Source organism: Schistocerca piceifrons, chromosome X, assembly GCF_021461385.2.
Source record: "Schistocerca piceifrons isolate TAMUIC-IGC-003096 chromosome X, iqSchPice1.1, whole genome shotgun sequence".
In the NCBI taxonomy this organism is placed as follows: domain Eukaryota; kingdom Metazoa; phylum Arthropoda; class Insecta; order Orthoptera; family Acrididae; genus Schistocerca; species Schistocerca piceifrons.
The window spans coordinates 216516942-216661120 of NC_060149.1; the positions used below are offsets into that span (position 1 = coordinate 216516942).

The 144179-nt window shown below is 39.4% G+C and overlaps 1 protein-coding gene across 2 annotated transcripts; it reads left to right on the forward strand.

Moving 5' to 3' along the window:
- Window positions 1-2101: 2101 nt before the first annotated feature.
- Window positions 2102-86390, forward strand: LOC124721859 (ubiquitin-conjugating enzyme E2-17 kDa). 2 transcript variants are annotated; one of them, XM_047246994.1, is made up of 4 exons: window positions 2102-2352; window positions 22218-22298; window positions 50779-50983; window positions 86086-86390. In XM_047246994.1, the coding sequence occupies exons 1-4, from the start codon at window positions 2309-2311 to the stop codon at window positions 86254-86256; spliced, it is 501 nt and encodes a 166-aa protein (XP_047102950.1). In that variant the 5' UTR covers window positions 2102-2308; the 3' UTR covers window positions 86257-86390. The 2 variants fall into 2 exon arrangements, with proteins under 2 accessions (XP_047102950.1, XP_047102951.1); XM_047246995.1 differs by lacking the exon at window positions 86086-86390 and adding an exon at window positions 76850-77268 and having other exon boundaries at window positions 2115-2352.
- Window positions 86391-144179: the final 57789 nt, after the last annotated feature.

Sequence of the window (144179 nt, forward strand, 5' to 3'; positions counted from 1 at the left end):
TGTCAAAGTTACTTATCTCAATGGATTTCCCCATTTCCAGTACATATCTCCGCTAGAGTGATCCCCCGACCATGTCTGGTCCACTTACATACTTTTGTTACCTCATCATGTACCCAAAACGCCACCAGGTGGTATCCAACATGATGGTGGGCAGGATCATAAAGTTTCAGTTTATCAGTGTAAATGTATATTTGTTGACTTTAGCTAAACTTGTCAGAGTTTCAGTCAACTGGATATGCAAAAGTGGGACAATCTTCAGCATTTCCAAATTTTGGTTATGTTGGTGGTTCTCACATTTTATTCTAGGCTGTCATGTTAATGAACCACAAGAGTATGAAAATAAGGACCTTGAAAGTACTAAACGTCTTGATGTGTTTTAGCCACAGGTCTTTGGGAGCAGACAAAGCAAAACCACTCCAGTTTTATAATGCTTTTGTGTGATCTTAGCTATATTATAGGTGCGAAGTGTGTATATTAGTGAGACCTACTTGTCCCAAGATAGGTGAAGCTATCTGACTTGATGGGTCCAGTCTGGTAACAGGTACCCACAGGATGAACCCCACACTCACCATCTGGGCTGAGGGTAGGGCCCTGTCATCACCTGGTGGAATTCCATGATGGTGCATTAAGAGTATAAGGATTCTCACTTTCCCAGAATCACCAGCATACCAAACTATTGCTCATCCTACTACAGGACCAATATTCACAAACATTTCATGTTCATCAAAGTACTATGTGATCTGCTTAAGGTATTACCTAGCATTTTGCTTAGGATAAGTACTTGTCCAAACCTAGAGTTGCAGACGACTGCCAGTCTGGTTAGTGAAGAGGTCCAGAGTAATTTTAGATGTAGTAAGGTACAGAAAGTGTGCACTACTACATATGTTTTTAATTAGATGTTTTATGAAATTTCGAATGAGTACTGCAACTAAATAACAGCGCTCACAGATGGGTGTAAGCAAGGAGACCCACACTGGCTGCTCTATGGCTTTCCTGGTGTGTGTCGTCAACACTGACTTATCAAATGAATTTACAAAATTTAATGCCATTTATATTCAGTCTCACTGGAACTTCATCGGTGAATTTGTGCTGATTAGTTTGTCATCTGCTCCAAATCTTTAAGTGTTCTTCAATTTATACAACACATTTATCCAGAAAATAACATAATCTGGAATTTACAAGACTACTTTCTCCATTTAATAATGATACAGGCAGTAGTTTTGTCCTTCTGGCTACCGTAGCACATGGGAATGTGGGACAACAAATCAGCAGATGTATCAGCCAAGGAGATATGTGCTAATAACCTACTGGTTGAATTTGCTATCGCAAACCCTGCGTGCTATCACCAGGATGTTGAGTCATGTTTAGATGGAAAGAAGAATGGATAGTGTTGAAGAATAATGAGTGGTTACAAGTAAAGTCAAGAACTTGGCTGTAGCTCATCTGCATCGGCCTCAAAGACAAGATGACATCTTTCTCATTCATCTACGAACGGGGTACAATAAGACCATAGTCTGCTCTTCAACTGTGGCTTATTACTCCAGTCAAAGGACCCTTTGATGTCTGCATCAGAGAACAGGCAGAGTAATTTCCTTGGAGATCTACCCTTTGTTTTAGGTAACAACGTGGCGAATGTGATACAAATTTTAATTTCTGTGAAATATCCGACTTGTTCTCTAAAATACTAGCGAGCAGTTTGTAATTTATTATGTCGGTGGGCAGATCATCAATGTACTACGTAAGTGAATAGCCAGATGATGTGTCATTATATCATCTACATTAAAAAGTATGAAAACAATTACCAAAATTATTGTCTTTTACTTTTTGAGTGACAGTGTTTATGTGCGCGTGGACGTGAGTGGGAGTAGGAGAAAGTGAACGCGATTTCAATTGGGATTATACTGTACACTGTATGTAGAGTTTTAGACATTTTAACCACATTGTCTCTAAAACTCTTTTTGTAAGAGCATTGATAACCCAGAGATTCATCGCACTCTCACACACACATACACACACGCCTCGAACTCATCGCAATTCACACTAGACATTAACGGAAATTTAATTAATCAACGTCAAGCGACGTCGCCATCAAACGGTGGAGATAGACGGAACGGTAACATTACGTAAATTCGCTACATGGTGTTGGCAGTACTGTTGTTATTATAGCGAACCATGGCGACAGAGTAGTGTGGTTGTTGTGAACCCGTAAACAAATGACATGAAATACTGTCAGTTTATGAGTTCACGTTGTGGAGAAACGGTGTAGGAAGTATTTGTAATTGATAGACTTCTGTTATAGGTACTAGATATGTCTACACCTGCAAGGCGGAGGTTGATGAGGGATTTTAAAAGGTAAAAAAAAATCTAGGAGTTACATCTATTAATTCTATCAGACTAACAGTACATGCACGTATGATGAACGATTTGCAAATAGTTTCTGCGCTAGCTTATTATTGTATGGAATATGGATGTAATTTGACATTAACGAATGTTGAGTCGGAGGTATTTTCAGCAGCTACCACTGTTCTGGGGTTACTCATCTATAAGAAAGAGCGTCTTTATTGCTCAAAAAGGAGTTGAGAGTTTTGACTTGTTTCATAGTATGCGTATTACCTCGTGATGTTTATTGTAAATAATACATTAACGTTCAAAAGGAACAATAGTTTACGTAATTACAATACCAAAAAGAAGTTATATTCGTTACGCCACATTAAGCTTGTCTTTAGCGCAAAAAGGGTTGCACAATCCTGCAACCAAAATTTTTGATCACTTACCCAGTTTTATAAAATGTCTGATGGACAGCAGTGTTAAATTTGAAAACAAATTGGAAAAGGTTCATCTTGACAACTCCCTTTATTCCATTGAAGAATTTAAATTATTGTGATGTGTAAAAGATGGTAGGCTGAAATTACTAACCAACATCTGAGGGCCCACTTTCTTAAAATAAATGAATAAAAAACTTGTAATTGATCAGCATGTAACAATATTTACAAAATAATTTGTGATATGAATGTCAAGTGACTCATTCCCCATCATTGCTATTTATCATCCACATGAACCATGGAACATGAGACTGACTGACTAGAAGGTTTCCCATGTAGCAATTGCTCGGTGGCTAGTAGACAAGTAGCCATTGTTGTGTTTAGATTTCACATTCGCTTTCATTATTTTTCTTAGAATAATTGTCTCACTGACAAAATTATTGCCCACCTGTTCTGAAAGTAGAAATACGGAAGTAAAATCGAAGATTGTGTAGGCATTGTGTCTGCACATGCAAATAAAGTACAGTGGTGAAGTTTGCATTTAAGTTTTGCTTGTGAGGTACTATTCACACTGTACTGTTTCTCTAAAAATGGAGATACACAACATATTCACTTAACAGTAGCAAAAAATCTGATATATGTGCCATAAATATTCATATGGTCTATTTTAACAAAAGTTGCAATAGTTTGGTGTTGCAAATGACCTCATCTGTACTTACACTTTTTTATTTTTAAATGGTGTTTTTTCTTTGGCAGGAGCTGTAAAATAGCTGCATGTGTTCTATATATTTCTTACTTTAAGGTTTATGTTTTACTTGTAGCTGAAACACTCAAATGTACAGAATTGCAACAGAAGGGGAAAACTAATGAAATGCTATACTAACAGGAGTGTACACGTTTTCAATTAAGTGGACATTATTGATGAACATAAAGAATTCACAGATAGGTAGAGGTGTACCAGTTCTGTCCTATGCAGGGCTCACCATATCTGTGTAACTACTGAAACCCACATCCATTTGAACATTCTAAATGTATACAACCCTTGATATCACACTGCAATTGTTACCTACTGTCCATACTTCCGTACTTCACCTAATTGACTATTACTTGATTCTCCAGGATGTGTCCTGTCAACCAATCCCTGCTTGTAGTTAAGGTATGCCACAAATTTCTTCTTTCCTGAATTTGATGCGATACCTAATTAGTTATTTGATTTACCAATCTAATCATCAATATTGTTCATTAATGTGCATTTCAAAAGCTTGTATTCTCTTGTCTGAACTCTTTATTAAGACTGCCTAACACTTAGGCTATTTCCCTTCCTTAATTTTTTTTATTTTGTTATGGGCTAACTAACAATCATGCCAAGTTAAATATGTATTTCTTGTTTCCTTCATCCTCCTCCAAAACTCTTCTGTTTTCCCAGTGTGAGCTCTTTTCCTCTCATTTGACCATTTCACACCAGTGTCCAAATGGTCCAGCACAGGTTGCTTGACCATATCAGAAAAAAAATTAATATTTGCTGGGTGAATTCTCTAGGGTTTAGCGAACTTAAATTTTTTTATTGTTCGTCATTTAAAAATGGCCATTAAAAAAAGCATTTAGCTCAGCAAACTCTGACCTACATATTAAAAGTTTTATCACCTAGGTGACAGTATTTCTTAATACATTTTTAGAAGCTCATAGTTATTGGTTACATACTAAAAAAACTCAATTTTTGAACGTTAGTTTTTCACATAGAGTAATACTGATTCTGCTCTAACATTGTATAGTATAGTTACTTTCTATAGAGTACCAATGGTGAGAAGCATACACTTAAAAAGAAACACTTTTTTAAGAAAGAGTTTTTGGATTTTTCATTTTTTAGCCTGCACTCTCTTTGGTGGGAGACTACATAGAAATCTGAAAATTACACATTTAATAGACTTTTAGGGACTAGTGTAGCAGGGGATACAACCTGTCGGCTTTGGACAATGACGTCACAAGTCGCCAATCGAGAAGCGATTCTTCTTAGTGTTGTAGCTCCCTTCAGTGGCTGATAAGTGTTTTTTGGTTTTTAAAAAAAAAAAAAAATCTCAAGTGATAGAATAAACAGATCCACTTTATTAAGCAATCTGTAAAAAAAACGAAACTGAAACATAACAGCAAAAGCGAAAATGGTAAACTGCTCTCTGGCGACTTGTGACGTCATTGTCCAAAGCCGACGGGTTGTATCCCCTGCTGCACTAGAGCCGACTTTTATGCCATCAGATTTCAGTATCAACTTCAACTTTGAGTTTCAGTTGGAAGCTATGAAAAAAATTGCAAATATGTCTCAAAATACGTTGTTCGATGTCTATGATATCTAGGCTAATGGAATAAAGTATATCAATTATATAATTTCAATACAGCATATTAAAGTAACTGATAGTTATTTCTTGAGACAATCCTCTTCTGAAAGTTCCAGCAGACAGCATCTGTAAGTCGTACAGGCTTGTCTTTGAGCCTGTACAAAGTCTGTGTGTTGTCATCTGTCCACTCATACTCTGTTAACTATGAGCTCTTGAAGTATGGGGAGTCTGTGTGTTCTATTGGTGTTCTTATTAATGAAGCATATGTTTCCTTTAGATATTAATTTAATTGAAGATTACAGTGAAGAAGAAAAACTGTTGTACTTGAGAGTTGGCTCAAAGTGTAAATCAACTTTAAAATACCATGAAATGAAATATGTAAAATAATAATAATAATAATAATTTGTCACCTTTTGGCCAGTGTTGTTTTGACCCTTTTGAGAAACATAAGAAGCTGATAACAAAAGGTCTGAGAGAAGTAATGTTTGATCATTATTGTAAAAATGACAGCCCTTTTATTGATTCAATACTAGGAAAATCCTTCCATCCAGTGAAGGTCCGTATAAAGAATTTTACAAATTATCAGAAACTATGAAAAAAACAGATTCAGCTTTTGAAATAGGTGTATTGCCTGCTCATAAAATTACAAAAATAAATGAAAGAAAGAAGACCTTTTTGCCTTGAATGCAAAAACTGAGAAAATGGAAACTGCAGTCAAAAATAATTTGGAAATTTCATTTCAAAATCAAATTTGTACTAAACCAGATAGAAATTCACCAACTAAATATGATAATTTGATAGGAGTGCTAAAAACTAAATGCCTTATTTCAAACAAAGAGGATAAAGTTATCAGTTTACTGCCAAATTCTTGGAATCGAGCAAAAGCTAGTGATGAATTTAATGTGTCTGAATGGTTCATTAAATTAGCAAGGCATTCAGTAAAAGAACATGGAACTTTACCTGCATTAAAAAAGAAAAAAAAATGTGTAATTTGATATGTGAAAATGTTTCTAAATGTTATTAGCTTTTATGAAGATGACAGTAACAGCCGTTCGATGCCTGGCAAGAAAGATCCTGTTACTGTGAAAGAAAACAGTACTAAAATTCAAAGACAAAGGTTACTATCGTGTAATTTAAATGACCTGTTCACTGAATTCAAAAATGAAGATCCTGACATTAAAATTGGAAGATCAAATTTTTTTGAGTGGAGACCAAAATGGTGTGTTCTTGCAGGAGTGTCTGGCACCAATAACGTTTGTGTTTGTAGTACTAGAGTGTAAATTTGATGATAGGTGGAGCTTATCTTGGAGTTTGCTATCTGTTGGACATCAGCAAGCAGTTAATAGTCTGATGATTTCAGAGTAAATTTTCTAAGGGATTCTGATAGGAAAAATGATCTGGAGACCTTATTTGGACACTACAGTTTGATCACGGTAATTAACTTTCCAACACGGGTGGATAAAGACAGTAGGACCCTAATTGATAATGTTTTCTTTGGTGAATTTCAAAGCTAGAAAATAACTCTTTACCTAGTAACAAATGCTCTCTCTGATCATGATGCACAGTTAATGATAAATAATAGTGCCTTACAGTATGGATACTCCTCAGTGGAAGTCAGTCAGAATGATTAATGACTCCAGGGCAAGTGCTTTTAAGAATCTCAGGAGATAAAATTGGATGAAATTTATTACAAGCCAAATGCTATCATAGAAGTGAAATTATTCCATGATAATTTTATATCATTATTTAAAAATAGCTTTCCCCGTAAGCTAATCAGAAAGGACATGATACATCCATGTAAAAAACCATGGAATTACTAGAGGGTATAAAGTATCTTGTGGAATGAAAAGAGAAACATATCTTTTGGCAAGAACAAGTAGGTGCATACTACAAAAACTAATCAAAATTACTAAGGAAGGTTATTAAGAATTGAGGAACATGCACATTATGTCAGAAATCAGTAATTCTGACAACAGACTTAAGGCTACATGGAATGTTGTGAAATGATAGATTGGACAACCAGCCACAGAACAGGATTTCATCACTATTGAACTGAATGGAAGGGCTATAAATGATGACACAGATGGCAGACATATTTAATTATCATTTCTTAAATGTAATAGAAAGCGTAAGGACAAACAGTTAAAGAGAAAAATCACAGCAGTATGTTGAAAAAGTAACTTTCATAAAATTCAGTCATATGAATGTTTCAGCAACTTCTTCTGAAATTAAGAAAATAATACATTCTCTCAGAAATGGTGTTTCCAATAGAGTACTACAGGTTTGTTCCCATATAATAAGCCCAGTCTTATCCAAAATATGTAATGCAACACTAACTCAAGGCACTTTTCCAGAAAGATTGAAGTGCGCCATTGTTAAACCTCCCTCTAAGAAACCTGATAATTGACATATCAATAACTACCGACATGTTTCACTGTGGACATCATTTCCAAAATTTTTGAGAAGGTGATGTATTGTAGAATAGTATCTCTCCTTGGCAACAATTTATCCTTAGCAAGTCACAGTTTATATGTTTCAGAAGGGTTGCTGTACTGAGGATGCTATTTACATGTTCGTTCACCAGATTTTACAAGCATTAAATAAGTGCCAGTTGCTATTATCAGTGACCTGTCTAAGACATTTGATTGTGTGAGCCACAGTATTCTCCTGGATAAATTGAAGTTTTGTGGGATTGATGGCATAGCCAACCAATGGAAAATGTCATGCCTAACCAAAAGAATGCAGAAAGTTGTATTTAATAATTCAACCAGTATTAGTTCAGCCACATTTCCACTTAGAATCATTGCAAATCTTGGGGAGGGACAAATCAGTAAGTTTACATTTTGCATATTTTCATTCAGTTATATGGAATTGTCTTGAAGTAAATCATCTTTAAGAAAGTAAGTCTTCATTGCTCAAAAATGTGCTGTAAGAATAATATGTGTTGCTCACCCATGATTATCTTGTAGACATCTGTTTAAGGAGTTGGGCATTCTGAGTATTGTTTCACAGTATATTTACTGAGCAAGGTGTTGCAGTGGTTAGCACACTGGACTCGGATTCTGAAGGATGATGGTTCAAACCTGTGTCCGACCATCCAGATTTGTTTTCCATTATTTCCCTAGATCACTCCAGGTAAATGCTGGGATGGGTCCTTTGAAAGGGCACAACCAATTTCCTTCCCCACCCTTGATGCAATCCTAGCTTGTGCTCTCATTTATAATGACCTTGTTAACAGGACGTCAAACCCAATCTTCTTTCCTAGACAGTATGTTTATTCCCTCGTGAAGTTGTAAGTAATCCACTGCAGTTCAAAAGGAACAATGGTGTACATAATGAAAAATCACATTCACTAATCCACATTAAGGTTGTCTTTGTCACAAAAATGGGTGCATAATGCTGCAACAGAAAGTTTTGATTACTTACTCTATGATATAAAATGTCTAGCAAGACAGCAAAGTAAAGTTGGAAAACAAACTGAGGAAGTTTCTCCTTGACATCTCCTCCTATTCCATATAAGAATTTCTATTACTGTAATGTGTAAAAGGTGGTACACAGTACATCTATATATTTTTTTTTATTTTGGAAAAAATGTAGGAATGTTCAGAATGTAACAAATTAATTTGTGATTTGTAGGTAAAATGGCTTTCTCCAGATCATTACATTCTATTATGCAAAATGATCCATGGAACAAGTAACTAACTTAACTGATTGGCTGTAAAAACCTTAGGACGTTCTGGTATGTGATATTGTCAGATACAATGATCATGGGATGATATCTAAACTGTCCAGGTAAACAAGCTTTACTTGAAATATTTGAATCATCAGAAAAAGATGATTTGATGCCTGGCAGTATAGAATACAAACAGTGAGTGACACAAGACAAAATGGAAGTGGTGACAATCATAAAACCACAAGAAGAATTTTTGAAGCATCAGAAACTAACCTTTAAAATCTAGAAATGCAACATTTTATTGCCAAAGAACAAGGTAAGTTCATCAAAGACAAAAACCAACCTTGGCAGTTTATGAATGCCTAGTTCTTGCTTACTTTCTGGAAAACTATTCCTTTGTTGTTCAAGACAAAGTACAAGGGCACCACTGGGTAAACAAACAGGCTACAGTTCATCCATTTGTGTTCTGTTATAAAGATAAACTAAAGAACCACAGTTTTTGTGTCATAAGTGACCACCTGGAACACAACACTACGGAAGTGCATGCTTTTCCTCAGCAATTCACAAACTGAATTACTTCTCTGTTGGTGCTGCAGGCCAATATAAACAAAAGAAATTATTAGCACTTCCTTTCACAAAGAAGACTTTGGACTTGATGTGAAACAGCACTATTTCACATCACGTCGTGAGAAGAAAACGTGACGGTGTTGGAGGTGCAACAAAGTGAGCTGTTACATAAACTAATGTGCAACAGACATAGCATTTCAAGAAATCTTTAAATTCTGGAAAGAACATGAAAAAGGGATTACCTACATTTTTGTAAAACATGAGGAAATACAAGAATTCCATACCAGTGTCTTGAAGGAAAGCTTAACGTCTGTCAGAAGAGTAAAGGTGTGCGATCTTTTCATTGTTTTTTACCCTCATCACACAGCTTGCTAAAGTGTAAGATCACATCAGCATCTCCTGATAGTGATCTTCGTCAGTGTGGAAAACTAGTGTCACTGACACTTCACAATAAAGACATAGTGACTTGTGTTTACAATGAGCAGTTGTGGATTGCCAAAGTTGATGATATTGATTGTCAAAGCCAAGATGTGCATGTCACATTTTGCCATCCACCAGAACCAAGGACCTCATAAAAAAATTTGAGAAGGATGAAGTTTGGATGCCAGTTTAAAATGACCTGAACAAGTTGTCTCCCCTGGAATTTACAACCGTGAGGAGCAAACTTTTAACCAAATGCCCAGACCTAATGAAGAAATATGTCGGATATTAAATGAATAATGTAGTAAAAACAAACAAGATGATATAGTTAGATGGGTTATTTTCAATAAAAAATATCACTATATGTGTTTAAATTATATAATTGGTGTACTTTATTGCAGAGGTTAAAAAATGTGTTTTTGACTCATGTTTGTAATTTTTTTTCATAATTTCCAACTGAATCTCAAAGTTGAAATTTATACTTAAGTATGTAATTTCAGATTTTTATCTGGTCCCAAACAAAGATGTTGCAGGCCACAAAATTAAAAAATCTGTTTTTTAAAATAGTGTATTTTTATGTGTAAGCTTCTCACATTTGATACTCCATAAAAAAGTAACTGTACTTATAGTGTAATAGCACAAAAGATATTAAGGCTTAGAAATTACTCCTTCTGTGGAAAGTGGTGTTCAAAAATGGATTTTTTTTAATGTGTGACCATAAATTTGGGCTATTATGTTAAGGGATACGTTCAGCTCAGTGATAATGGTTTTAATTTGTAGAGCAGTGTGTGCTGAACTAAATGCTTTTTATTTACAAGAAAAAACTTTTAAAAATACTTTTGAGTCCACTAAACATTAGGGAATTCACCCAGCAAATATCAGTTTTTTTTCTGAGATGGTCAAGCTACCAATATTTTTTCCCTGGACCACTTGGTGTGGAATGACCCACCAGTTGTTATTCTGTTTGTTTTAGCCTCCTGAAAAACTTGGAATTTCTTGACTTGTAGTCTTAACTTTTCTTTGTTGAGCGACGTCCCCTAATGAGTCTGTATGTCATCTGTACTTGGATAAGCATAACAGAGTGATGGACAGTTGAGTATGGAATGGAGGGATTTGTGAGTTCACCATTTCATGCAAATGGAGTAATGCTGTGGTAGCAGCATGTGTGCAGTTCCATACTGATACATTCGCACATTGCCCGTTAACATGGAGTGTTGAGCTTGTTTTGTAGGATCATAATAGTGTTATCATTCTCCTTAGCAATTTCACAGTTAACTTAACATATTCTGTAAAAGAAAAGTACTCCACAAGAAACAAGATGTATCAGAACATATAACAGTTATATTACAGGCCACAGCTGTCACCTGTAGCTGACTGGTAGCCAGCAGCTTTGAGAGTAGAGCTATATGACAGCTGTGTACAAGAAAAAAGGTGGGACAAAACTCGCACAGTGCATACTTGTTCAGTGGCAGCTGTCCTGTAAAGAACTAGATGTCAGTCACTTTGTTGTTCTGATCCAAGTGTAAGACTTTTTGTTGTCTTCTCACCCATTTCCTTTGTCTGTTTTCCTGTTTAGGTAGTGTGTGTTTGTATCTGCTTTATTAATCTGTCTTCCTTTGTTCTCTGTAGATGTCCACAGAGTGTAACACACATTTTCGTGATCTAATGTGTTGTTGTTGGGTAGAATGAGTATATTTCATTATTTGATCTCCCAACTCATTGACATCTTCATTCTTGATTGGACCTGACATTTTTTGTAGGCTGTTCGTTGAATGTTTTCTAATAATCTGTTGTATTATAGTTCTTAAAGTGTTCTTTTATAGTTATAAGTTACTCCTCTTCAAAGCATGTCTTTTGTGCCAAAATAATTTTATCTTGCTTTGCTTGTGCCCTGGAGCTATTTCTAATGCATTATCTTTGTTTCTGTAAAGTTGTTAGCATTAGTATACACTTCTTTCAGCATCTTTTGAAAAATCACATTCCTTTTCCTTCAAAGTTTCATTACTAAGTCTCTAACCATCTTTATACTGCAATTGAATTCATTGATGAAGCCTGTTGTATAAGAAAATACTGAACGGCTAATAGAGATTCTTATTATTAGATTAGATTCAGTTTTTGTTCTGTAGATCCAAAAAATGAGATGATTCTCATGACTGTGGAACATGCCAGCTAGTTCGTTTTATGACTTAGTTTTGGATTAAGTCTCATGTTGATCTTAGTTGGATAGTGAACTTAAATCAGCTTCCATTCCTCTCTTGACTCTTGATTTAATGAAAATTATACATGGAGGTGGTTGGAACTCTGCCAATTTGGGCTTTCGTGATACTGATGTTTTTGCTTTGTAGGAGGGTTTTGATTATAAGAGTGACTGACTTGCATATCTCTGCTATCTTGAGTCATTTGTATTAGTTGTCATGTGAGCAGGATGGTTTCCAATACCTTTTCAGAATGATTTCTCTGTACCCAGTTCGGCATTGAAGTCCCTCATGATTATTATATTGTTTCTATGAACTTCTGACAGCCTGTTTTCTGTAATTTCCCATAAGTTTTGTACTTTTTCTTGTTTCTTCTTCTTGTCATTTGTTGGTGCATGGGAGTTGAATATTGTATATTATTTATTCTTGCATTTAAATGTTAAAAACTAAAGGGTGTTTCATTCAAGTATTGCGAATCAACAACATTTTGGGTTATACCTTTGTGAACTGAACAGGTTGTTCCTAAAACTCTGGAATCCTCTTCTTCTTTCTGCATGTCTTAGGCTTTGCCTAAGCCTACCTAAAGATTTTCTACAGACTGGGTAAAAATTCATCATTAATTTCGGTATTCTGTCATCATCCATTCTTGTGGCATGGTCCTTCTAGTCGCTCCTGTATTCGGTCCTTCTAGTCGCTCCTGTATTCCATAAGTGCCCATTTAAGCTTTCCACTCCCAGTTTTTCTCTGATGTCAGCATTCCTTGTCCTGTCAGTTAGTGTGTACCCAGCTACTCTTCTTCTTAGGTATCACATATCCGATTCTTGTATTCTTTGTTCATTTATTTTTGTTGCAGTATATGACTGGTTTCACCCTTGGTACTGTCATCCTCTTGTAGAACATAAGTAGAGTTCTTTCCTTACTTTAGTTCTGAGGGTTTTATAGATTGTTCCACTAATGTAATTAAATATTTTTACTTCCTTTCGTTTGTCCATTTCTGACTTGAATGAGATAGTATTTCCTAAGGACTTTTCAACTCCACACTTTTTGTTTTCTGATCATTTATTATTATTTTGTTGGGGATTGGCTCCTGACCCCTGAAAGACATAAATTTTGTTTTCTTTGAAGATGCTAATATAGTATGTAATTAGCTGTTGCAGATAAAATTTTGAACAGCTCCTTGGAGTGTGTTCTTGCTATCAGTAGTCACAACTTGATCATCAGGAAATAGTGATAATAAGAATAATTCCTTTCATTGAAATCACATTGGCAGAAACTTTATTTACTTATCCATTGCCTCAGCATGTCACATCTGAAAGGAATGTCAAATTCTGAGATTTGTGTTGTAAAGTCTAACTGCCAGCTTGCATTCAAAATAGTGTTTGTGATCCATTGTTAGGTGATAAGTGTAGCTTGTTTCTTTGATGGCTGCTTGCAGGATGTTATTGCTGTTCAGAAAGTTTCGTCATTTGCTTGATTTTCCCACTTTGCAGAGTGAGTTCATACTGCAAATTTATATTTCCTTTTAAATTTGAATTTCACATTACAAAGGTTTTCTGGATCCCCCAGCTGGTATTTACATTATGGTACCCCAGAAACTGAATGTCTGCTTGCTCTCCTATCAGGAGTGATGGATTGGCCACCTGGAGTAATATTGGTGTTCTCATCACACTTCATACTTATCGTATTTTAGCAGTTTTTAAAGATTTGTCTGTGAGAGGTAAAAAGATGATTCGAAGTCTGAGTGTTATTTCCCGCAGTGACTAACGTGGGGTACAGACACTGATCAAACACTGCCCAATCTGGCAACAGAGATGTTTGGATTTTAATTTGCAACTTGCATGTCACTAAGAGCAGGGCTGCCTCTCCCATCATTTCTACCATACTATTGGTCTTTGTCTCTGCTTTCCTTACCGTTGACGATTTTGTTGTAACCCTGGCAAGTGACCTGTACATGGTACTGTTACCTGGGCCAGTTTTCATTTTATGTTCTCTCTATTGTGGCCATTGTCAGCTATTTTACTGCCCAAATAGTAAAGCTCGTCTACTACAGTTAATATCATACTTCCTAATATAATTCCTTCACCATTGTCTGATTTAGTTCATCTACATTCTATTACCCTCTTTTTACTTTTGTTATTCACCTTAAAACTTCTTTTCTCTTTTCAGCTTCTCTTCAAAGTCCTTTGCCATCTCTGACAGCATTAGAATGTTATCCACAAACTTCGTTTTTTTTTCCTGTCCTCTTGTAGGTCCAGGGGTTAGAATAGGCCTGAGGTATTCCTGCCTCTCGTACGAGGCAACTGAAAGGAGTCTCACACTTTTCAGCCCTACAAGTTCAGGTCCCACTTTATGGTTTGACCTGCCACTTTCCAAATTCTATAGAAGTGCAGGCAATATGAGGAAGGATGCCTTACGTGGTGCATGCGTTATCCATAGTGCCCTTAGATTCGATCTCCTGAACCTCTTGCCACAGCTTTGCATCTCCACCTGCAATTCAACTGTTTGGGTGAGGAGACTTTCCGGGTTATGTCATCTTCTTCCGTTGTCTCCTGCCCTCTTTCACCCCCATGACAGTATTGCATTTCTCTGCGCCCAATATCCAGCATGGTTGCCAGTCCGTTGTGATGGGGCCATCATGTACCCAATTGGTGGCAACCCCCTGATAACACAGGGATAGCAGTTCCTATCGCTCCATACTCTCCGTGTCCAAGTCGGTGCCTCCCATAGTTCCCCCTGTATTCAGGAGAATGGCATTCCGCAGGGCTCCGTATTGAATGTATCTCTATTTTTAGTGGCTATTAATGGTCTAGCAGCAGCTGTAGGGCTGTCGGTCTCACCTTCTCTGTATGCGGATGACTTCTGCATTTTGTACTGCTCCTCCAGTACTGATGTTGCTGAGTGGCACCTACAGGGAGCCAGTCATAAGGCGCAGTCATGTGCTCTAGCCCACAGCCTCCAGTTTTCAGCCACGAAGTCGTGTGTCAGAAGTCGTGTGTCGTGCATTTCTGTCGACATCGCACCGTTCATCCAGAACCAGAACTTTACCTTAATGACAATCCCCTCACTGTAATGGAGACATATCAATTCTTAGGACTGGTTTTCGACATCCAATTGGCTTGGCTGCCTCACCGTCATCAACTTAAGTGGAAGTGCTGCCAGCACCTCAATGCCCTCCTCTGCCTGACCCACACCAAGTGGAGTACAGATTGCTCTAAGCTGCTGCAGCTCTACAGAGCCCTTGTTCAATCCCGCGTTGAGTATGGGAGTCTGGTTTAGGGTTCAATGGCGCTCTCAGCATTGTGTTTACTTGACCCAGTGCACCACTGTGGCGTTCGCCCAGTGACGGGAGCTTTTAGAACGAGTCCCGGTGACCAGTGCCCGGGTGGAGGCCGGAGACCCTCCATTGAAGGTAAGGCGGGCACACCTGCTCATGAATTTCATTGCACACATTCATAGTTCTCATGTGCGTCCAAATTACTGTCTCATTTTCCCAACCACAGCGGTTCATCTCCCACAGGAATTAGGATTGTGGTTCGCGTCCGGTCCCTTCTGTCTGAACTGGAGTCCTTCCCATTACCACCTCTTCTCGAGGTCCATCCATGTACACCTCCATGGTGTACACCTAGGCTGCATATTATTCTGGACCTTTTGCATGGCCCTAAGGACTCCTTTAACCCTGCCTCTCTCCGCTATCACCTCCTCCTGATTCTCGACATGTACAGGGGCCATGAAGTGGTTTACACCAACGGCTCGATGGCTGATGGTAACGTAGGTTTTGCGTATGTTCATGGACGACATATTCAACAGCACTACTTGCCATATGGCTGCAGGATTTTCACTGCAGAGCTGGCGGCCATATTTTGTGCTCTTGAGCACATCCGCTCATGTCCTGGTGAGTCATTTCTCCTGTGTATTTACTCCTTGAGCAGCCTACAAGCTATCAACCAGTGCTACCCTCGCCATCCTTTGGTATTCAGTGGTGTTTGTGTGTACCCCAGGACATCTCGGAATCCCAGGCAATGAACTTGCTGACAGCCTGGCCAAACAGGCTATGCGGAAACCGCTTCTGGAGATGGGCATCTCCGAAAATGACCTGTGTTCTGTCTTATGCTGCAGGGTTTTTCAGCTTTGGGAGACAGAATGCCATAACAGTACGCACAACAAACTGTGTGTCATTAATCCCTAACTGGTACATCCTAAAATGTTAATGCACGAGGCGCACCTGGGTCCTTGGGACCGAGATAAACTTTGAACAGATTTTAGAAGAAAATAATAAAGTTGATATAATTCAAATATTAACTATTTAATATGGTAGTATTAATGCTAGTAAAAAAACTATTTTCATCATTTCTAGTCATCTCTTTCAGAAACTGTACAAAAAGACAGTGAAGTAGTGAAAGCACAAAAAGTGAAAAACATACATTTGTCAATGTTGGTGTCAAAACTCATGAGCTACAGACATTAACCTATATAAATGAAATTAAACATTTACAATAAAATGGACTGTTCTTCAAAGCTGTAACCCAAAAGAAAAGTTCAAATACAGTATAAAGATTTCTGTGGGCATAGCTTCTGGGAAGATTCAATGGTAACATTTTCAGTCGAATGACATAAGTACCTCATTTATGAAAATGGTAAAAAATAGCAATTGCTTAAAAATCTCAGGTTTTATATAATTTATTGTTTTTACCAGTTAAATTAAGTATTTTTATTTGTCCAAACCACTTAAACACTTTGAGCAAAAGTCTGGAACATTCCAAGCATAATGGTGCTCGACACCTGGCACACTCTCGTGATGCTTTCCTATCTTTCTTAGATGGACACATTGAGCACCGTTTTATTTTAGATTTAGTAGCAGAGGCCTCTTGGTGGGCTTGGGATGTTCCTGGTGCCTTGTTAGGATTCATTCCTAAAATATCATAAATCGAATTTCTGGCATCTTTTCTAGAAGTGGAGAATCCAGTCTTCTTTTCATAAGATCACTTAAAAGTTCTATTCCTAGTTGAATGAGGCATTCTCAACAAGTCACATCATCATCATCTTCTTTGTGATGGAGTAAAACAAAAGCATTTACACCAGCTGTATCCAATATGGTATAGAAGATTGCCATAGGCCATCACCTTGTTCTTCTGGAAGCTATGTAATTATGAGTCTTTTCATCAAGAGCTTCAACACCCCCTTCTGTTCTATTGTAGTCTTATATAATTTGAGGCTTATGTTTCACCTCACATTCACCATGGTGCATTGTTGATATGTTCACTACATTGTTCTTTTTTGGGATGTATGAAAGTAGCGTTATACAACCAGAGTATCCATAGATTGAGGAAGACACATTTCTGTCTTTTGCTGTCGAAAAGTTTGATGGTAGCTCAGCCTTATTCTTTCTTATAGTGCCGATATAAGTCAAATGGCATTTGGACAACTCATTAACCAGGTCTACACTTGAGAACCAGTTGTCTCCAGTCACATTTCTGTTGCTTTCTCTAATTAGTTCAACCAGCCGCATGACAACTGCTGTTGGAATGAGCATACACTGTGGTGTGTTTACAGCTAATTTTCCAGTATAAATTTCGGCATTCAAACAGTAATGCATTTTGGCATCAGCCAGGATATATATTTTTATTCCGTATTTACGTGGCTTGGAAGGAATGTACATCCTGAATGCACATCTGCCATGGAATCCAACAAGCATTTCGTCCATGGTGACATATTTCCAGACTGAATAGTGTTCTTGGTAGCTTTTACAAATGAATTGAATAGCCAAGAGATGTAGTACAGTTTATCTCTGGGTTTTCTGGCATCATGGGTTGTTGAATCATCAAAACGAAGACAACACAATAAAAATAATGGATGTTTCGAAGACATAGTTGCTCTACAAATTGGTCTACCCATGCCATTTGTAGCATATAAATCATCCAGATCTTCATTGTTTGATCTGAAGGCTCCCCAGAGATAACAAAGACCCATAAGGGCCTTATTTCCACTTTATCTGTTACTTTTGAAGACGAATTTCTTTTAGATTCGGATGGCAATGATATAATTTTTTTCATTGGTTCTGAATACTCTCTCTGCAATCATTTCATCAGTGAAAAGTAATTCCCAAAATGCTAGAGGGGTCTTTTTGTTTACATGTCTAGCTGGGCAAACATATACCAGAAAGATGGATTGGAGAGATGATATTGCTTTGTGGCGTTCTTCCACGTATGCTGGGCATTGTTGACCATTTGAATCTATTCCTCCCATAGATATAATTACCTGTAGATTGCCCTTAATTGCTGTCATCAGCACTTTCATCACTTTCAGGTGCATGTTCCCTAGTTTCACAGTCGCTGTCACTTCCACTTATATCATCAATATCACTGTCCACTGGTTCGTTCAGAGTATTGATGATATCTTCCTCACTCATTTTTATGAAATCTGGTACAATAAATCCGAAATATTGCAAGTACTGTTAAGGAAAAAAACTTTCACTGCAGGTACAACTGGGTCCTTGGGATCCATGTGCATTTATAGATGCAAAACTAGCCAAGACACACCTGTGACATTGCTGTGGGCTGGTAGCCAACTGAATGCTGGAAGCGTACATAGGAGTGTAAGTCAGTGCTGCTGCACACATTGCAGTGCTAGAAAACGTAAATTTCTCTCGGGTCCCTAGGACCCAGGTGTACCAAGTTACGGGGTAAGGAGACTACAAATGTGTGGAAGTCTTCCACGCGATCCTCTCACAGGGAATCAGTTGTCCTCTGTCGGCTTCACATTGGCCATACATGGCTAACGCATGGTTACCTCCTCCATTCCGAGGACCCACCTTGGTGTGCGTGTGGCTCACCAAGACGGTCGTCCACCTCTTGCTGGACTGCCCACTTTTAGCCGCTCTGTGGCAGACTTTTAACTTTCCCAGCACCATACCTTCGATGTTGTGCGACAATGCCCCAACAGCAGCTTTAGTTTTGTGTTTTATTTGTGGGGGTGGGTTTTATCATTTGATCTAAGTTGTAGCGCATGTCCTTTGTTTCTCTGTATCCTCCACCCTAGTGATTTTAGGGTGGAGGTTTTAATGTGTTGCAGAGTGGCTGGCTTCTCAATTTTATTCTCACAGTCAGCCAGCCATGGTAATCTGCTCTCCTGTTTCGAGCTCTTCTACATGTTTCTTGTATGTCTCTGTGGTTTACTTGTCCGATTTTGTTCATTTTAGTGTTTGTTGTCCTGTCATTCTTGTGGTTTTCTCCTTTCTTCCAACTGTTTTTTGTATGTCTCGATTATTTTACTCCCATCCTTGTGGAATTATTTTAATCGGAACGAGGGACCAATGATCTAGCAGTTTGGCCCCTCTCCCCCCCCCCCCCCCCCCCCCCCCTCTTTTAAACCAACCAAGCAACCAAGCAATCATGTTTTGTAGTCCGGTAATCGAATAGTTTTCAACATTACCTCTACTATATTTATTTGGCAATAAACATATGTTTCCTTCCTCTAATTGTGTATTGTTTTTCAATAATGTGCATATTGAATAGAGTCCTATCTGACTTATAAAAAAAGAAGTTTGGCCAAGACTTTCATCCACGCGTGTGACCTGTGATGCTTATGTTTGGTCCTCATTTGTTTCCATGAGTTGGACTTGTCAGAGTATGAGGGGCTAAGATTGCGCTATAATGGACTGTCACTAATTCAGAAGTGAAAAATACATTTGAAATGTTGTTGTGTATAATTTTGTTTTCATCGAACGATTATTAATTGTTCAGATTAATATAAAAATCATGTGAATTAATAGCATCATTTCTGATACTCCACTAATTTAATTCAGTTAATGTGCCCACTCATTTGTGATTATAGCAAATAGGAGGTGTTGTCCATCCCAAGATATGTTTCCACCAAGACACTGTGAATTTGAGATCCTATACTTATGCTGAGAGTATTTCCTGAGGGAATATTGTTGAAAGTGAGTACATCAGGGAGATAGCTAGAGGATTGTCAGTGTGTCGTTATTTCCTCAGATTTAGGCCTGGTAGAGTGATAGTTATTTTACATGAAAAACGGTTACAACAACTGGACACAGTTGAGACTGTATAATGTGAGCAAAAGAATACCCAATTTGAAAATAGGGGTCTTCATATGCCTGTTTCAAAGTGATACTGTGATAATGAGTTACTTTTTTAGTAAGAATGTTTTTTGCCTTGGTGATATTTGATTTTCCTGATTGGTAACTTTGAAAAAAAGAAAAAACACACACACACACACACACACACACACACACACACACACACACACACACAGAGAGAGAGAGAGAGAGAGAGAGAGAGAGAGAGAGAGAGAGAGAGAGACTTTTACGGTCAGACACAATGTTTTGACCTTTTTCTGTCACTTCCCTGTTGTGCTCTTTGCTGCCTGTTAAATGTATATTTTAATTTTTCTGCTTCATTATAGTTGTTGATGGATTACCAACAATATCGGTGGATAGGTACAAGAAAACTTATTGGTGCCTAATAGCACATTGGTGCATGCTGTAGTTTCTCTGTGAAGTGATTGGATCCTACATAAGTTCAAAATATAATTTGGCATGACACAGGTATGTAAGAATATGTGGGCTGGTTGACCCTTACAATGCCAGGTGTTAGATTTGCCCTGTAACACAGTTATATTGTAGGATGTGGTGTCATATGTGCAGAGTGGACATAAATTTTTTGAACATAAATTTTTTTCATGAAAGGCTACTCTATAGTGCAGCCCCGAGGTCTTAGTTGACAGAGTTAATGATTGTGATATCATGAGAATAACTGTAGTTCTTGTTATGGCATATATTTCCTGAATATTTCATTTAAATGAGTGGTATGTCTGCCAGATTTATGATGTCATTGGCCCAAGTATAGGTGTGGTATTGGCAGATTCAGTATTTCTGCATAAATTTATGCTTGGTAAGAGAGAATTTTCAAGAAAAAAATTGTGTGCAGGAATATATAAAGCAATTATCTGTAACCCAAGTATAAATAAATAAGTATCAAACTAGATTTTACATGCAGATGCAAAGATGCCAGATAAAGGTACTGTCCTTCAGGAAAGTGGCAAGCTAGAAGAATGTTCTGTAATTGGGCTAATTCAACAATCACTTAATCCTTGATAAAGGATTGTAATACACAAAGATTTTGTGGTTACTGGCCTTGTGGCATTTCTGTGTGGAAATTTAATTTATTACAAAAGATAGCAGATTTATTATACTAATTCATCTCTAGTGAGCACATGAAGTTTGGTGATTGTAAGCAAAAAGTATCTTGTGTATTTGTCTCTTTATACTAGCATTGACTGTAGCCTATTAGGTACTCATTCAGTTTACAAACAAGGTTGAGAAGGTGAAGTTGCATAAAAGAGTAAGCAACATAAATCAAATGGGTGTTTGTGACTTATGATGGAAGTGATAATAGAGTTGTTGCTGTTTCTCTGCATAAGAAAGATACTAATAAATCCCAGATTCTGTGCAGAATTGAGGTACCACATGTAAAACAGGTTCAAACATCTGATTACTTTACAAATGAGTTAATGCGTTAAATGTTTGATGTTAAGCTTGTAAATGAGAAAAAACTTAGAAATGGTTTGGAATTATCCGTGAAGTCTGTTGGAAGTCGTTAAATGCTCTCATTCTCAAATACAGGATGAATAAAGTCTGAATTTTCCTCAAAGCAATTGCACTGTTTCTAACTGTAACACTTATTGTGTTGAACTTTTAACATAAGAGTATTCCTTTTATGAGTTGATTATGATAGCATTTTAAATTCTTAAATTAGATCAATAATTATTTGAAAAACTGAAAGTCGGATATTTGTTGCCCCAGGAAGCTGTTACATATGCAATTGGCAAATGGTACTGGGTTTTAGGATAGTCTGTTAGCAGTATAGATGTAATTTGAAGGTCAGGGATATGCAGTGGTGTGTGGTGAAAACAGAGACATATAGATGAAACTTGCATTGTGTTAGCTGTAAAAATGCCTGTCACGTCAGCCCATACCAAATTTAAGGTATTCTTTTTAAGTTTATCTCTGCCGTGCAACATATTTTATTCCAAATTCAGTCTGTTCCTTGATAAATCCATCATATCCTTTAAGATTGCTTACAATCAAAATGGTTAATATGCATATTCTTTGGAGTAATTAAGATTAAATGGAGAGTTAACAATGCAGCAGCTGTGTCATTCTGACTCTGACTCTGGGTTGGGTAGGGGGGGGGGGGGGCGCTACTTACTACGTTCAATAAAGCTCTTAACGTTCGTTGTTCTTGTATTTCAGATTACAGGAAGATCCTCCCACTGGTGTAAGTGGAGCTCCAACTGACAATAATATATTGATCTGGAATGCTGTTATATTTGGGTAAGTTTGTTCAGTTAATGAAGACCAATCACCGTGAACTTTTCCTTTTTTAAAATTAGAATGTGTTTCTAAGGATAAACTGATGAACATGGAAATTTTAGTGCAATCAGTATGCTATCAAGTTAAATTTAAACCTGTCCAAGGGCTAGGGAACCATAATGCGTATGTGTCTCAGTTTTAAACACTGAGATGTTGTGCACTTCAGCTAGGCAGTGTGTTTGATTAAAATCTGTTATTTTGATATTACACCGTTGTTGATACTGGTGAGGAGGAGGCCACATGTATGTGCTATAGTTTCCAGTTCCCAGTCTGAATGTATTTACTAGATAGAATAGCCTCCATAAGACAGCCTTCCAGATGGGTTTATAGCGCATGTTTTCAGTCAGTTGGCTGTGTTTGAACAAGAGACACCATCCAGGATATGGCTAACATATTTCCAATCATATCGAGAAAATTGCTAAGATGGCCAACCGACAGCCCTCCCAAAATCTTGAGAGGCAGTGTCTCACTATTTTCCACATGATTTCTTTTTGTTTTAATATTGTGTAGGTGACATATTGTCAGTCAGTTTTTAGCAAGAGGAATAGATTGCTCAGTTCTCACTTTTGTGTGTGGTAGTAACTTTTTGTTGTTTGCAATCAGTAGCGTGAAAGGTCTTGTAGAATTCTTCTTATTTGTGGACGATTTTGCAGTGTCTTGTTCTTCTTCCAGTCTTAATAGCAAAACTTGTCACATACAGCGGATGATGATAAAGTGGAAACTGCTACCTGTTTCAACTTATTGTACTTTAATCATACCAGTCTAACTTTTAATACACTGGTAAGGTTTGTGAGCCTATTGTCTGGTCCAAGGCCTTCTGCTCCTGGCTTACCTGTGGGTGGATGTTTCAGCAAGACCAGTATGTCATATAATCTTACTGTAACAAATGAGCTGGGGATGTGGTTAAACGCGAGTCTCACAGTTGGGAGGAGTGATGTCGAAATCTCATTCCAGCTATCCACATTCGGGTTTACTGTGGATTTTCCTGCATCAGTGAAGGATAATGCTGGGATGGTTCCTTTCAGTTCCACTTTTAACTGATACTGACCACTTAGTCATTAGGAAGTATGCCTGAAAATGTCAAAGGATTACAGATTACAATCATAAATACATTATGATCTTGGACCCGTATTAACATCCTTTTTTATGTTGCGCAGTGAGCTTTTTTTGTCTTTACCACATCACAGAAATACTAATATTGTTGTTTTTTCTCAGTTGAACAAAATTCCATAACCAAGGAGACCATTGGGGATTAGTGCAAGGCATGATCTTCTGGCAATAGATAAGAATCAAATCATATTCTTATCCTATCAATGGACGCTTTTTGGGCCATTCCACCAAAAGTGAAACTAGACTCGTAAAAAAAAAAACTTTTAATCCTTAACTACTGCAGGTAAAGTTGTTGCAAAAGAGTTCGAAGTTGTCTACTCTGTATAAAATACACATGAAAACACCGTAATTTCTTTGTAATTGGTGATGCAAATCCAGGTATCCGCTGGTAAGAAGGCAAGCTCTTGAATAACAGTTTCAGAAGGAAAGTTTTCTACAGTATGTTCTAGTCAATTTTGTGCATTTTTGTTTGTAAAAATTCTGTAGTGCTTTTATTACTAACAGGTAAAATTTCATTGTTGAGCTCTAATGAAAACATGCATTTTAACGCAACCAAAAATGTAAATTTTACTGTCCCATCCTGTCACAATAAAACAAATAAGTTCATATTAATGGAAAATATTAAAGACATTGTTGATGCAAATATGATTTGCAAGTACAAAACAAATGGGGAAAATTGTATACTAACTAAATATTCAGTGATCCAGAACTTTAACTTTCAAATCAATTTTTTTGTAACTTGTCCCATCACAGCTTAAAAGATTGTTTGAAGAAACTCTGAGAAAGGTTAATTATTCCCTAATTTTAATCAGCTTCAAGTTACTATTTTCATAAATTTAAAAACTTTTATAAACGAAAGAAGTTAAAAAATTCTGTCTCTTAATAAATGTTTGATATTTGTTAGGTTATGTGTCATTTTTAAAATAGTTCTTCAATGAAGAATAAACCCTAGTGTGATTAACGTGATAACATTCAATATTATAATAAAGTTATATATCATGGTAGTGAGTTTGTGGGGAAAGGCATTGCTGAAGGAGCTGGTGGTGTATTCACATGAATGGTATGGCATACAGTTTTGAGTGGAAAATATCAGGCTGTAAACACAGTGTCCTTTTATGAGGTTGTCTAAAATAGAGAACGAAAATAAAGTTTGGCAACATTTAGTTCTAAGGATAAACTTGAACTTCACTCCTTATTTGATGCAGATTTTCATGATATTCATACAGTATCTGATTACACAATAATATAGAAAGAGTATTCAATTGTCAAAAATTATTTTGTGTTCAACTTTGTTTTAAGGAAAATTACAACAGTGATTCCTGATCACACTGTAAATTATGAAGTCAGGGGTCAAATAGGTGAATAAAAGAAAGATATTCATATAGTTTCCTTTGTTGTTGGTTAATTTGCAACCAAAAAGTCAATTAAGCAGTATGTAGGAAGACTTTTAATGCTGTGTGTTAATGAAAAAGAAGTGACCTCCTTTAGAAACAACACTGTAGACAGTAAATGTGCTTTTGAAGCTGACAATACTGCTGGGGCACTGTCTGATATTCTTCAAATTTGTGACAGTTTTTCATTCTCTGGCTTGGACCTTATTGTTGTTTCATACACGGGCATATTTTCATTAAAATTTAAAATTTTCATACTTGTTCATGATTGAAACCAATATTTTCAAGATAAAACGGACTAAAATGAAATTTATCTGTTGATAAATTTATCTCGGTGTAAGACAAGTTGGTCAGTACCTTCACAAAAAATGTTTACAGCTATGTATGGAACCATCAGTGTACCCAAGAATGTGCCTGTTTGTCCTCAGCAAATAGACAACTGCGAATGTCTTTCTTCAGGGCCCCAAAAATATGGAAACCACATGGGGGCGTAATGGAGGATTTGTAAGGGTGTCCCAGTGAAACTTCTGCGACATACTCAAAACTTGGGAACATGTGGGCCTAAATAGCAAAACTTGTCTGCTATTTTTAGTCTCCCATTGCCTTTTCTAATCCCTTCACCACTGCATGACTTAGGCTACACTCCATTACCTTTGTTTACTTTCTTTGATCCCTTTAGGAGGCTCACAACTATTTCGTTAATACATGCATTGCGAGCATGGGGCCCAAAGCTATTGCAGCACCTAATTCATTTCTTATGCTACAATATCCCATCTCTGACTATCCTTTCTTCTCTTTCTTTCTGCTGGTGGCAGCCTTTGATGTTGACCTGGCTATTTCCATAGGTTCTGCTTTCCTTTGTTGACATCTTCATTTATTTTCCTTGCATCATTTTTTGGCTAAGTAATTTTGGTCTCTTTTCTGGGTTTGACAACCATTTTGAAAATGTTTTCTGTGGTTTGGACCAACTGGCTCAGAACACTAATTAGTGCTTACTGCCTACAATGTTGTTGACACTCTGCACACAATAACTGCACAGACTCATATATGTGCTTAAAAGACAATGCAGTAGCCAATCCGACATGGTGGGGTCATTTTGTACCTTTGCTTTAGAGCTCCTTGACAACACAAGGATCACACTTCTGATGCTTGAACTGCTAGGTCCCTATGCTTGCCAAGGTGTAGATGTCTGTCACCCTGGGACATCCCCCCCCCCCCCCCCCACCCCCCTCACCCCCAATGGGGCTTCAGCATCTTTTTCCTTCCATGCTGCATGTCTATCCTCTTGCTGTTCTTTTCCTCTCCCTTGGGGAACATGGCTGGACTGTTTTTGGAAATGTATTCTGCAGTTTCAGTAGTCAATATCGGAATACTGTCCATTGTTTTTCATTCCTTTTTTCTTTCTTCATTCATCTTCTTCTGTCCTCCTTCCACTTAGGTGTTGGAGGTCCCTCTTTTTCTTCTTCCTCTCTGTGTGCTCCTGAAGGCCAACTCGCCCATGTGACACTTAACAGCTGACTGAGTAATGTGTAATTCCCAGCTCCGGGTTGGCAGATAGGGTTTGTGTGTACCCCCTGGTACAGGCCAGGCCAGGGAGGGGTGATTACCTGAGCTGCTACCTTCCCAAATTGCCGATTGGTCCCTCTGTCTGGTGTTCGGGATGTGTGACCTGAGGTGTGAACAATCACCTAAGGTGGGTGTGCCCCCCTTCTGAAGGCGGTCACCAGTTGGAAGGAGTGCACTGATGGAGATGATGGAAAATATGGGGATTTTCTTGCAACAAGCCAATGATCTTCAGTCACTGGCTACAAAATGTAAATATAAATGGAAAGAGGCTAATGATTGAAAGACCCTTCCAGCTGCACAACAGTTCCTCGTGGTTTCATGTACTGAAGACTGTCAGTCTTTCACTACGGTAAATCCATTTATTATTCAGAAAGGTGTTGATGCAGTTGCTGGCAGTGTGAAATCTTGCACTCGTTTATGCAGTGGCACTATGCTTTTATAGACTATAGTTCAATTCTTTTATCTTGGCGGCTCGCGCATGCCCGCCCAGACGCGGGAGATTGCTGCGTTGCCAGTTGCACACGACGCACGCGCCAAGAGAAGCAGCGCCATAGTATAGCATAGTTCGCAAGCTTATGCTTAGGGGGGAGCGCGCAGTTCATGAAGTAAAGCCACCACGGCTGCATTAACCCTTTCGCTACTACAAAGACGTGCTCCCTGCATTCCGCGCTGTGCGCGATTTTGTCACTGCACTGCTCGCCTATGCAGACACATGGTGTTTCCACTGCTTTGACACTCTTATCATTCGATTCCACAAAAACTATTTGGCCCAAAAATTAGATTTTTACACATCTTCTTGACTGATACCTTCCCCCCATAAATGACTTAATTTTGTTTCGATGTTCAACGCAGTTATTATGCAGCATTAAATATAGTAAACCATTGCACAAAATTTTGAAGAGTTTGCAGAGGTAAAAGTCCATAGGGTATACTTTCCGTACGGTCGATTTTAGTTGCCACAATGTCGAGAATGAAATGTGGAAAAGATACCTAAATTTCATATAAAATTTACTGTATAACAATATCTCATTTAATTTAAGTACCGCATATGTGTCGTATGTAATACTGAGAAATATTCCATCTTTCGCGACTGTAACAAAAGTTTTATTTACACTGGGCACTTTTGGCTTTATTTTAAAGCACTCCAATCAATCAAAAGGAAGTAGCCAAAATACATTAAACAAAACTGTGGACTTACAAAAACATTAGGACTTGAATATACCGTCTATCAGTGAAGTGCTCTGAGCCATGTCAAATATAATTTTTGTGTGTGGCACACACAAACAACATTTATTTGCTAAAACACTGATCAGCCAACACAAACGTTGAATATTGTGTTACCGCAGCACAAAACTACGAAAGGTGACTTGGCAGTGGAGGAGACAAAATACTGTCCACTGAAGATGCTTCAAAAGAGAGAAACGCGTCTGGTCTAAATAAGTCGCTTATTACAGTTGCAGAAGAGGAATATATTTTAATACCATTGGTAAAACTGCGACTGTGGAACAAAAACAAGAAAGAGAACATGAGTACCATTGTGTATGTGCCATACCTTTCATTGATTGAAGTGCTTTAAAATAAATCCAAACGCGTCCGGTGTAAATAAAACTTTTATTACAGTCGCGAAAGATGGAATATTTTTCAATATTACATACGACACCTATGTGGTACTTAAATTAAATGAGATATTGTTACACAGTAAATTTTATATGAAATTTAGGTATCTTGACCACATTTCATTCTCAACACTGTGGCAACTAAAATCGACCATACGGAAAGTATACGCTATGGACTTTTACCTCTGCAAACTCTTCAAAATTTCGTGCAATGGTTTACTACATTTAATGATGCATAATAATTGCGTTGAACATCGAAACAAAATTAAGTCACTTATGGGAGGAAGGTATCAGTCAAGAAGACGTGTAAAAATAAAGTTTTTGGGCCAAATAGTTTTTGTGAAATTGAATGATAAGTGTGTCAAAGCAGTGGGAACAGCATGTGTCTGTACAGGTGAGCAGTGCAGTGATGACAAAATCGCGCACAGCGCGGAATGCGAGTAGCATGTGTCTGCAGCAGCGAAAGGGTTAATGAAGAGACAAAGCATTAGAAATTTCACAAAAGTGCATTCAAACGAATATAATTCGTGAAGTAAGGCACTTCAATATTGTTTTTAAATAATGAAAATATTAAGCACCGCACAAGGTTTGAACTCGTAACCTTTCGTGTAGAAGCTCAACACCTTAACCGTTACGCTAACGCAGCTCGCCTAACTACAGAACACCATGAGGACTCTAACACGTCACGCAAGATACTGACAAACACTGTTGGTTTGACTATGAATTACTCGCGCTTCGTCGAAGTACAATAGGAAATAAGCAATTACCGCTGATCTTTATTGCGAAAAAGCGGTTCGTGAGATTGATACAAACACCTTTTCTTGCTATCGCCTGAATTAGGAGTCTTATTGCTTGTTTGATTTAATTAATTAATAGAATATGAAGCAGTTGGTATAAAGAATGCTTTTTCCAAACTTTCTATAAAAGTAAGTCTGCTATCAAGACATTGCTTTTGTTCTATTACTTTATTTATGACTGAACGTTTCTAAAACTGAAGACACTCGTCCGTGCTCTGCACTGCAGTCCAGATTTGGCAACGTCGTTCTCTGTTCATTGGCTGACTGTGTTTTGTGACATCAGATGCGCAGAACGAACCTAAACTCCGCTGCCAACATAAATGACGCGCACTATAGTTCTGATTCTCAAGCACAACTACTGCTTGTAGCTTCACTCCTCCGTGGCTATCCTGTTTGTGTCGAGGCCCATTGAATGCTGAAGTCTTCCTGTGATGTTATTTACACTAGGCTGCTCGATAGTCTGACCGAGGCAGAAATTCAAATGTAACTTTCTGATGAGGGTGTCATTGCAGTTCATCGGGTGATGAAAAAAGTTGATGGCTCCTTAGTGTCCACGTGCATTCTTTTTCTTACTTTTGATATAGAGTGCTTCTCCCATCAAAGATCAAAGTAGGTTATGAAATTATCACAGTCAGACTGTATATTCCAAACTCAATGCGCTGCTACCAGTGTCATTGTTACAGCCACACTTGAGAATCCTGCCTACACCCAGCCAAATTTGTAACCCGTCATAGGGATGCTCACAAGGGCAATTATTTGTCTCCTCCTCCCTGCTGCATGACCTGAAATGGCAACCATGCTGCCACCTCCCGCGATTGTCCCATGAGTGGGCTGTACAGGAGATCTGGGTGAAGGAAAAAGTGCCTTATTTGGTCGCTCGCAAGTTGTTGGCTAGTTGGAAGCCCTGCGTTCAACCATCTGACACCTACAATACTGTTCTTGCTACGCCTCACTCCACGGATGACATGACTACGCAGATTTGCAACCTCAAATTTAGCATCACACTTGTGAAATTGCCGAGCATCATGGTAGTGTCCCCATCTCCTCCTCCAGTTGTGGAACGCGCCACCAGACTTTGGCCTCATGGGGCAAAGTCACCTGCTACACAACTGGCAGCCCAGAAAGGACAGAAGTAATGCTCCTGTGAAGACTTCCTATGCCTCTCCAGCCACCCAACATCTGAGTCTTCCTCTGCCAACCAGAAAGGCTCTAAGAAGCAAAAAAATGCAGTCTTCCCCTTGCTGACTTGCAGATCCTCTTTGATGGTGTCGCCACGTGATACCCTCGCCCACCTGATCTGCATGTCACTGGTGCGCACCACTAACCATTTTTCTGCCCTGGACTCCACAGGCAGCGACAGAAGAATGCCGGCGCTTCTGTAGGCCTTATGGAGCAGGATCCTCCTGCCTCTGTGCCCTGTAGCAGCGAGTCTTCAAAGGCTGGCATTCGGCAGCCTCCCCTTCATTTTTTTTCCTTGTCACGATTCTCTTCCAATGGAACATTCACAATCTTTGATCCAACAAAGAGAATTTACGGCTGCTCTTAGATTTGCAGCGTCCACTTGTTCTTTACCTTCAGGAAATAAAATCACATCCTCACGGCGGCTTTGAGCTCCCGCATTTTTCACGGCCTGTTTTGACCTTCCCTCTGAGGATGGCATTCCATCTCATGTGGGAGTCATGCTGCTCATGCGAGATGATGATCATAGTCAACCCATCTCCCTGACTACCCACCTCCAAGCTGTTGCAGTTTGCCTTTTCCTTCATCACTTGACCTTTTCCCTTTGTACCGTTTACATTGTCACCATTGTAAATATTCAATATTATCCTTGCAAAAGACATACATCTACATCTACATCCACATCCGTACTCCGCAAGCCACCTGACGGTGTGTGGCAGAGGGTAACTTGAGTACTTCTATCGGTTCTCCCTTCTATTCCAGTCTTTTATTGTTCGTGGAAAGATTGTTGGTATGCCTCTGTATGGGCTCTAATCTCTCTGATTTTATCCTCATGGTCTCTTCACGATATATACGTAGGAGGGAACAATATACTGCTTGACTCCTCGGTGAAGGTATGTTCTCGAAACTTCAACAAAAGCCTGTACCGAGCTACTGAGTGTCTCTCTTGCAGAGTCTTCCACTTGAGTTTATCTGTCATCTCCGTAACGCTTTTGCGATTGCTAAATGATCCTGTAACGAAGCGCACTGCTCTCCATTGGATCTTCTCTATCTCTTCTATCAACCCCATCTGGTACGGATCCCACACTGCTGAGCAATATTCAAGCAGTCGGCGAACAAGCGTACTGTAACCTACTTCCTTTGTTTTCGGATTGCATTTCCTTAGGATTCTTCCAATGAATCTGTCTGGCATCTGCTTTACCGATGATCAACTTTATATGATCATTCCATTTTAAATTACTCCTAATGCCTACTCCCAGATAATTTATGGCATTAACTGCTTCCAGTTGCTGACCTGCTATATTGTAGCTAAATGATAAAGGATCTTTCTTTCTATATATTCGCAGCACATTACACTTGCCTAGATTGAGATTCAATTGCCATTCCCTGCACCATGCGTCAATTCGTTGCAGATCCTCCTGCATTTCAGTACACTTTTCCATTGTTACAACCTCTTGATATACTACAGTATCATCCACAAAAAACCTCAGTGAACTTCCGATGTTATCCACAAGGTCATTTATGTGTCTTGTGAATAGCAATGGTCCTACAACACTCCCCTGCGGCACACCTGAAATCACTCTTACTTCGGAAGACTTCTCTCCATTGAGAATGACATGCTGCATTCTGTTATCTAGGAACTCTTCAATCCAATCATACAATTGATCTGATAGTCCATGTGCTCTTACTTTGTTCATTAAACGACTGTGGGGAACTGTATCGAATGCCTTGCGGAAGTCAAGAAACACTGCATCTATCTAGGAACCCGTGTCTATGGCCCTCTGAGTCTCGTGGACGAATAACGCGAGCTGGATTTCACACAATCGTCTTTTTCGAAACGCATGCTGATTCCTACAGAGTAGATTTCTATTCTCCAGAAAAGTCATTACACTCGAACATAACACATATTCCAAAATTCTACAACTGATCGACGTTAGAGATACAGGTCTATAGTTCTGCACATCTGTTCGACGTCCCTTCTTGAAAATGGGGATGACCTGTGCCCTTTTTCAATCCTTTGGAACGTTACGCTCTTCTAGAGACCTGCGGTACATCGCTGCAAGAAGGGGGGTAAGTTCCTTCGCGTACTCAGTGTAAAATCGAACTGCTATCCCGTCAGGACCAGCGGCCTTTCCTCTTTTGAGCGATTTTAATTGTTTCTCTATCCCTCTGTCATCTATTTCAATATCTACCATTTTGTCATCTGTGCAACAATCTAGAGGAGCTACAGTGCAGTCTTCCTCTGTGAAACAGCTTTGAAAAAAGACATTTAGTATTTCGGCCTTTAGTCTGTCATCCTCTGTTTCAGTACCATTTTGGTCACATAGTGTCTGGACATTTTGTTTTGATCCACCTACCGCTTTGACATAAGACCAAAATTTCCCAGGATTTTCTGCCAAGTCAGTACATAGAGCTTTACTTTCGAATTCATTAAATGCCTCTCGCATAGCCCTCCTCACACTACATTTCGCTTCGCGTAATTTTTGTTTGTCTGCAAAGCTTTGGCTATGTTTATGTTTCTTACGATCTTGCTTGGCACGTACTCAACTAATGCATGTTGTATGATGGTTTTGAACTTTGTCCACTGATCCTCAACACTATCTGTACTTGAGACAAAACTTTTTGGTTGAGCCGTCAAGTACTCTGAAATCTGCTTTTTGTCACTTTTGCTAAACAGAAAAATCTTCCTACCTTTTTTAATGTTTCTATTTACGGCGGAAATCATCGACGCAGTAACTGCTTTATATATTTATGTTTACCAATGCTGTAACCTCTGTATGATCACTGATTCCCTGTTGTGTGTTAACTGTTTCAAATAGTTCTGGTCTGTTTGTTAGTTCTCTGTTTAACTGCTCAAGGTAGTTTTCAGATAATGCACTTATAAAAATTTCGCTGGATTATTTGTCCCTGCCACCCATTATAAACATTTGAGTCTCCCACTCTATATCTGGTAAATTAAAATCTCCACCCATAACTATAACATGGTCCAGAAATCTACTCGAAATATTTTCCAAAAGTTTCCTTCAGGTGTTCTGCCACATCTGCTGAGCCAGGGGGCCTATAGAGACATCCAATTACCATGTTTGAGCCTGCTTTAACCATGACCTTCACCCAAATTATTTCACGTTTCAGATCTCTGTCAATTTCCTTCGATACTATTGTACTTTCTATCGCTATAAAAATGCCTCCCCCTTCACGGTCCAGCCTGTCTGTGCAGTATACATTCCAATCTGAGTTTAGAATTTTATTACTGTTTACATCTGGTTTCAGCCAACTTTCCATCCCTAGTATTATGTGGGCATTGTGACTGTTTATTAATGAGAGCAGTTCTGGGACCTTTCTTTAGACGCTCCTGCAGTTTACTATTACCACATTAATATTGTCATTCCCTGTTGCGTTTTGCCTACTGCTACCTTGTCGCGTATCATGAGGCATCTTGTCGGGCCTAGGGAGGGGATTCTCTAACCTAACCTCCCTAACATTGGAGCTCCCAATCACTTAATAAACCCCCCCCCCCCCTCCCCTTGTGCCTGCTCGGATCTTGCTATCTTGCTGCAGGAGCGGCCACATGTCCACTCACAGGCAGAGCAGGCGATGGCACATGGCCAGCCTCCACATTGACCCTCCACCTAGTGTAACGTGAATGCCGTTGAACCCTCCACTCCCCTTGGGGAGAGGTGGCCCAACTGCGCCCGGTACCCACGAAGATGTCTCGACAGTAGGGACCGTGGGTGAAGCATATAACACCTGGGGTGTACCCTGCGACACACCAGACTCCCCACTGCTGCTACTCTCAGGGGCAGCAGCCTGAAGATGGCTGACCGTGGCCATCAGCATGTTCAGCTGTTCGCGAGCAGTGGCCAGTTCCTCTTGCGTCCGTATACAGCAGTCACACATGCTATCCATCCTAAGAAATCAACAATTTATTGTAGAGAGGTAAGTAATCAACTTTTAACTAGACTGCTAATTCACTAAAGGCAGCTGATAGCTGACTAAACTGTGCTTACTAGACACTTCTTGTTGGAAACAATGAAAATAAGCACTAACTGTCTCTGGACTGTATTCAAAACAAACACGAAATCTACGGAACACTATTACTAGTACTCGAAACTTAAAGCTTCCTAAAAGCAAAATCACATGGAAAAAGAAGTGACAAGTAAGAAAAATACAGTTAATACTTAAATTAACGTAGCTTGCTGCACAGGAGATGTGAAGCAAACGGCAGTGTCCTGTAGTGTGAGAATTTGGTCTGTGGTTGGTCTTTGTAGGTTGGCTTTACTTACTTCATGTTTTGTTGTACTTCCTACTCCATCACATGCATTTTTACCATGGCAAGATGCAAAAGAGTGCCGTTCAGCCACCAACCCAAAGTCTACTTTTGTGGTTGCACAGATTTGAAAAATTCTTTTTGTCCTTATACTGACGACCACTTCTATCTGAAAAGTATTTCAGCTTCTCAACCTTGGGAAAATTTTCTTTTGTGTGATATATTACATAAAACACATGTACAGCCAAAGTGTTGTGCTCAAAGTAGTCGCTTAGAATGAAAGTTGAAGAACTGCAAACTTCAACTTTCTCATTTTTAAAGTAGAGAATAAATGGATGCACTGTTGGCTGTTAATTGACCTATGGTACCCTTGTATTGCATCCTGAATCACAAATGTAAAATTTTTTGCAAAATCAACTAGCACTATGAATTTAGTTTCATGAAGTTTTGCTTTTTTTGTCCTTCAAAAACTAACTTTGGATTTTAGAAACATAGTGGTGACTTGAGTTTTTGTAAGTTATCAATTAAAGATTCCAAGTACTCTTCCTGAGATTTAACCACTGTTATCATTTCTGCCCTGTCAGTTGTGACCCACTGTTTGAAGTTAATACTGTCTGGCATGAGGATCCATCCAAAAATACACCACTTAAGGCGAAGGTCACAAACTTTTGACCTTCCAATTTTGCTTCAGGATGAGAATTTTTGAAAGCTACATAAAGTTCATTTAAATTTGACAGCACTAGTCGTTTCTGCATTGTTACTTTAACTCCATTTATAACAACTCTTTTGCTGTCTTTGCAACCTGGGCACAGTCTAGTGTTTTCATCATCGTCAGAAAACTGCTGGATCTTTTTAATTGTGTCTTCACTTATATGTACTCCTTTCTTCTTTCCTAAATATGGAAGAATGCCTTGCTCCTTCACTAATTTTCGGGTTTGTTTAGCCAAACGATTATAAATGTTGAATTTATGAACTATTTTTTCTCTTGACCATGAGTCAGGGAGCAAACTTAAAATTTTAACTTTTTCCTCTTTAGATGTCACTGAACATTTAATTTTTAATTTCTCTATTAAGCTCAAATATTCAGTGTCAGATGATGCTGGTGGCAGGTTTTCTTCTTCTTTAGAAATAATGCTGGTATCTGTATTATTAAAGCATGATTCCTAGTATTTTCTAATTTTGTCTGAAATTCATTGTACCTTATTTTCAATATCTGCTTTTCTTTTTCTGCTACTTAATTTTATTATTTTCAAAGCAGGAGATAAGTCTAACTTAGAACAAGCAAAATCCAATATGCTAACAGTTTCCTCATTAGGAATATAAATGACGTTAACAAGGTTACATGATTCTGGCCCTGGATTCACAACAAATATTTTTGAGTAACAATTTGGGCACAGAGAATTTCCAGGAATCACATTATGTTTCACGTGGGAAGCTGTTTCACGCTCACTTCACGTGGGAAGCTGTTTCACGCTCACGTAACAAGGACAAATGTTAAAGTTTTATTTCCCTCAAACCTTTAGTAATAGGCTTTTTATGAACTTTAAGTGGATCACAGCACTTTCTTCCAAAGATGTGGTTGTACTTCAGAATATATTTGTTCTCATGATACTCAAACACGAATGTTACAGAAGAACTTACTCAAAATTTAAACAAAGTTTGTCTAACTTCCTCAGAGTCATTGACATTTTTCAAGTTTTTTGAAACTGAACCGTAAACTGCCTTGTGAGACACTTGCCTAGCTATCTGTCCAACAGAGCACTGTTCATCCATGTTATTGCATTCCAGTTAATCTCTCAAAATTAGTTACAAATTACACACAGAACAAAGCACATAACACATTCTACACTCTCGATGAAGTATGTACATCAACTCTAACAGAGGTTTCAGAACAAACTGACTACAACAATGCCAAACCCAACAAAAATGTACTTGTTTATTGACAATAAACCTAAACATAAATGGCATTTTTATTACCATAGAGCAAAAGCGAAAGCTCCTATTGTTTAATATTGCATTATTAAAAATAAATAAACTAAATGAATACTGGGTGACAGTGTTAACTAAATATGTGTCACAAATTTTATTACAATGAAACAATAAACCATTTAAATAGGCAACCGCCGTAAGATCAGTTGTAAAGTAATGTGAATTATCTCCTCATTTTCAAAAATTCATATCTTTGTTCACAGTCAGATATTAATGTTGAAATTTTTACTGTGCGTTGCTGTCATATAGGTGTACAAACTGTCCAAAACTCATATTTTTATATTCAGTCCCACCTGAGATAACTAACCCCAAACTTAACAAAAAATGAAAATTTTCAAATTTCAAAAATTCATAAAAATTAAGGAAACATTTGTAAGCGTTCTTGCTCTATATGACGCTAGTAGTGTATGATATCTAACTATAGGAAAAAAGACTCTCATAAATCACTCCTTGTTTGTTATTTTTGGGTCTAAAAAGTGGATTTTTGAAAATTTGGATACCAAACTTTTGGAAATAATTTTGACTGGTTATTTTTGAATTTAGGGTATTTTGTGTAATAGACAATGTTGTAGAGGACACTTTCCTAAAAACAGTCATTTCAATTGCAATGTTGTAACTTAACCCAGTGCAGAGATATTCATATTTTTGCTAATGTGTCTAAACTGGATCATCATTGCGCACTTACAAATGAAAATGGCCACTATTCAGTAAAGGTAAAAGGTAAATAATAAAAAAAACCCCTGTTTTGAACTTCTCAAATATAGGGCAATCACATACAAAAAAATTAAAATATTTAAAAATGGTCAAGCAACCATCACTGCGCCAATTCACATGGATTGACACATATCCAATGTCTTCTTCCCAATCGGCCAAGTCTTGCAGAATGTCAGACAAGACGTTTGTGCATTCATCGTAAGTAATCATATCATCCCTTTCGTCTGCCATGATGAAAGTGCAAAATTACTTATAAAATCAAAACAAAAACCTTGTTGACATGTGTAACTTACTGTTACGCAAACAAAACACCAACACGATGAAAAAGATACTAAAATGCTGTCACTGGCCACTGTGTGATACTATGATCATGACACCACTGTGGTGTCGCCGGCCAATGACCGCTATTTTGCGCACGATACCACTGTGGTGTTACCGGACGGCAAAGTGTTAATGGGAAAATTTATGTAAGCTATTCAGTAGACTTTTAAATGAAACATCTCCATTAATAAAAGACATAAACAAAGCTGTAAATCATCCCTTGCAAAATCACTGAACATTCCTCGACCACCTTAAAGCTCAGAAATAAGACTGTCAAATACACAACTCCAGTTGTGTTCGTAAAACAACCAGGAAAATAATGTATAAGTAGTTTGGAAAGAGCGAAATCGTGAACACAACAGCCTAATGTTAAAAGAAAATGATGAAATAGTAAATGGCCTGAAAGAAGTGTGTGAGAAATTCATACTGAAGTTTAATACAATTGAAATACATGATGGGGTACCAAATTTTGAAGTTAGAAACATTAGCTAATTTTTTTTCAACCATGGTATTACTGAAGAGGACCTAGAAATCATTTCAAACTTCAAACTAAAATCACTAAGCTGCTAAAAGAAGCTTCTGATGCTCCTAATAAATACCTCCCTCTGACATGGGGAATTCCCTGGTCTCTTGAAAGTCACTGAAACTCTACCAGTGTATAAGAAGGAAATAAAAACTGACAAAAAACAAAAAAAAAAAAACCCAACAGGCCAATATTGTTAGCTTCAGAACTTGGCAAATTGTAGAGAAAGTAATATTAAATCAATTTGAATCATATTTAATCAAACATAAGCCACTCAACAATCTTCAATATGGTTTTAGAAAAAGAGGACGTACTGTAACAGTAGTAGAAACTTTTATTCATGAAATGTTAAACAGACTGGATAAAGGAGAAAAGGTAGTATACACTTTCTTTATGTGTGTAATGCTTTAGATACCGTGAATCATACCATTATATTATATAAATTAGAAGAATACAGTGTGAGAGGAGTAGCCTTACGACTGCTGTTTGAAACACAGGAAACAGTGTGTCAAGTTAACTTATTTTTAGAATGAACAGTAGCTAACATCTAAACCAACTTGCAGGATACTCCAATTTGGTGTAAGTCAAGGAAGTATATTAGGGTCTTATCTGCTCCTTGTATGTGATAATGATTTAACTGAACCACAAAATTGCAAGGTCATGAGCTATGTTGACAACCCATCCTTTGTCAGCTGGGGCTGTGATATGCAAACTACTGCCAACAGTAGTGAAATCAGTTACAGTATTCTGTAACTTACCATACTTCAAATAAACTGCTAGTAAATAAAAAGAAGATAATGACGATACAGTTAATGCTTAGCTATAATCTGAACATAAATTGTAGGGGAAGCTATGGTTAACTGTACCTTTTTTTTTTCCTTGAAATTTTACTTAAAGAATGGTTTTCTTTTAAATTTTTATTTGCGAATCTGGAGGAAAACATAGACCCGCTATGTAAACTATGGGTGCTTTCATTTGTGCAGTGTCTCACATTTTACAGAAGTGGAAAATAACTTTGACCCTACTTTTTGGATCATTTAACCCCAGTGGCTGAGTTAACTGAACCATATGACAGGATTGACAGGATCTCTCAGTTAACTAAATGAATTGCAGGACTCAAAATATAAAAAATTCATTGCAGCAACATCAGTAACAATGCTAAACACACCTTTATTATTATATTAATGAAAAAATTGTTGAAATAACAAAACTATTTCACAATGAATCCAGTGACATCAATCGAGAACCAAGCTCTAGTGCCATTTGTTGGACTGGGTAGTTTGCCAATTATTTCATTTGAAGCAGCAAAGGAATCATCTTCTGCAGCTCCAAATTTTGTAGTAGAAACAATTCTACTAAAAAAATTACTTCCTATATGTCATTGTACATTTCAGTAACTTGAGCAACATAGTAGTGAGCACTCATGGCAGTTCTCCCTTCTTCTTTGACTACAGTGAAGTCCCCTTCTTCATTGTTTTGATATTTTCATCATTGCTTGTGTGCAAATCACTATCAGAGTAATCAATGTACTGGACATGATCAGCATCTTCAGAGCTGCTGCTGCTCTCTTTGAATATTTGGCATTTGACAGAGGGCTTCACTTCCTTGAATATATGCTTTTTTGGCCTCTGCTTTGATTTTTTGTCTTCTGCTGCTGCATCTAACTGTTGTTTAACTAGTCCACTGTAAGGAACCGTGGATTTTCCTTTCTTTCTATCTCTTGTTTTTCTTACACCAGTCTTAAATTATGACCAGATTTTTTGTCTTCTGCTGCTGCATCTAACTGTTGTTTAACTAGTCCACTGTAAGGAACTGTGGATTTTCCTTTCTTTCTATCTCTTGTTTTTCTTACACCAGTCTTAAATTATGACCAAACTTCTACATGATTTGTAATTTCTGTTTGCTGACCTTGTCTGATGCCCAAGGATAGTACACATTGTCATGTGCAAGTTTGCTTGTATCTTCTGCCATTGAGTGATCTGCTGTTTGTTGCTGAACTTTTTAGAGATATGTCTGTTACATATGACGACAAAAAAAATCTTGGTGGGTAACTATGTTGAATTTCAATACCATTGACATTGAAGTCTTTCAAGATAGTGGAGACAGTAAAAGCCAAATGATATACTATACCTAAAAGGCTATGATGTCTTATATGGTAATTCTGGGGGCACTGGCAGGTGTTCCTCTAGAATTGCTCATTTATATTCATTCATGAGCAACTTTCTCCCACCTTCATTTTATCAGAAATCTTCAAAATAGCAGGAAAATGGCTCCATTCACAACTTTTATTTCATGGAGTATCATAAAGCAATAAACCCTTAATTTAACTTGAACAAACAAAATTGTGTAGTATTAGTAATTAAAATCGTAGGAGAATTTGTTTGATATGAGAAAAAATTAATCTTAGTGGTGGTTTCGACATTTTTATACTTATCTGCATATTTAGCTAACATACAGTAGCCACATATGGTCAAGTAGTACATTCAACCTAAGACAACAGCTTTATGGTACCAAAAAATAGTTTTACCTCTTCAATTGTTAATTAATGTGATGTTCCAGTTAACTGGGTTCAGTTAACCCCAACCTTCCCTACTCCATTTACACTTCCATTGGCACATGTGTATACAAAAAACATAAATTTTTGGGTATTATTGTTGAGGAACACCAAACTCTTTCCATGAGCCCATACATCATATCTGTAAGAAAATCAGTCCAAATGTGTGTGTGTGTGTGTGTGTGTGTGTGTGTGTGTGTGTGTGTGTGTGTGTGTGTGTGTGTGTGTGTGTGTACTGGAATGGATCTTAACGTTCCTCATCCACAGTACCTGTATGTAAATATATTTTAAATAATTACCATCTACTCTATGTGCATCCTGCAAGCAATCATGTTTGTGAAACTAAAGCCAGAACATAATTTAACAAACAGTAATGTACATAACTAAAACACATGGGAAGGGAAAACTTTCACAGAATTATAAGTAAAAAAGGAAGGAAGCTGCAGACCTTAGTCCATACGTGTAAGTAACAATTGAGACTACCGCCTGATCTCGGAATAGCTAATTTAAATACCTTGGAGAATAAACGGAAGCATTTGTTAACAGAGAAAAACTGTTACTTAGAAGATTTCAAGGTGCAATTCCTCTTCGTAAATGGTGTGTATTGCCACAAGTTTGTTTTTGTGACAAGAAACATGACGATTTCTGATCTGATTTTGTAAAATAAAATAAAATAAAATAAAAATAAACGAGACTTTCTGATCATTGAGATAAATTACTGAGCAAAATGACACAGTTGTAAGATACAGGACTTCCATTTGAGAGGATGGCAGTTCAAAATCCTGCCTGGCCAATCGGATTAAGGTTCTCCATTGTTTCCCTAAATTGGCTGGGGTTGGGGGGGGAGAGGAAGAGCTGATTTCCCCACGCTCCCTCCTGGGGTCTGCCAGTACACTGGGCACGGGCATACTTAACGTGGAGCCCCCCTGAATGTTGGGCTCATAAACACTGCCAGTCTTCTGTTACTGTGTGCTCTGACCATGCTTCAACAACTACTATGGAGCACAACAGTGGACCATTGTATGATGTTTTGGAGAGCATGTGGTGTTGGCTTAACTTTCTATATGGCGGAAAAGGTATGAAGCTCAAAACAAAACTGTCAGTCGCAAGGTATGCTGTGCGCCAATGGAATGGGTGGCTTTTGAGGCAAAGCAGTCGTTATCAGGCAAACTCTGGGAAACTTGCCATACCTTAGACATATAACTTTACCCAAGCATGCAGGCTCTCCTTGGATGGGCTATATAGATCCCCAATTGTAATTGACATCATCATGGGATCTCACAAACACAAAAACAAATCTCTAAATGCAAACTATGCCAATTAAAACATGGCACAACAGTGTCATAATGTCATTATTGTGATTAATTGAAGACGATTTTTTTTGAGAAAGTATCCTCCTTCTGAATTAACAAACTGTTGGAAAGTATTGCTGAACTGAAAAGTTAGTCAAATGACTCCACTGTGGGATGTTTTTGGTTGAAACTACTATGTCTCGCCAGAAACCAGGCACCAGACTCTGTAAGCTGTTGTAGGCTGTAACTGTAGAAAAACAATACTCTCTTTGTCAGCAGTGGTGTCATAAATTGGTGAGATATCATGGACACAGACATGACTGACCTGAAAAAATAATAGGATGTGGAATGTGTAATGGAGCTCTGAAACATTATGAAGATAGTGAAGGGTGAGCTTGTAACACTTTACTGCACTTGCCCGAGTACAAGGTCACAAAACTGCTCTCTCTACTGCCATTCTTTCTGTTACAAACATATTCTGTCACTGGAAAACTAATTTGTAAAAGGTTCCCTTGAATTGATGTGACTCTTGTGTGTTTACATGTTCTCTCTCTCTCTCTCTCTCTCTCTCTCTCTCTCTCTCTCTCACACACACACACACACACACACACACACACACACACACACACACACGTCGTTGTTATTCCAGTAGGTGTGTAACTGCTGAGCACATGGGAAGGCTAACTTTTTGATTTAAATGACCCAGCGATCCCCAGCTACCTCTTGAATGGTTGCAGTTACACAGAGGTCACAAAAGAAAACATCTTCTTGCCCGTGCAGGTATCTATATTACTAAACCATTATCCTGGCACCTGGTATCAGTTGCAGGTTGCCTATATAATGCCTTCCAAGAGCAACAAAATTTGATTTTCAATATTTCATGTAGTTATTGACTTAATTTAAAAATTTGAAATGCTGTCATTAATAGGAGGTATAGTCTTACATTAAATGCTTAACACAATAAGGCAAGTATTCCAGTTAGAAACTTTGTGTTTGTTGTGAGGCAGTGTAACTGACAGTGTGCATGTATCAAGACTATATTCATCTAGTATTTGACAATGACTTCCGGTGACTTCCAAGAAACTTCACATAATTTCAAACCTTCACAAAATATTTTCTTGCTGACACCCTCAACAAAATGATGGAAGGAAAATGTTTATCATGTACTATGTTTTCACTGTTCATACAGTCAAACGTCAGTATCAGACACGATGTTTTGTTTTATTACTTCTTTACTACTAATTATTTGCAACGCTGTTTGTAGACATTATCCACATATACCACTGACTGTACCTTCAAAATTATATTATTGTACAATATATAGTTCAGGAGACATGATGCCATAAAAATTGAGATGCATGAAAATCTAGCTTTTTTAAATTTGACTTATTTTTTATTTTTAGTTTTTACATGGTGTGCAAGTTACTCCAACTGTATTCATCCAGTGCTTCATAATGAGAGCCTTAGTAAATTCAAACTAACTTTAAGCATAATTTCAAACCTTTTACGAAACTTTTTCTCGCTTACATGCTTAAAGTCAAGTATTTAACACATTAACTAATTTGTAAATTAATAAGATGCTTTAAGTTGTTTTATCTCCATGTGAGTGTGATTCTTTAAAGAACTGTGGGTTTACTTGCCATTCACTATTTCTATCTGCCTATCACAGCCCGGTACACACATGTCCCATCACCTGGGCACCATATTGGTGTAATATTGCTTAAGTAATCTTGGTTTATTGATTAACAACAGTTACTAAATGTTTTCTCTCTATGTACTATGGTTAAACATTCCCAGTTGCAGTCATGAATTTACTGCAGACTGATGATGCAACCAATGAACACAATACATGTATTGGTGTATATATACCAACGCTGATAATCAAAATCCTCTAAAACTGCAAGTTCTCTCTACACATTAAATAAGCTCTTACATTTATTAAATGTGAACTACCATTTTTAAGTTTTGTTTTGACAAATATTTTAGATTTTTGCTATGGCAGAATTAGTCTGTCAAACAAGGCAGGTGATGTGTAGTGGACATTTATCATCACAGAGCTACTTTCTTGCAGCACAAGAAAAGACATTTAAATGTAGTGAATTAAGTCAGTGGTGCTTGCCACATATCATAGTTTGTGTTCTCTCACAAGTAATATGTTCTTATACCATTCTCATCACATCAAGGGCAGCTGAAATCCTAGTATAACTCTTCCCAATGTCAAGTGATTTGTTATAACATCAGAACAGTTCTAAAGGAAATCCACTGACAATTTTTATTTATTTTTATGAAATGTGAATGCATTCAGCAATCTGTGAAGCTTACTTCCATTAAACCACAAACCTTTGCATACATGACTATTAGCAGCTGTTAAATTATCTCCCATGCTGAATGACTACAATTTCAACTGTGAAGTTGTGGAAGGTTCCTACATTGTTATGTGAGTGACATGCATCTGCCTTTGACTTTGGTACAAACACCTTTAGGCACAACCACCTCCCATCCAGAATGAGTATTAATTACTTGTAACTCAGCTAAATGAAGTTTCCAAATATATTGTCTGGATTGGTCACTGCAGGTGTCACAGTGATGACACCATGCCAGCTTAGTTCTTCCATCTCCGTATACACATGCGCTGCCGAGCCTGCCTCTTTACTGTGTCACTCTCTCAGCTTCTCCCTGCATTCTGACAAATGACAGCTTCCTGTTTGTGTTTCCACCATTCCTCAGTCCCAGGATACTCTTCTAGTAGTTGGTTCTGAGGTGCTCATTTTCTTGAGTACTTTTAACACTCATGTAGTTTGTGGAAATATCAAAATGTAGCATAATAATACTTTCTATATTTTTGTCTTTAGTGTTTAATTTTATGTATGTTTATACATTTATCAAGAATGTAAAAGGTTTGTCTTTTAAAACTGTCTCCCAATGTCTCCACCAATGGGGTGTTTGTTGTTGGTTAGAGTGTAGCTCTCGCCTCTATTTTGGCATGTCATGCTTAAAGAGACGGAAGATGTCCATCCCCAAATGCTTTGTCCAGGTTTTGCAATATTGACAATATTAACTTCTGACAAAAAACTTAACTTTCATTTCCCCTGTCCTTCCAGAGCACATTAAGGCTGGATTTGTTTGATTGAAGATAAGCCCCTATGTACCTATTCTAATGCTGTGCAATAAATGATACATATTTGGTCACACCACAGTAGGGTGTAATGGCAAATGTGGGAAAGATGTCCACAAAGCAGGACCATCATGCTCAACAGCAGACTTCTGTATAACTGCTCAGGTGATCACCTTGCTTGGAGTAGGAATTGCCCAATGTTTTCAGAAGAAAAGAAAATTCAAGAAATTGATGTAACTGGGAGAATTACATATATTAAGACAAAAAAAGAATATAAACCCTGCAACTTCCCATTGCTGCCACACACAGAAAAACTGTTAGTCATAGTGCCATGTAAACATAAGCAGTAGATATTGGCACAAAGGCATGTATGTGTGATAATACCCAAGCTACTAAGCTTACAGCTGCTTCTAATCCAGTTCCAGCTAAGGTAACTACCAAACTAAGGAGAAAACTCCGAACCACAAAGCTATTTACAGAAACCTGTTCAACTTTATCCAAATAGCCTGTGTCACAACAAGAAAAGGCAAAATCCATGCCCAAAAACAAAGTCCAAATGAACCTAGTACAAGACCATTAAATAGGAGGTGGTCAGTATTAACTAACAAAGATTTCTCTGAAATAGAACTGCATACAGATGCTGACGATGTGTCCAACGTGAAGAAGAAGAAGAAGAAGAAGAAGAAGAATGTTGAAAGAAAATTTCTTCAGATAAATGGCTTGTGTACTGCGATAGAATGTGAATGATTTAAGGATATATATGGAAGTATAGAAGATTCTGACACAGGATGCCTATGTATACAACTGACAAATTACATACAGACAACAATGTGTTTAAAGGCTACATCAGCCACAAGAAGGGTGATATGAATGAGGAGGGTAGAGCAGCAGTATACATCCACAAAACATACCAATCTGTACCAGTTAATCTCACTACCTGCTGTCACGCAGGAGATCCTCAAGTCTACACAAAATTAAGAATTAAATGTAAAGTGCAATTATGGTGTCTGTGGCTCTTCAGTTGCGTGTTACTGTTGGCAGTTCATTATCATTGTTCATAGTCAGTTGGGTGATAGTAAACAGTAGCCAGTGAGAATCGGTCAATCTTACAATCTTGATTGCCATGAATATTTGATCGGGTGCTGCTGTTCATGCCCCCCTCCCCGCTCCTCCCTGTTTTTATGAGATGGTGGTTGAAATGGGATGTGACAGCCCAAAACATACTGGATTTCAGGTCTTCCTAATATGCAACAACTGTATTTTTTTTATGTAAATCCAAAAATGTTTCTTTATTAGGTGGACCTGGAGTAAAAAAAAAAAAAAAAAAATCTATAAACATGGCTCCTGCTAGAACTTCAGAACCAAATGTTGAATACCTGATAGCTCAGTTTAAACTGTTGCGAGTGAAACAAAATACTAGTTAACCTAATTTATAAAGCAGAGAAAAATTACGAATGATAGTGTCATTAGCTGCTCAGATCTAGCTCATAATTCGTTGTATTTGCTTCTCATTGTCCATCACCAGAACTGTTACAGGGTGTATGCGTTCCAGGACAACTGGGAAGTTCGAGAAAAACCCAGGAATCTTTTCATCTGGGAGGAAACTGGAAGAAACCCGAGAATGTTTTATAATTCTGGGAATTTTTGGTTGTTTTAGCCATCAATTAAATTTTTGCAATTTTGATTTGAAGAACTGATAAAAAGCAAAATTTTTCAAAGGCTTTAGGATGAAGACTATGGAATACTTAATATCATTAAATTGCTGCTGATGAGGGTGATGCCACAACTGTTTACGTTAAGTTCATTTAAGCAGTTGCCAGCGGGTTCATGCGAATGCACAGTTGAGGTGCATATGGGTAGTACGTTTTCCTGCTTCTGGCTACTTGAAGTGTGGCTGTTAGCTGTATCAGCAGTAGTAGTAACAAGCAGCCAGATGCTATCTGGAAAAAAATTTCTGGTGGACCCAAGCTGCTAGATTCACAAATGCACAGAGCAATCTGGGGTTGTAGTGGGGAGGGGGTTAGTTTCCACGTAAGCCATATTCACGTATAGTGATTTTGCTGCTTCCTCTTCATTTACACTTCTCACGTCAAATGAAAACAAAATGGATTTCTGTGGGCGGGTGCTGTCAAGTGAATTAAAATACATTCAAAATATGTTATTAGTTTCAGTTTCCTGATTTTGTTTTATTTCCATGTTTTTGGCAGTCAAGCATTAATCGCCTTGCAGAACAATGAAGTTGTTTTTGTCGGTTTGCTAAATAAATGTGGATTTTATTAATCTTTTCCACAGAGGCAGTCAATTTATTAGAAACAAAGTGTTTCATTCCACACTATTGCGTAATTTCAACTGCTCACTGAATTTAGAGTGCACATTTTCATCTTCTGGCTATTCTGGCACTTCTGGCACTATGCCATAATAAAGAACCAAACATGAGACAATACAGTACTGGTACACCAAGAAAATTTGCATCCCAAAAACCACACTGAAAAGCTTAATGTCAAGTTGAGCCTACTTCATTGTGAATCTGGACATATGATTGTGCATTTTAAGCTGAGTCATGCATTTTAGTATGGTTTACAAAATTTTGATGCTCCAGTATCATCTGATGTTCTATTTCTTTTATGACATCATGTAAAAATTGAGTCACGAAATTTTAATCTTGGATAGCTGATGCCAGTAGGAACCAAAATTACTGATGTTGTGTAGGTCGGCAACACACCATTTTTAAACCACAGAAACTTGGTGCCATGCGCTCATATTGACCGTGGGATTGCCCTGTTGCCATTCGTTTGTTGAAGTGCAGCACTATGGTTGTTGGTTCACACATACAAACGTCCCTCGTCCCGTCACTGCCCCGCCGTGATATGCACAAGTGTCAGATAGGTCTTGCTGTTTGTCTCCGCCTCTTGGCAGAGGCATTCCCACACAAGCTTTGCTTTGGAGCACACACGTCACCTGGATTTAGTCATACAGTAAGCATGGCGGCACAGTATTCATTTGAAAAACAAAAAGATATGGTTTTTGTTTATGAACTAGCTGATGGTAATGCGCATGAAGCTCGACGGTTGTATGAGGAATGGTACCCAGCAAGACGCCACCCACACCTGCAAATGTTAACAGCAATTCACCGGCGCCTTGGCAAAACAGGCTCGTTAGTGGGATATCGTGGTGATGCTGGAAGACACCGAACACGACGGGATGATGCATTTGAGGGGACTGTTCTTGAGCGCTTCAAGGAAGCACCTACAAGTACTCGAGCGGTTGGGCATGACATAGGGGTCACTCGTCAGTTAGTCTGGGAGGTTTTGAGGAATGACAGCCAGAATCCATTTAGTTTCCACCCTGTCAAAGACCTAAATCCTGTGGCGGACTATGAACACAGGCTAGAGTTTTGCCAGTGGTTTCTGCAATGTGTTGCCCGAGATTCCGACTTCCCCACCATTGTGTTGTTTATCGACGGACACCCCTTACATCGGGATGGCCTTTTCAACACTCGAAACGTTCATTACTGGGCAAGGGTAAATCGTAAATCCTCACATCACGTATGTCCACGGACACCAGGCACGATTTTCGCTCAACACTTGGGCAGGCATTGTGGGTGACCTTCTGATTGGGCTGGTCCATCTACCTCCTTGACTTATCAGGGCAAATTACCTTCACTTTTTGCAAGAAACTCCACCCAGCCCGCTGGAAGTTGTTCCCCTGGACAAACGGCTATGCATGAGGTTGCAGCATGATGGAGCACCTGCACATAACAATCGTGCTGTGTGTGGATATTTAAATGAACTCTTAGGTGGCCGGGTAGTTGGCCAATTGGCAGAGGTGCTTGTAGGACATGGCAACTGCAGTCACCAGACCTCACGCCACCGGACTTTCTCCTGTGGGGATTCTTCAAGGTTCTAGTTCACCTACCCAGTTGTGAACCACCTAGAAACGAAGAGGAATAGGAATTAATGGATTGCATTCAAGATGCCACCAATCATATCAGGGCTCTGCCAAGAATCTTTCAGAGTGTTCGGCAAAACACCGTTAGACATTACCAAGCTTGTCATGCCAGAGGGTACCAGTTTGAGTACCTGCTTTAAGTAAACAATGTCCAAGCTAAAAAAAGTACCTTTCCAGGGTTGACACAATTTGTAAAAGACTTCTTGTACACGAACTAACAGCTGTTGATGAGTTTGTTTCCGGTACATCTTATCATGAAACTACAACGGATGTGTCAGGACTCTGGCGGATTTGCCCCCAGAGTGGAAGGCTGGCGCGCTACCAAGAGCGTCTGGGCTGCCTTGGATGCATTGTGATCTCCGGCAGTCAAAGCATTCGCCGTCATGTGTTGTCCAGAGCATCCGGCAACAGGGCAATCCCTTGGCCAATCAAAGTGCGTGGCGCCAAGTTTCTGTAGTTAAAAAATTGTGAATTGTTGACCTATACAATGTAGTAATTTTGGTTCCTACTGGCATCAGCTATACAGGGTTAAAATTTCGTGACACAATTTTTCTCAACCCTGTATATATGAACATACAGGCTTTCTACGTCATCGTAGCTGCCCATGTGCAGTAATGCCTTTTTTCTGGCACACTCTAGCAACTGCTGAAATGTGAACCTATTTCTAACAGGTCTTGGGAAAATATTGTGAATGGTGCTTTGAAAAGCATTACTGTCAAAGTAAATTTCCTTTTACACAAGGTGAATTATTTTACGTTTGACTCTCATTTAAAACTTAACGCATTGAGGACCAGCCACTTACAGGAATTTCGAGCCCAGAAGACCAGATATTAATGTCATATAAAATTTTACTGGCACATTTGTGTGATGTATCTGAAAGAGTAACACATGCAAAAGGACCAATATTATATGTGAAAGCTTAGCTTTTCTTGTAGCTACACTGTGTACATTAATTAAAACCATTAACTTTCCATATTTGTGTGTTCATGCTACTTAAGTGATGTTGCTATTAGCTGACTACATCACGTGCCCTATGCTCTGAATACCTGCCGTCATTGGCTGGCGAGATCAAATGACATGAGCTGTGATTGGCTTACAGATGTGCATTTCATTCTTGATTTCAGTGCTTAGGAAACTGATGTGCTGTGTTTGGTGAAATTCGATTCTAAACTTTCATAATATGAATACGAAAATATGCAACGTTAATGTGGCTGCACATCAAAGATCTTTCAAAAACTTTTTCTTTTTTCCCCCGATGTTATTCATTCTCTGAAGTGCCAGGAAGTTCTACGCTTGTGTATAAAAAATTTACCATTCAAAGGATTGATATTTTTGCAGCTTGAAGGGAAAGTATACTGTCACTTATCAAGGAAGAAGTGTATTTTTAACCTTGGAAGAAATGTATTTTCACGTGGGGAAAAAGTGCTTTTTTAACTGGGAAATTTGGGAATTTTTTTCCTTGTCTGTGTATACACCCTTATGTTACCAACAGCACCTCACAATCGAAAAGCCACTCACACTGTAAGTCCATATCTGTCAGAATAAATGTGATTCCAAACAAGACTACAGACTGCAGACTGCACTGACCATCCACAGACAGCACCACTGGTTCCCATTGTTTCCAGTGTGAGGCGTGCAGAATGTGGCGGCAGCATCACCTACTGCCGTATACCTCCTCTGGCAATAGACTGCTCTCCACTCAGGACCAATAGTTCTGCTGTATTGCGTAGTGACAGGAGACTGCTTCCAATGGCAAAACATACTATCTTCATCAGTGAGTTCATGAGATTTTGAGACTCTGATGAAGAAAAGTTAATGAACAATGTGGCAAAATTTTCTGTTATCTGTGGCACAGGACATGAAGACTGCCGGTAGTGAGAAAAATTTTCGTAAAGATTTGAAATTATGTGTAAAGTTTGTTACAAGTGACTAAGAGCTCTCATTCTCAAATACTGGTCTTATTCATTACTAGCTTACAAGTTTTGAACCATTTGGCAGCCAAGAGTAACTCTGTAATTTGTTGAATAATTGTTGTTTACAACTCAAAAATCTTTTTCAGGCCACACGACACACCATTTGAGGATGGCACATTTAAGTTAACTATAGAATTTACTGAAGAATATCCCAATAAACCGCCAACAGTAAAATTTGTGTCCAAAATGTTTCATCCGAATGTGTATGCAGATGGTGGCATATGTTTGGACATACTCCAGAATCGTTGGAGTCCTACATATGACGTTTCAGCCATACTTACTTCCATCCAGGTAAGTTATTTCTACATTTCTAAAATTGTCTGAAACTTCTCTTGTTGCCTTCAAACTCAAGTAAATGAAGGAAGGGAACTAAAGCAAATGGCAGAAAATTATTAACCATCACAAAACTAAATTCTTGTTAGGTGATATAGAATATACTAGGTAAAGGAAAATAAATAAGGTGGAAGCTAGGGGAAGAGTACAAATACCAAAGTATCTTTTGATTAGCCAACCTCGTATATGTTGATTGAGTAAATGTAACCACAATAGGGGAAACAGGAATAAAGAAGCGATGTGGAAGCTATTTTGAAGAGAGTAAGGAAAAGGCACATAGTGTTTTTATTTGCTTTTTAAAAAAGGAGGGCTGAAATAAATGAAAATATGAAAGTAAAGATAAGATGAGATGTTAAGACTAGAACAAATGCTCGTCCAGAAAAAGAGAGGAATCTATAATTTTATGAGTGTGAGGAAGTTATTTGATAATAATGACAATATTTGGAAGCCAATGAAAAGTGGAACTGTGTGCTTGTTGCAGAAGACCTTTTAAGATTATGAAAATGGGTGAAGAGAGTGAGTAGAAGAAAGAATCAATGGAGTTGTGGGGATGTGTAAGTGTATACTACAAAAAGAACAGTGGAATAATGACTACAAGAAAAGAAAGCAAATTTGGAAGGGGAGAAACAGATCTGCTGTTGCAGGATATGCTTTGCAGCCAGGAGACCATCAGATTCGATTTGATAAGCTTCAGGTCCTGGTAGCCATGTGCGAGTACTATGATAGACTATATGGAGAGACACTAGAGATTATTAAATGCAAGAGTAATTCTAATAGGAGTTAAGTTGTGAATTGGATCTTCATAGAAGCTACAACCACCCTTGAAGTTTTTCTCCATAGATATGAACGAAATACTGGGTTTCTCCAATAAATTCATTTGATCATGGCATAATAACCCAGAATATTGTAAAAATTGAATTGTTAATAAAAAGGTACTAGGAAGGAGGTGGTGTAAACACTAAAACAATGAGACAAGGATTACTAAGTTTAAAGTTGCAGAAGTTGCAAAATATTGGATATAAGAATAAGACAATAGAAAAAGGAAAAAAGTGGGTAAAGAAGTGGGAATTGTATTGAATTAAGGTGGTTTCAGAATGAACTTTCACTCTGCAGTAGAGTCTGCACTGAGCTGTTACTTTTTGGCAGTTTGAAACTGTCTGCTGGACCGGGACTTGAAGGTGAGACCTTTGCCTTTTGTGGTGAGTGCTCTGCTGACTGAGCTATCCAAGCATGACTTAGAACCTGCCACCACAGCTTTTACTTCTGCCTGTCCTCCTACCTTTCCAAATTTCACAGAAGTTCTGGCTACCCAAGAAGTTCCACTCCCAGTGTCTCTCATAGTTCTAATCTGCCAGGAAGTTCCATTTCAGTGCACAGTGAAGCTCTTATTCTGAAACAATCGCGTAACCTGTGGCTGAGCCATTTCTCTGCAGTATCATTTCCTCCAAAAGTGCTAGTCCCAAAAGTATGCAGGAGAAAGTTATCTCAAGAGTCATGCTTGAATGCCTCAATCTGTATAGCACTTGCTTGCAAAAGCAAAGGTCCCAGTCTGGCACACAGTTTTAATATACTACGAAGTTTCAAATTGAGACAATGGTTGGAATATTTGAATGTGTTGTGAAGCTTATAGTTGGAGTGACTTGAAATGGGAAAGGTTGTTGATTGAAAGTAGGACATGAGTAATGCAACCCATTTTGTCAGGTGATAATACACAGAAAATTATTGCTTCTCTGGGTGAGATACAGTTGCACCAGCCTTTGTGTAATATACTGTGAAAAACACAAGCAGGAAACATACAACTTTCTGTACTTTGTGTATATAAGTAGTACCAATATAATAGAGGTGAAAATAAAATGATTTCATTTTGGACAGATGAGAGCTGAATGCAGGTAGCAAAATTAGTGGGTCTAAAATCAGTGGGAAATGAGAGAGAATGGTTAGAAATAACAGTTAAATTTAAAAAATACATGGAAATGACTTTAGTGCATATTAAATGCCACTATGTGATGGAAATACAAATTAAGTGGAAGAGTAACCAAAAATGGTTAGATAAAATTTATATCGCAATGCACTGAATGCTGAACTAATAGATTATAGTATATCAGGTCTGGAAAGATATTTCATCAGCCTCCTCATCTGTTGTATGCTAAAACACACACACACACACACACACACACACACACACACACACACACACACACACACACACACACACACAACCATTGAAAGAAGGAGAAAAACATTAGCTGAAACATTCATACATAAAGATGGCTGTTACAGTTTGCATATGTGCTTTGTTAGAGTAGCCTGATGTAATTTTCAGACAGGTAAATTTGAGGTAATTAACAGACAACTTCATCACTCTCACAGAAAAATAAATTTTTGCCAAATAACTTTTCTGTCTGAGCAGTCTTTCTCATGCAGCAGTATGTACTTTGAATAAAATTATTTTCCTATTATGTTTGCAGCAGCATTTGTTTAGATAGAATATTTTGCAAAAAATTAGTATTCAAGTTTTCATTTCATTATTTTCAAATTTAACTTTTGATTTTTGCAGTGCATCAACAATAGTTAAATTTTTTGCAGTGTTTTCAGTCTACATCAAACACTCTTCAAGCTAGAAATAAAATTTCCGGACAATAGTGTGGCAGAGATGGGAATTTTGAAAGAAACTGAAGTGTTTTCATATGTTTTGGGGTAATTTTCATATGCCATATTGAGTGCTTCTACAAGGTAAATTTGATTTATTTCAAGCAAAAAGCATCAGTTGTAGAAAATGCCTCAAACATACAGCAAGAAAGGTAAATCCTACCCAGAGGACCAGCTACTAAGAGTGACTACTGAAGTGAATGAAAATCCCAGTGTAAGCACCAGAAGTGCTGCCAGGAAATGTGGACTGAAGGAGGATTTGTGATTTTCTCATCTCAAAGAATAAGCAATGGCACAGCTGGAAGTAAGCCAGTTATTCCTGTAGGTGAAGTGGAACTAGCAAGCTCACCAAAATGTACGACCAAATGGGGATTTGGATCAACAAATGGGAAGTGAAAGACACTGTAAAATGTATTGACTGAGTGCAGTATTCATAGTCCTTTTACCAATAATAGATCAGCAGAAGACTGGTTCCAAAACTGTAAGAAAAGCCATGGTTTGACATTGAAGAAACACAAACCCCTTCATTGAGCTAGAAGAAAGGTCATGATTTGAATGTAGCTTCTGCATCATCTGCAGATATGGATGGAGATAAAGGCTGAATTGTTGTTCAGAATTTCTGTCTCCTCCTCCTCCTCCTCCTCCTCCTCCTCCTCCTCAGCCAAAACCTCTCAGACAAACAGAAGCTAAACGATGTCAAAGTTAGCGTAAGGAGGGCTATGCGTGAAGCGTTCAGTGAATTCGAAAGTAAAATTCTATGTATGGACTTGACAGAAAATCCTAGGAAGTTCTGGTCTTATGTTAAATCAGTAAGTGGCTCGAAACAGCATATCCAGACACGCCAGGATGATGATGGCATTGAAGCAGAGGATGACACGCGTAAAGCTGAAGTACTAAACACCTTTTTCCAAAGCTGTTTCACAGAGGAAGACTGCACTGCAGTTCCTTCTTTAAATCCTCGCACAAACAAAAAAATGGCTGACATTGAAATAAGTGTCCAAGGAATAGAAAAGCAACTGGAATCACTCAACAGAGGAAAGTCCACTGGACCTGACGGGATACCAATTCGATTCTACACAGAGTACGCGAAGGAACTGGCCCCCCTTCTAACAGCCGTGTACCGCAAGTCTCTAGAGGAATGGAAGGTTCCAAATGATTTGAAAAGAGCACAGGTAGTCCTAGTCTTCAAGAAGGGTCGTCGAGCAGATGCGCAAAACTATAGACCTATAGCTCTGACGTCGATTGTTGTACAATGTTTTTTGCTCGAGTATCATGTCGTTTCTGGAAACCCAGAATCTACTCTGTAGGAATCACCATGGATTCCGGAAACAGCGATCGTGTGATACCCAACTCGCTTTATTTGTTCATGAGACCCAGAAAATATTAGATATAGGCTCCCAGGTAGATGCTATTTTCCTTGACTTCTGGAAGGCGTTCGATACAGTTGGGGGGGACTGAATCATTCGGCAGTCAACTTCAAATGCCGGTTCTCTAAATTTTCATAATAAGTGTTTCCTGAAACAAATGCACCTTCCTTCCAGGGATTCCCATTTGAGTTCTCGAAACATCTCTGTAACACTTACATTTTGTTCAAACCTACCAGTAACAAATCTAGCAGCCCTCCTCCGAATTGCTTCAATGTTTTCCTTCAGTCTGACATATCCCAAACACTTGAGCAGTAATCAAGAATAGGTCACACCAGTGTCCTACATGTGGTCTCCTTAACAGATGAACCACTCTTTCCTAAAGTTCTCCCAATAAATCGAAGTCAGCCATTTGCCTTCCCTACGGCAGTTTTCACATGTTCGCTCCACCTCATTGCTTTGCAGCGTTATGCCCAGATATTTAAATGACTCGACTGTGTCAAGCTGGACACTAGTAATACTATATCTGAACATTACAAGTTTGTTCTTCCTACTCATCCACATTAACTTGCATATTTCCACATTTAGGGCTAGCTGCCATTCATCACACCAACTACAAATTTTGTCTAAGTCATCTTGTATCTTCCTACAATCACTCAACTTCAGCACCTTGCCGTACATCATGGCATCATCAGCAAATAACCACAGACTGCTGCCCAACCTGTCCACCAAATCATTTATGTATATAGAGAACAAGAGCGGCCCTATCACACTTCCCTTGTGCACTCCTGATGATACTCTTGTCTCTGCTGAACACCCGCTGTCGAGGACAACATACTGGGTTCTATTATTTAAGAAGTTTCGAGCCACTCGCATATCAGTGAACTTATTCCATATGCTTGTACCTTCGTTAACAGCCTACATTGGGTCAGCATGTCAAGTGCATTCTGGAAGTCTAGAAATATGGAATCTACCTGTTGCCCTTCATCCATAGTTGTCCATATATCATGTGAAAAAAGGACAAGCAGAGTTTCGCACGAGCGATGCTTTCTGAAACCATGCTGATATGTGGACATAGGCTGTTTAGCCTTAAGAAAGTTTATTATATTCGAACTGAGAATGTGTTAAAGGATTCTGCAACAAACAGAAGTCAAAGATATTGGTCTGTAATTTTACGGGTCTGTTATTTTACCTTTCTTATATACTAGAGTCATCTGCGCTTTTTTCCAGTCACTTGGGACTTTGTGCTGGGTGGGAGGGTCACAATAAATGCGAGCTAGATAAGGTACGAATTCCATAGAGTACTCTGTAAAATTGAACCAGGATTGCATCTGGACCTGATGGTTTATTTGTTTTCAAATATTTAAGTTAACTTCTCTACAGCTGGTATGCTAATTTTTGTGTCGTCCATAGGGGAGTCTGCCTGATGATCAAATGATGGTATGTTTGTATGGGTCTCCTGCATGAACAATTTCATGAATGTGAAATTTAAAACTTTGTCTTTCATTTTGCTATCTTCTACTGCCACACCAGACAGGAGAACAAGGGACTGAATGGAAGCCTTAGACCTGCTTAGCGATTTTACGTATGACCCACGTACTTCAGGAGATACGTCATAAACATGAAGCTGTGTGAAAATGAAACTGCAGGGAGAAATTCATTGGAGATACAGATGAAATATGTGTACAAATACTAGTGAAATATGTTAAATATGTGTGCTTCCATGCGCACACACCAAATGTTTCAAAGGCGTGAGTAAAAAGCTCATCCTAAACCTCTGGAATGATTTCAATCAAATTAGGTACACATGTTGCAGTCTGGAAAGAAATACCTTAGGAGCAAGAATCATCAGCCCCCTGTTAGGGTGAGTGTGATAATGTGGAAAGAGAAGGGAGGATGAAAAGGTGGGCAGACACTTGGGGGGAAGGAGAAGATAGGCACAGATAGGAGGAGGACAGAGTAAGGAGAGGTGAAAATGGACAGAGAGAGGGGAGAAGAGGAGAAAGAGACAGGCAGAGAGATAGGGAGGAGGAGATGAACAGGGGGAGGAGGAAGTAGACAGAGAAAGGGAAGGGGAAGAGATTGACAGAGAGAGGGGAGAGGAGGAGATGTATACAGAAAGGAACGGGGAGGAGATGAACAGAGAGATGGGGAGCAGATGGATAGAGAGAGGGGTAGGAGGAGGTGGACAGAGATTGGGGGCCTGGAGGAAGTGGACTAATAGAAGACCAGAATAAATACATATTCAGGCAATGCCGAGTACTCGACTATTGTGGTAGAGAAATGCACTGACTTTGGAACAAATTTTATTGATATGTTTTTCCCATGTCTTTTGACCATTATTTGTAATAACTGGGAGTGTAAACTTACCTACTTTTATAATATTGTCTCCAAACTTTAAAAAGTTGACTGCATCAGTCAAAATGAATAGACTGCTCCCAGAACCCGTGCTAAATGGTTCGTCCGGTCTGATTTGTTATCTGTTTTGTAATTGGTCTCCATCATCAAAATCTGAAAAGAAAAGGGAAAAAATGTGGTAAAATGAGATGAGTTTTTTGTCATTGGTGTACAGAGTAAAAAGTTCTGCTCAGATGCCAAGAACAAGATATGTCAGTGTCAACAAACAGTCCCCAGCTTGCATATTTGACACAGTTCATGTCTTCCTAATAATTGTATAAGTAGCTATTCCAGTATTCGCTCTAAGTGGTTCACGGATGTTTGTCATTACCTATGGTCAGTTTTCCTTCTAAGTTGTGTAGTAATAATCAGAAGCCGATGTGAAAACAAAGCTAACATGAATGAATCGGAATGGGGTGTAACATGAATGAATCGGAATGGGGTGATCTTATGATTGAATGCTCAGATGATGTGTCTAAGAACCATCTTAAAGTAAGCATTGTAGTGAGGACTGAGACACAGATGGTAGTGAATGCAATGAAGAGGATGATTAGGTTAGTCAAATAGCAAGTGCCACAAATACCAGGGGAAGTGAAATTCTTCAAGATGCATTGGTATTTGTGTTCAATGGAAAGGCAAGTTTGAAACTACACTTGCAAAATTTTTGGTGCAGTGCACTTATTGATGATCTGACATGGTCTCAGAATTAGTTTTCCCACTGTTTAAGACATTTTATGCCTGTACCATCAAATTCTGTATGTCCTGAATGTTAATTCAGGCCCACTTTGCGTTATCATAATTATAGTTTCTTTACAGTTGATGAAACAATGAAAAAAAAGTAACTGAGATATGATGATGCTGGAAATGCATTGGCTTTCAATTGTTGTGTTGAGAAACATTATGCAGTAATCTTTTTTGAACTCGTCTTTTTAGTTCTGAATAGACAGAAGATTTTAAAAGTTTGGAGTGTTTGTGCTGCTAGTGTGTAGTCTCCAAACACTGCCAACCTAATAATAACTATACTGTGTGCGGTATTGTTCATAGTTGCGTTATTGAAGGAAGTGTTCGGTTGGGCTAAAATTTTGATATTATTCTGAACGGAAGGAATGTTGGCAACTGTAAACAAGAGCTCTTCCAGATAAAATACGAACTACCTTAGAACTGTCACAGATGTGGTGCCTCTTGCAAAAAACATTGCACTACGAGGGTGGTTTGAAAAGTTCTTGGAATGGAATAGAAAAAAAAGCACTTGCATCATTGAATCTTCTTTTATTTTTCAATGTAGTCTCCTTGTAGATTAATGAACTTGATCCAACAATGTTCCAGTGCCTTGCTCCCATCTTGAAACTGAGTTTCCTCCAGGCCTGCAAAATAGTTGTCAACTCCAGCTAGCAATTCTTTGTTTGAAGTGAATCTTCGCCCACCTAGAAAAATTTTCAGTTTTGGGAGGAGGTGGAAGTCTGACAGAGCCATATCAGGTGAATAAGGCGGGTGTGGCAGCAGTTCATACCTTAGTTTGTGTAATTTTTGCATGGTGACGGCATGTGTGCGAGCACATGTCGCGAGTAGCGGCACCCATCTTGTAAACAATTTTTTCATATCTCATTATTCAGTTAAAATATACCCTTTCAGATGACATCTGGCAAAGCGTGACCAATTTCAGGCACTTTCAATCGGCAATCCTCCATGACCATTTTGTGCACTTTTGCAATGATTTCTGGAGTAGTGACACATCTTGGCCGACCATTGCGCAGATCATCTAAACTCTCCCGAACAAATTTAAATTCATTTGTCCACTTGGCAACAGTTGAATATGAAGGAGCAGAGTCCGCCAGTGTGTTCTGGAAATCAGTGTGAATGGTCCTTTGCTTTCATACCTTTCTTTACGAAGTACTTAATCACTGCTCGAATCTCGATTTTCTCCCCCCCCCCCCCCTACACACACACACACACACACACACACACACACACACACACACACACACACACACACACCACCCCATCTTCCCAAATCACTTCGCGGGAATAACAACAGAGCCACGTCGCCACCCCAGCTCTCTTCCAAGAGCACTGATTTGACACACGTTTGCAGGCAACAGTCCAATGAATATCACGTGGACAACTCGTTGTGCTAGCGCTGACCTCTCGTGGTGATTCTGAGAACTTCTCAAACCACCCTCATATGTTGGAGTTGGTGGCATATTAGGTCATAAAAAATTAAATGCATTACCTTTGATTTGCAGGGAGACATAATAAGTGCAGTGTGGTATTCAGATTTTTGGAATATGTAGTGACTTTTGAAGATATGGTTAGGCAGGGAGCTAACAGCAAAGCCCAAACAATTTAAATACAGTCAAAACTGTCAGACTTTTGCCCCTTTCAAAATACATTCTGCCTTGCGTCTACATACATTTAACTTTGTGATGATGTTTAATCTTTGAGCAGGCATGCCAACATTTTGCTTGAGTAGGTACGTGGAGTGTTCAGTGCCCCACCTTCTGTGATAAGTTATTATTTCTGTAGGAATCGGTTAAATACTTACATGTTGCAGTGATAGTAATGTGCTTTTGTTTCAAAAGCGTTAATCAGCACCTGAATGAAGGTATTCATGATAGAAATACGTAACAAAGGGAAGAGAAATTACTTGCCTATTTTTTGATCCTTGTAATAAATACTGTTGTGAAAAGGTACTTCTACAGTTCAGTATTTGCTTAGATAAACTGATAATGGCACACACATTCAAAATTGTGAGAAAGGAATAATTACAACACGAGCGAGGGTGCAGGGTACGGAGTGCTCCACTACCATTTTCCTTACGAATCAGTGCAATACTGAGGGCTCTGAGGAACTGCCACATTGCAGGAGTCTGTGTTACACTACAGCACTAGAAATTCTGCAGTGGGGTACTGAGCGTCCACTTGAAGGTTAAAGAATGTAATTATCTGATTGGGTCTGTTACCTTATGTAATCAGCCAACATCACTACAGTTTGCTTTCATACACATGTATGGAAAATATGTCCAGGTCTTGTAATAACTTCTGGACTTTTTATTAAACTTTTCATGTTGATATCAAAACTTTTGAATGTATTTATGAACCAGAAAACCAGATATACAAATTTTCTCTTGAAGAAATTGAATCAAACTAGAATTCTAGATGTTTTGTCAAAAAGTCTGAACTACCCATGTGTTCATGAAATGTACAACTTATATATGTGCTTAAAAAGTAATTTCCCTCCATTTACATTTTCTCACAGCTTACACCACTTTCATCCCTTATAAAGTGTAAAAGAGAGGTCTCTCTGTAGTTGCATGCAGGTGGAGAGAGAAAATGGTAGTGTTTGCCATTTTAGTATTCACCGTTCTGAGACTGTTGAAGTTCATAACAAAGATGGTAAAGTTTACTTCACACCTAATAAGTACAATGGACAAAATATTGATTACTTCGAAGAGATATTGAGCTAATACCATGGAACACCACCTTTAGCTTTGGTAGTGGCAGCAGCTTAGTGAGAAAGACAGTCCACATTTTTCTTTATGTATGATACCCAGCAGAAGCCACTCATTGATGATTGGATCTTGTAGAGCTACCTAATTGCAGGGATGTTGATTGCTAAATTTCACCCACTGTTCCAGATAGTACCACACCTTTCTATGGGATTAAGATTGGGCGATTTGACGGACCAGTCAAAATGCAAAAGGGTGTCAGTGTTCCTCAGGTCAGAAATGTATGTGTGCAGCACTACTGTTATCACCTTGGAAGACAGGAATGTTCACAGCACACTTCTCATGAAGATGTAGAAAATGTCATCAAGAATGTTGAAATAAATTTCCTAGTTCATGTTTGCAATAACTTGAATAAGATGGGCCAAAATTGTGATACGAGAAACTCCCCCAAAACAGTACAGAACCACCACTGTCGTGAACTACACCCTCCACATGCTGTGGGTTAAATGCTACATCAAGTTGTTTGTGATCTTGAGGCCTTCTATTCTTATTTGAAAAGATGCAAAAAAAAAATTGACTCATTAGACTAAATTACATATCTTCAGTCATCTACTCTCTAGTTTCCCTGTTGTTTGGCCGTGTGAAGACATGCCTTTTGTGAAGTTTTGGACTCCAAATGTCCATTGCATGCAGTTCCATTGACAATGTCTGCTTGGAAACTCATTTAGATAGACCTGCATCTGATGGCAGTTGTAAGTACTGTTGGATTGGAAACTGATTCTCATTGCCAAGACATGACACTTGTTTCCAATCCCTGTCAGTTAGGAACTTCTTATGATAGCTTTCCCAATGTTGTGTTACATGGCTGTGAGTGGTACATGATTCCTTGTAGACATGTTGAACGATGTGAGTGGATAAACCAATAAATCGGGGAAACTTCACTCACAGCTAGACATGTTAGCTCATTTCTGCCATTCTGTCGTGTTTCCACAAGGATCCATCTTACAGTGCTGATTCCATACAATCAACTGGCACATGCATGCTTGCATGATGAATTACTGCCATCACTTACATCAGCAGTGGAAGTCACATAACTTCCTGACACCAGTTCTGCACCATATACAGCCTTCCAAGCAATCAGGCTGCTTTTTCAAGGGGATGACTTGTATTTTGTCTAGTGAGCTTGTTTTTTGAATCTAAATTAATGGTATGTCTAGTGTTACTCAGTCCATCAAATACTTTGTTATTCAGCTCTGCAAAGAACTATTAGATGGGTGAAAAAGATTGGTCTGCATATTATGGAATAAGGTGTAATTAGATGAATGAAGAACACTAACTTCACTTAACGAAGGTTTATACAGCACTTGCATGTACAAGAGTGCAGAGCGAACTGCCTACGGCCCGAACACATACAGTATATATACAGCTACAGAACATTCCATTACAATGATTCTTGGCTCTTGTGGATGCTTCTGGAATGTACTCGAACTGAATATAGAAATTAAAATTGTACAGTCCAGGTAAGTTTTGAACTCACGACCCTCCATGCAACAGTTTAGTGTCATAACCACTAAACCACAGTGCTACTCAGCTTCTTCTGTGACATTGCTCCCTCCTTAAGAGAACAGCGTCTCGGTGTTATGTCATCCTAGTCTGGGAATGAGTCATCGGTCCTGCATACTCCATGCTCGAACAGTCCACGGGTGTACTGCCGGCCCATAGTGTTAAACGGGCACAATATTTCGGTGATCAGACATGTCGCCATCGTCAGGTACGCTGACGAACTGAGCTCCTGAGTGCGGGCGCCGTCTTAAATCCCCTCCCCTTGTGAGGCGTTCTCTCCGTGGTCCGTGTCTGCGTGTCAGTGGTCGGTGAGACACTGTTGTCGGCGTATGTGGTGGCGTTGGTGTAATTGCCTCATCCACCTAGTCACCTGTTCGTTTCCTTTGCTGAGCATCTTTTTAATTGGACTCAATACTGGTTCCCATGCCCTGCTGAGATTGTAGCTGCAACCTCAGTTGATAAGTCCATCCCTGGCACTTCTTTTGCTGCTACGCTCTTCATCACCTTTCCACTTGTTGCCTGTCACTGGAACTTCAAATTTACCCTGGGTTGCAGGATCCTTAAAGGGCTTCATTCGAAGGACGTGGACCGTATCTCTGATCTTTCGTCATCTTGTGTCGGGGCCGAAATCTTTAACTTCATAAGTAACATCAGATAACTGTCTTACAACCTTATAAGGTCCAAAGTAGTGCCTGAGGAGCTTCTCAGAGAGGCCAGCCTTCTGAACAGGAGTGAACATCCAGACGAGGTCACCAGGCTGGTAGACAACAGGGCGGTGGCTTGCGTCATACCTTCAGCTAACTGCCATGCCTTCTCAGCTCTGGTTCACACCTGGCTGATGTAGTAGTCGTCGTCGTCCACGTCAGCAGGATGTAACAGAAACACAGTGTCAATCGTCGTAGTCGCCTCACTCCCATGCACCAGGAAAAATGGCGTAAAACCTGCGGCGTCTTGTTCGGCAGTGTTGTAGGCAAACGTCACGAAAGGTAGCACCTCATCCCAGTTGCTCTGCTCAACATTGATGAACATTGGTAGCATGTCGGCCAAGGTCTTATTAAGGCGTTCAGTAAGCCTGTTAGTTTGCGGATGGTAGGCAGTCGTCATGTGATAAGTAATGTTCCACTGACAGTTTATCTCTGTTACAAGATGCGATTGAAAAACTTTCCCTCAATCCATAATTAACGACCTTGGGGCACTGTGTTTTAATAAAATGTCTTCCAAGATGAATTTGGCTACCTTGGCCGCTTCGGCTGTTTTCACGGCTTTTGTAATGGCATAGCATGTCAGATAATCAGTGCAAACAATAACCCATCTATTGCCACTAGCAGACATTGGAAATCGTCCGAGGTGGTCAATCCCAACATGCTGGACAAGCATTTAGGCTAGTGGAATTGGTGTGAGTCGGCCAGGTGGTTTCTGAGGAACTGCCTTTCTCCTCTGATGCGCTCCACAGTGTGACACATAGTGATGGACACTCCTAAATAAACCCCACCAGAAAAATCTCGTGTGGATTCTGTCGCATGTCTTAATAAATCATAAATGTCCAGCCTCATGTGTGTGATGGAATTTCTGTAGAACATCTAAGTGCATATGTTTAGAAATCACTGGTAACCACCTCTTTCCAAACAGATCAAAGTTTTTCTTGCGAAGTAATCCATTAACTATCTTAAATTGTCCCTTCACATCCTCTGACCAATTTAAGGCAAACATAATTTGAGATATCTTGGCGTCCTCCTCCTATTCGGCAGAGAAGTCCTGGAGTGCAGCAAGACAGTCACTATCTTCATCAAAGTCTTGATGGTCTTGTACAGGGTTTCTTGAGAGACAGTTGGCATCTTGGTGTTTTCTTCCACTTTTGTACACTAAGGCAATGTCATACTCTCAAAGGCGTAGTTCCCACCTGGTGAGTCGTTCGGTTGGATCCGTCAGACCTGTCAACCAGCAAAGTAAATGATGGTCTGTAACAACTGTGAATGGCCTTCCATAGAGATACTGTCGAAATTTGCACATGGCCCAGATCACAGCAAGACATTCTCTTTCTGTAGTTGAGTAGTTTCTCTCAGCTTTAGTAAGTGTGCTAGAAGCATAGGCTATAACCTTCTCTTTTCCATTGGAAATGTGGACCTAAACAGCACTGTTAGCATACCTGCTGGCATCTGTGTGTAGTTCCGTAGGTGCTCTCTCATCATACAGACCAAGTACAGGGTCAGTTGTCAGAGCTTTTTGCAGCACATAGAAAGAATCTTGTTGAGCACCATCCCAGATAAATTTAGCATCAGCTTTTAGCAACGCTTGGAGTGGCCTGGCTTTTGTACAAAACTCTTTGATAAAACAACGGTAATAAGAACATAATTCGAGGAAGCTTCTCACATCTCAAATACTTTTAGGAATAGGAAACTCCGTTGTTGATCTCACTTTTTCTGGGTCTGGCCTCAAACCTTCATTTGACACAAGGTGTCCAAGTATTTTGATTTGTTTTGCTCCAAAGAGACACTTTCTTGGATTAAGTTTCAGTCCGCCTTGTTGGAGACACTTGAGAACGGCCCGTCAGTCTTTTTATATGTTCATCAGATGTCTCTGAGAACACTATAATTTCATCTAAATAACAAAGACACATCATCCACTTCAGGTGCCTTAGAAGATTATCCACCATCCGTTTGAAAGTTGCTGGTGCATTACACAAACCAAACAGCATTACCTTAAACTCATACAGGCCCTCAGGAGTGATGAATGCAGTTTTCTCACGATCAGGCTCATCTACTTCAATTTCCCAGTATCTCCAGTTCATGTCCGTGGTTGAGAAAAACTTAGCCCCCTTCAGACAATCTAGTGTATTGTCAATTCGTGGAAGAGGGTAAACGTCCTTTTTAGTTATCTTGTTAAGCATCCTGCAATCAACACAAAAGCGCCAACTGCCATCCTTCTTTCTGACGAGGCCCACTGGTGACGACCATGGGCTCTGTGAATGGTGAATGATGTTATTCTTCATCATTTTCTCTACCTCGTCGCGAATTATTCGACATTCTGTTGCTGACACACGGTATGCTCTCTGGCTTGAAGAATGGCAGGTAGCTCCTTCTGTTGTTCCTTAGTGAGATCTGGTGATAGTCAAGCTAGAAGATCATGTGTTGTTGTGGTAGCGCTAATTTCCCTCACAGACTCGGCATGGGAGGTTTCTGTGACGCTCAGCTGTTCTTCAATTAACGACTCAGCGTTTGCTGCTCACATGCATCTTGAAAGGATATGCAGTTCTCGGCGACAGTTAACAATCCACAATTCACCGATGCCATTCTTAAATGAGGTGGCAGAGACTGGGATGACAAAGTTATTCTTCAGTGGTATACTTCTCTTTCATTCCACTAAAAGATCCATGGGTAGATGTATGGCATGACACGTGACAGTTACCTTTCTAGTGCTGACTCTAGGAATGATCACTTCATCCAGCACACACATTCTCCACACACTGGGATGCGCATCTTCCCATCCATTCGTCTAGCAACCACAATCTATAATTGCCTGAGAGGCTTTCAAAAAGTCCCATCCAAGAATGATGTCATAACTTTACTCTTGTAAGACGATGAATTCTGAGGACTGTGCATGGCCATTTATACCCACACAAATGCTACATCTTCCTGTAGGTTTTACATATTTCCCATTAGCCACCGTCAGCAGAGATGTTTCGTTGTCGATGAATACGGTTTTCTGCAACTGGCGATGGTACTTCTCCGAAGTGACAGAATATGATGCTCCAAAGTCCACAAGAGCTTGGGGTAGTTGGTCATCCATGAGGATATCAACGTAGTTTCCTATCATTTCTGTAGTGGCCTCACTTCCAAGGGAGGTTGCGCCCTTTAGTTTTCCAGGTTGCAGTGGCTAGGTGATTGGCTGGAGCTTCTAAACAGCGATGGAGACCTTGATCGGTGCGTTGGGGAGTGTCCTCTCCAGTGCCTAGCTTGCGGCGATGGTGACCTACGTCTTCCTGCACCCACATCTTCTTGTTCATCTTAGTCGTCCCGGAGTTGGCGTCAGCTAAGATCAGTCTGCTGTCTTATGGTGTGGGCGTCATCAAATATCCGCCGCCTTTCTTGACAATAGCACACCACATGTCCCGGTCGTCTACAGTGGAAACATTCTGGTTGGTTATCCTGGGTCCTCCAGACGCCAGTCTTCCTTGGTGCCCAAACAGTTTCCTCATGTGGCATTGTAGGAATGTAACTCCGCCTCGGTCTTGACTCTTTAAACGCTTTAAAGGGAAATGAAAGACAAGAGATTGGGTTCAATGTCTGTTCCACTTCCTCTGTTATGACCTCTTGAAGCGTCTCAGTTTTTTGCTCGCTGTCCAATCCAAGTGCCTTCTGAACTTCATTCTCACTATTTGATGAAGAACACTTGTGAAATCAGTTGCTTCCTCCATCGCAGACATCGATATGATGTTTGGAAGCCATTCAAACTTCTTGTGTGTAATTCTTTTTTGATGCATTGTCTCTATATAATGGCACCATTTTATGAAGTAATCTGCTGTGGAAACCATCTTCAGGAGTAGGGCTTGATACATGTCCTCAGCAACACCCTTCATTAAATGTGCAACCTTATCTTCCCCCTTCATTCTAGGATCCACTATTTTACACAGCTCAAAGATGTCTTGAATGTAGGATGCTGTAGTTTCTCCTGGACGCTGTGCCCTACTTTATCTTCAACCTTGCACTTCTGTCATTGTCTGTCACCAAAATACTTGTGCAGTTCCGACTGGAATACTTCCCAGCTTGTGATTTTCTCCTTGTTGTTCTCATACCATTGCTTGGCAGTGCTCTCCAAGTAGAAAAATACGTTAGCCAAACACACGGTGTCATCCCATTTGTTAAATTTGGCTATACGCTCATGTTCCTTCAGCCACTTGTTTGGATCTTGGCCATCATCACCAGAGAACCCAGAAGGATGTCTCATGTGGTGGCACACAGTTGCTGTCATCGTAACATCCTCTTCTTCTGCCTCCGATAGATTGCGATCTGTTGAATATGGCCCGAACTTGGGTTTCTCGCCAAATAAATGGCGGCTCTGTCGTGGCATGATGGGAGCCACTGTGTCGTCGATAATGTGCGCTATCGCAGGTTCCAATACCTAGCGTCTCCACCAGAATAATGTCACGTAGAAGAAGGTGTAAGTAGATGAATGATGAACACTGACTTCACTTTACGAAGGTTTATTCAGCACTTGCATGTACAAGAGTGCGGAGCGAACACACACAGTATATATACAGCTACAGAACATTCCAGTACAATGATTCTTGACATTAGTGGATGCTTTTAGAATGTACTCAAACTGAATATAGAGATTAAAATTATAGAGTCCAGGTAAGTTTTGAACTCGCGACCCTCCATGCAACAGTTTAGTATCATAACCACTACACCACGGTGCCACTCAGCTTCTTCTGTGACAATATGTTTTCACAATGCTAATGTGTTTTACATTCACATAACTTGAAAGTGTGTCAGGTATCTCTTTTAAAGAAAAATGTAGTCAGGAATTGTTAAGGGCAAGGTGCTAATCACCATGAAGGAGATAACAACAGAAGGCAGCTTTCATTATTTAGAGACCATACCCGCCGCCGATAATGCATGACTAACAAAGACGTGCAGTGTGTGTGGTCAGTAGAGGAAATGTTATGCATTGCACTACTATCATCAGATTTGCTAAGAACAGTTAGCTCTTTGTAGAGAAGAATGCTTCAAGACCATCGTCAGTAAAAAGTATTTGATTTTTTTATCATCATTTGCAAAACAGGAAAAAAAGTGCATTTTGTATCTAAGACTAAGGACACTCATCAGTTTTTGGTTTCCTCATCTGAAAGAAATAGGGAAAAAAATCTGTTACACCATGCACAGACAATTTTACTGTACCTTAGGATGGCTCCTGTTTTTTCTTGTTTGATTTTTTTTCCTTGTGATACCCTTCACCTACAAACCCCCACCCTCGCTTTTTGACTTAATAATTAATATTGCTGCATAAGCTTTTACAATTCAATTTTGTGGGTTGTTTTATTATAGTTCTTGAAATTTTGCTTCCTGACATTTCATCAGTAACTACATTGGATCTCGTTTGATGTGCTCTTCGTTCTGCTGAGGTTTGCTGACTGACAGGTTGGGAGTCAGAGAGTAAAACATTAAGACTGTGAAAGGGAGCCTAGGTAGAATTTACACTTTATTGACAGAGAGAATACTTATCAGAGATAAAACTTAAATATCAAACTGTCATCTTTCAGAGGTAAAACTTGTCTATCGAATCTTTAGAGCTGTTGTTCATGTATCACTAATTGTCATGGCTTGTTTTCTGTTAAAATTGGCCCCATGTTTATATATTGTATGGATAATAGTTTGTCATTTTAATAGATAAAATTTTGGCTTAGAAATTTTTGTGTATAAAAATTAGTGATTGCAGGACTCAATAGATTATTCATTGAGACACCATTGACTTGCTCGTAGAATTCATCATCTCACTGGGACTGACTAGAAGTAAGGTAGTGTCTGAAAAGAGTAGCAAAGTACCCTAAAATCTACGGAGTCATGGGATTACTAATTTTTTTACGGAAAACTTTGAACAATAGTCTCTAGAAGAAACAAATAAGAAACCAAGCAAGCAAGCTTTTCTGTTGTTTGATGCTCCACATTAAAGATTTCTCAAAAATGAGTCCTTTTTTTTTACGATAGGTTATGCAAAAGCATGGCTAAAACTGTAATTGGAATGGAGATAGCTTCATTGTTTCACGGGTTTCACTTCAGATAAGGTTGTAGAAGGTTCACAGTATTTAGACGAGACAGCTGCTCATCATCTTCAGGTGCTTACTGACATGTTGTTGCAATGGCTCGCCAATATATGTGCCGACTCGTTAGAAAAGCATAGGTGTCAAGGGTTGAGGCTATAATGTCATCGTAGACAAATCATAGAGCACGGCGACATCTAGTGCCTCCTGCCGGACAAACGGGCCATAGGCTAATCATTCGCAACGCCGGAAAAGCGTGGCCACAAATAGCGGCCTAGTTCGCTTGCGGGCAGTGTGTCGATGCCGAGTGTAAGTGTGTGGCCTTTGATTCTCCATCTGTGTTGACTCGGATTTGTCAGTCTGTGGCTGGTGATGCCTTAGTACTGCCATTGCTGGTTCCCATGCATTGCTCAGTTGGAATTCTGTCTCTCTATTAATCATGTCGTTACTCATATGAATTTCGACTGCTTCTGTAATCGCGGTCTCCCAGTATGTGGAAGCAGGCAAAAGGATCTTTGTCTCTGTAGTTCATGCTGTGTCCAGTGTCAAGACAGTATTCAGCCACAGCAGACTTTTCTGTCTTACCCAGTCTCGTGTGATGTCTGTGTTCAGCACATCTATCCTTAACAGTGCAACATGTCTGGCCAGTGCGTGATTTCCTACACTGGCACGGGATTTTATATATCCCTAGTCTCCTTAGACCTAGGTCGTCTTTAACAGAACCCAGCATAGTTTGCACTCACGCTGAAGGTCGGAAGACACATTTTATTTGATGTTTTTTGAACAGCCTGCCAATCTTAAAGGACACGCCACCAATATTTGGTAGAAAAACCATTCTCGTGGAGTTCTCTGTTTCTTATGGCTGTTCTTGAGCTTTAGTGCGTACAGGTTTAAATGGTTATGGATCTGTTTATCAGAGTACCCTTTTGTACAAACACAGAGTGAAGATGGCTGAGCTCTGCTGATAAGCTAGTTAGTGTATATATTGGCGAGCCATTGCAGCAACACGTCAGTAAGCATTTGAAGATGATGAGCAGATGTCTTGTTGAAATATTGTGCAACTTCCACAACATTATCCGATGTGACGCCAATGAAACAATTACTACATCGGAAAAGTCTAACGGCACGGAATGGAGAGTGTTGGAAGTAGGGTATCTCAGTTTGAGGTCACGTCTAGAGCCAAAGTTAAATACGTGGGAAATCAACAGTTACTATAGATGATTTTCATTGTTGATTATACACAGTTTTCTACATTGATAAAGGGAGTCCAAATTCAATTTTTGATTCACTAACCATCAAGTTACAGATATTAGTAAACTGCTGGCCTCGGATTTAAATTTTGTATCAGGGAATAGGGAAAATGCCAAATTTCACATTTTGTAAAAACTGTTGATTTTGGGTTATCTTGCTAAAAATCACAGATTTCTCATTATTTTTCATTCTCTCTGTTACACTAAATTTTCTTGTCTGTATTATACACAGTTGTCCTTCACATTTAGAAAAGCACGCACAGCACCTATAGATAGATAGATAGATAGATAGTGAGTGAGTGAGTGAGTGAGTGAGTGAGTGAGTTCTGTTCTTTTTATATATCTGAAGGAAGACTGTGTCCGATAGATTAGTTTTCTTTTAAATATACTTGTCGGCCATTCAGTGCCTCCTCTGTGTGGTGAGTAGTAATTTATTCTAATTCATATTGTTGTATTCCATCTCAGATTTCCATTGTTTGATTTAGCCATGGGAATTAGTGATGTGTGGACACTAGCTCTAAATAATCAGTATCCAAGTTGGATCTTTGACAATGATTATCTCTGCCGATCACATATAAACTTCTGTCATGCCTCCTTTTCATGGTATTACTTGTTCAGTCTAAGAAGTTACAGTATGATGGCTGATGGTAGTAGCTGTTTCGAGTGGTCTCATTTGGTGCTGACACTTTTTTTGGTGCAGCTGACCTAATCAACTATAGTTAGCAGGTGACGAAGTTTGCAATGTGTCTACATACTCGTAAACAAAAGTTGGCATAACACACACAGTTATAGGTCACAGAAATATAATTTGTTCATATGTTCAACAAAGATCATCTTTGCCCACATTATTGAAACCTGAGGTAGGTTGTGTCAGGAAACAAATGAATATTGGTCTGAAGATATACATCTTCTATCAAAACATCTACTGCTGTAAGCTGCTCTGCATAACTCTTTTTTAGAGTGAATAAGCTATATTCATGTCACTCTCCAATATCTGATCTGTTGGTCTGCAAAATTGAGCAGACCTAGGAGCACCTCGGAAGATGTCCATCACATCTATAGATGGAAATATCGGGGTGGATAAAGTTTCATGGACTATGACCATACAACCCGGAAGATTCACCAGCAATGAAGACAGCTGGTCGTGAAAGCATTCATTGTATGATACTCTATAAAACGACTATGTACAATGTTTGTGTGAGAAAAGATGAGAAAACTGTGTTCTTTTAAAATTGTGTATTCTGTGTTAAAGTTTCTCTTTTGTACGTCGGAAATGGTGCTTTGGCTGCAAAAAGGGTACAGGCCTCGTCTCACAAACACAGGTCTGGAGAATACAATTATGACAAATTGCAGTTTCTCCATATGATATTTCAAATTCATCACGGAGTGGGAGTGGGAGTGGGAGTGGGAGTGGGAGTGGGAGTGGGAGTGGGAGTGGGAGTGGGAGTGGGAGTGGGAGTGGGAGTGGGAGTGGGAGTGGGAGTGGGAGTGGGAGTGGGAGTGGGAGTGGGAGTGGGAGTTCGTTTTGTATATCTGAAGGAAGACTGTGTCCAATAGATTAGTTTTCTTTTAAATGTGCTTTTCAGCCACTCAGTGCCTCCTCTGTGTGGTGAGTAACAATTTATTCTAATTCATATTGTTGTTATTCTATCTTAGATTTTCCATTGTTTGATTTAGGCATATTGAGTGAATAAATTGCTGTTACTATCCACTTTTCATGAAGGTGTAGATACTGGAACATGGTAAGGTACTCTGACATGTTGCTTCATTATGAAAGGTTGAAGTTAAATCTAAAAACTCTCTGTAATTCTCTATAAGCTGCTGTTATCTCAAAGTGTCTCAAACAAAATAAAGGATTTGGAGGCATGTCGAGTTCATTAAAGTGTTCCATGACCATTTCATGCAAAATGCCATTTTGGAATATATCAACTTTGGTTCCAGACAAAGTGTTCTGTAATTTTTCAAGAATAGAGTACTCATATCTGTATGTGTACAGCTCATATTTTCCTCAAAAGTGCTTTGTTCTCAGCTCATGTATCAGAATTCATGTTTTTTCTCACAATATCATCATTTCCAGTGCAACTAGTGCGGCATTTTCTCGCACAGGTACTGTACGTACTATTAGATTGTAAAAGGAAACCATTAACACTGAAGACAGTTTGTGTCCAGTTATTTTGTGCTACTAACATCAGAGAAAATTTTTTTTTTTTTCTGTAAATGTTGAGAATGAGAGCACTCAGTGACTTGAAACCAACTTTACACACAATTTCAAACGTTTTTTAGAGTTTTTCTCACTAACACTCCTCACAGAAAGATGAAAGAAATAAAGTTTGTCACTTACTACATTTCGCTGTTCATGCAGTGAAACTGGTGCATCAGGAATAACCTTTTAATTTATTACTTCTTTATTACTATTTTTATGAGCAACATGTTTCGGAGATGGTATCCACATATATCACTTGCCGTACCTGCAAAATTATATCATTGTACAACACACAGTTCAGGAACTATGATATCATAAACATTGAGCAGCTTGAAAACAAAACTGCAGGGCAGAATTTTCAACAGATACAGGTGAAATATGTGTGAAATATGTTTAAAAAGTTCTTCCTTAAACCCCTGTATCGGATTCAGCCAAACTTAATACACATTACTTACTGGAGGGGGAAGGAGGAGGTGGATAGACAGGGGGGGTGGGGGGGAAGGAGGAGGTGGATAGACTGAGGGGGGGGGGGAGAAGGAGGAGCCGTGTTGACAGAGGGGGCAGGGGAAGGAGGAGGTGGATAGACAGAGAGGGGGAAGGAGGAGGTGGGTAGACAGAGGGGGGGAAGGAGGAGGTGGGTAGACAGGGGGGGAGGAGGAGGTGGGCAGACGGAGGGGGGGAAGGGGGGAGGAGGAGGTGGGCAGATGGAGGGGGGGAAGGGGGGAGGAGGAGGTGGGCAGATGGAGGGGGGGAAGGGGGAAGGAGGAGGTGGGCAGATGGAGGAGGGAAGGGGGAGGAGTAGGTGGGCAGACGTAGGGGGGGGGAAGGGGGAAGGAGGAGGTGGGCAGATGGAGGGAAGGGGGAGGAGTAGGTGGGCAGATGGAGGGGGGGGGGGAGGAAGTTTGCAGACAGAGGGGGGGGGGGTAGGAGGAGGAGGTGGACTAAAAGAAGATTGAAATAAATAACGTATCCGGGCAAGGTTGGATACTCATGTTGTTAGGTAATAGATGGGATATTACAATTATGAACTTGTCTTATAAGAGCAGCCCTACTCTACCTATCTGACCTCACAACCTACAGTTGCACATATTTGCTCCAAGTGTGTTCGTACCTGGCTTTGTTTGAATGTGTGCTGAGTTGTTTAATTTACAGACACATTATTCTTACTGAAATGTAGTCTTTCATTTTTAGTGAATGTATTGATCCATTTCTTTTGTAGAGTCCTATGACTGAAGTGTGGTCTACATACAGTACTGTACTGTCATCTAGTGCCGAAAGCACATACCACTTCCAGGAATGCCATACTTGACCAGCTGAAAGTTTGAGCACACACTCAAGTTAATAACATTGAAATTATGCTTTTTCCACAAAACTTTTTAAGGTGTCAGTTACTTACCACCACAGTACGCCAACTAAATTTTCGTATCATTTTCTTGTTATAAATACCCCTTTTAAACGTCAAGAAACAAACCTAAGTTTCCTATGTGAGATTACAGGTGGAACTACGGTTATATGTGGTGAATAGCAGCAGTGTGTTCATACTTGTGATTTCATATTATCAAAGATTTTCCCCCCATTTTGCTGTCCAATCCTCTTCTCTAACTTTCTTTCATGCTGGAGTTCCAGAAGATAAAGTGGTATTTACCAGTTAATTGTGTCCCAGCAAATGGTGGCTCTAAATTTTGCACCATATGAAATAAACTTGGTATTTTTTGTGCAGTTTTACTGACTTCCGGCTGCTGGTTTGATTACTGTATAGCTCTTTTGGTGTAAAGTAAAACGATATCTTCTCAAAAGTGACAAATTGACACACAAAATCAGATTCATTCTCTTTTAAAATTATCCTGACATAGATGAGATCTGTATTTCATGAAAATGTTTTGTTGAAACGTATAGTTAGTGTTCTTGGTTCTCCCACCTACACACAAGCCAAATGTCTAACCCCGTTATTGGTACCCATAGTTAGAAACTGTGGACCTCACTGTAAAAACTGACTGAACATAGTAATAGATGGTTTGAGAAAGAAAGTTGACAGTCAGTTAAATGTTTTGTGTACTACAAGTAAACACATGCTGACTTGGTGCACAGAACTTTCACCAGCTTGCCCAGAATGATCAGTTTTAAATATGTTGGTTCATAAAGCTACAACTATTTTTGAAACAGGCCACCTGGATTCAGAATACTTCCACTGCACATGTTTTGAAATATTGGGAATGGGTATGCTGAATAGACATTAATGTAATACTATTTAAAATATGAAAATGTTGAGATATGACCCATATATAGATGACCCACATATAGAGCTCTTTCCTGTCTGTGGGGTTACTTCTAGTAAAATGGTTGGGTCCTGCACAGGTGAGGTATTAGACTTGCTTTTTTCCCACCCGTGATGAGATGCTACACTCTGTAAGAGGTAGTCTTGTCCTTGAGATTCCTGGAATTAGTAACACTACTATTAGGTTTGGGAGCAATCATATTGTTTGGTCCATACACATTCTTGGAATGTACTAAACTGCAAGGTATTAAATACTGATATTTGGCTAAACTGGCATCTACTGAACACAGCCTCTAAAACGAGGCTGTTGAGATCAGAATGTGTGTAACAGCTACTATAACTGGGACCATGACTACAACCTTAGTGGTGTATGGAAGCAAGTCTCAATGCTGAGAGGTAACAGAGTAGTAGTTGATAACCCTTTGATATTGTCTATATCAGATTTTTTATATACGTAGTTTGATGCATTGTGGATGAGTCGATCGTAATTTCATACAATCCCTACCTGAATAAAGCTCTCTTGAAACTCTTGTTTCAGCATCTTGGAGTCTGTTTGTCTGTACATGCTTTTGTGGCACCTGAATAGATATGAAGTGGAATCTTGATAATTCTCAGATGACTACATTAACTCTTTTATTCTATATGCCAGTTACAGATGCATTCTTAACATTAAACTGTTCAAAACTCAAGATCTTCCAATACAGTAACACCCAACATAGATGTAATAGTTAAATGTCACATTATAGTTAATGGTCACATTATAGTCACAATTGTTTTGTTAATTATAAATTTGAGCTGCCAAACTTTGGCCAGAGTCAAAGTTAAAGTTTCATTTAAGGATGGCATTTATTCTACCATAGCTTTCTTTCTTCTGTTTAGATTAGTTTGGAATTGTGGATCTTTCAGAGGTCTTTGACTTTTTGTCATGCCAACATTGCTTCATTGTGGTGGGGAGGAGGGGGAGAGGGAAGGGGAAGGGAGATTGGGAGGGAGAATTCTCATCCTTGGTACTTCTTCTTTCTGTGGTTACATATCTCCTCCTCCTGTAGACCCATTTTGGCATATTCAGTGTGTATAACAATTTCATTATTTTAAATACCACATACAATCACAGAGGGGGAAAAAATGCAAATAGTCAAATTGCAGTGTTGTGGTTCATGAGCAGCTGTTTCAAGTATATCTTGACAAGACATACTTAATCAACATGGACGCTTTACAACAAATACATTTGAAAGGTATTTTCTGATGAGTAACTAAGTTGCTAAAATAGGTATTAAAAGTGATTTTAGTCAGAGGTTCGTAACTGTCAGAACTGTCGTCCAAAAAATTAGATGATAAGCAAATATAATTGTAACTCTCAAATATTACCTCAGTTCAAACTAACATGAAAATGGAGTCGGTGCGCCACGGAAACAGTGATTTCTGTCTTCAGGATGCTGTATGGATTCCGCCCAAATTCCTCAAATAACCACTGGACAAGAACTGCTGCTAATACGCTATTACCATAATCATATGTAGCCAAGTGTATATCTCTTTGTTAACTAGAGGAAACATTAGAAGCTTGAGATACATATTTGTCAGAGAAAGAAATTGTTTAGGGAGTATACATTTACTTTGAAGTTTATTGTTTATGTTTTTTGTAGGCAGCAAATATGTATTGACATCCTCAGGATAGTGACATAATTTCAGATAAATTTAAGTATTTTAGGCATGGTAAACGTATTGCTGTGTTCGGGTCAGTATATTCCTAAGGTGGTGAAATGTGAGCTTCTGCTACATGTGATCACATGCTGTAGCTAAAATCATTGTTTCAGAGTTCACACACACACACACACACACACACACACACACACACACACACAGGGTAATAATAGTATGCTGTTTGTTTTTGTACAGACTAATTTATTCTTTCTAATTTCAGTCACTATTAAGTGATCCAAATCCAAACTCTCCTGCAAATTCTATGGCAGCCCAACTTTATAAAGAGAACAGAAGAGAATATGAGAAGAGGGTCAAAGCAAGTGTGGAACAGAGTTTTTTAGATTAGTGCTCTCTCCTTTTGACACCACTTAAGACATTAATAGTGGCTTAAAACGTTTATATAAACTGCAGAGTGCTTGAATTTTATAACTGACTCGTTCAGACGTATTTATTGTCTCCAGTTTTATTGAAATAGTCAAATAATTTAACTGAATGTTGAGTTAGGTTTTGATTCATTGTTGATTTATTATTTTATTTTGCTTTACATGTATTTACTAATACTGTAATTATTTTTGTGATCTTTTACGTGAAACTCGTTAATGGTTTTGTGATCGTGTATGTGTCAGTGTTAATGTAATATTTTAACATTAAAGTCACATATGTGTGCCTGAAAAGTGAACATTATTTGAAAAATGTAGATTACATCATTTTGTAACATGAACAAATGTTTTTAATCTTTTGTTACAATTTCCAATTTGACTGCTTTATCAAAGATTGCTTTGATTTATTAGTATCAAATGAATTAACAGTTTATTAGAAAATGAAGTAAAATTTACTTCATTGTTCGATCACATAATCTGTATTAGATGTACCTTTTTATCTAAAGTTTATTAATATAAACCTAATGATATAAAAAATGCTGCGAATTGTCACTTTGTTGAGCCCTCATTGATCTGAATGACCTAGATTACTAGATTGTGCTGACGACCAGATCAGAACACAGTTCAGCTGTGGCTCTGTTGTAGTGCTGAATACCTTCTTCAGATGCAACTGAAATCCAAATCATGTGAAGTAAAAAAAAAAAAACATGGTAATAAAGTGCTGATACTTCACTTGTCATTTAAATTTACACTGATTTTATATATTCTTATAGTTGTCATGGTGCTAAATCACTTATTCAGCAGTAAACTTTGTGACAATGTGCATTCATATTTGTCTTCCAAAGTTCTGAGTTTTCTTTCATACACAGAATTAGCTATTCCATGAACTGAAGCAATTATAAGAAACTAGTTGCCACATTGTATTGTGGTTAATTGTGACACACAGTTGAAGGGCCATGTTGTTGTAGTTCTTCAGTCTTATCGTTTTCCTTATATCTCAGTAGAAGTGTTCTGGAGGATACTTGTACATTCACAATCCAGAATTAAAACTCTCAACAATAATAATGTAATGAAGTTGCTGTATATGAGAGCTGCTAGGCAGTCACAGATTTTCTAAACATACCTTTAAAATGTAGATTGGTGAATTTACTGTGTGTATATACATAGGTGACCCTGCAGCAATATATTTAGCATGTTACGCTCTTGTAGACTAAAGTTTTTGTCAGGAGATATGTTCAACATTGCACAAAGTTGGACTGAAAATATTACAGCAGCTTAAATTTGTTCCCATAGCTGAAAGTTTAACACTTATAGGGAGAGAGAAAGGGAGAGAGAGAGGGGGGGGGGGGGGGGTTACGGATGTGGGTGTGGAAGGTAACCTACATTCTAAAACTGCAGTTTCTGGGACCACAATTAAGACCACACTAAATATTATTCATGTCCATTAAGGACTGTACCTGGCTGCTATCTGGCACTGAAGCATAAAATACTTTGTATTTGTGCAATGTTAATGTGATGCAGTGCGTCAGGTACTGAAAAGAACTTGATCCCGTGGTGTTTTTATGGTCAAGGAAATACTTGTTTTAAGCAATATCTTGAAAGTGTTGTGTGTATAACTGTACCTTATATGAGTGGTTGTTATTTAATGGAAGAATAGATATTTGACCCATTATTCTTACAGGAGACTTCAGTACCAACAAGGAATAATTGTTTATTTTTTAGGGAAATATCAATCTGTCCAGTGTAGACTTAGTTTTTTGACATTTGCTTGATAAATTGATGAGTGAACAGGTAGTGTGCACATCTTAATAATGACTTGTGTTGAGTTAAAACCACCGCTGCGGCTGTATGGTTACTTTATTTAAAAAGCACAGCTGGTTTCATAAAGTTAGCTACATCATCAGGTGACGTCCTGAATAGAAAATAACCATGAAAAATACTCGGAAGTGAGAACATTGGATAAAAAGAATGTTGGATCATTGCCAAAAGTTGCTGAATGTAAGTAATATAAAATGTGACAATGACAAGTACTTACAGTTAGAACATGATACTGAAGTACAAATGATATTAAACATTTTCCCTGATTCGTAGAATTTCACTCCATTTTAAAAATCGTGTCACAGCCCACGATGGGGCTAATAGCCGGAACCTAAAAAGGAGTACATGGCTGTGCCACAACTGACCACAAACTAACATGGACACACGTGGTGGGCCACTAGGTGGTGCATACACGGAAGAGCTAAGGCAGACTGTGTGAGAAAATTGCTAAGAATTGGGTGCACATGAGATTATAAAGTCAAATACTAGCAGTAAAAAATGTTATCTGGCTACTATTGAAAGACATAAATGACATAATGTGGGAAACATTAATAAAGGAAAAAGGAGGGGGCCCATAAAGTATCAAACCATAAAAAAATATATTTCTGTAATGACAGCCTCCACAAATATATTGGCGAGACAGGTAGAACATTTGAGGTTAGGTTTAGGGAATATTCATCTGCCCAGGACTCTTAACTCAGCTTTGGTAGTGTAGATGCTCACTCTGTTACCAGTATTCATCCAATCTTTCTGTGTTGCATAGAGAATGTAAAGGCAATGTTTCTAATGTTCTAGAAAAATTATAGATTTTACGGTGCCTAAAAGCTATGTCATAGTCATACTCTCAACACCCAAGTTGAATTGAAACATAGATTGATCTTGGCTAATTTTGACTATCTCGGTGAATAATCCAGCCTGTTTACCTGTTTGTGCATTGCCTCCCTCTCTATCTTCCTCCTCCTGCCCCCCCCCCCCCCATTTTTTGGTCTTTTTATAGTTTGATACTTTATGGGCCCTTCTCTTTTAGTGTTTTTTTTTTTCCATTAGTGATAGTCACACCATTTATGTCTTTCAGTAGTATCCATTTTAGATTTTCTATTGCAAGTATTTGACTTTGAGATCTTGTGTGCAACCAATTTCTAATATTTTGCTCACACTCAGCATCCACTGGGCATGCGCCACCAGTCTAGTGGTCCGCCATACGTTTCCACGTTAGTTTGTGGCCAGCAGTGGCGCAGCCCTGTACTCCACTCGTCTAATCCACTAAATACGTGGTATAGCATTCTCCAATATTTTCTGTTTACTTCTGTTCTCCTAAACACACCGTATTTTAATGATTTATTTATATTCCTTTTTAGGTTACGGCTATTGGCCCCCCTTCTAGATTAATCTGTTATGGGCTGCAACATGTTTTTTTAAAAATAGAGCAAAAAGTTTAATATACTTTGTGTTCCAGTATTATGTTGTAAGTGTATGTTTGGTCGTTGTCACATTTTATATCACTTGTGTTCAGCCACTTTTGGCAATGATCTGACATTCGTTTTATCCAGGATTGTCACTTCCTGTATTTTTCACAGTGTCTTCTTGTTGAGGCCCTCTTGTTGAGGCCCTCACCTGATGATGTAACTAACATTAAAAATTTGGTCATGCTTTTTAAATAAAGCAACCATACAGCTACAATGGTATTTTTTACTCGACATGAATTATTTTATCTGTGGATGTTAGTTGAATAAACTTCTGTGTTCAATGACGACTTGACAAATTATCTTGGTAATGTATTTGCCTATCGAAAACAAACATTGCTGTTTGTCTGATAACGTGCTTAAGCTAAGGATATGTGTACGATCATCAGAAAAAAAAGTGTGTGATAAAATGATTTGAAATTCGCTCTTAAACTTGATACATAGGCTTGCCCTACTCAGTGTGTACTTCTGCTTCCTTCATTATAGTTTTCTTTAAAAAAAATAAAAATAAACTATAAAGCCAGAATAATCATAGTGAACGTGCCTTTAGGTGTCAGACATTTCATATGTTCTTATGACTGTACATGGTGGTTTAGTCAGACTCATTTTTAAGTGTACCTGATAACATATAGAGGCACTGAGAGAGTATATTTCATGTTGTGGATTCCTGCAGTGTAGTTAAACATCTTAATTTGGTGTTTTGAATAATATCTGTTGTGTGGAAACTTCATGCATTCCACAGATTTTATAGAATTTAGTGTTGTCTTACAAAATGTTGGTATAATATAGGTTGGGTACCTAGGACAACATAAGTGTTATTTTTGGCTGCAGATCAGTATGTAGGTTCAACAAATAAATCTTGTTATAGTTATTGGGCACTTTCTGCATTAATAAGCCTTTTGAAATCTGAGAAGTTATGCCATCTGTAACAACACTTATGTTAGCTACAGTTTTGATATTTTGAGTACAACTTCAACATAAACCACTGAGTCTGCTGTGGTACTATAATAGAGGATGCGCGCTATGTTCTTTCTACTGCCTGAATGTAGGCCCCTTGCTTTCTGGTGGTAAGTAGATAATATATAGCCAACTAATCACCTGGTGTGCACCTTAGAAGTGAACATTATTTTAATGTGAACATATTTTTTAATCTTGTGTTACAGTTTCCATCTTGACTACTTTCTAAACTCTTGCTTTGATTTAGAAGAGAACAAATAATGTTACATATTGCTGACTAACTATATAGTGTCCCCCCCCCCCCCCCAAACACACACAGGATGTTTAAAAAAAGTGTCACATATTCCTGCAGGAGGTAGTATTTGTCAAAATTGGACATAAAATTCCTGTAATGATATGTCTGTAAACCAGTACCAGTTGAGATATGAGCCAATCTGTCCTCTCATTCCCATGTGTCTGTAATGCAGAAGTAGGTGCTATGGGCAATGCTGCATGTGGTCACCATGCAACCTGACACAGCCGTCAGCCATCTTCGAAGTGAATTGTGCACTCTTTCAGATACACCTGGCTCCATACAGATTGCATGGGATGCATTGGTCACATGCTCCTGTAACATCTGCATGTTGTCAGAGAGTTTCAAATGTCCTTTATGACTTTAAATGTTCCCTTAACCATAAATCCAATGGATTCACGTCTGGTGATTGGGAAGGCCATGCTACAGTACCTGGACCAAGCCATTGGCCAGGAAACATTGAGGTGAGGTACTGCCGCATGATCTGTAGAGAATATGGAGGTGCCATGTTGTGCATAATCCAGTCACTGCCTTTCTGCAGGGGTAAAGTACTAAATTTTGCACTGGTTATTTAACTGAAATCTGTGATACACAGTACCTGTTAATCTGTTTGGTAATGTGTATGGCTCTAAGAGTGTCACTGACAACTCCTGTCCATACTTGATCCTAATATCTCACCTCCACAGCTACCTGAGGATTTGCATCTCCCCCCATGTGCGGATTGTGGTAATTTATTATGCCATCTCTTGTGAATCCTGCCTCAATTGTAAGTAAAATGCAGGTTGTGAACTGAGACCCATATATGCGTTAGGCAGAGTTGTTGTGACAAATTCTTTTCTGTGAGTCCATTGCTGTGTTACACTATTAGAATAATTTCCAGTTTCCTTCAGTAACACTACTAATGGAATACACCCCATTACTGGTGCTATCAACTTAGTATCACCTCCTAACAGCAGTGAATACACTATTTCATTGTCTTTGTGTTGGACACTATAAACCAAGTAAACTAGTAAAGTTCTGCTCTTTTACATGCACTTATCACTGCTAGCTGTCACACAGGAATTCCAATAAAAAATTAAAGAAATTTAAGACCTGTAGACTGGTTCTTCTGTGACTTCATAGTACAAAAACTTCATAATTACAAATGGAAACCACAATATTATGTATGTTCTGCAGTAATAATTTATTTTGTTAACCAGTTTTTGGCTTATGAGGCCATCATCTCCAACAACAATAGTATGTTAAAAGTCTGATGATAGCCTTGCAAGTTGAAAACTGGTTAACAAAATAAATTAATTCTGTAGAAAGCCCATAATAATGATCTTTTTGCTAATAAATTTAAGACACTTAGGTTTGTATTTCTAAATCAACAGCTCCTGGACAGTTACGCCAAGCCATCTGTTGAAACTTTAGTATTTGTAAAGCAAATTTGAGTGTCTATTATAAGCTGAAAGTAGGGTAATTTATTAGACATTTGGGTTCTGTTGGTTGTTTGAAACTTACAGCATTCTGGTAATTGTCCATAGCTAATATTATAACAGCAAAAATAATCAATTTTGACAGTATAATGTAACTAGATAGATAAAAAATCTACTCACAAAGTGGCAACGGAAAAAACACATTAAAAAAAGATTTTACTTATGTAAGCTTCCAGCAGAAGGGTTGAAAGGGAGGGAAGAGGGGTGAAGGAAAAGGTCTGGAGAGGGTCAGGAAAGGCACTAGAGTTCAGAAAAGTCGCCCAGAATCCCAGGTCAGGGGAGACTTAGTGGATGGGATGAGAAGGAAAGACTTCCCTTCTCATCCTGTCCAGTAAGTCTCCGCTGACCAAGGGTTCTGGGTGAATTTTCTGAACTCTGTCCCATTTTCTAAACCTCTCCAGTCATTTTCCTTCACCCCTTTTACTTGCCCTTCAACCCTTGTGCTAGGAGGAGGAGTCACTGTCTTCGAAAGCTTGCATAAGTAAAACTTTTTTTTAATGTGTGGTCTTCTGCTTCCACTTGGTGAGTAGACTTTTTTATCTATCCAATTACATTACATAGGTAATATTAGTTGCACATAACTGTATCATTACATGGCAGTGTTGTAATAATATTGCAGTGCTTTCACTAGAACGCTTTGCTGCTGATATACTTTTGTAATAAAATCTCTCAGGGTTATGTTTGTAATATGAAGGCCATTATGGAAGTGAAAATCTGGTTTGATCTGATGTGTTCTCTAATTCGTGTGACGTGTTTGTATATTTGCTATACGAAAATGTCAGTACTGGATTGGGTACCATTTCTATGTCAAACATGTGGGATCATGAAAAGTACTCAATATCAACTACCATTTCTGGAATGAGGCTAAATGTGATAAAACAAGTAAATGGTGTTACAGACCATTATTTTGGAGTTGATGATGTATTAGAAAAGCATGTTGTCACGGAAGAATCTGATCTGTCTGCAGAGAGAGGGATGTGGGGATACTAGTTTGTCTCATCATCTAGGTCATTTGAGACAGAACACAAGCTCAGGTAAGGGAAATATATTAGTTGTGTCCTATGAGGGAACCATCCAGGCATTCACCTAAACTGATGTACGGAAATTGCAGAACGCACATATCTAGATAGCTGTGTGGACATTTGAACCACTGTCCTCCCAAATATAGAGTCAATGTCTTGCCTATGCCACTTTGCTCAGGGATGTGCATGCATGTGGTGGTGGGGGAGGAGAGGGGGGGGGGAGGGAAGAGAGAGATGCTAGAGCATGACTCAAACAAAAAATATATGTTAAATGATCGGAAGGAAGAAGGAGGGAATAATATGTATGTGTGTTCATTATTTGTAGTGTCCTGTGTTGCATCTTTGAGGTGCATCCCTTTTAATCAGACAGGTTTTGGCAAGTAAAATGTAATACACTGAGATGACAAAAGTCATGGGGTAGTGATATGCACACATACAGATGGCAACAGTATCGCATACACAAGGTATAAAAGGGCATTGCATTGGCGGAGCTGTCATTTGTACTCAGATGATTCATGTGATAAGGTGTCCGACATGATAATGATTGCATGACAGGAATTAAGACTTTGAACATGGAATGGTAGGTGAAGATAAATTCATATGACATTCCATTTCAGAAGTCATTAAGGAATTCAGTATTCAGATATCTGCAGTGTCTAGAGTGTGCCAAGAACACCAAATTTCAGGCATTATCTCTCACCACAGACAATGCAGTGGCACATGGTCTTCACTTAACTGAGAGCTGCAGTGTTTGCGTTGAGTTGTCAGTGCTAACAGACAGAACACTTTGTGAAATAACCACAGAAATCAATTTGGGACATAAGACAAACATACCTGCTACTACAGTGCAGTGAAATTTGGTGTCAATGAGCTATGGCAACAGACGACTGATGTGCCTTTTCTAACAGCATGACATCGCCTGCAGCATCTCTCCTGGGCTCATGACCACATTGTTTGGACCCTAGATGAAAATCCATGGTCTGGTCAGGCGAGTCCCGATTTCAGTTGGTAAAAGCTGATGGTTGAGTTTGAGTGTGGTGCAACCCTATGAGCCCATGGTCCCAAGTTGTCAACAAGGCAGTGTGCAAGCTGGTGGTGGCTCCACAATGGTGTGAGCAGCATTCATATGGAATGGACTGGGTCCTCTGGTCCAACTGAACCAGTCATTGACTGGAAAGGGCTACGTTTGGCTACTTTGAGACCATTTGCAGCCGTTCATGGATTTCAGTGGAATTTTTGTGGATGACAGTGCTCCACGTCACTGAGCCACAGTTGTTAATAGTTCGAGGGAATGATTTTGCCATCCAGTTCACCCAACATGAGTCCCATCAAACATTGATGGGAAACAAGAGAGATCATTTGATGCACTAAATCCTGCACTGGCACACTTTTGCAATTGTGGATGGCTGTAGAGGCAGCATGACTCAATATTTCCACAGACAACTTTCAACAACCTGTTGAGTCGATGTCATGTCGAGATGCTGCACTATGCATGGCAAAAGGAGGTCCAACACGATATTAGGTGGTATCCTATGACTTTTGTCACATCAGTGTAACTGACTGCCTGTTTTATGTGAAACTAATGCCAAATGGTTGGGATTAATGAAATGACAGTGGTAGAATGGGTTACTGTGCAATAATATGATGAATAAACCAGGTAAGTGCAACCGGATGTTAACTTTACAAAGAAACGCCATGTTTGTTTAACTGTTGTATGCAGAATCTCTTGTTTCTAATACCTTTAGAGATCTGTATCTGATTGGATAAGCTAATTCATTCCCATTGGTTTTTTGTAAGTCCATAATATTGTAATGTGCTTGAAACAATGTTTGTAAGTGGTGAAATGATAAGAAAACTGAAAAAATTTCATGACATGATCTACAGTATGATTGTGTATGTGCGTGAAGTCAGTCAGTTGTATATCATTACCTGTGAGCTGTCTGAATTATCACAAGTCTTTCTTTAACACAATATACTACCACAAATTCCCATGTATATGTGACGTGAAAGTAACAAATGAATAAACTGAACTTTTTTTTTTATTAGTCTCTCTTAGATGAGCCCAATCCAAATTCTCCTGCAAATTCTGTTGCTGCACAACTATATCAAGAGAACAAACGGGAATATGAGAAGAGAGTTTCTGCTGTAGTAGAACAGTCTTGGATTAATTACCAAGAAAGCAGAGAAGAAACTGTGGATGACAATGGCCAACCTTAGAGAGTAACAGAAGACATTGTATGTGGGTGTCTCCAGTGTCTACAAACTATATAAAAATTATATGTATGATGATGTAGTGAGAATGAAGTAACTCTTTTGTTGAATAACAAAAATAAATTTCACTTTTGTTTTTATATGCAGAGGTATTTTTGTTTCAAATAGAGAGAACTGCTCTCTACTGCTGTCTTTCAAAATGTTATATGTTTGTTGCCATTTGAACCTGTAAGAACTGCTTTCACACTGTGTGGAGGAGGCAACAATTTGTTTTATTTCCTTAAACTGTGTAAAAGTTTCTAAATTTTTTATAGTTCTGTGCAGGGCAAAATGTTGTGACACATAAGTTGAGTTTTCTGATCTGCCTACAGATTTTAAGTACTGTAGCCATGCATGTGAATTACTTACAAATTTTTGTTAATTGTGTGATTAACATTATTGGAGTTCCATCGGATGTAACTGATTGCAAACACTTTAGTATTAAACATGACTGTCTCTCTCCTTTTTTTCTTATGTAACTGCTGCTGCTAGGTTTTTGTGATTTACAACAAATGGCACATCATTTAACACATATGTGAAACAATATAAGCAAAAATACCCAGAAAACCACCTGAAACTGCTATCAGTTGCGTGTGTGGCGCATGCACCTTTTTTGGGGTGGGAGGGGGATTAGTTTGATGGCATCTAACGCATTTGACATTTTTTCACCTTTACAACACTCTCCATAGTGAAAAACTGCAGTGATGGAGTACATGGGGTAGAGCAGTGGACAATTGTTGGTGTATAGTTAATACATTGTACTGTCATCAGGCTCTGGAGATCAAAAATTGTTACACTCAGTTTTGGACTTTGGTCAGTCCATGTTTACTTCCTCCTCCTCCTCCTCCTTCTTCTTCTTCTTCTTAACAGTGACAAATGTTCTACATTGACTTATTAAAAGTATAACATTCATGTAACTGGCAGCAGATTTTATCCATGCATACTGTTTTTCAGGTGGCATCCAGGTACTTTTGGTTAGACTGTTTCATTCCAATAAAGAGAGAGAGAATTGTTCTATTATCAGTACAAAGATTGATTTGTTGAGAACTTGTTAGGTGAATCTTCGTATTGTTTGAGGAACATGAATTATAATGAATGTAAACAAATTGCAGATAATATATTATCAGATTTTACAGTTTTGTGTTTTCTTGTGGATATTTATTAGTAGCAGTAATAGGCTGATGAAAATAATGTAACAGATTATTTTAATTAAAAAATCTGTTGGTGATTCTTATCAAAATATTACTTTCAAATGTAAACAGAATTAGAATATCTACCCAACTCTTACTAACATTAAAATTGAGAGATACCAGAAACAGAAATAAAAGCTTTGCATTTTATGGCTACCATACCTCCAAACAAGCCTCACAAACTAGTTAAAGACTTAAATCTGCCAGCACAGTCATCCTACCCTTTTAAACCCAAACAGTTTTTCTGCATACCTCATATAGTAGATTGCTGCTTGCAGATGTCTGAGACACACACTATATTATGAGTATCCTCTCTTTTGAAAGTGATAAATTGTTACCTTATTAATATTGAAAGGAAGCTACTATTAGCTTTCTACATTGGAAAATAGACCATCTGTTTTTCTTCACACTTGGACAAATGCTTGATATTTTATCAATTTTTGACAAATAGCAATCAATAGCAATCAGTTCATGTTTTCAACTGAATTATGACTGCAGTTGCTCTGGACCTTTATTTTTCATTGACATGCACAGCAGTCCTTGGTTTTACGAACATTAAACTTGCCAGTATCAGACAAAAATGTCAAGTTAATTTTCAACATTTTGTAAGTCGGTTATTAAGTAATCTACTATGTAAGTTGAAAATCTTCACTGAATCTCTCAAGACACCACTTTATTACTGCATGCTCCACCACCCATTTAGTATTGCTACAGTCTTAATTTGATAATGATGATTTGCAAATGGGTTTGCTAATTTCTTGGCTTTATTGAAATTTAAGGTTCCCTGGTGTAGTTCATAAACCTCTTTCTAACAAATATCATTTACAAGAACTTATAGGTATCTTATTGTGCACACTCATTCATAATTTCAGGGATAGAAATAATTATTGTGACGACACTGTGGGCTAAAAAGTGAGACGCCAACATATAAACAAGTGACCTGTATGGAATGACATTGTGAGACGGCTTAGAATACTTATTATAGTATTATGGGAATGGTCTTGTGTATAGTGGTTCTTACAGAATATTTTTTTTGTTTGGTTTACAATAATGTAGTTGTAGCAAAGCAAGGTGGCGCAGAATATGTTTGGATGACATTAAACATAGCTAAATCACTGGCAGAGTGGAAAACAATCACAGTCAGTGCAAGGTGGATATGAAGTTGTGTGTGACCAATAGTGTCCCTTCATAATTGTTCAGAATAGTGTAAGGGTGATTAAAAATGCAGTGACAGTACGGGAAGGTGTTGCAGAGGTGGATAGGAAGTTGTATGTTTCTGGTAGTACCATTTCATAGTTGTATAGAATATTGTGGGAGTGATGAAACATCCAGCGACAATACGGGAAGACTGACCACATGCCACAAACCAATGCCAGCATAGTATCCTGTTGTGACGTGCATTTTAGTGGTACATGTGAAATGGGTTCCATGTCTGAAACACACAGCTGTGGTGTACTGGATTCTTTGTGTGTGTGTGTGTGTGTGTGTGTGTGTGTGTGTGTGTGTGTGTCTCACAGTCCTTACCATCAGTGCATAGATTATCATTGTGCTTACTGTTGCTTATTGGATCTCCATGCTTGCTTACAGATATGCTGCTCTTTGCATGTGTCAGCAACTACTCTTGAGTGTGACAGTACAATATTGTGTATCACAGTGCAATGAAACTCTTGGCTCAATGAAACTCACTCGGTCAGCAAGTAGACCTGACCTCTTTGGTGGTTTTCACATTGAAATTGGAGTCAATGACCATGAGACAGTTGTAGCAACGGTGTTTATCAAAGTACAAAGCAGACCAGACTGCCATGTCATCAACTGCCAGTGGTTTCATTGGGATTGCGATATGGAGGGGTGTGGTGTAAGCACACCACTGTCCCAGCCATTGTTGGCATTCTTGACTTTGGAGCCCTACTTCTTGCTTGAGTAGCTCCTGAGTTGCCATCACAAATCTGAGTGCAGCCTGTTCCAGACCTCCTATCCAAGGAAAAACCTGGAATCAAACCCAGGACCTTCACATAGCATCAGACATGCTGAACACTGACCTACAGGGGCAGACAAAAGTACAAAGGGCATAGCATCATATTTTGAGGAGGATATTGAAATATTTAGCTTTGAAAGGGGAATTGTCCAATCGCTGGAGAGAAAGGTACGTAGTAGAACACTTCATGATTAGAGAGACTGTCTGCAGTACACAGTCTCTGTTATAAAACTCCTGAAGAAACAGCTACTAGGGCCCTCTGATAGGAAATTGCATTAACTAAGACACCTTCATTGTCAGGCAGGAGGGTTTGCATGCTCCAGTGAAACGGAAGTCTGTGCTGGCAGTAGCAGGACCACCAGTGCCAAACAGTCCTCAATCAAGAAGCCAGGCAAAATGTGTCCTGCATAATAGGGAAAGAGGTTATCTTTTGGCATGATCAAGCCAAAATGCCAAGGGCAGTTAACCTGAAATACATATCCCAGTCAAATTGACGGAGTTGGTCGACAAGTTGACAGCTCATCACTAAAAACAAAAAGTTCGTCAAACTACAATGGAAAAAGCCATACCAATTAAACAAAGTAGACTCGGCACAGAAAAGGACAGGATTATGGGTAAACAAAAGGAAACAAAGGAAAATAGTTGGTTATATAAGAACATGACATACAATCTTTGTATTGTCTGCTTGCCAAAAAAATATTATTTGATGGAACACACACACACACTCTCTCTCTCTCTCTCTCTCTCTCTCTCTCTCTCTCTCTCTCTCTCTCTCTCTCTAGTCTGGTATCATAGCCCTCCAAGAAATACACTGAACTGGAAGTGGAATCCTGGAGAAACCAGAAGCAAACTGATTTTATTGTGGCTCCAAGGAAAGATGTGAATTAGGCACAGAATTGCCTGACGGTTACTGCTTAGTAGTTGTTCTATAAACAGCATTCCGTACGAGTAAACCAGTTTCATCTTAACTTGTGATTACTCATACTTCAGATACCTGGGCTATGCATGGCTCTGTTTAAAAAGAATAGCTCAATGTAGTCGTAGGGTCAAGTCATGCACGTCTGATTTCATGCCCTGCAACTAACTTGCTGCAAATAATAATCTCTAGCTGTGATCCTGCAGTCAAATATTCTATGCATTAGTTAGAATTGTTATGTAATAAAATACACAGAAATATAAAATAAGTTAAATGAGTAATTGAATAACAAGGGTTCTGTTGTAATGTCTGTATTTGATGTAGGCAACAGAGAATTGTGTTGAATACTCTTTATTCAAGAAAGAACATCTCAGATAAATGGAAAGTGGTCCTATGATATTAAGTAAATGTACAGACAGAAAATACGTGTATGAAATGCAGTAAAGTTAAATTGAGAGTGTTATGAGGATTGTAACAATACAAATAGTAATCAGTCTTGTGAAAACTTAAGTCAATTTCATGATCACAATACACAAGATTAACCAGCTCAAAATAGTTTAGAGGTCTGCATGATTCACAAATTAACACTTGATAGGAAGAAGAGTAACTCATATTTTTACTATTCTCAGTTCCATAAATCAAGTGGAAAAAATTGGTATCCCACTCTGGAGCATGTTCAGACATCTCAAAATATAAAGCCCACTCAAAAGTATGATAGTGTCCATTCACTTCATGACTGAATCCCACTAAATAAGTGCAGACAGTTCTGCCTGCTTCCAGAACTTGACGTCAATTCCAGAATTGCTTCCTTGAGCTCTTCACTCAAAGTCCCAGTCCCCACTTTATTCCAGCAGTGTTCTGCTACTGTCCAACTCTCAATGGCTGAAGGTTGTCCCCACCAAAAATACATCATTCTCAGGTTCTACTGCACATACATGATCTGACTCACCTTGAGCACTAAATAATATATTATAACAATATTTACATAAAAGAAAGGTTATAAAAGTTCAATAACTTCAGATCGTTTACAAATAATATAAGTAATTGTAAGTTCATAAATAAATAAGCCAGTATTCTTGTGCAAGTGCACTTGTGTTAAATGACAAGTGTCCTTAAATAATATTTAAACTATTCTTTATGCCTTCTTGGCAGAATTTTGGCCCTGTTTTGAATTGCAGTGTCTGCTAACATATGAGACTAACCATTTTTAATTTTGCAGTTTCAATAGCACATGCAGTCAACATTTAAATAAAATTATTGGCAAAGTATTAAACTGTTTGTTCAATAAATACCGAAGTATGACAAAATGTGAGGTATTCATGCTGTGTTCATTTGCTGTGTAAATGTGGAGAATATGATGGTCTGTCAAACATTTGCATAATGAAAAAGATATAAAACACATCATAAATCAATAAATCAAATAGATACCGATATGTAGCTTTCAACGATGATAGCTATAGTGCAATGCTATCATCTGAGATATCGTGTTGGAATCATATGAAGCAATTAAAAGTTATTAATTCAGAGGCTCACTGTGAAATACTAACTTCTTTAGTTTTAAAGGCATTGAAATATTATTGTATCATTGGATACGCCTCATTTTTCTGAGGGTCGCCAACTTATCCTGGTTTCCATTAATATTTGATGTGAGGTCCTGTCAGCTCTCAAAGAGCTGTAACTTGGCCATCTTTCAAGTCTCATACAAGGAATTTTTGTGGATGAATGAGAACAAGCAGGTTAAGAGAATTTGGCCTTTCCAACAGTAATTTAACAAATAGGATCAGTCTGCAACCTCTCCCTATACAGCCCAACTTCAGATATAACCCAGATAAATACATAAAACTGTGGATGAATGAAAGTACTTACATATCTGTCTGGGTGTGATCTTTCCCTATGGCTTGCAGCTCCAGAGTGAACCCATCCACTCAAGTGTCCCAATTATACACTCTAAGACAAATAAATGGACACACTAGGAAGGAATTATCCGAAAAGGACGGAATTGGCAGATTTCATGTACATGTACAGACAAACGAATGATTTATTCAAGAGAGAGAGCTTCACAAATTCAGCAACTCAGTTATGAGTTGGACCACTTTCGGGCCTTATGGAAGCAGTTATTCGGCCTGGCATTGATCGATAGAGTTGTTGGATGCTTCCTGGAGGATGTCATGCCAACTTCTGTCCCATTGGCACGTTAGATCGCCAGAGTCCTGGTAGGAGGGCCCTGCTCCAAATGTTCTCACTTGGGGAGAGATTCAGTGACCTTGTTGGCCAAGGTATCATGAGGCAAGCACAAAGACAAGCAGTAGAAACTCTCGCCGTGTACGTGCGGGCATATCTTGCTGAAATAGGATGGCTTGCTATTAATGCAAAAAAAAAAGGGGGTGGGTGGGGCGTAGAATGTCGTCGATGGACCACTGTGCTGTAAGAGTGCAGTGGATGAAAACCTAAGGAATCCCGCTTCGAAAAGAAATGGCCCCAAACCATCACTCCTGGTTGTGTGCGTGTGTTTTATCTTTCTGGAGTTGCTTTACAAACCGAAGCTTTAAATTCCGTTGCGCAGCGCTTACTTGCTGCAATTTTTCGGTGAAAATGGCAGTGTGTGCATTTATTGAACTACCAACGGTTGTTGACAACTTCAGTCGGTTGCATTATATCGTAAATTACGTGAACATTGTATATGCTGGGAGAAACTCAGGTCTCACTCCTTAGGTTTTTTAATGACAACCATAGGCGTCACCTATTAAATGACTGAGACCAGTCAAATAACGCCTACTTCCTGAAGCCATATTAGCTTGTCCTGAACAGCTTCTATAACAGGAAAGAGTTGTGGTTGATCTCTACAGAAGTTCGCTGATGGTTCTGCAGATATTTATTTATTTATTTACTTACACGTCAAGTTCCGTAGGACCAATTGAGGAGCAAATCTCCAAGGTCATGGAACGTGTCAGTACATGGAATTACAACATAAAAGTAATAACAGATAAAAATAAATGTTTATGAACCCGAAAAAAATCAGTCCATAATTTTAAGTAAACGCAATCAACAATACAACAAGAATCAGCTTAATTTTTCAAGGAACTCCTCAACAGAATACTTGTAGAAGGAGTGACCCATGAGGAAACACTTCAGTTTCGATTTGAAAGCGCGTGGATTGCTGCTAAGATTTTTGAATTCGAGTGGTAGCTTATTGAGAAAATAGATGCAGCAGTATACTGCACGCCTTTCTGCACAAGAGTTAAGGAAGTCAGATCCAAATGCAGGTTTGATTTCTGCTGGGTATTAACTGAGTGAAAGGTGCTTATTCTTGGGAATAAGCTAATATTGTTAACAAGAAATGACAGTAAGGAATACATATATTGAGAGGCCAATGTCAAAATACCCAGACTCTTGAACAGGGGTGGACAAGAGGTTCGTGAACTTAGACCACTTACTGCCCGAACTGCCCATTTGTGAGCCAAAAATATCCTTTTAGGATGGGAATAGTTACCCCAAAATATAATACCATACGACATAAGTGAATGAAAATGATCAAAGTAGATTCATTTTCGTGTGGAACGATCACTCGCTTCAGATACCATTCAAATAGTAAAAATGGCAGTATTAAGCCTTTGAACAAGATCCTGAACGTGGGTTTTCCACGACAGCTTACTATCTATCTGCACACTTAGAAATTTGAACTGTTCAGTTTCACTAATCATATGCCACCTCTGTGAAATTAAAACATCAGGTTTTGTTGAATTGTGTGCTAGAAACTTTAAAAACTTAGTCTTACTGTAATTTAGCGTTAGTTTATTTTCTACAAGCCATGAACTTAGGTCATGAACTGCACTATTTGAAACCGAGCCAGTGTTGCACAGCCGACCGGAGTGGCCGAGCGGTTCTAGGCGCTACAGTCTGGAACTGCGCGACGATTACGGTCGCAGGTTCGAATCCTGCCTCGGGCATGGATGTGTGTGATGTCCTTAGGTTAGTTAGGTTTAAGTAGTTCTAAGTTATAGGGGGCTGATGACCTCAGAAGTTAAGTGCCATAGTGCTCAGAGTCATTTTTTTTAGTGTTGCACACAATATCCATTACTACCAAGCTAGTGTCATCAGAAAACAGAAATATTTTAGAGTTGCCCGTAATACTAGAGGGCATGAATAAGGAACAGGAGTAGCACCAACTCAGATCCCTGGGGCACCCCCTCACTTGACCATACCCCACTCAGACCCATTCTCAACATTGTGAATAATGACCTTTTGCTGTCTGTTGCTATGGTAAGAGGTGAGAGGAGTGCTATCAGCTTGTGTGGTGAATGTTTGAATACTGGGTGGGTGGGTGGGGGGGAGATGGGAGAGGTGTGTTTGAACCCCCCCCCCCCCTCCAATTTGGTACTGAAAGCGATTTACTCGATACTGAGGGGGAATCACTAAGTTTCTCACGTGATGCCAGAAATGCAGACCACCATGAACCCAGATAAGCCTTTGCGACATAAGAAGATAATGCTGAATCAGAATCATCAGCTGACTGTTGCTCGCTACAGCGGCTAACTACTTTGGACACTTGAGTTTCGTAAATGAAAGTATACTGAGCTTCAGTGGTAGTCTCGTGAGATTTACCAATCTTAACAACTTCATTAAGACTAGGATCTGATGTGGCTATTGCATTAGCTGTAACGTCTCTTCGAGGGCTAGGTGCGCAACCACATCACGTAACAACGATTTTGACTAAGGAATTTTACTACAATTCTAACAAATGAAAATGCACTTCCCAGCTCTTTGTAGCCTCATTGAAGAGGGCGAAGTGTATAAGACTAAAAGGAGACATATCGAACAATAACACTGATTGACGTTGTTGCTGCCATTGAGACCAAAACTGTAGGTTAGCAGCATGTTGTTCTCGTTGCAGTATTTGTTGTTCTTGTGCTGTTGCAGTGGCAGCTGTAGTGGCCAACGTTCGAGCAACTTCCGATTCATAGTACGAGCACTTCGTGTGAATGTGTTGCAGACTGTACAAATCCATTGTTTTCGATATCTGTCCATCGTGCCATTTTACTCTCTCTCTCTCTCTCTCTCTCTCTCTCTCTCTCTCTCAATCAATCAATCTATAGTTCTCCTAACTGTGTGTGTGTGTGTGTGTGTGTGTGTGTGTGTGTGTACTGTCTTCTCCATATACAAGGGACGTTTGAAAAGTCCATGCAAAAATAAAAACTACTTACGTGTTTGAGGTAAACCTTTTTTTTATTTTTCGACATAGTCTCCTTTTAGACTTATACACTTCATCCAACGCTGTTCTAATTTGTTGATCCCTTCCAAATAATAGGAATTGTCCAAGTCTGCAAAATAGGTATTAGTTGCTGTAGTCACCTCCTTGTTTGAATAAAATCTTTGTCCCGCCAGCCATTTCTTGAAATTGGGGAACAAATAGTAGTCCAAGGGAGCCAAGTCTGGAGAATAGGGGGGATGTGAAACGAGCTGGAATCCTATTTCCATTAATTTTGCGACCGCAACTGCTGAGGTGTGTGCTGGTACACTGTCGTGATGGAAAAGGACTTTTTTGCGGTCCAATCACCGGCGTTTTTCTTGCAGCTAGGTTTTCAAACGGTCCAATAACAATGAATAATATGTACCTGTAATAGTTTCACCCTTTTCCAGATAGTCGATGAGGATTATCCCTTGTGTATCCCAAAAGACAGTCGCCATAAGACAGGTGTTCGTCTTTTTTGGTGCAGATTTTCCCTTGGTAACCCATTGTTTAGACTGTTGTTTAGTCTCAGGGGTATAATAATGTATCCATGTTTCATCCACAGTGACAAAACGATGATTAAAGTCCTGCGGATTCTTCCTGAACGGCTGCAAACCATCCCAGCAACACTTCACACACTTCTGTTTTTGGTCAAGCGTGAGCAATCACGGAACCCATCTTGCGGATAGCTTTCTCATGTCCAAATGTTTATGCAAAATATTATGTACCCATTCATTCGAGATGCCCATAGCACTAGCAATCTCATGGACCTGAACTCTTCTCTCATCCATCACCATATCATGGATTTTATCAATGATTTCTGGAGTCGTAACCTCCACAGGGTGTCCAGAACGTTCAGCATCACTTGTGCCCATATGGCCAATCCGAAAATTTTGAAACCACTTATAAACTGTTCTAATCGAAGGTGCAGAGGGACTGTAATGTTTATCAAGCTTCTCTTTAGTCTCCTGAGGCGTTTTTTCCTTTCATAAAGTAATCGTTAATCACCACACGAAATTCCTCTTCGTCCATTTTTTGACAATCACTCAACTTCCTTGATTCGCACGAATGCCATACTCATTGAAATAGACCAATACGGCTGAAACTTAGTGTACGTTCTTTCCAAAGATGCTGCTAACTAAATATGACCTCGATACGCACGGGTGGTGCCATCTCTCGGACTTTGTACGGACTTTTCAAACGCCCCTCGTAGTTCTTTTACTGTGCTCCATAGTGTTCCATCACAGTGTCAAGTAGTCAGATGGCTCTGTGCACTATGGGACTCTACATCTGAGGTCATCAGTCGTCTAGACTTAGAACTACTTAAACCGAATTAACCTAAGGACATCACACACATCCATGCCCGAGGCAGGATTCGAACCTGCGACCATAACAGCAGTGCGGTTCTGGCCTGAAGCGCCTAGAACCGCTCGGCCACAACGGTCAAGTAGTCACCCAAAGCCTATTATCCTTCTCCTATTGCCTTCTGTAAGCCTAAAATTTCTTCAGTACTGAGATTTGGCATAGATAAGCAAAGATTAAAGAATTATTAAGTCTGTGTCTATGGTGGGTAATGGGTGTTGGCCAATAAATAGTCAGTACGTGTGAAATATAAGCTGTTTATGTTAGTAAAGCTGGCGTGATGTGCTGGTGGAAGTTAGTTGTTTGTCCAGTATTAATACAATATGCATCTCCAGTCACGTCTTCTGCCTGGAGTCTCATTGACTGGAGTAGGATTGTCAGTGATGAGGCCTGCTTCGAAATGAGCCCTGATGACCTCCGCAAACATGCCTGGAGACAATGTTGGGCTACCAGCCTGAATCTCTTCTGACATATGGCCTGACAACCAAGAGGGATCCCATTGGTTGTCCTCCACACTACTCTTCCTTCACAGCAGCATGACTACTATATTCTATGCCCCATTTTGTTGCCTTTCATGGCAAGTCATCGTAGGCTTACATTTCAGCGAGATTACGCCCACCTGTACATGGCGAGTGTTTCTACTGCATGTCTCATCATACCTTGTCCAGCAAGGTCACTGGATCTCGCACAAACTGAAAGTGTTTGGAGCATTATGGGCAGGACCTGCCAGCCAACTCGGGAATTTGACGATCTAAGCGCCAATGGGACAGAATTTAGCATGATAACTCTCAAGAGGACATCCAACAATTATATCAATCCATGCCAAGCCAAATAATTGCTGGAATAAGGGCTGAAGGTCCATAAGTGAATCTCTGCTTGAGTTTACTATTATTCATTAGTTTTACAGTATCGCCTTCTGAAACTGTTCATGATAACTGTATTTTTCATTTTACACATCTCATTTATGCAGATTTACTGCTTTGTTTGGTTGAAAATAAAAGGTAATTTCTAGTATACCACTTTTGCAACCTTCATTTGTGCGAGAATTGTAAAACAGTATTTAATTTTATTGGTTACATTTGCTCTTTCCTCTGCAGCAATGGCTTGTCTAGCTATGACACCAGCGTAAGGTGTGCTCGATTCCTTTAGCTCAGCTTTCAAGCTGAAGTTTAAGTTGCTGTAATCTTGTTTTAGCTTGTTGAATTGCTGATAAAGTAACTTTTCTCTTTATTTCTCAACCTCGGCTGTCTTCTTAGGTTCAGGGAGCTCCTTATTAGCAAACTTTGCAATTTACTCAAAAACTTAACCAATGCTGGTACGTTGTTTTCTACAAGAAAGCTCAAAATAGCGGCTGCACAAAGCCACTCACTTCTCTGCTAGGCTCCCCACTAGCTAGCTACGCCATATCAGCAAAACCGATCTCTGTCAGATTTTGTAGGCTCTACAAGCCACAGCTTTCCACGTCAGCATGTTGAAATGACTGACACCGTTAAGTCCGCCCACTGTTGTGCGCTATAGGCTTCTTCCTCAGCCATCTGGCTTCGTCGAACAGATGGTTTCAGTTTTAAATTTACATGTCCACTCTATTGTCTATGTCCAGTCAATCGCAGCTGAGTAGATCTCTTCATTATAGACTACCTATTCAGTCACTCATAGCACCGACAATTGAATCGCAAAGTCACTTTTAATCACCTAAGTAACTTAATTTTCGTAGAGGGAATGTTACACTGCGACCATCGAGGCTGCCATATTGTCCTAATGTCCCAAAGACAGCTAACAGATATAAGACTTCCACCAGCACATCATACCAGCTTTATTACTCGTAAAAGCAACAGCTCATATTCCACATATGCTGACTATCTATTGGCCTACACCCATTACCCGTCATACAAACAGACTAAATAATACTTTAATCTTTACTTACCTATACCAAAAACTCATCACTGAAGAAACTTTCCGCATAAAGAAGGCTGTAGCAGCGGGATAACACGCCTTAGGTGACTATATGACACTGTGATGGAACAAAAACAAAAAAAAAAGGGTTTAAATGGCTCTGAGCACTATGGGACTTAACTTCTGAGGTCATCAGTCCCCTAGAACTTAGAACTACTTAAAACTAACTAACCTGAGGAAATCGCACACATCCATGCCCGAGGCAGGATTCGAACCTGCAACTGTAGCAGTTGCGCGGTTCCAGACTGTAGCGCCTAGAACCACTCGGCCACTCTGGCCGGCATGATGGAACACTATGCAGCACAGCAAAAGAACTATATGGAGAAGACAGTACAGCGAGAGAGAGAGAGAGAGAGAGAGAGAGAGAGAGAGAGAGAGAGAGAGCAGTAAATTGGCATGATGGATGGATACATATCGAAAACAATGACACATTGTCAGAAGCTACATGCATCCTATGAACGTTAATACTGCATGTTGTTAAAAATACAGTTAAATATGTTGTTAAACATACAGTTAGATAACGAATTAGAGTGGCATTAATAAATGAATTTGCACAGTTTTCACATGAAGAACACGTGTGTGAAGAGAATAAATTAAAACTACCACAGTCGAGACCTTTTACAATTATTTAAATACAAAGTCATCCCATGAATTGTCTTACGAAACCCAACCTTTTATCGCCATCTGTGAGGATATTTTCGGGAGCAGTGACGTTAGCTTGGATGTGTGTGTTTCACTCTGTGGCTCTCTACTGAACGAAGGTATTATTTGCAGCTGCATACCTCGACTTAGAGACATAAAAAAGGTCATTTGTTTTTTTTTCGAGTGAAATTTTGCCATTGTTAATGTAGTATCCCCACCTACAGCGGACGTCGATAGCGACACCTATTTGCTGCACCTAGATACTACATGATCCTCCACTGCCGGGCTTCTCCACCGCCAGCTGCGAGGGGCAGAACTAGCAGCACATTGCTCGCAGGATGCTACGTGCACAGGGTGACCATAACTTTCTGTCCCGTGCTATATGAAGTGCTTCTTACCTCGTCATATTGCTATGTGTACCACAAACCAGCTCTTTTCCTTGACTTTCTACGGGTATTCATTCGGTCCATAACTCACGATGACTTTAGCTCTGTTTATGGTTAACACATTCGTAATGGGAGAAGTCAGAAAAATTTCAATGAGGACTTACCATTTTGTGCAGTCCGCGACACATTCACACCAAGTGCTGGTACTATAGATCCGAAATTTCTTGAACTTTGGCAACTACAGCTGTCACTGCAACAGCACAAGAACAACAAATACTGCAAGAACGACAGCATGCCATTCAAAAACATCAGTCGGTGGTCACGGGCACAACTCTACCGCCATTCGCCTACTTGAATGATGCTTCAGAGAGTGCAATTTCACTTGTCAGAATTGTAGTAAAATTTTTCTAAGCGGAATCATTCATCCATGATGTAGTTGTAAGCCTAACCGGACAGGGAGTTACAGCTAAAGCAGTTGTCACATCTGATCCTAGTCTGCATAACATCAAAGCTGCCACGTAATTAATCAATGAAGACAAATATCAGCGGTTCAGCTCGCCTTCGCTGCAGAGAGTTCAGTGAGAAGTCGTGTCTTTTAGCCAGAAGACAAGCCCTCACATAAAAGAATTATTGTTTACTGCAAGTATAAAAATGTCAAACCAGGTTGTGCAAGAAATTTTACTGCTCATATATCTATAGAAACATCAGCAGACATTTTGTAGAGCTCATCCACTACTATTTGCTGTTGTAGATGCTATTTAGGACAAGCTCGTATGGCATCAGGAACTACGTGTTATTTCACTGGTCTCAACTAGTCGATGGGTTATGCCTATGGTTGTCATTAAAAAACCTAATGAGTGAGACCTGAGTTTCTCCCAGCAATTTCAGTGTTCAAATAACTTACTGGAATGCAGCTGGATGTTGTCTGTTGTGCCGGCTACTGTGGGAATCAGCACCGACACAAACAAGGAAGTTACAGAAGTTGCGATGGCCAGTGGCAGGAATCCAAAATGCCTCTTACATGCAAATACTTTTCTTTATTACTACTCACAGACTGCAGGCTAAATATCGGCTTCATATTACTCTTTACTGATGCTCTCGAAATGTGCGGCCAAACTGGCCCCGACCAGCGATGGCCGGCTGTAGAGGTGGCAAAAAATAACGTAACTGATATAAATAACCGGTTGCTGAGAAGTAACGGGTACTGTGATAGCCGCTCATCCAACGACCTACATAAACAACTATACCTCCTTGCGCTCATCTGGTACTGGCAGTTATTGAAATAACTGCCAACAGTGCCTCGCTCCATCTGTTGACCGAAGATCGTACTACGCTTTCGTGTCAACTCATCGAAAATCTGGCTACGAAGGGGAGAGACAGATCATTTGAAGGGCGTTCCATAGGTCGTGGAAATAACTGTGAGATTGTGCACCATCTGTTGATAGAACTGCGTACTATTTCGTGCGCCTTCGCTACTTTCAGCACAAACAATTAAATAACGTTAATGTCAGAGCGGTGGCTGATAGGAGCTAAAATACAGGCATTGACGTGTACAGACGTTCCCTTGAGCTACCGCCTTGTCTGTGAATTTAGTTTGGGTGCATAGTGCAAATAGAGTTACCATAAGGAATTCGAGCAACTATGGAAATAACTGTCACAGGTCGGTATTTTTCTCTGGCAGTTATCGTTATTCACTCACAGTTCTTGATCTCTGGCAGTTAACGGGCTATCACTATAGGTAACCTGGAAGTTAGTAACTATGTTTCTGACTCCAGTTAAAGGTCGTAGACCTGGGTGATATTTCCAGAGAGGATAGCTGCTGGAGTGAAAAAATATTTTCGTACCTTTACGGAAATAGTCGCTGGCCATCGGGGAAGGGGGATGACAAATAACAAGTCAGAAAGTATAACACAAAACAGTTTAATATAATACTTATTATCCTCACCCGAAGTTAATTAGCTAATGTTATGTCACGATTCATATGATATTCCTGCCATTTTGCACTACTCGCAGTTATACTGATGACTAAACTGATGGATTCCACCTACGTCATTATTAAACTGTCGAAGTATTTGGTAGTGAAAAAAAATTGACAGTTATTTATAACCGTTAAAAATAACAGTTATAAAAATAACTGGAACCGTGATAACGGTTACTCCAGAATAACCATCTGGCCCATCTCTGGGTGACTGGTTAAGTCAGTGTTGACAAGTGGCTCTGAACTCTGTCTGCATGGAGGAGTGGCGCTGTCCGCCCTTTCCAGTGGCACACAGGTCAGCGCCTTCTTGATGCCATTCCGAAGCACTGCGCTGGTCGATGTGCAATCAATGCTTTAGGACTGCACATTGTCAACAACCGTCGGTATTTTGACAGGTGCACACCCTGTCATTTGCACGCAAAACTGCAGCATGTAAGCACTGTGCAAGGGAATTTTAAAACCTCGGTTTTTAGAACAATTCTGGAAAAATAGCACATGCATGCACACACACACCTGCACACACACTCACACTCACTCACTCACTCACTCACTGTAAACACTGACGTCATCATACAACTAAAGATGATCGACATCAGAAGCTATCGATAGAGAAAATTAATAACCAATGAGTGAGGTAGCATTAACTCTCTCCTATGCTTTTTTTATTTTTATTTTTTTGGCAAATGAGAGAGCAGGAGTCCACACAGAATTTAAACAAAAACTTCCATTTACATTTATAAGGTTGCTTGCGAATTTAATTTAAACTTCTTCATTAATAAAACTATTCCAATAGCTGGAAGTGCACGCCAGAATCTCTGATTAGATTAAATTAGATTAGATTTACTTTCATTACAATTGATCCGTAGTGAGGAGGTCCTCCAGGATGTAGAACATATCAGAAAAACAACAATACATTACAAATATTTACAACTCAAACAAATAAGCTAATGTACCATTCCAAAGGTCCCAAGTGGAATGATCGTCATTTTCTAATGAACACTATATGAAAGGATCATTTTACAAATACTAATGCACTAAATTTAAAATAAAAAATTTATTTATTTATTTATTTATAAGGTAATAAAAGTGTAATACAACTACTATAATACCTATTTATAATGAACACATGACTGCACTGAAATGGTGCAGCAGTTAGATTGTACTCACACACACACACACACACACACACACACACACACACACACACACATACACACACACACACACACACACACACACACACACACACACACACACACACACACTTATTTACAATGAACACATTACTGCACTGAAATTGTGCAGAAGTTATATTCTACTTGCATATATACACACACAAATCACTTGGTTCTACTGAGAAATTCATAAATGGAAAAGAAGGAGTTGTCCACCAATAAATCCTTTAGACTTCTCTTAAACATAATTTCATTGGTTGCTAAGCTTTTTATGGCTGCTGGCAAGTTATTGAAAATGTGTGTTCCTGAATAATGCACACCTTTTTGTACAAGACTAAGTGACTTTAAATCCTTGTGAAGATTATTCTTATTTCTAGTAATGATTCCATGAATTGAGCTGTTGGTTTGAAAAAGTGATATATTTTTAATGACAAATTTCATTAAAGAATAAATATATTGGGAAGCAGTAGTTACTATCCCTAGTTCCCTGAACAGGCTTCTGCAGGATGTTCTTGAGTTCCACCACATATAAGTCTTACTGCACGCTTTTGTGCCTGGAAAACTTTAGCTTGGTTTGATGAATTACCCCAAAAAATAATCCTATATGACATTATGGAATGAAAGTAAGCATAGTATGCCAGCTTTTTCATTTTTATATCCCATATGTCTGACAGATTCTGTGGTGTTATATTCCATAGGATAACCAGTGCCAAGACAATATTCTACAATACCACATTTGCTCAGCTGTTGTAAGCATGTGTGATGCTCATACAGCAACCGGTCCTCCCCAGTCCTCATAGTCTGACCAATATATGACATGCAACAACTGCAAGGAATACGGTAGATACCCGTCCTACGCAAAGCAAGATCACCATTTACGGAACATAAAAGTACCCTAATCTTAGATGACAGTCGAAAAACACATTTCACATCATATATCCGCAAAAGGCGACCAATCCTGCTGGTAATGCTTCCTGCGTGTTGCAAAAAGGTGATAGACTTTGGTGCCACCTCAGTGTTATCATAACTAACGCAGTGCACGGAGGGTCGACAGCACAACGCCCATCTGATCTGTCCTTCACAAAACCGTACTGATGCAAGGTGGTCTATAAAGATGGGTGAACTCAGCTGACAAACTTTGAGATTCCGTGATGACGTGGGCCCTGTGAACGAAGGTATGAAGTACTCCTTCATGCTTAACTGGATGGCGACAACTATCAGCCTGCAGATGCAAGTCAATGTGAGTATGCTTTCTACAAAAGGCGTGTTCCAGTGTACCATCAGCCTTTCTATTGATCAACAAATCAAGGAATGGAAGGCAGCCATCCTTTCCCATAGCCATCGTGAAACAAATAAAGGGGTGGACTGATTATTTTATAAGTGTTCTCAAAGGTCGTTCAAATTCTCATTGCCATGAGGCCAATCAACAAAAGTATCATCTACATATCTGAAACAACACACGAGTTTCAAAAACGCTGACTCCCAAGGAACGTTTCTCGAAATGTTCCATAACCAAACTGGCGATAATAGGTGAAAACGGGCCTCCCGTCGCAACTCCATGTGTATATTCATAGTAATGGTCACTTTGTAATAAATAAATGGAAATCAGCACATGTCGAAAAAGGTTTGTTAATTCAGTACCAATCCTAACATCAATTAACGGCAACGATTCATACAGAGGAAAACGAGTGAGTAGAGAGACCACATCAAAACTTAGTAAAATATCAATGTCATTCAAATGCATTCCCTCTAGTCGAAGTAAAAAATCCGCCGAGTTCTTAACGTGGTGCTCACATCGACCTACTCGTGGACTCAACAAATTAACAAGGTGTTTTTCTAAAGGATACATCGCAGCACCAATATTGCTCACAATCGGCCTAAGAGGGACCCCTTCTTTGTGGACTTTCTGAAGGTCTTATAACCTAGGGGAAACAGCACAATAAATATCAAGACTCCTCTTTCAACACCTTTAGTTGGGTCACCACTGACCCTGCGATACACTGAAACAGATAGCAAATTCTGCGTCTTTTGAACTTAATCCTGTTTGTCGAGACAACTGTAGCATTTCCGTTGTCCGTGGGTAAAATAACAATATCCAGGTCAGCTCTTAAGTGAACGTAAAGCAGCCCTCTTTGCTGCTGTTAACATTACTCTCGGGTGGACATGCCTCCCTCCTAGCCTCCTCTGTAGCTTCAGGAGGTACTTTAAAAACAGCCTGTTCTGTAGAACTATTAAATTAGCCACTGGTAAACGTTTGGTCGTTGGTGCCAATTTTAAATCTTTGCCTAGCACAAATAAAGCTGCGTCGTAGAAAGCTTCCACTATGAGATTTACATTGAAGAGCCAAAGAAACTGGCACACCTGCGTAATATCGTGTAGGTCCCTCACCAGCACGCAGAAGTGTCTCAACATGACTAATGTCTGAAGTAGCACTGGAGGGAACTGACGCCATGAATCCTGCAGGGCTGTCCATAAATCCGTAAGAGTACGAGGGGGTGGAGATCTCTTCTGAACAGCACGTTGCAAGGCATCCCAGATATGCTCAATAATGTTCATATCTGGGGAGTCTGGTGGCCAGCGGAAGTGTTTAAACTCAGAAGAGTGTTCCTGGAGTCACTCTGTAGCAATTCTGGACGTGTGGGGTGTCGCTCTGTCCTGTTGGAATTGTCCAAATCCGGCGGAATGCACAATGGACATGAATGGATGCAAGTGATGATGCTTACTTACGTCTCACCTGTCAGTCACATCTAGATGTATCAGGGGTCCCATAGTCCTGTATCACTCAAACTGCACATACTCCACACCATTACAGAGCCTCCACCAGTTTGAAAAGTCACCTGCTGACACGCAGGGCTCATGGATTCATGAGGTTGTCTCTATACCCCTACAAGTCCACCCTCTCGATACAATTTGAAACGAGACTCGTCCAACGAGGCAACATGTTTCCAGTCATGAACAGTCCAATGTCGTTGATGACGGGCCCACACGAAGCGTAAAGCTTTGTTTTGTGCAGCCATCAAGGGTACAGGAGCGGGTCTTCGGATCTGAAAGCTCATATCGATGACGTTTCGTTGAATGGTTCGCACGCTGACACTTGTTGATGGTCCAGCACTGAAATCTGCAGCTATTTGTGGAAGGGTTGCATTCCTGTCACGCTGAACGACTCTCTTCAGTCATCGTTGGTCCCGTTCTTGCAGGATTATTTTCCGGCCACAGCGATGTCGGAGATTTAATGTTTTGCATGATTCCTGATAGTCACGGCACACTCGTGAAATGGTCGTACGGGAGAATCCCCACTTCATCGCTACGTCGGAGATGCTGTGTCCCATCGCCCGTGCGCCGACTATAACACTAATTTCAAACTCACTTAAATCTTGATAACCTGCCATTGTAGCAGCAGTAACCGATCTAAGAACTGTGCCAAACACTTGTTGTCTTATACAATCACCGACGGCAGCGCCGTATTCTAGCTGTTTACATATCACTGCATTTGAATAAACATGCCAATACCAGTTTCTTTGGCGCTTCAGTGAGTGACAGAATATTGAGATATAGTATTAGACACCGACCATGAAAACGTTCAAACTTCTCCAAACGCTGGGCAGTTACAGAACAAAATTTCCAGTCAGACTGCGATTCAGGGTATTACACATTGTTATAACTGCACAGTATAATCATAACAGGAGCGATGCACGCGGAACACCACAGGAACTTGAATCGCTTTTCAAGCGGTTCTTGGAAAATGGCCTAAGTTGTCACTTAGACAAGGGCAGTTTTTTAGCTCCAAGTGTTAAGTGATTGGGGCACATCCTGCGTATCAAGGGTATCACGTCCACACGTGACCGTGTCGACGCAATAATAAATATGGCAGCATGTGCTGACTTCAAATGATTCAGTCTTTTCTGGACAAGATCATTTACTACTCAAAGTCTATCAGCTGCAAAAAGAAGGCGTCAGATTTGTGTGGTCAGCCTCCTGTCAACAGGTCTTTCAACGCCTTAGGTGTTATTTAAGAACGCCGCAATACCTGATGCTCTGCCTCCACCCGCAACGGGAAGAATTGTTATGTCACATGGGCCCGCTGCTCACACAATGATAGGTAATTTTCTGTTCCAAATATACCTCGTCATATTGCTATGAGTTTATGACTCAGCCCTGTTACCTGACTTTCTGGTTTTCATTATTGGTCTTCATTCAGTGTGTAGCGTACAGTGACTTTGGCTCTGTTTACTGTTTACGCTTTCCTAATGGGAGTGCACAGAAGGCCAGTAGTTGTTAGCGTAGGAAGTCGACGTAAGAAGTCTGGGCACTTGTGTACTTCCTCTTCACGAGGTATCTCGAAGTTTCACAACTGCCTTTCTAAAATTGTATGCACCAGTAGCAACGTCTTTCTCCAATCTGTACAGCTCGCCGTAGTATCTGCTAATGTCTTCCATTGCCTAGCTCTTACAAAACACAACATCGTGGTATCCTCGTTGCAAAGGCTGTCCCATTATAGCCGATTTACCCGTTTCCTGTCATCGTGTCCTTTATGCTCCTCCCTTCGTTTTTCCACACTTCTCTTTGTTCACGTGTGCAGAGGATTTTGAGCCCCCATTATTTACTAAATGTCATCTGCTCATGGTGTGCCAAGCACATACGGTCTTAGCTGTTCTAAAATAAACAGCATCCGTCTCTGTTGCCTGAACACTACCGGAATGTTTGTTCAACAACTTCCCACAGGCAATGAGACCATTTGGGTCCTTGCAAAGCAGAGCCTTGAGATCTTACAGGTCGACGGAATTAATGTTTTTAGACAGAGGTAGAGAAGGGGATCTACCTCGCTGCTAAAAAGGTGTTGGTTAATTTTAGAATTGATAGAGTACAGAAAGTTTGTATCCCTGAGTTTATTAAAAAAAGTTGTTTAGGTTTACTCTATAGGTCTAAGCAAGGGCACTTATCAGATGCTCAGTCTTGTTCCTCAAATGTGTTATCAGGATATGGCTCCCAGAGAAGTTACCCACCCACTATCCGGAAACGTTTTCTATCTTGAGGGCACCAAAAGACGTCATGACAAGAAATTCCAAATTTGATCAGATTCACAAAGCGTCCTTCTTGCTATTGGACATATATACCTAGCAGAAGAGATGATTAGATAGCCTACACACTATCCTTCTGTTACAAGATCAGGAGGTTGGGAGTTTTCTGCTTGGTACCCAGACACACGGGAATCTGAGGAAATGAACCTGCTAGTGCAACTGCAAAGGAAGCTGCCCGTTGTTCAAACTTGTAGGGAAGCAGCCTACTCACGCTGTAATAAATTCACATCAGTTTCCGTTGTGTGCCAGCCAGTCTGCTGTAACTAGCTCTGACGTCATAAATGTTGCGCAATACCTTAAAAATCAAGCAAATGAACTAAAACTTTTCTAGCATGTCAGGAATATTACTAAATTAATGTGTGTTAAATATCAGTTCGATAACTTCAGCCATTTCCGAGATTTGGACGTTTTTCTGAAAAAATCATTGGCGCAACAGAACAGAGCTAGAGACTTCAAAATTTATATTTAGATTCATCTTTCATAATGATTTAATAAAAACAGTACTTTGGATTTCACAAATTAAGACTTTAGTGGAAATTCATGATTTTCTGGTTTTCGTCTCAAAACTGAAGGAAGCAAGATAGATTAAGTAGGCTAGTAAATAAGGCTAGGATGTTTAGATTTAAATAGGTTGGAGGTCCGCTATGATTATGAAGATGTGTAAAGTTTCTTTTTAATACCTATAAAATTATAGCGATAGCGGATCTCAAAAGGGACAGTTCAGAGCTCATCTGCTGCGTGCAGGGTAATTAGATTAATTCTCTCGCCCAAAGTATTTAACTTAGCCACGTCAAAATTTTATTATCAATACTTACCTGCGTGCTGAATGCACGTTTAAATTAAGAGCTTCTTCGGCCATCAGCCAAAGAAGCTATAAATTATTATGTATCTTGAAGTGGTGCGTTACTAGCCCAGCGGCTAGTCGGGAGAGCGGATTTGATCAGGCGATCCCTCAGCCGTCCGCACCGCGGCTTTATATATAAGAACACTGCGCGAGGAAGCAAGGCCCCAGTTCTCTCCAGACGCTGAATGACACGCCATCTGTGTCGGTAGTCGCGTCGCATCAGTGTATCTGCTGCAAACCGCCTCGGGTGCCGTATTAAGTTACTAGAGATACGCGGAACCATGAAGACATTTTATGTGAAGTGTTAATTCTGGGATGATTTTCATTAACTAGCTTCAGTTTGCGTATTGTCGTATTTTTCACGTGCCGTCGCGGGACAGACATTCTACCAAAAATTTAGCGTGGCGTTTGATGAAATACTCTCATCAAATTATGGCGAGCATTCTTTTTAACATTTGATTCGGACATTTATAGTTGCATCAGCGCATTAGACTCTGAACTGTTCTGTTAGTTAGGTTGTAGGGATACTTGTGGTTTTTATTAGTGAATTTCAGAATATACTCAACTATTTTGGAAAACCGTTTTTGATTAGAAATCCCGGACAATCTCCTAATTCCTCTGAGCTATAAGCTGCAGCTATAAGAACATTCTCAGGTAAAGTGGGCACTAGGATATCTATTTACTGGCTCCAAGTTTTATTAAATCACTTTCTGGGGGTCACGGAGTAAATAGAGAGCCAGTGTTGAGAACGGCAAAAGACAGCAATAACAACATTCTAAAAGCTAGAAACTGATTCAACACGCAAGCATATATCCAACAATTAATTAGATTTTTTACAAACTCATCCGCCGCCCCACATATGGTGCATCGGATGGGAAACGTTTCTACAGTCTACAGTAGATTATATATTTTACAAACTTTTATCCGCCGCCCCACAAACTCCTAGTGAGTAGTCACTATACAGGGTGGTCCATTGATCGTGACCGGGACAACTACAAAAAAACTACAAAGAACGAAACTTGTCTAGCTTTATGGGGGAAACCAGATGGCGCTATGGTTGGCCCGCTAGATGGCGCTGCCATAGGTCAAACGGATATCAACTGCGTTTTTTAAAAATAGGAACCCCCAGTTTTTATAACATATTCGAGTAGTACGTAAAGAAATATGAATGTTTTAGTTGGACCAATTTTTTCGCTGTGTGATAGATGGCGCTGTAATAGTCACAAACATATGGCTCACAATTTTAGACGAACAGTTGGTAACAGGTAGGTTTTTTAAATTAAAATACAGAACGTAAGTACGTTTGAACATTTTATTTTGGTTGTTCCAATGTGATACATGTACCTTTGTGAACTTATGATTTCTGAGAACGCATACTGTTACAGCGTGATTACCTGTAAATACCACATTCATGCAATAAATGCTCAAAATGATGTCCGTCAACTTCAATGCATTTGGCAATACGTGTAACGACATTCCTCTCAACAGCGAGTAGTTGGCCTTCCGTAATGTTCGCACATGCATTGACAATGCGCTGATGCATGTTGTCAGGCGTTGTCGATGGATCACGATAGCAAATATCCTTCAACTTTCCCCACAGAAAGAAATCCGGGGACGTCAGATCCGGTGAACGTGTGGGCCATGGTATGGTGCTTCGACGACCAATCCACCTGTCATGAAATATGCTATTCAATACCGCTTCAACCGCACGCGAACTATGTGCCGGACATCCATCATGTTGGAATTACATCGCCATTCTGTCATGCAGTGAAACATCTTGTAGTAACATCGGTAGAACATTACGTAGGAAATCAGCATACATTGCACCATTTAGATTGCCATCGATAAAATGGGGACCAATTATCCTTCCTCCCATAATGCCGCACCATACATTAACCCGCCAAGGTCGCTGATGTTCCACTTGTCGCAGCCATCGTGGATTTTACGTTGCTCTATAGTGCATATTATGCGGGTTTACGTTACCGCTGTTGGTGAATGACGCTTCGTCGCTAAATATAACGCGTGCAAAAAATCTGTCATCGTCCCGTAATTTCTCTTGTGCCCTGTGGCAGAACTGTAAACGACGTTCAAAAATCGTCGCCATGCAATTCCTGGTGCATAGAAATATGGTACGGGTGCAATCGATGTTGATGTAGCATTCTTAACATCGACGTTTTTGAGACTCCTGATTCTCGCTCAGTTTGTCTGCTACTGATGTGCGGATTAGCCAAAACATCTACTTGGGCATCATCATTTGTTGCAGTTCGTGGTTGACGTTTCACATGTGGCTGAACACTTCCTGTTTCCTTAAATAACGCAACTATCCGGCGAACGGTCCGGACACTTGGATGATGTCGTCCAGGATACCGAGCAGCATACATAGCACACGCCCGTTGGGCATTTTGATCACAATAGCCATACATCAACACGATATCGAACTTTTCAGCAATTGGTAAACAGTCCATTTTAACACGGGTAATGTATCACGAAGCAAATACCGTCCGCACTGGCGGAATGTTACATGATACCACGTACTTAATACGTTTATGACTATTACAGCACCATCTATCACAAAGCGAAAAATCGTCTTAATTGCGTCTGTTTGTTTCTTCTGAGCTTATTGTTGTTTTAATCGACTTTAACGACACTCGTATCTATTTTGTCAGGGTGCTCATGACGTCACAGTTTAGTGCCCTAAAACAGATACAGTACTCATCATTCTCTTCGTAGTAGTCACATACAGCTGCCAACAACTATACGGTATTCTTATTTATCCATGCTTTTTCTAACGGTTGGCGAATTTCCTTGAGCAATCTTAAAATTCGGGTATCTTACTTGTAGAAATTTAATATAAAGTCTATAAATACAACTTTTCAGAGCATTACAATCTTCGTTTGTATCTATCGACTGTCACGAAGACCATAAGAATGAAGCATTGGTGTTTACATTGCCCTATCCTGTTTACACCCGTTCTCTGTTTCTAGCACAGATGGTGTTGATAAGAACATGATTTAAAGCTCAGATATGTTACATGTACAGACCTGAGAAAAACAAGTAACATGTACATTTTATTAGCAGTTTATAAACGGTTTGGTTATGTTAACCCTGGCAGTGCAAGGGAGGTGGGTACTTTATGTCCACATTATGAAAAAATTGTAACCTATTCAGTTTCCTTATATTTTGAAATTTTGAAAAAAATACTTATTTTTTAATGAATTCTTCTACCAGATCCCACACATGTTTTAAATTTTTCCTTTGGACTTAACCCAAAAATTTAAATCGCAGTAGTATGTGTCACTTTCCCCAGTGAATGTCGTACTCAGTATTTCAAGGTTGAGGGTTTTACTTGCACGCCAGTATCTTTTTATAAAGAATTTTGATAGTAAAAGTCAACAGCAATGAACGAAATTTGCATTTTTAATTTTTTATGATGGTCATGAAGTCAGGAGTACACATTATTGAATGTGTTCTGATATTGCTAAAAGTGTGCTAAAAGGTATTTTCAGGTTCTGGACCCAATTTATACGTCAGTATCTCTTTATGAAGTATATTGTTAATATAATGCGATAATGATTAACGAATTTTGTTTTTCTTATTTCTTTTGGGTGGGTGTAAAGTGCCCCTGTCCCTCCCCCTCGGTAATATGTGTTACGGAAAATGCCTTGGTACTGCTAGGGTTAATGTGATCACTGCTTATATTCAACGTCAACGTGCAGTAGTCACTCAGAAACGACAGCTGACAGCAGTAGATGGAGGATATGTGAAGCGTGTTGGGTGACGCAGCAAATAGTGCTTTCATTGTCGTCATGTGGAAACGGAGTGATATACACTACTGGCCATTAAAATTGGAACACCACGAAGATGGCGTGCTACAGACGCGAAATTTAACCGACAGGAAGAAGATGCTATGATATGCAAATGATTAGCTTTTCAGAGCATTCACACAAGATTGGCGCCAGAGGCGACACCTACAACGTGCTGATATGAGGAAGGTTTCCAATCGATTTCTCATACACAAACAGCAGTTGACCGGCGTTGCCTGGTGAAACGTTGTTGTGATGCCTCGTGTACGGAGGAGAAATGCGTACCATCACGTTTCCGACTTTGATAAAGGTCGGATTGTAGCCTATCACAATTACGGTTTATCGTATCGCGATATTGCTCCTCGCGTTGGTCGAGATCTAATGACTGTTAGCAGAATATGGAATCGGTGGGTTCAGGAGGATAATACGGAACGCCGTGCTGGATCCAAACGGCCTCGTATCACTAGCAGTCGAGATGATAGGCATCTTATCCGCATGGCTGTAACGGATCGTGCAGCCACGTCTCGATCCCTGAGTCAACAGATGGGAACGTTTGCAAGACAACAAGCATCTGCACGAACAGTTCGACAAAGTTTGCAGCAGCATGGACTATCAGCTCGGAGACCATGGCTGCGGTTACCCTTGACGCTGCATCACAGACAGGAGCGCCTGCGATGGCGTACTCAACGACGAACCTGGGTGCACGAATGGCAAAACGTCATTTTTTCGGATGAATCCAGGTTCTGGTTACAGCATCATGATGGTCGCATCCGTATTTGGCGACATCGCAGTGAACGCACATTGGAAGCGTGTATTCGTCATCGCCATACTGGCGTATCACCCGGCGTGATCATATGGGGTGTCATTGGTTACACGTCTCGGTCACCTCTTGTTCGCATTGACGGCACTTTGAACAGTGGACGTTACATTTCAGATGTGTTACGACCCGTGGCTCTACCCTTCATTCGATCCCTGCGAAACCCTACATTTCAGCAGGATAATGCACGACCGCATGTTCTGGATACAGAAAATGTTCTACTGCTGCCCTGGCCAGCACATTCTCTAGATCTCTCACCAATTGAAAACGTCTGGTCAATGGTGGCCGAGCAACTGGCTCGTCACAATACGCCAGTCACTACTGTGGTATCGTGTTGAAGCTGCATGGGCAGCTGTACCTGTACACGCCATCCAATCTCTGTTTGACTCAATGGCCAGGCATATCAAGGCCGTCATGACGGCCAGAGGTGGTTGTTATGGGTACTGATTTCTCAGGATCTATGCACCCAAATTGCGTGAAAATGTAATCACATGTCAGCTCTAGTATAATATATTTGTCCAATGAATACCCGTTTATCATCTGCATTTCTTCTTGGTGTAGCAATTTTAATGGTCAGTAGTGTATTTGACGTCCAAATTGGCCAAGGGTGGAAGCCTTTCCGAAACGGCAAAGTCTTCATCGTGGTTAAAGTATACTGTGGGTGGCAAAATGGCAGTATCTAAAACCGGCAGTGAGGCAACTGTGGTGCACAATGGGCCGTAGATGACAGGGTGATCGACGACTGGGAAGATGCATACGGGCGAACTGTTGAGCAACTGACTACCCATATGAACGAAGGGGCTACATTGTTTCCCCAACGACCGTTTAGTGAACGTTGCCGCATATGGGCCTCCGCAGCAGGTGCGTGCTTCATGTACCCTTTCTGACTGCTGTTCATCGGCGACGGAGGCTGGGATTTGCACGTCAGTACCACAGCTGGACGTCCACTGAATAACGACAGCTGCCCTTTTCAGAGGGATCACATTTTATGCTGCATCGGATAGACGGCCGTTGGCGTATACAGCATGAAGTGTCTGAAAGCAAACACCCTGTAACAATCGTCGAAACGGTCGAGGCTGGAGGAGGGAGCGTTATGGTTTGAGAAATGTTTTCGTGGCATCCTGTGGGCGATCTCGTAATTCTAGCTGGTGCAGTGGATCAACACAAGTATGCACCTAACGTTGGGGACCATGTCCATTCCTACATGCAGTATGTTTTCCACCAGCACGATGGCATCTACCAGCAGGACAATGCAACATGTCACACAGCTGTCACTGTACGTGTGTGGTTTGAAGAGCACCAGGATGAGTTTACCGTAGTCTCCCGCCACCGAACTCCACAGATTTAAACCGAATAGAGAATCTGTGGGCCCTCCTCGATCGGGCCATTCGCCTCATGGTTTCTCACCCGTGATACCTAGCAAAGCTGTTCACGGCACTGGAGTCGGCATAGTTCCACATCACTGTCGGTACCTTCCAGAGCCTCACTGACTCTCTTCCTGCACGTCTTGCAGTGGTCTGCGCTGCAAATTTGATTATTCAGGCTTTTGACAGATGGTTACATTAACGTGACTGGACAGTGTATTTTGACATGGATACTCATACTTATGTACTTCCTTAAAAATAAAATAGTAAGTTCTGTGTTTTAATTAATTATTGTTTAATGTTTTTATTCTGGATGCTAGAGGAGTGCCTTACAAGTTAAACACGCACTTTCATAAACTTACTAAAAAAATTAACCATGGGTACAGTGCAGTCTGTTTTATGTGCTATGGCGTAGGGACTAATTGCCGTTTCAGGCATTGATATGTAAGAGAAAATAATGTCGGATTCTATTTCGTTTCACAAACGTTTTAAAAATAAGATAGACTGTTTTTGAAAAAGTGATTTTTCTTAATTTACTATGTCACCCAAGTGGAAGGAACACAGCTAGTGTTTGGGGAAAATGGAGGGGAGGATTGGTGCTACGTGTGAGAGACAACGTTTTGGCGAAATTTTTGTATAAATCTGTACTCTGAAAATCACTGTGAAGTGAATGGCAGAGGATACTTCTCATTGTACCACGTGTTAAAAGTTCTTCCCGCTATATTCACGTACGTAGTGAGTGAAGACTCACTGCTTAAATAACTCTGTGCGTGCTGTAATTCTACATCTACATCTATAATCCGCAAGCCTCCTCCGGTGTGTGGCAAAGGGTGCTTTGTGTACCGCTGTCACTTTCCCCTTTTCTTGTTGCAGTCGCGTCTGGTTCGCAGGAAGAGCGATTGCTGGTAAGCCACCATATGGGCTCCAAATCTCTCTATTTTTATCTTCATGGTCTTTTCGCAAGATGTATGCAGGAGGAAGCAACATACTGGCTGACTCCTCTAGGAATATACGCTTTCGGAATTGTAACAGTGGACTTCCTTTGTTGATGGACTACGATTCTTTCAACGCGTCTCAGTCTGGCATCTACTTTACTCACAATTACTTTTATGTGGCCGTACCGCTTCAGATCTCTCCGTACTTATACTCCAAGATATTTTGTGTAAGTTACTGTTTGCAGTGATTGTTCTGCAATCGTGTAATCACACAATAAAGGGTCCTTCAGTCTATGCATTGACTGTACGTTACAACTGTTTGTCGCTCCCTGCACCAAGCGGTGATCCTCTGCAAGTCTTCCTGCATTTTGCTACCATTTGTAGCGTTGCGACTCCTCTGTATACAACAGCGTCATCCGCAAAAAGCGTCATGGAGCTTCCGACGTTATTTACTACGTCTTTTACATATATTTCCAAAATTAATGGTCCTATAACACCCCCTTGGATCACGCCAGAAGTTACTTTTATGTCCGAAAACTTCTATCCGTTCTGAAGGACATTCTGTGTACTGTTTGTTAGAAACTTTTGAATCCAATTACACTTTTTGTCTGATATTCCGTACGCTCGATTTTATTCAGTCGGCGGCAATGCGGAACTGTATCGAACGCTACCGGAAGTCAAGGAACACGGCATCTACCCGGGCGCCTGTATCTACTGCTTTCTGGGTTTTGTGGACGAACAGAGCGAGCTGAGTTTCACACTATCAATATTTTCGGAACGCATGTTAATTCCTACAGAGGAGATTTTCGGTCTCCAAAAATGGTATAATGTGCGAGGATAAAAGATGTTAGAAAATTGTACAACAGATCGATGTCAGAGATATAGGCCTATAGTTTTGTGCGTCTATTCGATCAACCTTCTTCAAAACGAGAATGACCTGTGCTTTTTTCCAGTGATGAGGAACGCATCGCTCCTCACTAAACCTACGCTTCTCTACTGCCAGAAGCAGGGCAACTTCTTAGAGTCGAACTGGTATCCCGTCAGGTCCAGCGGCCTTTCCTCTGTTGAGCGATTTCAGTTGTTTTTCTATCCCTTGGTCACTTATTTCGAAATCTGTCATTCCGTCATTCGTGTGACGATTAAAAGGAGGGACTAAGGTGCTATCTGTCTCTGTGAAACAGTTTTGGAGAGAAGACGTTTAGTATTTCGACCTTTTCTGTCATCCTCTGTTTCAGTGCCATTGTGGTCACAGATTCTCTGGACAGATGGCTTCGATCCCTTTACTGTTAAACGTAAGACTAAAATTTATTAGAATTTTCTGTCAAGTCGGTAGATAGAACTTCAATTTCGAATTCGTTGAGCGCTTCACTCGTATCCCTCCTCATGCTAATTCTGGCATCTTTTGACTTTTGTTTGACATTAAGGCTTTGGCTGCGTTTAAATATGCTGTGAAACTCTCTTTGCTTTCGTAGCAGCCTTCTAACACGGTTGTCGAACCACGGTAGCTCTTTTCCATCCCTCACAATTTTGCTGGGCATATACCTGTCTAAAGCATATTGTATGATGGTCTTGAACTTTGTCCATTGATTCTCAACATTATCAGTCCTCGAGATTAAATTCTCTTGTTAACCTGTCAGGTAATCTGAAATCTGTTTCTTGTCGGTCTTGCTAAACACAAAGGTTTTCCTACATTTCTTTGTATTCCTATTTACAGCCGTATTCATTGATGCTTTTACAGCCCTTTGATCCCTGATTCCCAGTACTACGCTAAATGAGTCGAAAACTTTAGGTCTGTTAGTCACTAGCAGGTCTAAGATGTTATCTTCACGAATCGGTTCTCTGATTAACCGCTCAATATCATTTTCGGATAAGAAATTTAGAACAATTTCACTCTAGTCTCTGTCCCTATTACCCATACTAATTACTCTTCACCCAATATATAGCTGGTAAGTTAAAATCTTCTCCTAAAACTATAACATGACCAGGGTATGTATAGGAAATTTTCTCTATGTTCACTCTCAGATATTTCGCCACTACTGCTGCTGAACCAGAGGCTCTATAAAAAGTTCCGATTTTCATTTTTGATCCACCTTTAACACCTATCTTCGACCAAATTATTTCGCATCCTGCGTCTGTACTAATATCACTAGATTTTATCGTCTTTTTTTATAGCTGTAAAGACGAGCCCAACAACATCATTCAGCATATCTTTGCGATATATATATCAGTCCAAGTTAAGGACTTCATTGCTTTTGATGTCTGGTTAAAGCTATCTTCCTGTCTCTAGTACTATATATTCATTATTACTGTTTATAAGAGAGGCTAGTTATGGGACCTTTCCATAGAAGTAGATGACATGTTTAGGGCTGCTGTCCCACTTTTATTATAACTGTTTATGATAAGTGAGGCAGACCCAAATATCATCTACTACTAGAAAAAAGAAACACACCAATTCCATCAAACCCCTCCACTTAAAATCAGTTAAATTTTAAATTTAACTGAATATGAAAATGCTTGAAAATCAGTTAATTATAAATTTTCAACTGCATAAAAAATTTCATGCATAAAAAATTTAAAAAGCGTACTCTAAAAATATAAAACCAATAAAAAATATACTCATTTTTAAAAATCTAATAAATTTATATCTTATAAATTAACTCACCAAATTTATTATTTAATTATTCCCACCCTATATAAACTCGCTTTTTTCATTTTGAAAAGAATTAATAAATGATATATTGTTCGTTTTCATTTTTATCTATTAAATTTCTCTACTTTTAATTTATAAAGAATTTATTAAATTTTTCTCATTAGAAATGAGTGAGCAATTAAAAAACGTTAAGGTAATTGAGTGTCCCACTTATCATGACCTGCATGACTATTGTAAAGGAAATTTCACTGTGGTTTGACTTTGTGACTATTGTAAAGGAAATAATTCAAGGGCATATTATAAATTAAGAAAAGGTGATTTAATTAATTTTATAATTAAGCACATCATCATCATTGACAGAAGAATCGAAAGAGAAAATGAGAAACAATTACGTTATTCTAATATTGAAAATAGGGATGAAGTTTTTAAAAATGATGACCCTAAACCATTGAAAGAAATATTTCATTTTTCTGCTAATATATATTTGGGAAATCAAAAGAATCAAAAACAGTTAATCATTCTTTAGTTGATAAAGCATTTCAAAATAGATTAGACATTGTATCAATTTCTAAAATAATGCAAACTCAGTAGAGCTGAACCATTTCTTAAATGTGTTGAAACCAAGAATTATGAATGTACAGTTAGAAATTTTAAAATTGTATAATGGTTTGAAAATAAATTCTTTATTATATTGTGAGTTGTCAGATGATGCTGAGGGAATTAGATTAGGAAATGAGACACTTAAAGTAGTAAAGAAGTTTTGCTATTTGGGGAGCAAAATAACTGATGATAGTCGAAGTAGAGAGGATATCAAATGTAGACTGGCAATGGCAAGGAAAGCGTTTTTGAAGAAGAGAAATTTGTTAAAATTGAGTATAGATTTCAGTGTCAGGAAGTCGTTTCTGAAGGTATTTGTGTGGAGTGTAGCCATGTATGGAAGTGAAACATGGACGATAAATAGTTTGGACAAGAAGAGAAGAGAAGCTTTCGAAATGTGGTGCTACAGAAGAATGCTGAAGATTAGATGGGTAGATCACATAACTAACTAGGAGGTATTGAATAGAATTGGGGAGAAGAGGAGTTTGTGGCACAAGTTGACAAGAAGAAGGGACAGATTGGTAGGACATGTTCTGAGGCATCAAGGGATCACCAATTTAGTATTGGAGGGCAGAGTGGAGGGTAAAAATCGTAGAGGGAGACCAAGAGATGAATACACTAAGCAGATTCAGAAGGATGTAAGTTGCAGTAAGTACTGAGAGATGAAGAAGCTTGCACAGGATAGATTAGCATGGAGAGCTGCATCAAACCAGTCTCAGGACTGAAGACAACAACAACAACAACAACATATTGCGAGTACAGAATGCAGACCATTAATAAAATTATGGAATTTGGTTATCAAACTCTGAATTATAGGATTACTAGAGAAAAAGATATATCTAAAAAAATTACCAAAGGGGAACAAAATATTTTGACTTGACTGTCTAATTTTCAAACACACAGATCAGGATGGACATTAAATAGAAATATTAGAATACAGTTAGCAATTAATAGTTATGTTCCATTAATAGGCTCATCTTACACTGAACTACCATAAAAATAAAAGAAGAAAATCTTATATTAATATAAAAATAACGATCAAAAATATTTCCTGTTGTCTATAGCTTCAGTGTGAAATCCAGTAGACAGACATAAATGTAAGAATACAGATAGAAAAAGTAATTATACAGAATTTGTTATAGAGCTTGAAGAAAAAATACCTAATATTTCGTTTCCTGTTTCAATTTATGATATTTCAGAAATACGGACTATAGTTAATATATCTATTAATATGTGTTATTTTTATGAAAAATATCAAGCACACTTATTAAAAATAACAAAATATAAAATATAAAAACTTATTGATTTATTATCTTTTAAAGAACAAAATAACTCACGCTGCTGATGGATAAAAATTTGTCAAAACTTGTTTCAGCTCAGATATCAAAGCATAAAGAATCAAATTTCATTTGTGATTTATCTTTATTACATTTTAATAATAAAGAAAAATTAGAGAAGCACTCAAAAATTGTTTAATTAATAAACCATTAAAAGTAGAACTACTAAAAAAGGGGAATACATAATATTTATCAATATATACAAAAAGCACCTATTCTTATTTATGCAGATTTTGAAAGTTTGTTATTAAAATTAATAAAAAAAATCCTGAATTAACAGCAGGTGATATTATTAGTTGTTTTCTATAGGGAAAAATTAACAATTTATATAAACTTAGCAATGAACAAAAAATCAAATTGAATTAATATTAAATAATTAACTTAATCCTATAGAATATCAAAAACATAAATCAGGTGGTTTTTGTTATTATATTAAATATATAAATCTAAACTATGAAAATCGTGGTGAGTATAGAGGACCAGATTGCCATAAAAATTTATGGTATGTAAAAAAAAAGAAGTTGAAGAAACAGGAAGAATTTATCCTGAAGAAGAAGAAATGAAATCTTTAACGTCTGAAGAACAATCAAGACATAATATACCTAACACTTGTTCTTTGTGTAGAAAACATAATAAAAATGATAAAAAAGTTCATCATCATGAACATTTACAGGAAAATATAACTTTAGAATTCTTAAACAACTCTTATCTCACAGATGAAATTAGCAAAAATACACAAAGTTTTAAAATTTAAACAATTTGATTGGTTAAATGGAATGTTGATTTAAATACAGAAATGAGGACTAAAGTAGAAAATGATTTTCAAAGAGTTTTCTGCAAAATAATAAATAACTCAAGATACAGGAAAACAGTGGAAAATATAAGTAACGAAATAGATATAAAATTAGTTGCAGATGCAGATAAATGTGATAAATTAGAAGTTAATCCAAAAATTAAAATAAGAACAATATTTAATGAAAACTTCGTTGCTATCCATGTGAAGAAAACTATAATTTTGTTTAATAAACCTATTGCTATCGTAATATGTACACTTGATTTACCAAAAGAATTAATGTATAATTTTCAATACAATGATATGAAACCAAAATATGGAGAAAATACTGAACTTTGTTACACCAGTATTACACTATCATATTTCTTTGACAAAGATTTGATAAAAGATATGATCAAATATTCATAAAATTTATTTGACAAGGATCTTTGATGTGGCACTGAAAAGGGGTACTACACTGTCATCATAGTTTTCGTCAAAGTTCAAGATGGCTGACAACAACAAGTTGTTATTAACTGCAGCAATTGCATGTATCACAACTGCACTGTGAGCACATCTGGAAGAGAAGTGGGGGAAAAAGGAAACATACCTGGGTGAAGCCGTAGGTTTTACGATGAGATAATAAAGTCATTCAACAAAACTTTTTATGTGAGCTTGTAATGGAGGACGTCAAGTCGTACATAAATTACTTAAGAATGGATGAGCATACATTGCAGTAACTACTCACTGAAGTGTATCCTCATACCACAAAACGCAATACTCACTTAAGAACTGCTATATCTGCAGAAGACAGGCTCACTGTAACACTCCGATTCCTTGCTACAGGAGAGAGTTTATCTAGCTTATAGTACAGCACTCGAATACCACAGTGCGCCTTAACGAAAATAATACCTGAAACGTGTGCAGCAATTTATAAAGCACTAAAGGACCAATTTCTAAAAGTAAATAAATGTTCAATACACGTTATGTGCATTAAGAACTGTTTTTATTTTATAAACGAATCTTAAATACAATTTATGTCCGAAAACTACAAAATTAATAGAAATGTATGAAAGTGATGAGGCATTTTACAACGTGAGGCATCCTGGGTACAAAGATAGATTAAGAAGATTGGAGAGCTACAAAAAATTATATCACCTGTCCATCAAATAACGGTTCAGCCCATGAATAGTGTCCGTTGTAAATTCCTTACCACCCACATTTTCCATCTCTCGCAGTTCAGCTGCGATGTGGGTGGCAAAGGCGCTATACTGGGCTTCTCGGATGGGCTGGGGCTGCGGCTGATTTCTGGCCAGCATTCAACGCTCTGGTGGCCTCCACAATTACATCAGTTGTTCCTTTCCTTCTCTTTGTGGGAGGCTGCTCTTGATGCTGGGGCTGTGGTTGTGGCTGTGGCTCACTGTATGCGACATCTGGCTCTTCTTGAGCCTGCATTTCATGCTATAAAATGGAAATGGATCCCATTAGTCATGTACTTCCCTGCACATACATAAATCTTATTTACAGGTACCCACAAGTAGAGAAGAGTGGGAGTAAATTGCAATGGATTTCGAGGAGAAGTGAAACTGTTATAACACTATAGGAGCAATGATTGGAAAGCATATTCATATTAAATGCCCACAAGCTCGTGTATCTCACTTTTTCAATTATAAATCTTTTAACAGCATCATTTTTTTTGTCATGGTAGATACTAACTACGAATTTTTGTATGTTGATGTAGGAACTAACAGGTGTGTTGGTGATGCTTCAGTGTTTTCAAAAAGCAAACTATGGGAGTGTCTCGTTGACCGATCTATTCTGAACATTCCTGAAAATAGGAAGCATGGAAACACAAATATTACAACTCCAATGGTTGTACTGGCAGATGATGCTTTTCCTCTGAGTTACAAGATAATGAAGCCATACCCCTTAAAAGGAATCACTAAGGAAGAAAAGGTTTTCAATTATAGACTGTCACGAAGAAGAACATTAGTTGAAAGCAGCTTTGGCATTCTTGCCAGTCGTTTCAGGATTTTTCTTACTATCATTAATCTGCCTCCAGAAAAGTTACCACAATTACACTGGCTGCCTGCACACTGCACAACGTGTTAACTGAGAGAAGAAAACACATGTACACTCGTGAGGAAACAGTGTCTGCCGTAGTAGGAGACTGCACAATCTTGAGTCTCAAAACACTGAGGACCTACAGCGAATGTATCCAATAGCTTGCCAAGCTGCTTCTGGACGTCCAGTACACGGGAGATCAGTTAGAGCATGCTTCAAAACATTTTACAATGGCGGTGGGAAAGTGCCCTGGCAAGTTAATCACATTTCGTAATGTAAAATGTAAACAAATGTACCTGCCTCAAACATTTCTTCGAACGTTGGTGGTCCAAGTTCACTGCCACTTTTTGTACTCTCGACATTGTCCACACTTTCGTCTGCCTCTGTGATCTGGTCTAGAAATTTCAGCAAGTGGAACCAGTACACTTGTGGAGTACAAAATGCCTGCACACTGGCTCCACTTTTGCTTTTAAGCATCTACAATAATTGTACTGTAAACTACTTGTAGGTTATGTAAACATTATTCTATGCTTCAAGTAGCTGCAGTGAATAAATTTATTCAAAACATTTATATGTCATGTAAACTTTACTTGCATAAATAAAATGAAAGAAATATGCTGATACATACTTTTACTTTGTTGTGGGAGCAACTTGAGCGGAGGCCATTGATTTTCTTCTTTTGTCATCTGCCATACAACCAGTCCGTCTCTCACGGATAATGACCTCTGAAATATTTTTATAGCTCTTCAGTCTTCTAAATCTATTTTTGTACTCAGGGTGCCTCACGTTGTAAAGCGCCTCATCAGCTTCATACAGCTCTATTAATTTTGTAGTTAAAGGAATACACCAATTAAATCTAGCAGCCATGTTTACAAACACACTACAGATAACAGAACGCTGCAGCGATGCTAGCGCTCCATGTGGTAACATTTCACATTGCAGTGAACTGAAAACAAGCGACTTTTATGATCAAATCTAAAGCGAGGCGTTAGACTGGCTGGCTCTGAGCACGATGGAACTTAACTTCTGAGGTCATCAGTCCCCTAAAACTTAGAACTACTTAAACCAAACTAACCTAAGGACATCACACACACCCATGCCCGAGGCAGGATTCGAACCTGCGACTGTAGCGATCGCGCGGTTCCAGACTGTAGCGCCTAGAACCGCTCGGCCACCCCGGCTGACGAGGCCCCAGATCTGATCATATTTATTTGACGAAAGACGAGATTTGACGAAATTCCCTATTGCACCATCAAATTTCTTTGACATAAGTATTTGACATATCAACTTTGTCAAAGAAAATTAATAATGTAATACTGGCCTTATCAAGATTGTGGTAGTTATGTATGTCTGTAACATAAAAACTAAAGACTGTTATGAAGATATGAAATCAACAACTGATAAATTTGATTCTAGTGATCATTCAGAAGATAATATATATAATATACCTCAAGTAAATAAAAAAGTATAAGGAAAAATGAAACATGAAAATAATGGAAAAGTAATAGAAGAATTTTGTGGCTTAAAAGCAAAAATGGTGCTTATAAAGTTGGTGATTAGAAAATTAAGAAATCAAATGAGTAAAGAACTGTGTTACTAAAAATAAGTTTACATGATTATAAAGACTGTTTATTTAACTGTAAGGAACAAAATAGAACTATGAATTTAATAGGAAGCATTAAACATGAAATTTATTCTCTTCTCATGACAATTCATACTTTTTTCGTATTTATATTTAGTTCATTTTTTAAATTTAGGTTTTAAACATTTTTAATTAATAATAGTGTTTTTGAGTGTTTTCAGTCAAAATTCGTTTTACATGGTCTTTGTTGTAATAATTAGTAACATGTTTTCCATAGACACACAAAATTTGACTTTTATTATGTGTTTTTATGATATTCATTTAAACATGGTCTACACATTGTTGTGCAACCATCTTTTGTATATTTCCATGAAGTAAAATTATCAGTTTGTTTCTCAATCTCAAAATTTCTACAAATCTCAGCTCGTATTTATTTAGGAAAAATGTAACAGGAATAAATAAAAGATAAAAATTTTTAAAGATTAATTGTATTAAAAAAAGAATGAAAATAAAAAATCTAAGACAAATTTTAAAGGCAATAAAATTGTATTTAATACTAATGAACTATTTATTTTAACTGATGGAAATAATAATCCTTCTTCAAAAGCAAAAGATGTTGCTGAAACATTAGATCACAGAGATACAATTGAACAGATTATAAAAAATATTGATGAAGATGTTAAGTTTGTTTATGAACATTTCAAGAGCATCTGCCAGATTGGATTAAGAGGTAATGAAAAAGTACTGTATTTATTAATGAATCTGGTTCATGTCCTTTAATTATATTGCATAAAAAAGAAGCTAAAACATTTAAGAAATGGTTTACCAAAGATGTTTTAATGTCTATAAGGAAATATGATGAATATAAAATTACAAAAGAAATAATATATTCATACAGCAACCAGATCATTCTATGGAACAACTTCAAAAAAATAAATACAAAAATAAAGAACAAAATAAAAATAATGAAAAATTAATTCACTTCTGGGAGAGATGAATATAAAATTTAAGAGAAACAAGTAATATTGCCCCAAAGTAACAAACGAAAAAAGAGATAAAATAAATAGATTATTGCCACACAACGTTTCTCCAACAAATAATGATGGTTTAAGGCACACACTCATTATTTTCAGGTTATGTGATGATAATTTTAGATGTGATTATTATGTTCTTGGAGCACAGAGAAACAAACTAGAAAAATATTTAAATGAAATTAGAAATAGACACCCTAGTTGCAAAGAAATGTTGAGACATGCGTATTACCCCAAATCTATCAATATAAGAACATTTAAGAGTTTAACATCAACACAATAATAATATATTAGGAACACCAGAACTGTTTATTCATGATATATTAAATTGAATCCTTTATGGTATTCAGTTTTAATGTTAATATTATTCATTTAAAAAATTAAATTTTAGTATTTTTAATTATAACATTATTTTTTGATACCAAATTATTATAGGAATGATCAAGACCAAATTATTTAACAAAAACTTTATCATATGTCTTTTTTATAACGTTTTCTACTCGATATATATTTGGAAATTTTATTCTTTTAGTTCTTGCTCATAAAAATTCCTTTTTACATACTTCAGTTAGTGTGTAATTAGCTTTCAATATATAATAGCTTCAATTTCAAAAATTTCTGTTGACTGGATGGATGTGTAGCCTTTTTCAAAATTTCTTTTTAATTTACAGATTTGAACTTGTGTCTCCTATTGAATATTCTGGTTTATTATTATATACAACGAAAACATTATTATAATTTTTCACCAATTCTATGGGATTCATTTATTTGACCAATGTTTTGTACAATTATGTTCATCAACTAGTTTTTAACTAAATCAAGCCATTTATAATTACCTTGAAGAACAATTTTTTTCAAATTTTTTTTAATGTTCTATTAAATCTTTCAAGAACTGAAGCCTTTAATTCCAAAAAATCTGACTAGTAATTAATTTTATATTTTTTAATAAGTTTTTGAAAATCCTCATTATAAATCCCTTAACATTAACTGTTTGTAGATTTATTAGATATCTTAATTTTAAATTTATTCAAAAGCTTCTGAAATATATTTAACAGTTTTATCTTTAAATGGGATAGCTAAAGCAAATTTTGGAAAAATATCAGTTGTAGTTACTAAAATTTTACAGCCTTGATTCATTTTTGAGATGCCTTTTAAGTTACCAGAATCCATTTCTACTAACTCTGCTTGCCATAAATCATCTATACAAAAATGAATAATATTTACACTTTTAAATTTTTTCTCACCAGTTTTTATAATTCATTGATTATTTCTATATGAACATTATAAGCTGCTTTCTAGCACTCACAAAGTTTTTGTAAAAAATTTATGTTTTTCATTTGTTACATATGTACCTTCAATTCTTTGTCTTCCATATTTTAATGTTGTTGTATGTGGTTGATATGTGTCAGCGAATTTTTTACATTTCAGACACCAAATATGTTGTCTAAAAGGACAAGCTTTGCATGATTACTGTTATCCATTTATATAAGATTAAATCTCTCCAAATAAAATTATTTTTTTAATCTATTGCAAAGGTGGATCTATTAGTATTAAAGTTAGAATATTTGATTTATACAATATTTTTATTGTTTTGTTAGTATTAGATATTTTGTAAAGATTATGAAACACACTTAACGAAATCTCAAAATCATTTATTGATAAATCTTAATTTATATTTTTACCAATAACAACAAGTTTTTAAAGATTTATGCAGATTCAAATTATATACATTTTTGTTCACTTCCAGTTATAAATGAAAATGTGGATCTGCTATATCCAGACTGATGTTCAGAAGTGGATCCACCACACGTCACATCTGAGATAGGGCACGTAGGTGGACCAACCACATGTTACGTCCAAAGACGTGTCCTGTTTTCGAAGTAGGGTCCACCAGTGGGAGGACCAGGTCATGGGATGCATCCACGACACATGCACATACACAGACATAAAGAAAACAGAGCAAACGCACTTCAAATGTGGAATATGTGGGTGGAGGTGACTGGATGCAATCGAGCATGTGCTATGCTATACCTCCCGATCAGAAAAATAGTGTATTTGCGCTAGGTGTTGGCAGCTGTACTACATTTACAAGCAAGTTTAGAACACGAAACGAGAGATTATGTCAGAATCACATGGGTAGAACTGACATAAAATCGACAGAATTGCGCAAAATGACGGAAAATACGTATAAATTGAGGGAATATACACTGAAATGTGGGGAAATTGAGGAAGTACTTGCAGGTATTCTGGTTGGCGCAGAACAATTTCTATATGGGAACAAGTATGCGACAGCAAGAGGAATCCGAGAAAACGTTGACATAGAAATGAAGGAAAGCCGGGAAGCAGTCACTTTTTTTCCGTCAAGGCAGCATTCTACTGCATGTCTATTGAGGTAACAGTGATACATACGAATGACTACTGTATTTGACGCTTTTCAGGAAAACAGAGAACCATCTGCCTCTAACATTACATGCATCTGCGTTTTAAAGGACAACAGAGAGTGGACGAAGTGATCAATTGAGATGGAGCTGTAACGAGGTGCAATTTAATGGCAGACTGATAATGTATTCTAGAGAGGGAGGGAGATGCTGCTGCAGGTCATTCAACCATTTTTTCTGCTGTTCTTTCAGGATGTATGGATGTACTGCACAGACATCTATCTACACTCGCAATAATACTCACAAAACAGAAAAGGGGCGGCTTAGCGATGATACTGAAATTGGGAAACTTGCTGTCGCTTCATTGGTCAGTGTTGAAATTACTGTAAAATTGCTAAAATTGCTCACACTATAAACTATTATGCTTTTTATTACAGCACATCGATGGTGTCTTTTCCATCCCATCCGTCCACTGGTACACTGTTGGCTACCACATAATGACTGGCTGACATCGCTTGTTTGAGATGGAGAAAGAGTTTTGGTGGAGGAACAACACCTTCTGGGGATCACCTTTCGACAACAGTTTGGCAACACTCCACAACGGCGCCAAACTTTTCCAGTTTCCTTATGTTGTAATTCATGTTACAGCAGAAAAAAAGACAATGTTTCAAACGCAGGGTGTCCCTTGGGACTTATAGTATGGTTTGTGGGATATGGTCATTCTCCTACAATACAGCTGATGCAACATTACACTGGTCTGTGCACTGGATCAATGCCTGTATATTTAATAGGGTCATCACATGTGCTCGATGTTTGCATGCAGGCGGTATTTGTTTTTGATTAATGGGAAGAGAGAGATGCGGTAAAAATATTATTGAGTTCTCTATTGGATGAAGTTAGTCGAGCTTTTATAGTTCGTAATATTTCTCTGTTGGATGGTACAGAATAATGATGACAGCATGTTGGGTTGATAGATGTGAATAGGCCCTGAGGGATGCGGATATGCTTCGACCTTCTGTACCTGATTGTAGTTTGGGGACGTACCACAATGCAGTAGCAAAATCCTCGTCTTTCTCCCAGTTCTGTACTGTCTTTTATACTACCTCGTGTTGCAGGAGCAGGCTTCATTTGGCGCTGACCTTACACATCATACGCTGTTGGCAGAGCTACAACAACATGTTCCCATTTCCACCAAGTGGGCAAAACTCGGTCCTTTCGCACTAACTCAGGTCGCTCTGTTTCTAGACAGGCTGCAGAAGGTGGTAGATACAGCTCTCTCCGACTTCTGCTCAGTTCCAACTTAAATTGGAACGATCACATGCGCAAAGCTGCAGAAATGGCAGCAGTTGCAAGGGGCATAGGGAGTATCTAAAATTTTACTGTAGCAGATAGGTTCGAAGAAGGTGACTCGTTTCGAGATATGGGAGTGCCAGAAGTATAATTCACTATATAAAGATGGCATCTGTTCTTTCGGACATATCCAAAAGAACATATGCCATTGGTGACCGTGCAGCTCTCTAGAATGAAATTACAATTAAATCAATACCATTAGCTGCTGACAGGCGTTGATATACATCAACAGGGACAGTTGAAAATGTGTGCCCTGACCAGGACTCAAACCCGGGATCTCTTGCTTACATGGCAAACGCTCTAGTAATCTGAGTCACTGAGGGCACAGAGGATAGTGCGACTGCAGGGATTTATTGTCAGGACGCTCCTCGTGAGAGCCACATTCTCAACTTATAGTCCACACACTACATTCACAGTGCCCCTACCATTATACCCATTACTCGCGGCAGACAATCCATCGAGTCCCGTAAGAGTTCAGGAAAATCATGTGCATCTGCGCTGAAGAAGGTCATTAGCTGGTTAGCCTTAAACGATATGAAGATGGCATTTGTTCTTTCGGACATATAGACCAGTTTAGCAGGATTTAACTGTCAGTGCAACATGGCAACCTATACAAAATAGTTTTGCTGCTGAAAGTCTCGTCTACAGAAAAAAGATGGCGGATGGTGCTCCTGCACTGGCAGCAGCAGCAGTTTTGTGGGCAAATTCAGTAAGAGCCAATCAGAATGCTCCATTCATTCTCAAGACATCCTTTGTGCTGGGACATAGGAGCCTTTACATAGTGGCGAGAATGTTTACCGTTTCTGAGATGTATATTGAAAGCAGGACGTCGCGATTTCCAGGAAGGATAACATGTGACGGATGGGGTACCTTGTTAGGACCATCAGGAAGAATGCAGTCGGTGTAATTCTGGGCTATTTTCGTAAACAGCTCCTGTTAGGACAAGAATTTCCATGCAGACAAGCTGAGACATCACGAAATCTCCTACAAAAGCAACTGTTAACTATTTTTGCGACACTTAACGATTTCTGTGAGGGGCTGATATGTGATGGACGGGCTGTGCCGTTAGGAGCATTGGGAGGAATGCATTCGGCGTTATTCTGGACTATTTCCCTTAACAGTTTTTGAAAGCATTGCAGAAGATTTCTATAGCGCGTCCAGAGAGGGGACTTGCTGTTATTTATATAGACATGAGCTATCAGTATAACACTGACAGCCTTTTACCTGTGCATGCGTGGGTGAGTCACTTCGCAGACATCTCTTACTTGGCAATTAGGCCTGTGCTGGACTGGCACGTATGCATGGTGGCTGGGTAAACACATATACGTGGCCGCAAGCATCACACATGTCCCATTAAGATCGGTAGGGAGAATGCATCCTGTGCTATTCTGGGAAGCATTGCAACAGATTTCTATAGCGTGTTCAGATGGGCGACCTGGCTATTATTTACATACACCTGTGACAGCAGTATAACGTTGAGAACCTTTTAGCTGCGTCTATGAGGGTGAGCTGCTATGCAAACATCTCTCTCGGCACTGGACCGGCAGCTATGCCTCAGCCACGGTGGTTAGGTGAACACGTGCAAGTCCAGAGGTTGACTTGGCTCTTATTTACATATACATATGACGCCAGTATAAAACTCGAAGAATTCTAACTGTATACACGAAAATAGATGCGACTTTGGTTCAAATGGCTCTGAGCACTATGGGACTCAACTGCTGTGGTCATAAGTCCCCTAGAACTTAGAACTACTTAAACCTAACTAACCTAAGGACATCACACACATCCATGCCCGAGGCAGGATTCGAACCTGCGACCGCAGCGGTCGTGCGGTTCCAGACTGTAGCGCCTTTAACAGCTCGGCCACTCCGGCCGATGTGACTTTCACCTGGTGGCTGTAGGCGGCAGTGGCCTGGGAGCAATGGCTCATGCCCCTGTGTTCGTCTCTCTGGTGGTGGCTCGTGTCTGGAATCGGCAGCGTCGGCGCATGTGCGCATTGGACTCTTTGTTGGAGACAGTTCGCTGATACATCGCGGTTGACGATAGTTCGAAAGCGTTTTTTACGTGCGCTGAGTGTTTGTGCACTGCATTATTTTCGGCTGTTTAAGCGCTGTGAGCGTGTTTGCAGAGCCTTTTACATGCAATATTTAGACAATTTATGAGTTGTTTACTTGACTAGAAGAAGGCATCGGTTGGTAGGACATGTTCTGAGGCATCAAGGGATCACCAATTTAGTACTGGAGGGCAGCGTGGAGGGTAAAAATCGTAGAGGGAGACCAAGAGATGAATACACTAAGCAGATTCAGAAAGATGTAGGCTGCAGTAGGTACTGGAAGATGAAGGGGCTTGAACAGGATAGAGTAGCATGGAGAGCTGCATCAAACCAGTCTCAGGACTGAAGACCACAACAACAACAACAACAACATGAGTTGTTAGCGTGTCTGTACATCAGTGTAATGCATTATTTCGGTAATGTATGAGTAGTTTGCAGGTCTGTATGCCGTGTACTGCATTATTTGGACAGTTTAGAATTAGTGAGTTTGTTTGCAGAGCGTTATAATGCATTATTCTGACAATTTACGAGTTGGTTGCGTGTCTGCACATCAGTGTACTGCATTATTTCGGTGACTTACGAGTAGTTTGCAAGTCTGTAGGCTGTGTATTGTGACCCCAAGCACGTCAGAGCGAGTGTTATGAATCAGTGTAATAAATAATCTATGTGATACCCACCCTTAAATAAATTGTTCCGAAATAAATAAAGTACATTCCTTCCTATCCAGCAACCCAGAACAGGCTGAATCCTTTTCTTGCCACTTTTCCCCAGACCGCCATGGGACGACAGCACCCCCTGGTGGCAGTATTGTGTACTAGGTCAGTTGGACTCCAGACCTCATGGTAAACACAATGGATGAACCTACTGCCTCAAATTGTTTAAATAAACACTGCATGCAAAATAAAGACTTACGTCCATCCTATCCAGCAACCCAGCACAAACTGAGTCCCTTTCCTCTCAGTTCCAAGGAGGAGGTGGCGGTCGGTGACTTAGGTTACTGGAGGTAGCCCAAGTGACCTATTTTCCCACCATTTTCTTAGGTTAGTGGAGAGAGCCCAAGTGACCTTTTTCCACCAAAATTTGAACTTCCCACCATTTTCTAGGGGAGGGGAGGGGAGGTGGTTAGGTTAGTGGAGGTAGCCAAATTGACCTATTTTCCCACCAAAATTTGACTTCCCACCATGACATCATTGCAATGTTGCTACATCTATCGCCGCCATCTTGGATCCGCCATCTTCAATAAGTTTGGCAGTAATGCACTGTGGGGTGATACGAAGGTTGTCCCACTACTACTGTTCACTGGACCGTGAAGAATCGTACGCCACATCATGTACCTTCAGTTAAGAACTGAGGCAAGTATCAGTGTGGAAAGTTCGAACTCTGAAGCAGCACCAACTGTTAGCATGCCAACCATTGTTGCAGCTTTTCCTGAAGCGGAAGCAGTTAGGGGTGCACCCATAATGATGCTCTCAATGACAACACTGGACATGCGAGGGGCACCACTTCATCTTTTCAGACGAGGCCTGATTCCATGTTTATAACACAGTCACTTCTGGTTCACATAGCCGGTGATTTGGACAGCAGCCGTTACATTTCTGACGTGTTAAGGATGGTGTCTGTGCCTTATCTTTGAGGTCTTCGTAATGCCACCTGACCTATCTCAACACAGAGGGCATCCAACTGTTACCCTGGCAAGCACCTTCTCCAGGTCTCTCACCTATGGAAAACATCTCACAGGTTGCCAGTAGTCTTGAATGTCACTACTCATCAGCCACTGCGATTGATGAACTCTGGCACAGAGGTGAAGCGGACTTATATCTGTCAGCCAAGCTCAGTTCGACTCAATGACCACTCATGTTAGAACTGTTGTTACTGTTTGAAGTGATGCTTCTATGTACTACATTTCACACCATGTAAACCCCCAGATCACCAACAATTTAATAATGTGTTTTTACTACTATACTGTGTAGTATATAAGCAAAACAAGTACAATTTTATTTTTTTGCTATCTGCCCTGGCGTTACAGTTTTATTGGACCACAGCATACTTGAAGGCTGAACCTTGACTTGTCGCAACCTGTATAGTTTAAGAACCATGAGAGAAAGAAAAGAGAGCTAAGGGTACAGGGGGGCTATTCTGCTCATGGGGATAATCTGCCTGTAATAAGAACTGTTGCAACAATGCGCTAGTTCCTCACAGAGCAAAGGTCGTTTTGCCTTCACGGTGTGGCGGTATCTCTGTTTCGTAGCATGTGGTAGTAGTAAGGGTGGTTTCTGTTACATTATTGACAGAACAGAAGAACAAACTATAGAAGTAAGTGAATTGTGATGGATTATTGGCACAGTCAAAGAATACAACCTAACAAATTAAAGTGTGCCCTGCGTAATAACACATTTAACAACACAGGTTATACAGTGTGTGTATAAACAAATACTGCTGATATATTCCACAAGGACTGATTTGCCATATCTTTGGTAATGTCTGCACATGGGGCTATATTTGATCAGTCAAATTATTGGTTTAGTTGATGTTTTACTGCAAAATTCTAGAGAACACGTTTTGTTGGATTCTTTTTAGATTCTCCATACATTCAGAATGAAAAAGCCGCGTGTTTTATGGTCTGAATAAGATATGAAACAACCCTCCCAGTTAGCCGTGTGGTTTAACACACTCAAGACTAGTCTTGAGGTCCAGTGTACCAGCTAATCTGTGGATGGTTTTTATAACGGTTTTCCATCTGCCTCGGCGAATGGGGGCTGGTTCCCTTTATTCTTCCTCAATTACACTATGTTGGCAATTGATGCGCAAACACTGTCTCCACATATGTGTACACCATAATTACTCTACTACGCAAACATTTGGGGTTACACTCGTCTGGTGTGAGACGTTCTCGGTGGGGTCCGCTGGCCGGCCGGAGTGGCCGAGCGGTTCTAGGCGCTACAGTCTGGAACCGCGCGACCGCTACGGTCGCAGGTTCGAATCCTGCCTCGGGCATGGATGTGTGTGGTGTCCTTAGGTTGGTTAGGTTTAAGTAGTTCTATGTTCTAGGGGACTGATGACCTCAGATGTTAAGTCCCATAGTGCTCAGAGCCATTTGAACTATTTTTTTTTTTGGGTCCACTGGGGGCTGAACCGCACAATAACCCTGTAGCCTGCTGTGGGGTTGTGAACCACTGAGGGCTATGGCAGGGACAAAGCCTCTCCATTGTTTCTAGGTCCCTAGTTCAATACAATACAATACAATACAAGATATGAAACAAGCAATAAGAAGTGTAATAGGCAGCTCCTCGGATAAAGTGCAAGCAATGTGCTACATAGTTTCATGAAGTGTGTGTGTGTGTGTGTGTGTGTGTGTGTGTGTGTGTGTGTGTGTGTGTGTGTGTGACAAAGGAAGAAAAATGTTTACCTGCGGTAAATGCTTGTGATTTTCACACTGAAATACACTGGGCAGAATAGCCTCTTTATTGGGTAAAATACTTCCAACATTTTTATATTTTGTGATTTCTGCCTTCTTCAGATGTTCGTTTAATACTTTGTTTGTGTAAAGGAATTTCGACCTTTTATATACTGGAATGTATTCGTAGTTGATAGAGGACAAGGTCCTCTCTCACCTATTTTCCGCATACAGAAAATTATTAAAGATTTCATTACAACCTGACACACCTTGAGTGAGACTCTAAAAAGTTAGTGGCCTGAGCAAATGCTGATGGAGCCTGGTAGGACACTAAAAGCATGAGGTATTTTTATGGTTCTTAGCTCATAGAAACAGCATGTTGGGAATTGAAAGCAATTGGTGGTGAGCCCATCTGGACAGGTCCACAGCCATACAGGGCAGACAGGGCAGCCCCTCCTCGAGACAGGTCTCCAGCAGAACAATGCCGAGCTACCTGCAGTGGCGCCAGTGGAAGGCAGGGTGGGGGGCGACGGACTGAAGGAACACATCTACACAGTGCAGTCGTAAACCAGGCATTGTGTGCAGCTACATGTAATAAAAATTCACAGTTTTTCATGTTTGCTGATGCTGCAAATAGGCCTGTGAACTACTTCCATCAGCTACCTCGTTTGTATAAGAAACCCTGGCATCTGAGGAAAGTTTGGAGATAGAATCTTTATTACAACTCATAGCTAGGACTAACAAGCTCCAAGGCACAGGCGATTTATATAAAGATCTTTAAGATCGTATCTGTTCGCTTGTTGGCATGGGAAGCGACACGACTTCGGAGAAAATCTTCTTCCCCCTCCGCAAAATTAAAAAATCCAATAATTGGCGGTTTCTGTTTTTCAGACACAGCTTTGGAGATATGGCAATGAAATTTTGTACCATACTTTACATGAAAGTAACACATTTACATATAAAATCCTATGGTTATATAGATTCAACTTTTTTGAATGAAATTTGAATTTTTATTTTCAAAAAATTATGTATGTTCTTTTTTCTCAGAAAGTATTAAAGAGTTTTCTACAAAAATACCTCTGTTTCATCTCTTTATATGTTGTAAGCTTCTCTCATGAGGTTTATGGAACAGGTCAAACAGGAGAATTTTCATAATTTTTTAATAATAATTCCACAAGTACAGTTTTAAATTCGTGCAAAATTCCAAGCACTTTGCCCCATACCTTAGCTTGCAATCAGAATTTCAAAATTGTATCTTGAGACAACGTTTATTAGGTTTACAGAAATATGTGTTCATAATTTCATAATTCTAGCATTCATAGAACCTGAGAAAACCCCATAAACTTTAAAAAACAAAGTTTACAGGAAACACAATTTAAAGTTCAACCTAACTTTTTTCCTTATGTCACTTCTTCAGAAGGCACCACATTTGTACTCTGGATCCCCTTTCCCTCCAAGGCTTCTCTTCTAGTTTCTTGTTGTCTGTCTTCTGAAGAAGGCACTACATTTGTACTCTGGGTCACCTTTCCCCCCAAGGCTTCTCTTCTGGTTTCTTGTTGTCTGTCTTCTTTCCTTTACCAGGTCTTCAACTGACTTTTCAGCTGCAGAGACACACTGTAAATCTATTTTTCTCAGGATGTCTTTAGTAAAATTTCCTATCTTGAAGCCCATTCTTTCTAATACCTTCATCATCCCGACGTTCCCGTCATTAAAAACAATAACTAAATCATAAGTTGCACTTCTGACAATGAAGAAAGAATCGAACACTTGCATAAATCTCCGTCAGTATCACAAGGCAAAAAAAGAATTGCTTCGTCATAAACAATGCATCTAGTTTGTTATTGTTTATAAGATACAGAACAGAGTCAAAGATGATCTATAAAACCAAAGAGAATGTATCACGGCCTTCTAGATGTATTCCACACAGGTTTGGTTGAAAGTAAAACACAGAATCGTTGTTCACTGTGCTGGTATTGAAATGCTGCATCAAAACATGGGCGTCACATTTTTAATTAATTTTCAGGCACTTCGGATGCGATTTCAACATTGAAACTTTGGGAACTTATTGTCCGTGAGGTGTACTAACAAAAATAAATAAATAAATAAATAAATAAATAAATAAAAAATCGAATATCGACATTTTTGGTCAATTTCATCAACGTACCCCCTTAACTCTTGCCCTGGTTCGACATGAGTTCGTGCTGTCGTGTGGGAGGGGAGATTTAGCGCCTCTAGAGCCCTGTGATTGGCTCAAGATGGCGTGAAGGCGGTGTCGTTTCACAGGTGCCGCCTCACGTCTCGCCTCCGCCGCACACATCTCGCCAGCTGCAAGTTAGATCGGCGCACGAAGCAAACAGGGCAACGTACTGCCACTTTGGCATTGTCAGGACGTACAGATCTCAATCACCACCTGCTCTCAGCTGCACCTAGGTAGTGAAACTACAATAGATTTGATCACTCAAAGTCTGCTCAGCATAGAATCAGTTCAGATTGTTATCCACATTCTTAGGGCCAGAGTGCTTGACTCACTTCTGACACCCAGGATACTTGTCCATTGTACTCCTACACCAACTGATAGTTGTTTACAGTATTCAATCAATAACTTGTTTAGCATTATTTATGTCTGGTTTTTTTTTTTTGTTAGAAAAAAAATAAATGTTGTTAGGACACCTTACTTTTGCCTACATTCTCAATCATTTATAAGAGCCCCACGGGGTTAACTTTCAACGTTTTATGCATCATAATTGTTGTATTCTCTTTAGCCACTTTTATGTCGTCTCGCTGCCTCAGAAGAGCAGTACCATGGGAAGTAAGGAGGGGATGTTGGTTGGTGGCTGGTATCCTCATTCTGTAACACAAACAGCACGCAATTAATAATTGTGTTCTTTATTCATAAACAAAGAGCTACTTAACTCAGGTTTTCTTGTCCTGTGGTACAAGCTCTCTCCTGTATAGTCCATGTAGTCTCAGTGCTGTTGAAGGAGAAGTCTGCTATGTTCACTGTAAGTTTGCTATGTGCTGCCTGTCTCTGTGCTAGAGGCTAACTCCGCGGCTCCATCTCGGTGACACGCTGGAACTCCACGGTGTGCTGACTCGAACTAATTGGCGCAACAGGCTCGAACTAACTGGCTAAATTGGGTGTAAGTGAACTAACTGGCCAAAATGGCCCTCCGGTCCGCGGTGGCGATGCTAAATACTGGTGGATAAGAAGGCGTTGGCGACGTGTTTCCAGCGAGTCTTGTCATTTGCTTATACCGATACTCTCATAACCTGTATGCCGCATCGTGGCATCGTGGGCTGGCGCCAGAGTTCGCCACCACATTCCTACCCCGCCCCCCCCCCCCGACCCTCCCCGGACGTCATGATGGGCCAGGAGCCGTGACTATGGAGGACAGCAGAGTCCTGACCATACCCCACCATCTGGCTTGCGATACAACGGAAACATCCCCCGGAAAACTGCTGCGAGAGCACACGTCCAGGCCTGAGGGCGTGTGCTGGGGTGATGACGGTGACGGCGATGGCGATGACGATGGCAGGTCCAGGTCCATGGGGTCGGCGAGTAGGAACGGCTGGGGCGAGGGCGCATCGCCCATCCGCCACTTCTGGGGTGCCCGGTGGCTGCAAAGGCCGCGCAATGCCTTGAAGCCGTGAATCTGAGGGAAGAAAAGCAGCAGAATCACAGGGCGAATAACATGAGCAAATTTGGTTCTGGTGGCGGCGCTGCAAACCATCGCCGGCCGCGGTGGTTGAGAGGTTCTAGGCACTTCAGTCCGGAACCGCGAGACTGCTAAGGTCGCAGGTTCGAATCCTGCCTCAGGCATGGATTTGTGTGATGTCCTTAGGTTAGTTAGGTTTAAGTAGTTCTAAGTTCTAGGAGACTGATGACCTCAGATGTTAAGTCCAATAGTGCTCAGAGCCATTTTTTGCAAACCATCGGGACCTGCAATAAAGTACATATATGAGCCAATGCGTTCCTGGATTACGCCTCTTTCCCAGCACATCCGGTTGCCATATACCCTGAAACGAAGAAGATCGCACCGCGCAAAGCGATGCTACGGTGGATGGAGCAAGTGTAGCAGCGTCCGATGGCAACGGCCATGCGGAAGTTCCGCCGGTGATGGTCCGTCTCGTGCGTGGGAGCGAGAGGACGCGAGAAAGAGCTGCAGCGCCTGTTCCCGTGTGTGGATGCTGCGAAGCTTGGCCGTCTGTTGCTTGAAAGTGCGTACGAGGCGTTCTGCTTGGACTGCGGGTGAAATGGAGCACTTGTTACCTGACGAACGCCATTGAGTTCGCAAAACTGTTCAGTGTCACGTGAAGTGAACTGTGGTCTGTTGTCCGACACAAGTACTTCTGCCAAAACTTCGAAGCAAAATATTGAGGACAACGCTTGAATGTGGTGTTACATGATGTAGAAGCCATAGACACCGCAAATGTGAACTTGCTGAAAGAGTGTACACCTATGAGCCAACGAGTGTTCGAAAATGGCAAAGCAAAGTCTATGTGCATTCGTTGCAATGGCGATTTAGCCTTAGCTCAAGCTGCAAATGTCTGTGGCGGAGCGGATTGGTTCTCGGCGCATGCGCGACACTGTGACGTCATCTGTTCAATGTGGGTGTCCATGTCCTGCCAAGTACAGTGCCGGCGCGCTGACTGTTTATTACGAACAATTCCCCAGTGTCCCTGGTGGGCCAATAACAACACATCTTTTTGCAACACTTTGGGAATAAGCACATGGTAGTGGCCACTGTGTTTGAAGGAGAATCACATCCTGTTGGAAAGGCTATACGAACGTACAAAATATCGACGCACAACTGAGTTCTGGATACTGTTCAATGAACGAGACCAAGAAGTGCGAATGTAATGCAACAAAATCTTGAGGTCTGAGTTAACTTCCGTGGCCTGTGCAATTTTTCTGTAGTTCAAGGGAAAACATTCCAGCAATTGAGAGCCCTGCGCATCGATGTGGCAACAAGATGCGGCAGATGCATCAGAATCAGAGTCTGGGCCAGTCGGAAGGCGAGATAGGGCGTCTGCATTGCCATGCTTTGCTGAAGGTCTGTACACAATTTCATACTGATACTGCGAAAGCAACAAAGCCCATCGTTGCAATTTTTTAGCAGTGCGTGTAGGAACTGGCTTTGATGGATGAAACACGGCCTGTAGAGGCTTGTGCTCAGTCATTAAATAGAACTTGCGACCATACAAATAGGGATGAAATTTTGTCACGCCATACACAATAGCAAGAGCTTCTTTGTCAATTTGAGAATAATTGCCCTGAGTTTGAGTGAACAGCTTTGAGGCAAAATCAGTAGGTCTGTCTTGGATGCTAAGGCCAAACAATTCAAAGGCGTCTAAACCGAAAATGTTCTCACTGTCTCTTGATTTCAACACCGTAAAATTCACTGGTTTAAAAATGATTCAAATGGCTCTGAGCACTATGGGACTTAACTGCTGTGGTCATTAGTCCCCTAGAACTTAGAACTACTTAAACCTAACTAACCTAAGGACATCACACACATCCATGCCCGAGGCAGGATTCGAACCTGCGACCGTAGCGGTCGCGCGGTTCCAGACTGTAGCGCCTAGAACCGCTCGGCCACTCCGGCCGGCGGCCGCTATGGCACCCGAATCGTATTGTTCTAAGATTTGTAACACTTGAGGAAGTGAAAAATTAGAGTACTTTAAGATCTGTTGCCATATTCTACTATCGGGGACATTGAATGTTATAGCGTCTCGAATCATGAGGCCACTGTTAAGCGGCCCCTCCCGCCTGTGGTTCGAGTCCTCCCTCGGGCATGGATGTGTGTGTTGTTCTTAGCATAGGTTAGTTTAAGTTAGTTTAAGTACTGTGCAAGTCTAGGGACCTATGACATCTGCAGTTTGGTCCCTTAAGAACTCACACACATTTGAACATTTGCCACAGTTACACTTAAATTTACACTTCCTAGTCATGCCCGTTCTGTATACCACTGACGGTTCGTCTATTCCAGCTTTTTCTGCAAACGAAAGAACTGATATCTGAATGCAGCTACTTGAACTAGCTGGTCATAGTGATTACTTCGTCATAACTGAGTTCGTCGGGAGACGCAATTGGGAATTGTTTTTGAATTAACTTGAACACTGGGGACCCCGCAATCGTAGAACCACAGTACCTTGAAAGCGATGAATTCCACAACGAGCTTGGAACTATGTCAAAATTCGTGCCATTCCTCTTCTGTATCGTTAAATTGGGGGAACGCAGGAATGTTGGTCGGCGGCACTTGGGTGTGTCGGTCGGTCTGAGGGGCAGCCGCCGTTGATTGTGCAGCCAGACTGTAGTCAGCAAGGCAGCAATTTGTTGGTTCTGAAACTGAAAAGCTGTGTTGGATCCATTGTATAGGCCGTCTGCAGCCATGGTTTACACAAATACGCTATAGAAAAAAACAAGCAAGCAAAGCCTCTGAAAAGAGAAATTAGATTAGTTTTGCGACTTCCCTCCTGGAATACATGCAAGAACACAATAACAAATTTGCAATTAGAAACCCCTGCAATCTGAATCACAAGAGAAGCAATCAAATTCTTCACATTCTCTTTAGCCGCTTTTATGTCGTCTCGCTGTCTCTGTAGAGCAATTGGTTGGTGGCCGGTAGCCTCGATCTATAACACAAAATGCATGCAGTTAATAACTGGGTTCTTTATTCATAAACAACGGGCTACTTAACTTAGGTTTCCATGTACTGTGGTACAAGCTCTCTTCTGTATAGTCCACGTAGCCTCGATGATGTTAGGTAGAAGTCCGCTATGTTCACTATAAGATTTTTTTAAAAATCGTTTCATGTTATATCTCATATGGCTTACAGTTGAAATGGGCGAATAACCGCACTGTAGCCTATACAGTGTGTAACAGAAAGGTGTAGGCAATCTTTCACGAAACATTCCACACTCGTACTGGAAGAAATTCACTCTAAGATTTAAAGAAATAGAAAAAATACACACCATGAAGAAGTTATGCAAATTGGTCATAAATCGATATTCATACAGGTCTCGACGGAATATGCAAAACTGCAAACTTCGGCAGCTGATGGATGAATGAGTGATGCTGCAGCGCAATTTCACTGCACAGCTGGCAAGGACAGTAAACAGGGGAGATGTCGATACCAGGATATAAAGTCTTCGGTAATTTCATTCCGTGTACTCAGCTGGACAGTAACAATGCATCACAGACACGCGCGTGAACAATATACTCAGATGTCAGCCTTTAGGGATGAGGTATAGTTGAGCTCAAAGAAGCCGCTTGGAGTAATCAGAAAATCGCTCGATATTTGAATGGGAAGGATGTCACCATTCGACAATGTGGCAGGAATGGGTGAACCATAGCCGAACACAGGGCGAAAAAAGGAGAGGTTGCCCTAGAGAGGTGACAGAACGTGATGACCGAGCAATCGTCAGAGAGGCATTCAGAACCCCGAATTCAACATTACCATTGATCTGACGTACAATTGGTGCTTCAGTGACCACAAGGACTATTAACAAGTGGCTCAAAGAAAGGGGATTGAGTTCATGGTGCCCTTGCGCCGACTACCATTGACCTCTGCACACCAACCAGCCTGTTTGCAGTGGTGTCGGGTACATTCAGCCTGGAATCTCATGGACTGGAGTAGAATTGTCTTCAGTGATGAGTCTCGGTTCGAAATGAACCCCAATGACCAGCGAAAGCGCGCCAGGAGACGCCATGGACAGCTGTCGGATACCAGCCCGACGGGTCCCCGCCGTGTAGTCCGAAAACCAGAAGTGATGGTCTGGGATGCCATTACATTTCATAGCAGAACCCCTTTGGTTGTCATTAGCGGCACCCTTACAGCACAGAGGTACGTCGACGATATTCTACCCAAGTTTGTCTATTTCATTTTCTTTTCCTTTTTCTTTTTTACTTTCATGGTAAGCCATCCTGGACATGTATTTCATATTTCAACAAGATAATGCCCACCAGCACACGGCTAGAGTTTCTACTGCTTGTCTTCGTGCTTGCCAAACCTTGCCTTGGCCAACATGGTCAACAGATCGCTCCCCAATTGAGAAACTTTGGAGCGTTACGGCCAGAGCCCTCTAACCAGCTCGGAATGTTGACAGTCTGACACGTCAGTTGGACAGAATCTGTAGGATATCCGATAACTCTATCAATCAATGACAAGCCTAATAATTGCTTGCTAAGGGCCAGAGGTGGACGAAAGCGTTATTGATTTGACCAATTTGTGAAGCTCTTACATCTGACTAAATCATCCAGTTTTTCTGACACTGTTATCGTTTGTTTCACTGTGCAAATGCACACATCTACCGATTTCCGTCCCATTCGGATAATTACTTCGTGGTGATTTTTTTTTTTCTTAGGTGTATGTTATATGGACACCGGAGTAGAAATGCTTTATCACCATTTCAGAACTCAGTTTCTACAACTCTTCAACAACAGAAAACTCATAAACGACAGTAATAGAAGGTAGTACCTTCCTAAAAGAAATGTAAAAAATGTCCTCGGTTAGCTAAAGTACGTGCATAAACCCAACATTACATTGAATCCCTGATGTGTTGATATATTCTTTGAAAACTGCGGTTTGTTTCACAACCTTTCACAATATGCGCATGAAGATTCTGTACATCTTCTACTGAGATTCCTTACATAAGAGTTTACATATACTCCCACAAATAAATGCCGGCCGGTGTGGCCGAGCGGTTCTAGGCGCTACAGTCTGGAACCGCGCGACCGATACGGTCGCAGGTTCGAATCCTGCCTCGGGCATGGATGTGTGTGGTGTCCTTAGGTTAGCTAGGTTTAAGTAGTTCTAAGTTCTAGGGCACTGATGACCTCAGCAGTTAAGTCCCATAGTGCTCAGAGCCATTTGAACCATTTGAACCCACAAATAATTGTCTAATGGGTTTAAGACATAATGGCGTGGATGCCAAGGAACTGGTCCATATCCACCTATCCATCTTTCACGGACTCTATTATTTAGAAGCTTACAGACATCAACAGTGAAAGGAGGAGGAGGAGGAGGAGTTCAAT

Excerpts from the sequence above, each read along its gene's own strand:
- LOC124721859 (XM_047246994.1), top strand. The coding sequence starts at position 2,309 with ATGTCTACACCTGCAAGGCGGAGGTTGATGAGGGATTTTAAAAG. Across the intron at positions 2,353-22,217 it reads TTGATGAGGGATTTTAAAAG|ATTACAGGAAGATCCTCCCA; the intron begins GTAAAAAAAAAT and ends CTTGTATTTCAG. Across the intron at positions 22,299-50,778 it reads TGGAATGCTGTTATATTTGG|GCCACACGACACACCATTTG; the intron begins GTAAGTTTGTTC and ends AATCTTTTTCAG.